This window comes from Bombina bombina, chromosome 1 (genome assembly GCF_027579735.1).
Source record: "Bombina bombina isolate aBomBom1 chromosome 1, aBomBom1.pri, whole genome shotgun sequence".
In the NCBI taxonomy this organism is placed as follows: Eukaryota; Metazoa; Chordata; class Amphibia; order Anura; family Bombinatoridae; genus Bombina; species Bombina bombina.
In genome coordinates, this window is record NC_069499.1 from 1,193,489,212 (window position 1) to 1,193,633,390 (window position 144,179).

Below are 144,179 nucleotides of genomic sequence, written 5' to 3' on the forward strand. Positions count from 1 at the left end.
GATCTCTCTAAAGCATTCTTAGGATTATGACACAAAGAAGGAACAACCTTTCTGCTAAAGTTGTCTGAAAAACAACCTTAGGCAAAAAATAAAAAGAAGTCAGTAAAATTGCCTTATCCTAATGATTAATCGTATAAGGAGGATCACAAGAAAGAGCAGATAACTCAGAAACTCTTGTAGCAGAAGATAGATCCAAAATAAGTAACAACACTTTCCGTGAAAGTAGCTTAATATCCACCATATGCATAAGTTCAAAATGAGAAAACAGCTTGATTACAGGTTTAATACAGACCAGACCCTGAACAAAACCATGAATATCAGGAAGATTAGCAACAAAACTAAAAAAACAGAAATCTGCCCCTTCAGAGAACTGGCAGATAGGCCCTTATCCAGACCATCTTGTAAGAACTGCAAAATCCTAGGAATTTTAAATGAATGCCAGGAAAAAACATTATTTACACACCAAGACATAAAGGCCTTCCAGACCTTGTGAAAGATTCTCCTAGTTACACACTTATGAGCCTGAAATAAGGTTTCAATCACAGAATCAGAGAAACCCTATGTCTAAGGCCTAAATGTTCAATTTCCATGCCATTAAGTTTAGAGACTTTAGATCCAAATGGAAAAACGGACCTTGAGACAGAAGGTCTGACCGCAGAGAAAGTGGCCAAGGAGGGCAGCTGGACATCTGAACCAAATCTGCATACCAAATCCAGTGAGGCCACGCTGGGGCAATCAGGAATACTGAAGACTTCTCTAGGCTTCAGTATTCAACAGAGGAGGAAACCAAGGAACTACTAGAGCGTCCACTAACTCTGCCTGAGGATCCCTGTACCTGGGAAGTTTGTTGTTTAAACAAGCAGCCATCAGATCTTTCTCTGTGAGACCCAAAGATACACAATCTGAGTGAACACATCCTGGTGAAGAGACCACTCCCCTGGATGTGGAGTTTTACAACTGAGACAGTCTGCCTCCTAGTTGTTGACCTCTGGAATATGAATTGCAGACACTAGACAGGAATTGGTCTCTGCCCATGAGAGAATTTGAGACAACTCCATTAATAGAACTGTAAGTTCCCCACTGATGGTTGACATATGCTACTGCTGTGACATTGTTGAGAAGAGAATCTCATCTCTGTTTCCAGACAGAGGCCAAGCTTCAAGGGTTTGGAAAATTGCACAAAGTTCTAGATCATTTATTGGTAACCTCACCTTCCGCGGATCCCAAAACTCCCTTTGATCTCAGAGACCCCCTAACAGCTCCCCAACCTGAGACTTACATCTGTAGTGATCACAATCCAGGAAGGATGAGTAAAAGAAGCACCCTGAATAATAAATTGATGATCCAGCCACCAAGTTAGAGAATGACTTGTACTGGGATTTAAACATATCCTTTGAGACAGCAGAGTATAATCTTTGCACCACTGACACAGCATACAAAGCTGAAGAGGCCTCATGAAAATGTGCAAATGGAATTGCATCTGAAGTTTCAATCATGAGACCTAGAACTTCCATACAAAGAGCAAATGAGGAAAATGAGAGAGACTGGAGATTCTGACAAGCTGACAGCAATTTTAACCTTCTCTGCTCTGTTAGAGAGACTTATGGAAATGCAATCTATTTGAAAACCCCAAAAAACATAATTTATTCTTACCTGATAAATGTATTTATTTCTTGACACAGTGAGTCCACGGATCATCTTAATTACTGTTGGGAATATCACTCCTGACCAGCAGGAGGAGGCAAAGAGCACCACAGCAAAAGCTGTTAAATACCACTCCCCCTACCCACAATTCCCAGTCATTCGACCAAAGGGAAAAGAGAAAGGAAGTAATCTAAGGTGCAGAGGTGCCTGAAGTTTAAAGAAGAGCAAACTGTCTGAAAAACAGGGCAGGCAGTGGACTCACCATGTCAAGAAATAAATACATTTATCAAGTAAGAATAAATTATGTTTTCTTTCTAATGACACGGTTAGTCCATGGATCATCTTAATTACTGTTGGGAACCAATAGCCAAGCTAGAGAATACGGATGATAAGGGAGGGACAAGACAGTTAACCTAAACAGAAGGCACCACTGCTTGAAGAACCTTTCTCCCAAAAGAAGCCTCTGCTGAAGCAAAAGTATCAAATTTTGTAAAATTTAGAAAATGTATGCAAAGATGACCAAGTCACAGCCTTGCAAAGCTGATCTACAGAAGCTCCATTTTTGAAAGCCCAAGAAGATGAAACAGCCCCTCGTGAAATGATCTGTGATTCTCTCAGGAGGCTGCTGACCAGCAGTCTCATATGCCAAGCAAATAAGACTCCTCAACCAACAAGAAAGAGAAGTAGCAGTAGCTTTCTTACCCTTACGCTTCCCAGAAAAGACAACAAATAAAGAAGAAGACTGGCGAAAATCCTTAGTCGCCTGCAAATAATATTTAAATGCACGAACCACACCCAGGTTGTTCAACAAACGCTCCATATGAGAAGAAGGATTAGGACACAAAGAAGGAACAACAAACTCTTGATTAATATTATCAGAAACAATACGCAGAACTACCTTATCAGAGTGAAAAATAAGAAAAGGCTATTCATACTGTAAGGCTGAAAAATCCAAAACTCTTTGAGCCGAATAAATAGCCACCAGAAGCAAAACCTTCAAAGATAACATCTTAATATCCAAAGAATGCATAGATTCAAATGGAGCCTGTTGAAGGACTCCAAGGTGGAGTAGTATACTTAAACACAGGCTGAATTCTAACCAAGGCCTGACAAAAAAAAATGAACATCTGGCACATCCGCCAGGCACTTGTGCAATAAAATAGATAAAGCAGAAATTTGACCCTTCAGGGTACTAGCAGATCAATCTTTCTCAAAATCCTAGGAATCCTAACTCTACTCCACGAGTAGCCTTTGGATTCACACCAATACAAATATTTACGCCAACTCTTATAATAAATCTTCCTAGTCACAGGCTTAGGAGCCTGAATCATAGTCTCAATGACTGAATCAGAAAAAAAACATGCTTAGAAAGAATCAAGCGTTCAATCTCCAAGCAGTCAACTTCAGAGAAACAAGATATGGATGAAGGAAGGGACCCTGCAGAAGCAGATCCTTCCCTAATGGAAGAAGCCAAGGTGAAAGGGAAGACATCTCCACCAGATCTGCAAACCAGATTATGTGAGGCCACGCCGGAGCAATGAGAATGAAAGATGCCCTCTTGTTTGACCCCAGGAAGAAGAGCAAACTGAGGGAACACATATGCCAGACTGAAAGTCCAAGGAACTGCCAGAGCATCTATCAGAACAGCCTGAGGATCCTTTGACCTCGACCTGTACCTCGGGAGCTTGGCATTCTGACGAGATGCCATGAGATCCAACTTCGGCTGCCCCCAACTGAGAATCAAGCTGGAAAATATCTCTGGATGAAGTTCCCACTCCCCCGGATGAAAAGTCTGTCTGCTCAGAAAATCCGCTTCCCAATTGTCCACCCCTGGAACATGGATAGCAGACAGACAACAGTTGTGAATCTCCGCCCACTGAATAAGCTTGGCTACCTCTGTCATAGCCAAGTAACTCAGAGTTCCTCCCTGATAATTGATGTAAGCCACTGACGTTATGTTGTCCAAATGAAACCTGATAAACTAGGTTGAAGCTAGCTGAGGCCAGGCTAGAAGAGCATTGAAAATTGCTCTCAGTTCCAAAACATTTATTGGAAGAACCGACTCCTCCTGAGTCCATAGACCCTAAGCCCTTAATGAACCGCAGACAGCACCCCAGCCCAGCAAACTGGCATCCGTGGTTACAATCACCCAGGCAGGTCTGCGAAAGCAAGTTCCTTGAGAGAGAAGATCATGAGACAACCACCATGGAAGAGAAATAAATACAATGATCTAGAACAATCTTTGGAGATAGATCCGCATAATCCCCATTCCACTGCCTGAGCAAACATAACTGCAGAGGTCTGAGATGGAACCGAGCAAACGGAATGATGTCCATGACTGAAACCATCAGACCAATAACCTCCATGCACTGAGCCACTGACGGTCGAGGAAGGGACTGAAGAGCATAACCCGTATTGAAAATCTTTGACTTTCTTGCTTCTGTCAGAAAAATTTTCATCTCTAGAGAATGTATAATGGTCCCCAAAAATACCACTCTTGTAGCCGGAATTAAGGAACTTTTTCCTAAATTCACCTTCCAACCGTGGGAGCACAGAAAAGACAACTCCGTGTGGGAGCTTGCTGTCCCGTTGCGCCGCTCTAGCTGTTGCTAGGGGCGCGACGTCTCCTTCCCTGCTCGTTGCCAAGGGCAGTGTCGGCTCAGGATGCGTGCAGTGCTGACATCATCACTGCACGCTCCTGATGACAGTCGGAGCTCAGTGGCGTGAATCCTGGGCCTATTTAAATGTTTCCCTAACGATCTGTCACTGCCCAAGTATAGGTGTTACTTCGTGTGCTCCTGGGTGTGACAGATCGTTCTTTCTAACTGCCCATCATTGATCTCTGTTGCTGAACCTGCCTGTCTGACTACGCTACTTCCCTTAACACTTAATCTGCTGAATTGATTACTGTTGCTGAACCTGCCTGTCTACTCTACCTGCCTTAACCCTTAATCTGCTGGACTGCTTTGCTGTTGCCAAACCCTGCCTGCCTGACCATTCTAGTGGTGTGCCCTTGGACTGCTTTACTGTTGCCAAACCCTGCCTGCCTGACCATTCTAGTGGTTTATCCTTGGGCTGCTTTACTGTTGCCAGACGCTGTTATCAACGCTCCCCATACCAATTGGTCTGAGTTGCTACCCCTAGCTGAGCTGGCAAGAAACACTCATTGGCCCTTTTCGATGTTCTCCGTTTCAAGCCGCAGCAGGGTATCAACCTTGTATCTTCCCTCTTTCAGCTCAGTCCACTGGGGTCCCTGCCCCAGACCGACACGTCACTGAACTCACCACTCATTGGCAACGTATTCGCTTTCAACTGCATTCAGCTGTCTCTAGATATAAGAAGTTTGCTGATCGTCATAGGGCTTCTGTACGTGCCATCCAGTGGGTGAACGTGTTTGGATCTCTACTCAACATATTCGTCTACATCAACTCTGTCACAAATTGGGGCCTAGATTTATCAGTCCTTACAAGGTCCTGAAAAGACTGTCTCCTGTTGCCTACAAAGTGGCCTTGCCAAAGAACTTACGCATACATCCAGTCTTCCACATCTCTCTACTTAAACCTTACATCAAGAATAGATATACCCGGCTCTGAGCTCCTCCTCCTCCGCTCTTGGTCCGTGGTGACTCAGAATATGAGGTAGCTAAGATTCTGGACTGCAGATAGGGGCGCAGACAACTGCAGTATCTAATACATTGGAAGGGTTACTCCGTGGCAGATCGTTCCTGGATTCCTGCCCGTGATGTACATGCTCCATCTCTGGTCTCCAGATTCCATGCTGCTCATCCTTTCAAGGCGAATCTGGTTCCCAGAGGAACCCTTGAGAGGGGGGCTTTCACGCCGCGCCACTCTAGCCGTTGCTAGGGGCACGGCTTCTCCTTCCCTGCTCGTTGCCAGGGACAGTGTTGGCTCAGGATGCGTGCGGTGCTGATGTCATCACCGGACGCTCCTGATGCCGGTCGGAGCTCAGTGGCATGAATTCTGCGTCTATTTAAATGTTTCCCTAACGATCTGTCACTGCCCAAGTATAGGTGTTACTTTGTGTGCTCCTGGGTGTGACAGATCGTTCTTTCTAACTGCCCATCATTGATCTCTGTTGCTGAACCTGCCTGTTTGACTACTCTACCCACCTTAACCCTTAATCTGCTGGATTGCTTTGCTGTTGCCAAACCCTTCCTGCCTGACCATTCTAGTGGTGTGCCCTTGGACTGCTTTACTGTTGCCAAACCCCGCCTGCCTGACCATTCTAGTGGTTTATCCTTGGACTGCTTCACTGTTGCCAGACCCTGCCTGACCATTCTAGTGGTTTATCCTTGGACTGCTTTGCTGCTGCCAGAACCTGCCTTCCTGACCATTCTAGTGGTTCATCCTTGGACTGCTCTGCTGTTGCCACTGGGGACTGTCCTGCCTGTGGTGAGTGCTGCCTTCCTCATCTCACTAACTTTCTCTGCTCTGGGATATTCCTTATCATTCCGGATTGATGCAGGGATATCAAGACTACTGGCCGAGTTTGGTCTGATAGAGTAGTATCCCACAAGCGTTACACTTGCTAGTTGAAAAGATGGAGCCTGAACTAGAATATCATCCAAATAAGGAGCCACTGCAACACCCTTCAATCGAAGCACCGCCAACAATGCTCCCAGGAGCTTTCTGGGAGCTGTTGCCAGACCAAAAGGAAGAGCTACAAACTGAAAATGTTTGTCTAGAAATGCAAATCTAGGAACCTGTGATGATCCCTGTGAATGGGAATATGCAGATACGTATCCTTTAGATCCACTGTGGTCATGAACTGACCTTCCTGAACCAAAGGAAGAATGGAACAAAAAGTTTCCATCTTGAAAGACGGAACCCTGAGAAACTTGTTTACACTCTTGAGATCTAAAAAAGTTCTGAAAGTTCCCTCCTTTTTGGGAATGACGAAGAGATTGTAATAAAAACCCAGATTCTGTTCCTGAACCGGAACAGGAACTATCACTCCCATGTCGGAAAGATTCTGAACACAACATAAGAACGCCTCTCCTTTTATCTGGTTTACAGATGACCTGGAGAGAAGAAACCTGCCTCTGGGAGGAAAATTCTTGGATTCCAGTTTGTAACCCTGGGACACAATATCTACCACCCAGGGATCCTGAAGCTCTCGAACCCAAGCTTGAGTGAAGAAAAAGAGTCTGCCACCCACAAGATCCATTCCCAGATCAGGGGCAGACCCTTAATGCTGATTTTGAGTCAGCAACAGGCTTCCTGTACTGCTTCCCCTTATTCCAAGACTGATTTGACTTCCAAGATGGCTTGGACTGTTCCTGCTTGGAGGAAGAAGAGGAAGATTTACCAGAGAAGTTACGAAAGGAACAAAAATTACTCTGCCGACCCTTCTGTTTATTTCTTTTATCCTGAGGAATAGAATGCCCCTTCCCTCCCATAATATCAGAAATAATCTTAGCCAAACAAGGTCTTACCCTTGTAAGGAATAGACAAAAGAGACTTAGAGGACACATCTGCAGACCAGGATTTTAACCATAAAGCTCTGCGAGCTAAAATGGCAAAACCAGAAATTTTAGATCCCAACTTGATGACCTGTAGAGAAGCATCTGCAATAAAGGAATTTGCCAACTTCAAAGCCTTGATTAACTTCTTAACCATAGGATCTTTAAAGGAACATCTGTCTTAAATAGGAATAGTGGTCCTCTTGGTCAGAGTGGAAACTGCTCCCTCCACCTTAGGAACCATCTGCCAAGATTCCTTAATAGAATCAGCAATAGGAAACATCTTCCTAAAAATTGGAGAAGGGGAAAAAGGAATCCCAGGCTCCTCCCATTCTCATACAATAATATCTGAAATGCGATCTGGTAAAGGAAAAACTTCCACCGAGGAAGGGACATCAAAAAACTTAAGTTTACTAGATTTCTTAGGAATAACCATGACTGACGCCTCAGAGTCAATCAAGGTAGCCAAAACCTCCTTGAGTAACAAACAGAGGTGCTCCAGCTTAAACCTAAAGGAAACAACCTCAGGTTCAGAAGAAGGATTTACACTATCAGAATCCGAAATCGCACCCTCAGATGTTACTGAAGTATCTTCCTCCTCTTATGAGACTTATGAGAAGAAATACTAGACACAATAGAATAGAATCAGAAATCTTATACTTCCTCTTGTGCTTCCCCTGTAACATAGTAAAAGCAGACAAAGCCTCAGATACTGCCGAGGATATATGGGATATATGGGTAGCCAGAGACGAAACACAGGGCACAGAATATTGGGACGTATGAGGAGAAAGCTGCGGATTAGCCTGAACAGGAGACTCCTGAACAACATACGCCCTAGACAATGAAGGCTCAGAATCAAAAAAGTCTATCCTTGTAATGTAATGTTCTCTCAATACAAGAGGAACAAAAGGGATAGGAGGCTCAACATTAGTATTTAAACATAGAGAACGAGCAACAGCTTGCAGGGCCTCTTGGTCCATCTTATTCAGACGGAAAAACCTTAATCAATAAAAAATTCAAAGTTCAAATCAGAATTTTAATGAAACAAAAAAACATTACTGTCCCTTTACATTTTAAACAGACTATTTTTTTTTTAACTAGAAAATCCTTAAATAAACTGCACAATAAATCTTGCAGCAACAATTTTTCACAAAATGAATGCAAAATGAGACACAAACGTTCTAGTCCCTGAAATTCAGACAGAAACTTAAATATAAACAGAGCAACAGCCCCACAAAAAAACAGGCAACCTCCACACCTCAGCAAGCTCTGCTGTGATGCCTACCTGACCTCCTTACTGCTGGAAACAAAGTCAGAAAATGATCCGGACCCCCATACAGCCACACCGGAGATAATGCTGAACCACCTCTGAGGAGCTATGCAACAGAGCTGCAACATCCAGGAACAACAGGAAACCGCTAAAAGTGCGCCAAAAATGTTCTTTAAATCTATAGATATAGAATAACCAGCATTAATATGTATACATATATATATATATATATATATATTTTTCCTGCTTTTTACTTTTTTTCAAAGGTGATTTAAGTGTGTATGATTTATATAACAATGCAATTCAATATTATTTGTAATTTACTTTTTGTGAATTGTTTTTTTCAATATGGTATTTTCACTTTTGCTTGCCTTTTATGGGATTAATTACACATGTAATGCTATTTAAGGTTGGAAAAGGGAGGTGTTACTTATCCCTGACGAAGTGCCTGTCGGCATGAAACGCGTAGGATGTTCCTAGAGCTGTTTGGTCTCTATATGAGATTTGTGTTTGACCACAAATAAAGGTGTCTTTTACTGCATATCGCCATTTTGGATCATTCATTTCTTGTTCGCTTCTGGAGTAGAGGAGTCAACCTTTTGTTCCTTATTCTGACGAAAGGAACGAAAACTATTAGAAGCTTTAGATTTCCCTCTAGACTTTTTGTACTGAGGAAGAAAAACAGAATTTATGTTTACCTGATAAATTACTTTCTCCAACGGTGTGTCCGGTCCACGGCGTCATCCTTACTTGTGGGATATTCTCTTCCCCAACAGGAAATGGCAAAGAGCCCAGCAAAGCTGGTCACATGATCCCTCCTAGGCTCCGCCTACCCCAGTCATTCGACCGACGTTAAGGAGGAATATTTGCATAGGAGAAACCATATGATACCGTGGTGACTGTAGTTAAAGAAAATAAATTATCAGACCTGATTAAAAAACCAGGGCGGGCCGTGGACCGGACACACCGTTGGAGAAAGTAATTTATCAGGTAAACATAAATTCTGTTTTCTCCAACATAGGTGTGTCCGGTCCACGGCGTCATCCTTACTTGTGGGAACCAATACCAAAGCTTTAGGACACGGATGAAGGGAGGGAGCAAATCAGGTCACCTAAATGGAAGGCACCACGGCTTGCAAAACCTTTCTCCCAAAAACAGCCTCAGAAGAAGCAAAAGTATCAAACTTGTAAAATTTGGTAAAAGTGTGCAGTGAAGACCAAGTCGCTGCCCTACATATCTGATCAACAGAAGCCTCGTTCTTGAAGGCCCATGTGGAAGCCACAGCCCTAGTGGAATGAGCTGTGATTCTTTCAGGAGGCTGCCGTCCGGCAGTCTCGTAAGCCAATCTGATGATGCTTTTAATCCAAAAAGAGAGAGAGGTAGAAGTTGCTTTTTGACCTCTCCTTTTACCAGAATAAACAACAAACAAGGAAGATGTTTGTCTAAAATCCTTTGTAGCATCTAAATAGAATTTTAGAGCGCGAACAACATCCAAATTGTGCAACAAACGTTCCTTCTTCGAAACAGGTTTCGGACACAAAGAAGGCACGACTATCTCCTGGTTAATGTTTTTGTTAGAAACAACTTTTGGAAGAAAACCAGGTTTAGTACGTAAAACCACCTTATCTGCATGGAACACCAGATAAGGAGGAGAACACTGCAGAGCAGATAATTCTGAAACTCTTCTAGCAGAAGAAATTGCAACCAAAAACAAAACTTTCCAAGATAATAACTTAATATCAACGGAATGTAAGGGTTCAAACGGAACCCCCTGAAGAACTGAAAGAACTAAGTTGAGACTCCAAGGAGGAGTCAAAGGTTTGTAAACAGGCTTGATTCTAACCAGAGCCTGAACAAAGGCTTGAACATCTGGCACAGCTGCCAGCTTTTTGTGAAGTAACACAGACAAGGCAGAAATCTGTCCCTTCAATGAACTTGCAGATAACCCTTTCTCCAATCCTTCTTGGAGAAAAGATAGAATCTTAGGAATCTTTACCTTGTCCCAGGGGAATCCTTAGATTCACACCAACAGATATATTTTTTCCATATTTTGTGGTAAATTTTTCTAGTTACAGGCTTTCTGGCCTGAACAAGAGTATCAATAACAGAATCTGAGAACCCTCGTTTTGATAAAATCAAGCGTTCAATCTCCAAGCAGTCAGCTGGAGTGAGACCAGATTCGGATGTTCGAACGGACCTTGAACAAGAAGGTCTCGTCTCAAAGGTAGCTTCCATGGTGGAGCCGATGACATATTCACCAGATCTGCATACCAAGTCCTGCGTGGCCACGCAGGAGCTATCAAGATCACCGACGCCCTCTCCTGATGGATCCTGGCTACCAGCCTGGGGATGAGAGGAAACGGCGGGAATACATAAGCTAGTTTGAAGGTCCAAGGTGCTACTAGTGCATCTACTAGAGTCGCCTTGGGATCCCTGGATCTGGACCCGTAGCAAGGAACCTTGAAGTTCTGACGCAAGGCCATCAGATCCATGTCTGGAATGCCCCACAGTAGAGTGATTTGGGCAAAGATTTCCGGATGGAGTTCCCACTCCCCCGGATGCAATGTCTGACGACTCAGAAAATCCGCTTCCCAATTTTCCACTCCTGGGATGTGGATTGCAGACAGGTGGCAGGAGCGAGTCTCCGCCCATTGAATGATTTTGGTCACTTCTTCCATCGCCAGGGAACTCCTTGTTCCCCCCTGATGGTTGATGTACGCAACAGTCGTCATGTTGTCTGATTGAAACCGTATGAACTTGGCCTTCGCTAGCTGAGGCCAAGCCTTGAGAGCATTGAATATCGCTCTCAGTTCCAGAATATTTATCGGTAGAAGAGATTCTTCCCGAGACCAAAGACCCTGAGCTTTCAGGGATCCCCAGACCGCGCCCCAGCCCATCAGACTGGCGTCGGTCGTGACAATGACCCACTCTGGTCTGCGGAAGGTCATCCCTTGTGACAGGTTGTCCAGGGACAGCCACCAACGGAGTGAGTCTCTGGTCCTCTGATTTACTTGTATCTTCGGAGACAAGTCTGTATAGTCCCCATTCCACTGACTGAGCATGCACAGTTGTAATGGTCTTAGATGAATGCGCGCAAAAGGAACTATGTCCATTGCCGCTACCATCAAACCTATTACTTCCATGCACTGCGCTATGGAAGGAAGAGGAACGGAATGAAGTGTCCGACAAGAGTTTAGAAGTTTTGTTTTTCTGGCCTTTGTCAGAAAAATCCTCATTTCTAAGGAGTCTATAATTGTTCCCAAGAAGGGAACCCTTGTCGACGGAGATAGAGAACTCTTTTCCACGTTCACTTTCCATCCGTGAGATCTGAGAAAGGCCAGGACTATGTCCGTGTGAGCCTTTGCTTGAGGAAGGGACGACGCTTGAATCAGAATGTCGTCCAAGTAAGGTACTACTGCAATGCCCCTTGGTCTTAGCACCGCTAGAAGGGACCCTAGTACCTTTGTGAAAATCCTTGGAGCAGTGGCTAATCCGAAGGGAAGCGCCACGAACTGGTAATGCTTGTCCAGGAATGCGAACCTTAGGAACCGATGATGTTCCTTGTGGATAGGAATATGTAGATACGCATCCTTTAAATCCACCGTGGTCATGAATTGACCTTCCTGGATGGAAGGAAGAATTGTTCGAATGGTTTCCATCTTGAACGATGGAACCTTGAGAAACTTGTTTAAGATCTTGAGATCTAAGATTGGCCTGAACGTTCCCTCATTTTTGGGAACTATGAACAGATTGGAGTAGAACCCCATCCCTTGTTCTCCTAATGGAACAGGATGAATCACTCCCATTTTTAGCAGGTCTTCTACACAATGTAAGAATGCCTGTCTTTTTATGTGGTCTGAAGACAATTGAGACCTGTGGAACCTCCCCCTTGGGGGAAGCCCCTTGAATTCCAGAAGATAACCTTGGGAGACTATTTCTAGTGCCCAAGGATCCAGAACATCTCTTGCCCAAGCCTGAGCGAAGAGAGAGAGTCTGCCCCCCACCAGATCCGGTCCCGGATCGGGGGCCAACATTTCATGCTGTCTTGGTAGCAGTGGCAGGTTTCTTGGCCTGCTTTCCCTTGTTCCAGCCTTGCATTGGTCTCCAGGCTGGCTTGGCTTGAGAAGTATTACCCTCTTGTTTAGAGGACGTAGCACTTGGGGCTGGTCCGTTTCTACGAAAGGGACGAAAATTAGGTTTATTTTTGGCCTTGAAAGACCTATCCTGAGGAAGGGCGTGGCCCTTACCCCCAGTGATATCAGAGATAATCTCTTTCAAGTCAGGGCCAAACAGCGTTTTCCCCTTGAAAGGAATGTTAAGTAGTTTGTTCTTGGAAGACGCATCCGCTGACCAAGATTTCAACCAAAGCGCTCTGCGCGCCACAATAGCAAACCCAGAATTTTTCGCCGCTAACCTAGCCAATTGCAAAGTGGCGTCTAGGGTGAAAGAATTAGCCAATTTGAGAGCACGGATTCTGTCCATAATCTCCTCATAAGGAGGAGAATCACTATCGATCGCTTTAACTAGTTCATCGAACCAGAAACACGCGGCTGTAGTGACAGGGACAATGCATGAAATTGGTTGTAGAAGGTAACCTTGCTGAACAAACATCTTTTTAAGCAAACCTTCTAATTTTTTATCCATAGGATCTTTGAAAGCACAACTATCTTCTATGGGTATAGTGGTGCGTTTGTTTAAAGTAGAAACCGCTCCCTCGACCTTGGGGACTGTCTGCCATAAGTCCTTTCTGGGGTCGACCATAGGAAACAATTTTTTAAATATGGGGGGAGGGACGAAAGGTATACCGGGCCTTTCCCATTCTTTATTTACAATGTCCGCCACCCGCTTGGGTATAGGAAAAGCTTCTGGGAGCCCCGGGACCTCTAGGAACTTGTCCATTTTACATAGTTTCTCTGGAATGATCAAATTCTCACAATCATCCAGAGTGGATAATACCTCCTTAAGCAGAGCGCGGAGATGTTCCAACTTAAATTTAAATGTAATCACATCGGGTTCAGCTTGTTGAGAAATTTTCCCTGAATCTGAAATTTCTCCCTCAGACAAAACCTCCCTGGCCCCCTCAGACTGGTGTAGGGGCATTTCAGAACCATTATCATCAGCGTCCTCATGCTCTTCAGTATCTAAAACAGAGCAGTCGCGCTTACGCTGATAAGTGGGCATTTTGGATAAAATGTTTTTGATAGAATTATCCATTACAGCCGTTAATTGTTGCATAGTAAGGAGTATTGGCGCGCTAGATGTACTAGGGGCCTCCTGAGTGGGCAAGACTCGTGTAGACGAAGGAGGGAATGATGCAGTACCATGCTTACTCCCCTCACTTGAGGAATCATCTTGGGCATCATTTTCAGTGTCACATAAATCACATTTATTTAAATGAGAAGGAACCCTGGCTTCCCCACATTCAGAACACAGTCTATCTGGTAGTTCAGACATGTTAAACAGGCATAAACTTGATAACAAAGTACAAAAAACGTTTTAAAATAAAACCGTTACTGTCACTTTAAATTTTAAACTGAACACACTTTATTACTGCAATTGCGAAAAAGTATGAAGGAATTGTTCAAAATGCACCAAAATTTCACCACAGTGTCTTAAAGCCTTAAAAGTATTGCACACCAAATTTGGAAGCTTTAACCCTTAAATTAACGGAACCGGAGCCTTTTTTTATCTTTAACCCCTTTACAGTCCCTGGTATCTGCTTTGCTGAGACCCAACCAAGCCCAAAGGGGAATACGATACCAAATGATGCCTTCAGAAAGTCTTTTCTACGTATCAGAGCTCCTCACACATGCGACTGCATGTCATGCCTCTCAAAAACAAGTGCGCAATACCGGCGCGAAAATGAGGCTCTGCCTATGATTAGGGAAAGCCCCTAAGAATAAGGTGTCTAAAACAGTGCCTGCCGATATTATTTTATCAAAATACCCAGATTAAATGATTCCTCAAGGCTAAATATGTGTAATATATGAATCGATTTAGCCCAGAAAAAGTCTACAGTCTTAATAAGCCCTTGTGAAGCCCTTATTTACTTGCTGAAAAAACATGGCTTACCGGATCCCATAGGGAAAATGACAGCTTCCAGCATTACATCGTCTTGTTAGAATGTGTCATACCTCAAGCAGCAAAAGACTGCTCACTGTTCCCCCAACTGAAGTTAATTCCTCTCAACAGTCCTGTGTGGAACAGCCATGGATTTTAGTAACGGTTGCTAAAATCATTTTCCTCTTACAAACAGAAATCTTCATCTCTTTTCTGTTTCAGAGTAAATAGTACATACCAGCACTATTTTAAAATAACAAACTCTTGATTGAATAATAAAAACTACAGTTAAACACTAAAAAACTCTAAGCCATCTCCGTGGAGATGTTGCCTGTACAACGGCAAAGAGAATGACTGGGGTAGGCGGAGCCTAGGAGGGATCATGTGACCAGCTTTGCTGGGCTCTTTGCCATTTCCTGTTGGGGAAGAGAATATCCCACAAGTAAGGATGACGCCGTGGACCGGACACACCTATGTTGGAGAAAGCCCCATTACATCTAGTAACAGTAGATATTATATAATCTAAATCAGAACCAAACAACTTCTTTCTCTGAAAGGAAAGAGATAACATTTTTTTACACCATATCAGCAGACCAGGATTTAAGCCATAAGGCTCTCCTGGCAAAAACTGACAAAGAAATGCTTTTGACATTAATCTTCATAATATCAAATACAGTATATTACAAATAAAATAATCAGCACTCTTGACTAAACCCAAAAGATTTGCACTAGCAGAGTCATCAGAATAATATTCTGAAAGACTAGACAACCAGTAGGAAGAAGCTGCAGCCACATCCTGCTTGTAAAAAGGCCCTTCTTTCAAAAGACTAACTAACTTTCTTTCTAAATGGTCTTTAAAAGAAGTAATGTCTTCCAAAGGAATAGTAGTACGTTTAGCCAGAGTGGAAATGGCCACATCATTCTTGGGAACTGTTTCCCACAAATCAATATTAGCAGCAGGTACAGGATATAACTTTTTGAACCTTGCAGAAGGAGTAAATGCATTACCTGGCTTAGACCATTCCCTAGAAATCATGTCAGAGACAGCATCAGGAATAGGAGAAATCTCAGCGAGTTTAACAACAGTCCTAAAAATTGAATTTAAACGATTACAAGGCTTATCATCACAAACTTTATCTTTAACCCCTAAAGTAATTAAAATTACCTTTAAAAGAAAATGAATATGCTCAACTTTAAACAATAAAAAAAGAGGAAATATCAGACTTGATATCAGTTGAGGATTCCTCATCACCAGAGGAAACCATCATCTAAAGACATAACAGTATGCACATAGAACTTGTAGGTAAAATATGAACTGACCTTTTATGCTTGTTTGTAGGCGGAGAGCAGCCAGCATCTCGGATACTGCAGCCTTGATAAAAAAAAAAATCACAATAGGTGAAACTATTTCTGTATTCTCCTGTAATGAACAAAGAGAAGGTGCGTTAATACGCAAAGAAACGGCATCAGGTTGGTCGGATTGCATTAATAATTCTAAATATGAGTCACATAAATGAGCTAAAAAGGCTATTCAACTTTTTTTTTTTTTTACAAAAAGCACACCTAATAATGGTAGAAAGGTGTTCATGGGACTCAGTTTCTTGGGTAGATTTAGAGGCAAAATCAGACTGCTCCATTATAGCATATGGCAAAGAAATCCAATAAACACTATAACCCCCTTAATAAGCTCTTGGGGAATGTAAATCACTTACCCCCTCCTAAATAGCGTTTTAAATAAACACACAGGTACAATGTGCGCTAAAAAAATAAACATGTACAAGGCACTGGTATTTAAAGTGTAGGCAAAAAGTCCCATATGGACCGGTGCTTAAGTAAATATCAAATAGTTAAATGCAAAAAAGAAAAATAGTACTTATAAGTAGCACTCTTGCCGCATAACAGAATCAATTGAAAAGATGGCTATACCTAAAGTACAGTCATCCACACTGATAAAAATCAACAAAAAAAGAGTAGATTTCAATTTCACAAGAATTTATTATGTGTCAATGTATGATAAACAGAGAAAAATCCCATTTATAGAGAATCAAGTATTGTACATAATTACAAACAAAAAATAAACATAAAACAAAAAGTCCCCTTGTCAAAGATGTGTTCTGAAAAATAACAGTCCATCCATAATAATCACATCGAATGTCCTGTAATAATGTCTCACAGCCTGGCCGTGGAAATCAAAGAGCTGCTATATCCAGAAATACTGATCCAATTTGTGTGTATTGGAAGAGTACTGAAAACAGTGATTCAGTAGTAAAACTTTAATCCGGCATTGTCAGCGATTATTCATATAGAGAGTGGATTGCAGGAGACATCGTGCTGCAAACTACGTTTGCCAGGTATACTTAAGCCTCAAGATCTACCACGCTCAATAACCGTAAGCAGAGGACTGTACTAACAGGTAAAGCTCTTCTACTTACGCTGTAGGTCTAGCAGTTAGAACCGCCAATCCGTACAGCTGAGAAGTCGGAGTGCTTCCGGTACGCTAAAACCTGAAAACCAAATGCTGTATTAACGGTAAAGTGAAAGCGGGTAATAAAGAAGCCAAAAAAGAACCTGATTTGCACCAGTTATGTCAAGACTCTGCAGTCGCTGAGAATGTTATTCCCCTTTCAACTTGCCGTGCTGTGATGGACGTTCAGGACAGGGAACCAATAGAGAACGCCAATGATCGTTTCACCTTGTGACTTCGTCTGGGCTTGTATTCCAGCATTGACTAGGGCTGGCTTAAATAGCAACATTTGTTGAAATCCCCATTACAGAAATGGTGAAAACAAAAGTTCTTAATTTAGCCCTCCTGGGTACAGGGTTTCTAGATTAAATATCCATCAACTCTCATGTTGCAGAAGGATTTTATCGAGGTTGCCACCCCTTGTACCTAATTTTACTTTCTCAATCCCTATCAGACTAAAAGTTTTAGGTGAGGAATTATGAAAATTTTCAAAGTGTTTTTTCTTCTTTCTCTATATCATGCAGATGTTCTAATGTTTGATCACGTAAAGCCCTTGTAGTTTTACCCACGTAGAAAAGGGAACAGACATATTTTGCAAGGTAAATTAAACCACCTGTCCTGGAGGTAATTGTAGCCCTGATTTTGTAAATACATTCTGTCTTAGAAACAAAAAATCTAGCTTTTTGTATATCGTTACAGGCCTTACAACATTTGCAGGGATAACACACTGGTTCATTTTTAGTCTGTTATAACCAATTGAGGGCTGCAGAGGGTTTAGTATAAAAACTATTTACTAAACTGTCACTCAGGTTAGGTGCCCTCTTGGCTGTCATGAGTGGGTAGTCTCCCAAAATTAATGTTTAAATCCTCATCAGTTTGTAGAATAGACCAATGTTTTTTTTTAGTATACTCTTTAGATCCTTCTAGCACTCACTGTATTTGGTAATAAACCTTACTTTTTTATCTTGTTCCCTTTATACTGTACAATGTGCGCTAAGCTGAACAAAGCAGGAGACATTAACATAAAATCCGAGGGGCAGATAACGCTCATCAGAAAGAAATAACGCACACAAAAAATAACAGGTTAAAGGAATTTAGCACAGCAAAAATCTGATGAGCGCATAGCCAAGGACAAACGTGCACTAACCCGACGTGCGTAAACTGGCCGATGCATGACAGAACTATAGAAAAACTAAAGGGACCTGCGCTAACCTGACGTATACAACCAATACGCACGTTAATTAACAAGCTGACACGCAATATTTAAACTAAGCAGGCAAAAACAAGTGACGTGTTGCAAAACAGCAAGATATATTAGCAAATATATATATATATATATACACACACACACACATACAAACTAAAAAAGTGCCCATAACATAGCTATAGTGTCTAAAATGTTAAAGGGACACTGAACCCAAATTTTTTTGTTATTCTGATACAGCATGACATTTTAAGCAGCTTTCAAATTTATTCCTATTATCAATTTTTCTTCGTTCTCTTGCTATCTTTATTTGAAAAATAAGTCATCTAAGCTTTTTTTTTTTTGTTCAGACCCCAGACAGCACTTTTTTATTGGTGGATTAATTTATCCACCAATCAGCAAGAACAACCCAGGGTTGTTCACCAAAAATGGGCCAGCATCTAAACTTATATTCTTGCATTTCAAATAAAGATACCAAGAGAATGAAGAAAATTTGATTATAGGAGTAAATTAGAAAGTTGCTTAAAATGTCATGCTCTATCTGAATCACTAAAGAAAAGAAATTGGGTTCAGTGTCCCTTTAAATACATGATAATTACCAATAGACACTCATCCACCAGCAAATACGCAGCAGACAGCCAAACCAGTACTGAAACATATCAGCAGAGGTTATGGAATAGGAGTATATTGTAGATTTATAGACGGATGCAAAATAAAAGTCCCTGTGACCAATTATGGAAGGTTTATGAAAAATATCCCATTAAGGTGAAAAAAATAAATCACAAACCATACCCCATATACATCCATCTGACAAACACTGTACTCTGAGGGGAAACCGGGCCTCAATATAGACTGAAAAACCCTCCAGCTGAAGCAAAGTAAAGACGGCGGTATGTGTGAGGGGTTTTATAGGGCTCTTGTGGTTTGGGAATATTTGCCTCCTCCTAGTTCTAAAGAAGAGTAATTCCCAGGAGTAATGGATAGTGGACTCTCACCGCCTGTATGAAAGAAATGTCACATACACTTTGTACTGAGAAAAATTTGGATTCTGCTTCTCCTGATGATGGGAAAAATAACATACCATGTCATTTTGCAAAATGTTGTGCAACCTAAGGGGCCACAACACAGCCCTTATGTATTTTTTATGTAGCTATGTGGCCTCTGTACATTAAAACCCCCATTATAGGTAGATATGCTACATCAGGGGTGGGCAAGAGGTAGATCGCGGTCTACCAGTGGACCGCAAGTGAATTTTGAGGTGACCACCTAGATTTCAAAAGTCTGTATAATAAGATAAACATTTCTCACACATCTAGATTATGAGTGAAGAGTCTCGTCACTGTAAATATGAGAAATGTTTCTTTTATGCAGACTTTTGAAATCGGCTATGAGTCTATGACGGCGCTATTTGTACTTCAGCATGCAGGACGCGGCTGTAGCTGAATTTGCTGCCCCAGCTTTGGTTACTGCCTGTCCCAAACTCTCCTACTTTTTGTCTCAAGAGCGGTCAGTCCATAGTACAAACTCTTCATGCGCCAGTCTGAGATGCTGCTCGGTAGAATGAGTCTGTCTATGATTGGTTGAGAATACTTCATTGTCAACGTTGTACCTGAGCTGTGGGTTTCCCATGTGTTCCAGGCTTGACTACACCGCGAGCCCTAAACTCGAGTTGTCTTGATTGTGCGGTACACAGATAGGGTTGCTTGATGGTCCTGTCATGACGTAAAGAGAGAGCTCTTGCAGTAAGTAAAGAGCGCGGCTGTATTTATTATTAAAGAGTGCAGGCTGATATTTAAAGCTGCACTATTTGTGGCAAAAATAAAATTTTCAGCCAGCGACTGGTGTTTCTTTTTTAGTTAGGTGACCACGTCACTTGGAATAAAATTACAGGTAGCCCTTGCCTTACAAAAGTCTGCCCACCCCTGTGCTACATACTTGTCACAGATATCAGGCAGCCAAGGTTAAACCTCCACCCCTTACTACCTAGCCCCTCACCTTTTCTCACCGGATTTGGACTTTGGAGAGCTTTCGAGATCTCCCAGACGCTTTGTTTTGTTCATTCTTGTGTTTTGTACATCCTCACAGAGGAGCTGATTCTCTGACCGCCTAGTCCCTCTCCGGCCGGCCTCCTGGAACTACTGGCCAGCCGCGCCTCCCCGAATAACTGCTGTCACTCACACCAGGTCGCTCCAGCTGCCTTCTCCCCAGAGCTCCACTCTTTTGGGGATTGGTACCTCCTAGGAAGGGCAAGAGGTGGGGTGATTGCCCTTGGGAACCGGGGGTTTCGGACCCACCTACAACCCCTTGGCCTTCCCGGTGTATGTTTGATCACCCGTAGCTCCGGCCCCCAGTCACTGATCACGTCGCTTTTTGGACTGTGGCATCTGGGGACAGAGGGCTTTCCAACGACACACTGGAAGTGCCGCCGCTGCCCCGGGATCACCCCGGAATAGCCACCACTGTACCATTGGGACTCTATTGGACAATGGACACTATGGGGGGCGCCAGCCTGTCTGACAGGGCAGGAATGGCAGGAGATCTGGGGATCTGATAAGGCTCTTTATCTTGATCAGTTTGTGTATAAAAACAGTGTGTTTCCACAATAAATTTGTTCTTTGTGTTTCACCTGAATACTAGTCTGTCTAGTCATTTGGGTGGGCTCCGCTATAATCACTTTTCTCCGCTATATAGCGGCATGTTCCAGGTATAGGAAGGACACTTTTTGGCGGAGCTACCCAGTCGGGGTAGCCAGTATCTATTACAATACTAATGTTTGCAAAAATGTTTGGTTAACAAATCATCACTGTTTAACTTTTCTAGTGCCACCATTACAGCAATACAGGTATGTGCATCTTCTACAGGTGCTTGTTTCAAGGGCAGACAGCAATGGATTTTTGCATATATAAGAAATGTTATCACTAAAGTGACATTTTTTTTCCAAAAGACACTTTTGCAAACGTAGGTGTGCTGGAATGTATGCTATAAATGTCAAAGGCTTCTTGTATGTTCTTTTAAGGGAACATGAATCACATCTAAAAGAGGTCATGTAAAATGTATTACAACTTTTCGTAAACCAGATTCTATTCTATATATTTTTTCTTCTTTAATGTGTTCTCAATGATTCATTTTACTAGCAAGAGTGTATTAAATTGTTTACAAAGGCTATTTTACCTTTATTTTGATGTTGCCTGTTGAAACGGACACCTAGAGTAAAGACTACAATACTGCAGTATTGGCAATAGAAAAACTATGTAAACAAGAGGCAGTAGCAGAAAGAGAGACAATCCCAATTGAAAGAGTGTTCCTGTTGCTTTGACTACAACACACTCTTATCAGCTTCTTGCCTGAGTACATTTTTTAAATGTAATGTCCCATTAGGAGAGTATAATATGCATTTCCCTTGTTAAGATAGTATTTTCTTTTCTTAATGTAGGAAAGCTGACACCTAAAAAATCTAAGCCTTAAATCCACATATGCACCATTTGTAATAGAATGCTTTATTAAGCTTAGAACCCTGCAGATAAAGGATGCTTCGCAGCAGGCTTCTTGACCTGTGGAATTAAGGGGATATGATATCCCAAACATTTTCTTTTATGATTTAGAAAAAGCATACAATTGTAAACATTTTTCTCAATTTCTTCTATTAGAAATTTAGCTTTATTCTTTTGGCATCCTTTCTTTAAGGAGCAACAATGCACTTGGTGAACACAATGGTATGCCAATCACAAGCGGCATATATGTGCAGACACCAATCAGCAGCTAGCTTGCAGCTCCTGAATCTATCTAGATACACTTTTCAACAAAGAAAACCAAGAGAATGAAACAAACTAGATAAAACAAGTACATTGGAAAGTTGTTTAAAAAGGTATGCTCTATCTAAATCCCAAAATAAATATTTTGGGTTTCATGTCCCTTTAAAGGCAGTTACAACTTCTTAGACCTCCCCTGAAACTGCACTAATAAGCCTTTTCTTTTTTTAAATGTTTACCTGGTTTTGGGGTATATACTGAACTCGGGATATTTACAAATAGAAATATATTTGTGAAAATAATTGACTTGTGAAATTAAAAAAGAAGAAATTTGTAGAATGTCCTACTTTGAGTGTATTCAGAAGCAAAAAGATAAAAGAAGAGTTAAATTTAACCTTTTATGATGTATATGTGAATTTTCAATTTACTGTCAAATAAACTGAACAATCAAAATGCCATAAGGAAATTCATCTTTGGCTATGTGCAAATTAATTAGGTGATTACGCCTTTAATTCAGTTAAGAGAATAGCTTGTTGGTTCATGTCTACATCGGGGTGAAAAATTCCCATGAACAAGAAAGCACCTAAAATTGTATTCCTGACCCCAAAATCCCTTTTTTTCAACAAAACCCCCACCCCCAAACAAAACAACAGGATATATTTCCATGAATGGATTCCGTGCCCGGCTACTAATTTTTAAATAATTTTGTCTGTTACATTATGTATATATATATATTTATTTTTCTAAACTTTTCTTGCATGTTGTTATTCAAAATCCTTGTGAATCTTCTCCCTTTCTCATATTTCTGAGTTGAGTAATGAATGATGACACCAAATGCAGCTTCCAATTTATACAAATAACCCAGAAGTTTAAATGACTTTTTTTGATTCACGTTTACTCAAGGAAAGTTCAACAAGTAGGGCTAATAGTTTATGCTTCTCATCTTTGGAGCAATTTGTGGGATCATATGAGTCTTGCTCTGTTGTTTCCATCTCAGGGCAATTGGTTGGAAGATAATATTTCAAATATAAAGTCTGGCCTATGTCCTACCTGCAATACATCTCAGAAGAACAAATACCTTGTGATTAACAGATAATGGGGCATGAAAACCAATATGATCTATGCTATTATAGCTAACATTTGCAAATATTTATATTGAACAACCTTAGAGAGCCCATATAGTTTTACATTAAAATGTTATGACTACATGCAACTGTTGTGAAGTAGTGTAATACTCTCCGGAAAATAGCAAATTATGGTGTTTTTGTATTATATGATAAAACAATTTATAATCCCATGTAATTCCTAGATGTCTGTCTTTGCACAACCTCCACAAGTAATATTCCAGATTAGACCTACCAATGTAAACTTTTTAAAAGAGAGTATAGGCAGAAGGCATTCTGAGTTATTGAAGAGTCATGGCAACCCTATGTAACATTTTCCCCAAACACAACAATTATATTTGCCTTGGTGGCATCGGCCATAATCCCATCCTTCTGGAGCTTCTAAGCAGTATGTAAAACAACCTCAACACTCAGATTGTGTCCTTAACCTTCAAGAATAAGCTGTGACCCTGCAGCAACTTAACATAGTCCAATGAACCCATTAAACATTGCCAGCCCAATGGGATTAACTTAAAACTGATCCTTTCCAGTAATGAACATTTTAGGATGGAACCTAATAACTCCCAGACAGGCAACTTTGTTTATCCCAGACAATATGGAAATATATAAATTGAATATTTTGTCCCCTCTTGCCTCTGTTCATGTCAATCACAGCCCTCAATAATCCTTATCGCCCATACATTCCAAAGACAAGGAAGCTAAAGAAGACTGTAACACCAACTAGAGACACTGTAGCAGGAGCTGTGAAAAACTGGCGGTAGTTGATTCTAAAGTACCAGATCAATGCAAGCATTATCACAAAGAGAGGGATCATTAGGTTTCCAATTGGGGTTGTGAGACCAGCATTTTCTGGGGTTGTCCCTCCTGATTCTGGTCTTGCTGGGGAAGAAGGGGCAGTGGCCTGAGAGCGATGGCAGTGAATGACACAGTTGTCTTTGATGTGAAGGGAACGCAAGGTCTGTGATGAGTCGTGGAGAAGTTGGCCTTGGAAGATGAGCTTCATCTGAAGTTCCTGACCAGGAAAGTATTTACTGTAAAGAGGAAAAACAAGAGGGAGGATGGCAATGTGTTAATATTCCAAGGATGAAACAGAAAATCAAAAAAGACAGGATGTGGATTTGAAACATAATATAAAGATACATTTCCTCTCACTGCTATGTTCACTTCATCCTCATCTGGTTTCTTCTATCCCTCATTGTCTCTACCATGCTTCCCTAACCATTTGACTTTTCTAGAGGTTAACAAATTACAATTTCTCCTGAAACCTTCAAATGAGGGGTAATTTTAGATATTTTTGTTTCTTTTTACTTTCAGTGTCGTGGGAGGATTTTTAAAGACTCTTGGCTCAATTTATCAAGGTTTCAACTATCAATCCGCCCGTGAAAATCCCCAAGGCAGAACATGCTGAGATCTGCAATGTCACTGCAGAAAATGCAGCATGTCTGAAGGAAGAGGTGGCCTGGCACTACTGTTTGAAAGTGAAGAGATGCAGAACATAGCGAGTCAGCTCCTCACCTTTGCCTGCCCTCACAGTGCAGATATCTGATCATAGTGGCTACACAGCTTGTTTAAACGCATGTCTTTTAACCCCCACTCTATGGTTAACAAAGATTGCTGCAATTCATTATGTGCAATACAATGCAGCTATTTTGGAAGCCATGTGGTTAACATCAAGTGCTGTTAATTAGTATCTGTGTAAGAGGGCTGTTCCATTGGATAAGAGATTTTCCAATGCGGAAGGGTCAGAGTGTCTGTTCCGTACAAGCATACTGAGGCTTGAATTACAGCAGTTTAGTACCCCTGTTAAACAGGCTCACATACAACACTTCAAGTAATCAGAGTCCATGGAAAGTTGAGGCTCTGATCAAGAGGGTTATGTTGAGTTTATAAAAGATAACATCTGTACAGGATTTTTTTTGGTGTTATATAAAGGGATTAAAGTAAGGATATAAAATGAGCATTTTGAAATGTGATGTTGCTTTAAAAGGGACAGTCTAGTGAAAGTAAATATAATGATTCAGATACGGCATGCAATTTTAAACAACTTTCCAATTTACTTTTATCATCAAATTTTCTTTGTTCTCTTGGTATTCATATGCTAATTTCTAAGCCCTTGAAAGCTGCCTCTTATCTCAGGGTATTTTGACAGTTTTTCACAGCTAGAGGGCTTTAGTTCTTGCGTGCCATATAGATAACATTGGGCTCATGCACGTGGAGTTACCTAGGAGTCAGCACTGATTGGCTAAAATGCATGTCTGTCAAAAAAACTAAAATAAGGGGGCAGTCTGCAGAGGCTTAATACAAGGTAATCACAGAGGTAAAAAGTATATTAAAGGGACAGTCTACACCAGAATTTTTATTGTTTTAAAAGATAGATAATCCCTTAATTACCCATTCCCTAGTTTTGCATAACCAACAGAGCTTTGTGATTACCTTGTAACTAAGCCTCTGCAAACTGCCCCCTTATTTCAGTTCTTTTGACAGACTTGCATTTTAGCTAATCAGTGCTGATTCCTAGTTAACTCCACGTGCATGAGCACAGTGTTATCTATATGACACACATGAACTAACGCTCTCTAGTGGTGAAAAACTGTCAAAATGCATTCAGATAAGAGGCGGCCTTTAAGGTCTAAGAAATTAGCATATGAACCTCCTAGGTTTAGCTTTTAACTAAGAATACCAAGAGAACAAAGCAAAATTGGTGAAAAAAGTAAATTGGAAAGTTGTTTAAATTTACATGCCCTATCTGAATCATGAACGCTTATTTTGGACTAGACTGTACCATTATTATAACCATTTTGGCTATGCAAAACTGGATAATTGAAAACAAAGGGATTATCTATCTTTCTAAACAAAAATAAATCTGGAGCAGACTGTCCCTTTAACTCTGTGTATAGTAACTAGTGTAGTTTACAAATGTCCTTTGATGACTTCTATAGTTGCCATATACTGACAGCAGTGGTTTTCAGACTTTTCTTGTTTTGGGACATTCTTCTTAATTTTGTGAAAACATAATTTATGCTTACCTGATAAATTCCTTTCTTCTGTTGTGTGATCAGTCCACGGGTCATCATTACTTCTGGGATATAACTCCTCCCCAACAGGAAATGCAAGAGGATTCACCCAGCAGAGCTGCATATAGCTCCTCCCCTCTACGTCAGTCCCAGTCATTCGACCAAGAATCAACGAGAAAGGAGTAACCAAGGGTGAAGTGGTGACTGGAGTATAATTTAAAAGATATTTACCTGCCTTAAAAACAGGGCGGGCCGTGGACTGATCACACAACAGAAGAAAGGAATTTATCAGGTAAGCATAAATTATGTTTTCTTCTGTTATGTGTGATCAGTCCACGGGTCATCATTACTTCTGGGATACCAATACCAAAGCAAAAGTACACGGATGACGGGAGGGAAAGGCAGGCTCATTATACAGAAGGAACCACTGCCTGAAGAACCTTTCTCCCAAAAATAGCCTCCGAAGAAGCAAAAGTGTCAAATTTGTAAAATTTGGAAAAAGTATGAAGTGAAGACCAAGTTGCAGCCTTGCAAATCTGTTCAACAGAGGCCTCATTCTTAAAGGCCCAAGTGGAAGCCACAGCTCTAGTGGAGTGAGCTGTAATTCTTTCAGGAGGCTGCTGCCCAGCAGTCTCATAGGCTAAACGTATTACGTTACGAAGCCAAAAAGAGAGAGAGGTAGCAGAAGCTTTTTGACCTCTCCTCTGTCCAGAGTAAACGACAAACAAGGAAGAAGTTTGGCGAAAATCTTTAGTTGCCTGCAAGTAGAACTTGAGGGCACGAACTACATCCAGATTGTGTAAAAGACGTTCCTTCTTTGAAGAAGGATTTGGACACAAGGATGGGACAACAATCTCTTGATTGATGTTCCTGTTAGTGACTACCTTAGGTAAGAACCCAGGTTTAGTACGCAGAACTACCTTGTCTGAGTGAAAAATCAGATAAGGGGAATCACAATGTAAGGCTGATAACTCAGAGACTCTTCGAGCCGAGGAAATAGCCATTAAAAACAGAACTTTCCAAGATAACATTTTTATATCAATGGAATGAAGGGGTTCAAACGGAACACCCTGTAAAACGTTAAGAACTAAGTTTAAACTCCATGGTGGAGCAACAGCTTTAAACACAGGCTTGATCCTAGCTAAAGCCTGACAAAAGGACTGGACGTCTGGATTTTCTGACAGACGTCTGTGTAACAAGATGGACAGAGCTGAAATCTGTCCCTTTAACGAACTAGCTGATAAACCCTTTTCTAAACCTTCTTGTAGAAAAGACAGTATCCTAGCGATCCTAACCTTACTCCAGGAGTAACCTTTGGATTCGCACCAGTATAGTTATTTCCGCCATATTTTATGGTAAATCCTTCTGGTAACAGGCTTCCTAGCCTGAATTAGGGTATCAATAACCGACTCAGAAAAACCACGTTTTGATAAAATCAAGCGTTCAATTTCCAAGCAGTCAGCTTCAGAGAAGTTAGATTTTGATGTTTGAATGGACCCTGTATCAGAAGGTCCTGTCTTAGAGGTAGAGACCAAGGCGGACAGGATGACATGTCCACTAGATCTGCATACCAAGTCCTGCGTGGCCATGCAGGTGCTATTAGAATTACTGATGCTCTCTCCTGTTTGATTTTGGCAATCAATCGAGGAAGCAGCGGGAAGGGTGGAAACACATAAGCCATCCTGAAGTTCCAAGGTGCTGTCAAAGCATCTATCAGAACTGCTCCCGGATCCCTGGATCTGGACCCGTAGCGAGGAAGTTTGGCGTTCTGGCGAGACGCCATGAGATCTATCTCTGGTTTGCCCCAACGTCGAAGTATTTGGGCAAAGACCTCCGGATGAAGTTCCCACTCCCCCGGATGAAAAGTCTGGCGACTCAAGAAATCCGCCTCCCAGTTCTCCACTCCCGGGATGTGGATTGCTGACAGGTGGCAAGAGTGAGACTCTGCCCAGTGAATTATCTTTGATACTTCCATCATTGCTAGGGAGCTTCTTGTCCCTCCCTGATGGTTGATGTAAGCTACAGTCGTGATGTTGTCCGACTGAAACCTGATGAACCCCCGAGTTGTTAACTGGGGCCAAGCCAGAAGGGCATTGAGAACTGCTCTCAATTCCAGAATGTTTATTGGAAGGAGACTCTCCTCCTGATTCCATAGTCCCTGAGCCTTCAGAGAATTCCAGACAGCGCCCCAACCTAGTAGGCTGGCGTCTGTTGTTACAATTGTCCAGTCTGGCCTGCTGAATGGCATCCCCCTGGACAGGTGTGGCCGATAAAGCCACCATAGAAGAGAATTTCTGGTCTCTTGATTCAGATTCAGAGTAGGGGACAAATCTGAGTAATCCCCATTCCACTGACTTAGCATGCATAATTGCAGCGGTCTGAGGTGTAGGCGTGCAAAAGGTACTATGTCCATTGCCGCTACCATTAAGCCGATCACCTCCATGCATTGAGCTACTGACGGGTGTTGAACGGAATGAAGGACGCGGCATGCATTTTGAAGCTTTGTTAACCTGTCTTCTGTCAGGTAAATCTTCATTTCTACAGAATCTATAAGAGTCCCCAAGAATGGAACTCTTGTGAGAGGAAAGAGAGAACTCTTCTTTTCGTTCACTTTCCATCCATGCGACCTTAGAAATGCCAGAACTAACTCTGTATGAGACTTGGCAGTTTGAAAGCTTGAAGCTTGAATTAGAATGTCGTCTAGGTACGGAGCTACCGAAATCCCTCGCGGTCTTAGTACCGCTAGAAGGGCACCCAGAACCTTTGTGAAGATTCTTGGAGCCGTAGCCAATCCGAATGGAAGAGCTACAAACTGGTAGTGCCTGTCTAAGAAGGCAAACCTTAGATACCGGTGATGATCTTTGTGGATCGGTATGTGAAGGTAAGCATCCTTTAAATCCACTGTGGTCATGTACTGACCCTCTTGGATCATGGGTAAGATTGTCCGAATAGTTTCCATTTTGAACGATGGAACTCTTAGGAATTTGTTTAGAGTCTTTAAATCTAAGATTGGCCTGAAAGTTCCCTCTTTTTTGGGAACCACAAACAGGTTTGAGTAGAACCCTTGTCCTTGTTCCGACCGCGGAACCGGATGGATCACTCCCATTAATAACAGATCTTGTACGCAGCGTAGAAACGCTTCTCTCTTTATCTGGTTTGTTGACAACCTTGACAGATGAAATCTCCCTCTTGGGGGAGATAATTTGAAGTCTAGAAGGTATCCCTGCGATATGATCTCTAGAGCCCAGGGATCCTGAACATCTCTTGCCCAGGCCTGGGCGAAGAGAGAGAGTCTGCCCCCCACTAGATCCGGTCCCGGATCGGGGGCTCTCGGTTCATGCTGTCTTTGGGGCAGCAGCAGGTTTCCTGGCCTGCTTGCTCTTGTTCCAGGACTGGTTAGGCTTCCAGCCTTGCCTGTAACGAGCAACAGCTCCTTCCTGTTTTGGTGCAGTGGAGGTTGATGCTGCTCCTGTTTTAAAGTTCCGAAAGGGACGAAAATTAGACTGTCTAGCCTTAGCTTTGGCTTTGTCTTGAGGTAGGGCGTGGCCCTTACCTCCTGTAATGTCAGCGATAATCTCTTTCAAACCGGGCCCAAATAAAGACTGCCCCTTGAAAGGTATATTAAGTAATTTGGACTTAGAAGTAACATCAGCTGACCAGGATTTTAGCCACAGCGCCCTACGTGCCTGTATGGCGAATCCTGAGTTCTTAGCCGTAAGTTTGGTTAAATGTACTACGGCCTCCGAAATGAAGGAATTAGCTAGTTTAAGGACTCTAAGCCTGTCCGTAATGTCGTCTAGCGTAGATGAACTAAGGTTCTCTTCAAGCGACTCAATCCAAAATGCTGCCGCAGCCGTAATCGGCGCGATACATGCCAGGGGTTGTAATATAAAACCTTGTTGAACAAACATTTTCTTAAGGTAACCCTCTAATTTTTTATCCATTGGATCTGAGAAAGCACAGCTATCCTCCACCGGGATAGTGGTACGCTTAGCTAAAGTAGAAACTGCTCCCTCCACCTTGGGGACCGTTTGCCATAAGTCCCGAGTGGTGGCGTCTATTGGAAACATCTTTCTAAATATTGGAGGGGGTGAGAACGGCACACCGGGTCTATCCCACTCCTTAGTAACAATTTCAGTTAGTCTCTTAGGTATAGGAAAAACGTCAGTACTCGCCGGTACCGCAAAGTATTTATCCAACCTACACAGTTTCTCTGGTATTGCAACGGTGTTACAATCGTTGAGAGCTGCTAAGACCTCCCCTAGTAATACACGGAGGTTCTCCAATTTAAATTTAAAATTTGAAATATCTGAGTCCAATCTGTTTGGATCAGAACCGTCACCCACAGAATGAAGCTCTCCGTCCTCATGCTCTGCGAGCTGTGACGCAGTATCAGACATGGCCCTAGCATTGTCAGCGCACTCTGTTCTCACCCCAGAGTGATCACGCTTGCCTCTTAGTTCTGGTAATTTAGACAAAACTTCAGTCATAACAGTAGCCATATCTTGTAATGTTATCTGTAATGGCCGCCCAGATGTACTAGGCGCCAAAATATCACGCACCTCCCGGGCGGGAGATGCAGGTACTGCCGCGTGAGGCGAGTTAGTCGGCATAACTCTCCCCTCGCTGTTTGGTGAAATTTGTTCACATTGTACAGATTGACTTTTATTTAAAGTAGCATCAATACAGTTAGTACATAAATTTCTATTGGGCTCCACCTTGGCATTGGAACAAATGACACAGATATCTTCCTCTGAGTCAGACATGTTTAACACACTAGCAAAAAACTTACAACTTGGTTATAATCTTTTTTAGCAAAAAAACGTACTGTGCCTCAAAGAGGTACTAACGATTAAATGACAGTTGAAATAGTGAACTGAAAAACAGTTATAGCATCAAACTTTAAAACAACAAAACTTTTAGCAAAGGTTTGTTCCCATTAGTAAAATAACAATAATTAAATTTGACATAAAAAATACAAAGCAACGTTTTTATTCACAGTCACTATAAGAATTCTCACAGCTCTGCTGAGAGAATTTACCTCCCTTCAAAGAAGTTTGAAGACCCCTGAGATCTATCAGAGATGAACCGGATCATGCAGGAAAAATAAAAGTAACTGACTGGTATTTTTTGATGCGTAGCAAAGAGCGCCAAAACGGCCCCTCCCTCTCCCACACAGCAGTGAAGAGAAACGAAACTGTCACAAATAAAGCAAAAAACAGAATTTATGTTTACCTGATAAATTACTTTCTCCAACGGTGTGTCCGGTCCACGGCGTCATCCTTACTTGTGGGATATTCTCTTCCCCAACAGGAAATGGCAAAGAGCCCAGCAAAGCTGGTCACATGATCCCTCCTAGGCTCCGCCTACCCCAGTCATTCGACCGACGGAAAGGAGGAATATTTGCATAGGAGAAACCATATGTTACCGTGGTGACTGTAGTTAAAGAAAATAAATTATCAGACCTGATTAAAAAAACCAGGGCGGGCCGTGGACCGGACACACCGTTGGAGAAAGTAATTTATCAGGTAAACATAAATTCTGTTTTCTCCAACATAGGTGTGTCCGGTCCACGGCGTCATCCTTACTTGTGGGAACCAATACCAAAGCTTTAGGACACGGATGAAGGGAGGGAGCAAATCAGGTCACCTAAATGGAAGGCACCACGGTTTGCAAAACCTTTCTCCCAAAAATAGCCTCAGAAGAAGCAAAAGTATCAAATTTGTAAAATTTAGAAAAAGTGTGCAGTGAAGACCAAGTCGCTGCCTTACATATCTGATCAACAGAAGCCTCGTTCTTGAAGGCCCATGTGGAAGCCACAGCCCTAGTGGAGTGAGCTGTGATTCTTTCAGGAGGCTGCCGTCCGGCAGTCTCATAAGCCAATCGGATAATGCTTTTAATCCAGAAGGAGAGAGAGGTAGAAGTTGCTTTTTGACCTCTCCATTTACCAGAATAAACAACAAACAAAGACAAAGTTTGTCTGAAATCCTTAGTAGCTGCTAAGTAAAATTTGAGAGCACGAACTACATCCAAGTTGTGCAACAAACGTTCCTTCTTTGAAACTGGATTAGGACACAAAGAAGGCACAACTATCTCCTGGTTAATGTTTTTGTTAGAAACAACTTTTATCAACGGAATGTAAGGGTTCAAACGGAACCCCCTGAAGAACTGAAAGAACTAGGTTGAGACTCCAAGGAGGAGTCAAAATTTTGTAAACAGGTTTGATTCTAACCAGAGCCTGAACAAAGGCTAGAACATCTGGCACAGCTGCCAGCTTTTTGTGAAGTAACACAGACAAGGCAGAAATCTGTCCCATCAAGGAACTTGCAGATAATCCTTTTTCCAATCCTTCTCGAAGGAAGGATAGACTCTTAGGAATCTTAACCTTGTCCCAAGGGAATCCTGCAGATTCACACCAACAGATATACCAAATTATGTGGTAATTTTCTGGTTACAGGCTTTCAGGCCTGAACAAGAGTATTAATAACAGAATCTGAGAACCCTCGCTTTGATAAGATCAAGCGTTCAATCTCCAAGCAGTCAGCTGGAGTGGGTCGAACGGACCTAGAACAAGAAGGTCTCGTCTCAAAGGTAGCTTCCATGGTGGAGCCGATGACATATTCACCAGATCTGTATACCAAGTCCTGCGTGGCCACGCAGGAGCTATCAAAATCACCGACGCCCTCTCCTGATTGATCCTGGCTACCAGCCTGGGGATGAGAGGAAACGGCGGGAACACATAAGCTAGTTTGAAGGTCCAAGGTGCTACTAGTGCATCCACTAGAGCCGCCTTGGGATCCCTGGATCTGTACCCGTAGTAAGGAACTCTGAAGTTCTGACGAGAGGCCATCAGATCCATGTCTGGAATGCCCCACGGTTGAGTGACTTGGGCAAAGATTTCCGGATGGAGTTCCCACTCCCCCGGATGCAATGTCTGACGACTCAGAAAATCCGCTTCCCAATTTTCCACTCCTGGGATGTGGATAGCAGACAGGTGGCAGGAGTGAGACTCCGCCCATAGAATGATTTTGGTCACTTCGTCCATCGCTAGGGAACTCCTTGTTCCCCCCTGATGGTTGATGTATGAACTTGGCCCTCGCTAGCTGAGGCCAAGCTTTGAGAGCATCGAATATCGCTCTCAGTTCCAGAATATTTATCGGTAGAAGAGATTCTACCCGAGACCAAAGACCCTGAGCTTTCAGGGATCCCCAGACCGCGCCCCAGCCCATCAGACTGGCGTCGGTCGTGACAATGACCCACTCTGGTCTGCGGAAGGTCATCCCTTGTGACAGGTTGTCCAGGGACAGCCACCAACGGAATGAGTCTCTGGTCCTCTGATTTACTTGTATCTTCGGAGATAAGTCTGAATAGTCCCCATTCCACTGACTGAGCAGGAACAGTTGTAATGGTCTTAGATGAATGCGCACAAAAGGAACTATGTCCATTGCCGCTACCATCAAACCTATCACTTCCATGCACTGCGCTATGGAAGGAAGAGGAACGGAATGAAGTATCCGACAAGAGTCTAGAAGTTTTGTTTTTCTGGCTTCTGTCAGAAAAACCCTCATTTCTAAGGAGTCTATTATAGTTCCCAAGAAGGGAACCCTCGTTGACGGAGATAGAGAACTCTTTTCCACGTTCACTTTCCATCCGTGAGATCTGAGAAAGGCCAGGACAATGTCCGTGTGAGCCTTTACTTGAGGAAGGGACGACGCACGAATCAGAATGTCGTCCAAGTAAGGTACTACAGCAATGCCCCTTGGTCTTAGCACCGCCAGAAGGGGCCCTAGTACCTATGAGAAAATCCTAGGAGCAGTGGCTAATCCGAAAGAAAACGCCACGAACTGGAAATGCTTGTCCAGGAATTCAAACCTTAGGAACCGATGATGTTCCTTGTGGATAGGAATATGTAGATACGCATCCTTGAAATCCACCTTGGTCATGAATTGACCTTCCTGGATGGAAGGAAGAAGTGTTCGAATGGTTTCCATCTTGAACGATGGAACCTTGAGAAACTTGTTCAAGATCTTGAGATCTAAGATTGGTCTGAACGTTCCCTCTTTTTTGGGAACTATGAACAGATTGAAGTAGAACTGACATAAAATACATATAGTTAAATGAGAATGAACCTTGGTTTCCCCACAGTCAGAACACAATCTATCTGGTAGTTCAGACATGTTAAACAGGCATAAACTTGATAACAAAGCACAAAAAACGTTTTAAAATAAAACCGTTACTGTCACTTTAAATTTTAAACTAAACACACTTTATTACTGCAATTGCGAAAAAGTATGAAGGAATTGTTCAAAATTCACCAAAATTTCACCACAGTGTCTTAAAGCCTTAAAAGTATTGCACACCAAATTTGGAAGCTTTAACCCTTAAAATAACGGAACCGGAGCCGTTTTTATATTTAACCCCTTTACAGTCCCTGGAATCTGCTTTGCTGAGACCCAACCAAGCCCAAAGGGGAATACGATACCAAATGATGCCTTCAGAAAGACCTTTCTATGTATCAGAGCTCCACACACATGCAGCTGCATGCCATGCTGTCCTCAAAAACAAGTGCGCCATACCGGCGCGAAAATGAGACTCTGCCTATGCTTTGGGAAAGCCCCTAAAGAATAAGGTGTCTAAAACAGTGCCTGCCGATATTATTATATCAAAATACCCAGATAAAATGATTCCTCAAGGCTAAATATGTGTTAATAATCAATCGATTTAGCCCAGAAAAAGTCTACAGTTTAAATAAGCCCTTGTGAAGCCCTTATTTACAATCGTAATAAACATGGCTTACCGGATCCCATAGGGAAAATGACAGCTTCCAGCATTACATCGTCTTGTTAGAATGTGTCATACCTCAAGCAGCAAGGGACTGCAAACTGTTCCCCCAACTGAAGTTAATTGCTCTCAACAGTCCTGTGTGGAACAGCCATGGATTTTAGTTACGGTTGCTAAAATCATTTTCCTCATACAAACAGAATTCTTCATCTCTTTTCTGTTTCTGAGTAAATAGTACGTACCAGCACTATTTGAAAATAACAAACTCTTGATTGAATAATGAAAAACTACAGTTAAACACTAAAAAACTCTAAGCCATCTCCGTGGAGATGTTGCCTGTACAACGGCAAAGAGAATGACTGGGGTAGGCGGAGCCTAGGAGGGATCATGTGACCAGCTTTGCTGGGCTCTTTGCCATTTCCTGTTGGGGAAGAGAATATCCCACAAGTAAGGATGACGCCGTGGACCGGACACACCTATGTTGGAGAAAAACTGCCAAGTGGAAAATAATGCCCAGATATTTATTCACACAGTACCTCAGCAATGTAAACGATTCTACATTCCAGCAAAAACGTTTAACATGATAAATAGTTATTAAAAAGGATTAGTGACCTTTAACAGAGTAGTTCCGGTGAAATACCATCCCCAGAATACTGAAGTGTATACATACATGTCATTTTAACGGTATGGCAGGATTTTCTCATCAATTCCATTCAGAAAATAAAAACTGCTACATACCTCAATGCAGATTCCTCTGCCCGCTGTCCCCTGATCTGAAGCCTTTACCTCCCTCAGATGGCCGAGAACAGCAATATGATCTTAACTACTCCGGTTAAAATCATAGTAAAAAACTCTGACAGATTCTTCCTCAAACTCTGCCAGAGAAGTAATAACACGCTCCGGTGCTATTTTAAAATAACAAACTTTTGATTGAAGTCATAAAAACTAAGTATAATCACCATAGTCCTCTCACACATCCTATCTAGTCGTTGGGTGCAAGAGAATGACTGGGACTGACGTAGAGGGGAGGAGCTATATGCAGCTCTGCTGGGTGAATCCTCTTGCATTTCCTGTTGGGGAGGAGTTATATCCCAGAAGTAATGATGACCCGTGGACTGATCACACATAACAGAAGAAATAATGATTTATTTAACTTTATTATACCCCAATAACTTGCTCAATATAATCCTAATATAAAAACATTGTTAACTCAAAGATACCAGTGTTCACATTTTAAGCGTTTCTGTATACTACATTTACTTGGCAATATGTATTTTTTATACTCAATACATAACTTACAAACGTTTAAGTACTACATATAACCTTTAGTCTCTGTATGCAACGTGTATTTATATTGTTTGCATATGTTATTTGTTCATTTAGGAGCTTTGTATAAAGCACACATTTCAGCTGTTTGCATAATGCCACAGACAAATACATTATAAGGAACACTGCACATCAGCCTTCATTTTATATTGACACCTCTGCTGAGAATTACTGGTGTATAGTAATGAAACCATAATCTAGGTTCTAATTGTCAGCGATGCTGGGAAGCCTTTTTCCCTGTATTTGTTGAAGAAAATAGTTATATTCCTGCAGGACAATGCAGGGACAAGGCTGCAGAAACATTTTCACTAAAAAATATGAGCATAATTCATGTTTACGATATATCAAGGAATGCACCCTATTCAAAACAATATTTTATTTTTTTCTGCGGCCGCATTTAATCACAGTTTGTATATGCATCTTAAGAAATTCCGCCCCATATTAAGCCAAATCAATTTAAAGACCAGATTACAAGTGAAGCAGTATTTAACGCTCCCGCTTGAGTGCTAACTCCGCTAGAAATAAGTTTTTTGCACGTGTCGGGTAGCGCTCGTATTAAAAATTAAGAGTAAATCGTTTCCGCTCGCGGATGCACATGTGGCAGTCATTTCTTTGCTATCGACCCTTGCTATAGGAAGCAATGACAATTACATCTGAATTGTCTCAGTGCCACTATTGATTGCCATTGCTACCTAGAACAAGGGTCTATAGCAAAGAAATTACTGATACATTCAACTGGATATTAATTAAAGGGACAGTCAACACCAGATTTTTTGTTGTTTTAAAAGCTAGATAATCCCTTAATTACCAATTCCCCAGTTTTGCATAACCAACACAGTTATATAAATACACTTTTTACCTCTGTGATTACCTTGTATCTAAGCCTCAGCAGACTGCCCCCTTATTTCAGTTTTTTTGACAGACTTGCATTTTAGCCAATCAGAGCTGTCTCCATGGTAAATTCACGTGCATGAGCTCAATGTTATCTATATGAAACACGTGAACTAATACCCTCTAGTGGTGAAAACCTATAAAAATGAATTTAGATTAGAGGCGGCCTTCAAGGTCTAAGAAATTAGCATATGAACCTCATAGGTTTAGCTTTCAACTAAGAATACAAAGAAAACAAAGCAAAATTGGTGATAAAAGTAAATTGGAAAGTTGTTTAAAATTACATGCCCTATTTGAAACATGAAAGGTTTTTTTAGACTTGACTGTCCCTTTAATGTTGATTTAGTCTGTTAAAATAAGATATCAGTTGCAGCATAACTTTGATGTATATGTAGTGGAAATATAGCTTTAAGAAGATATATGGAAGATGAAAGAAACAAGAGAGGCGCCTGTGTGTACCAGTAGATCATATCAGTAAGCTGGTTTGCTGCTAAATATCCAGCTTGTGCCTAACAGCACTGTCTGAGTGCTCTTCACAAATGTGAGTACACTGAATGAGAATCTACACTATCTTTTTGGTTTATTACTGGTACACACGGGCGCCCTGTTTTGTCTTATCTTCTCCAGATTTGATGTAATTTTGTTCCTGCAATCAGTGAGCTGGGTTGCTGTCAAACATCCCGCCTGTTTCTAATAGCACTGTCTGAGTGCTCTTTGCAAATGTGAGTACCCTGATTAGGGCTCTTTGAAAATTATCATTTGGTTATCTACTGGTACACACAGGCGCCTCTCTTGTTTCTTTCATCTTCCAGATTCTTTGACATCCACATGTGAGGAGAGTGCAGCATTACTGTAGCATCGCCATCAGATCAAAACAACAATTGTCTTCACCTTTCCTTGGTTGAACTACACAGATCTTATTGGATTTTGTTGCTTGTAAATGGGTTTGTCCATATATAGCATTGGAATATTATATGTATATGTCTATTGTACCTAGAATTTTAGGTGTTAACAATACTACTACTGGCACTCACATATAACTGTTTTTGTGTGTGTGTATAATGTGCATGCACATTGGTGTGTGTATATATATATATATATATATACACATATATAATTAATTTTTCACATATATGTGTGTGTATATGTGTTGGTAGATGTTTTTGTATTGATGTGTAGGGCTTACACACTCATTTTTTATTGTCCTAATACACTTATTATAGCGCCCCCTATTTAGAGCTAGTTTATTTTAGTCTCTTCAACAATCAGCTTTAAGATACAGTTGTACATGCAATATATCAGGGCTCGACAAATCCAGGAGCCTGGAAGCCACTGGCTCCTAGAATTTTACCCCTGGCTCTTAAAATTTGGGGTTATTCTCCATATATCTATATACAAATACCCTGGCTCCTAAAAGTATGTCTGGCTCCAACATATTCCTTCTGGCTCCTAAATTTTAAACCAATCTGTTGACCACTGCAATATACTATTGTGATTTGATATAAGGTATTGATAGGGAATGAGTTAAGAATTAACACTAGAAATTCTGAAAGTTATAATACAAACTTAAAGGGACATAATACTCATATGCTAAATCACTTGAAACTGATGCAGTATAACTGTAAAAAGCTGACAGGAATATATCACCTGAGCATCTCTATGTAAAAAAGGAAGATATTTTACCTCACAATCTCCTCAGCTCAGCAGAGTAAGTTCTGTGTAAAAAGTTAAACTTCACCTGCTCCCCAGCTGCAGGTAAAAAAAATAAAAATGAGGAAATAAACAGCAGCCAATCAGCATCAGCAGTGCTGAGGTCATGAACTCTTTTACTGTGATCGCATGAGATTTCACTTAACTTTCATGAGATTTCATTGTAAACTTCCTTAATCTGAATAGAGAAATAATATGAGTGTGCACGACGCTCATCCTTTCATGTCCCAGGACAGACATACTAATATGCTGCTTAGAAATCCTTTACAATGGGAGGTGGCTACTGAGGAACTTTTGAGGTAAAATATCTTTCTTTTTTACATAGAGATGTTCATGTGATATTTTCTAGTCAGCTTTTTACAGCTATGCTGCATCACTTTAAAATGTTTAAACATTTGGGTATTATGGCCCTTTAATGGCTAGAGAGAGAATACAAATTGAGGAACACTCCACTTAGCTACAGTGCCACAGATTTAACTAAGTTGGTGTATTATATTATGTATTGGCAGCGATGTAGTTAATTTAGACATAGGGTGAGCCCTATACACTATTTATTTATGACCAATAGGTACTAAGTGATTGGAATACTGTGGGCTGACTGTATCTAATATGATACGTACATATTAACTACTATATGAAAACACAATGCAGCACCACACAATAAGAGAGATGGGCAACATGATACCAGTATAATAACTATGTATGTGTTCGGCTTTAGGGTAATCATATGTAGTGTTACTGGGTTGCCACTTTAGCTGTTCTATATACATGGCTACATACTAACCGGTCCGAACCCCACCCCTTGATTACGCCTACCACTAGATAAACTAATATGATGTGTAATCTCTAGACACCACTTATGATCGCGTGTGTGACACTGCATATATACAAACAATAGCCGCGAGCTATAGCTTTTGTCTAGACTTGTAGTTTAACAAGTTTAATAAATAATTCCTTAAACATGAATGTAACAGTACAATGGAGACTATAAGTTTAATACACATATAATGTTAACTCTAGGGCTGAAACAACTAATCGATAAAATCGATAATGAAAATCGTTGTCAATGATTTTCATTATCGATTAGTTGGCTATCGATTAGTTGTTCTGTACTGAGTCTCATACACTGTTTGGCGCTGCAGTGCAATCTTACACCTGGGCGGTGAACAAGTTGCTGTAGAGAAGACGTAGCTGTGCAGAACCGGGTACTAGGCACTGTTAGGCAGGACTAACCAGGTAATGAAAAGTAGACTTTTTGACTGGACTGGTGTTACTTTGTAGAATAATGACAGCATGGCGCATGAAAACACAAAAATGAAAGAACTGCACTGTTTAGCCACACCATAATATTATTGGGAATTGATTTTTTTGTTAACTATAATATATTATTAAAGATTCCTCCTGTCTTTTTTTGTGTGACTTCACTCCAAGTGACATTCTGTTTTAATGATTTATATCCAGTTTAACTTAAAGGTAGATTGAAGTTCCAAAGTTACATGATAAAATATCAGTGCATATAATTATACTATTATTTTGTTGATTGATGAAGATCTAGCTCTATTTAGATAGTTTAATATTTTCCTTTTTATATATTAATCTAAATTTTGAATATTCAGTTAATTTATATATATATAAAAAAAAAAAAAAACAACTATCTGCATAGAGCTGGAGGGAAGGCTAAGATCATCAATCAACAACATACTAGTATAAGTATATACCCTTATTTGTTAAACGCATAGCATTGCAGGGTAGTTACTAGCTAGTGCTAAAATGAAATGCTTCAAAAAGATCATGTAACTTTAACAATAATGTACCTTTAAGTAGAACTTGATATGAATCCTTAAAACAGAACGTCACTTCACTATGGCATTATTTAGAACAGTAGAAATTGGCACCATCGTCAATTATTTTGGTCAGTTTCCAGATTGCTGGCAGGAGCTACAGAAGGCAAAAGTCACTTGAGGTGAAGTAAAAAAAAAAAAAAAAATAGGAGGAAATATATTGTGTATCACAAAATTCAATTGCCAATAGTTCTATGAGCTATCCTTTGACTTTAGCTTGAAAGTCTATAACTTAATGCTACATGAGGTTATTTATTATAGAAATCACAAGTAAAAGTGAATAAATATATCCTTGTTGGTTATGCAAAACAATAAATAAAGTAATAAAGGGACTATCTAACTTTTTAAACAATAAATATACTAATCAATTATGAAAATAATTGTAACTTGCAGTCCTAGTTGCAATTTGCAATGGTATCACTAATATTATCTCTGCCCCTCATAACAATATGGTATGACAACGTTGAAGTTAGTGGCGTAACCCCCAGATGGAGATTTTAAAGTGAAAATACACGCAGGAGGTTGAAAAATTATACATTGAGGTAAGCCTCTTAATAACATTTATACTCGCTATATACACATAATTTTCACAGATAGTTCACATTTTTTGTTGACACTTTATCATATATTTGTTAAAGGGACACTGAACCCAAATTGTTTATTTCGTGATTCAGATAGAGCATGCAATTTTAAGCAACTTTCTAATTTATTCCTATTATCAATTTTTCTTCGTTCTCTTGCCATCTTTATTTGAAAAAGAAGGCACCAAAGTTTTTTGTTTTTTTTTGGTTCAGTACTCTGGACAGCACTTTTCTTCTATAAGGTAAGACGAGTCCACGGATTCATCCTTTACTTGTGGGATATTATCCTCCTGCTAACAGGAAGTGGCAAAGAGCATCACAGCAGAGCTGTCTATATAGCTCCTCCCCTGTCATTCTCTTTGCCTACTCTAAGTACTAGGAAGGGTAAAGTGAAAGAGGTGATAAAAAATTAGTTTTTAATTTCTTCAAGCAAGAGTTTGTTATTTTAAATGGTACCGGTGTGTACTATTTACTCTCAGGCAGCAGATGGATGAAGACTTCTGCCTAGAGGATGATGATCTTAGCATTTGTAACTAAGGTCCAGTGCTGTTCCCACAGAGGCTGAGGAGTACAGGAAACTTCAGTGTGAGGAACGTTTTCAAGCTATGCAGCAGTGAGGTATGTTCAGTCATATTTTTCTGGAGAGACTGTGTATTTCAGAAAGGCTGACAGTATCCCCATGAGGGTAAGGGTAAGCAGTAATCCTAAGAGCTATAAGAAGGGCATTACTAAGCTTGCAAAAGGGGCTAATTACAAAAATGGTTGACACTGAATTGTAAATGTTTGTGGGCAAACGTTTTATGAACTGGGAGTGCTGTTTAACGTTTTGTGGACAATAACGTTTTGGGCAACTTTATTGAGGGTACACTTGGCTTATTTTTTTGGGTCTCTGAACCCACATGGCTAGTTGAAAACTGCCCTGGTGCGGTTCTTTGAGGCTGTAAAGACATCGAGTGAGATGGGTGGGGCCTATTTTCGCGCCTCAGATGCGCAGTTATTTTCTCTCAGCAAGCTCTAACTCCTGAGGGCCCTGGTGAATGTTTTGGGCCAAATCAAAGCTTTTACCCCATATTTACTATCCCTGAGGGCAGGTAGGGCCACAGCAGGGCTGTGGCAAGGTGCTGAGGTTTTTTTTTCCGGATTTAGGCCTAATTTCAATCCGGTTTGCACATCAAAGGGTTAAATGTTAAAATTCCTTGTGGGGCAATCTTAACTACATATAATGTGTCTGCTTGCAACATTTTGAAAAATTTGGTGCATTTTAAAGCTGTTTTGCAGAACGTGTATGCTTTTTTTCTCTTAAAAGCGCAGTACCGTTTTTTTTAAGATTGTTATTTTTTTCACTAAATAAAGTGTTTTCATGCTTGTTTATAGTCATTACTAGCCTGTTCAACATGTCTGACATTGAGGAAAGTCAATGTTCAATGTGTTTAGAAGCCATTGTGGAACCTCCACTTAGAATGTGTCCCTCATGCACTGAAAGGTCAATAAATTGCAAAGAACATATTTTAGCTACTAAAAGTATGTCGCAGGATGATTCTCAGTCAGAAGGGAATCAGGTTATGACATCTAATTCTTCCCAAGTGTCACAACCATTAACGCCCGCACAAGCGACGCCAAGTACTTCTAGTGCGTTTAATTCTTTCACCCTGCAAGATATGGCTACAGTTATGAATACTACCCTCACAGAGGTTTTATCTAAGCTGCCTGGGTTGCAGGGGAAGCGCAGTAGGTCTGGTGTGAGAACAAATGCTGAGCCCTCTGACGCTTTATTAGCCATATCCGATGTACCCTCACAATGCTCTGTGTTGGGGGTGAGGGATTTGCTGGCTGAGGGAGAGATTTCTGATTCAGGAAATATGTTCCCTCAGACAGACTCAGATATGACGGCTTTTAAATTTAAACTAGAACACCTCCGCTTATTGCTCAGGGAGGTTTAAGCGACTCTGGATGATTGTGACCCTATTGTAGTTCCAGAGAAATTGTGTAAAATGGACAGATTTCTAGAGGTTCCTGCCTACACTGATGTTTTTCCAGTCCCTAAGAGGATTTCGGGCATTGTTACTAAGGAGTGGGATAGACCAGGTATTCCGTTCGCTCCCCTTCCTACTTTTAAGAAAATGTTTCCCATATCAGACACCATGCGAGACTCGTGGCAGACGGTCCCTAAGCTGGAGGGAGCTATTTCTACCCTGGCTAAGCGTACAACTATACCTATTGAGGACAGTTGTGCTTTCAAAGATCCTATGGATAAAAAATTAGAGGGTCTCCTGAAGAAAATATTTGTTCATCAAGGTTTTCTTCTCCAGCCTATAGCGTGCATTGTTCCTGTAACTACTGCAGCGTCCTTTTGGTTCGAGGCTCTGGAGGAGGCTCTTCAGGTTGAGACCCCATTAGATGATATTCTAGATAGAATTAGGGCTCTCAAGCGGCGAAAAATTCAGGTTTTGCCATTTTAGCGTGTAGAGCGTTATGGCTTAAGTCCTGGTCTGCTGATGTGTCATCAAAAGCTAAGCTGTTAGCCATCCCTTTCAAGGGTAAGACCCTATTCGGGCCTGAACTGAAAGAGATCATTTCAGACATCACTAGAGGAAAAGGCCATGCCCTTCCTCAGAATAAGACAAATAAGATGAGGACCAAACAAAATAATTTTCGTTCCTTTCGGAACTTCAAAGGTGGTCCCTCTTCCTCTTCCATTGCCGCAAAGCAAAAGGGGAATTTTGCTCAATCCAAGTCAGTCTGGAGACCTAATCAGACTTGGAACAAGGGTTAACAGGCCAAGAAGCCCACTGCTGCCACCGAGACAGCATGAAGGGGTAGCCCCCGATCCGGGACCGGATCTAGTAGGGGGCAGACTTTCTCTCTTTGCTCAGGCTTGGGCAAGAGACGTTCAGGACTCCTGGGCTTTGGAAATCGTAACCCAGGGGTATCTTCTAGATTTCAAAGATTCACCCCCAAGGGGGAGATTCCATCTTTCTCAATTGTCTGTAAACCAGACAAAAAGAGAGGCATTCTTACGCTGTGTAGAAGACCTATATACCATGGGAGTGATCTGCCCAGTTCCGAAAACAGAACCGGGGCAAGGGTTCTACTCCAATCTGTTTGTGGTTCCCAAAAAAGAGGGAACCTTCAGACCAATTTTCCTCAGAGTCCCATCCTTCAAGATGGAGACCATTCGGACTATTTTGCCGATGATCCAGGAGGGTCAATATATGACCACCGTGGACTTAAAGGATGCGTATCTACACATCCCTATCCACAAAGATCATCACCAGTTCCTCAGGTTCGCCTTTCTGGACAAGCATTTCCAGTTTGTGGCTCTTCCCTTCGGGTTGGCAACAGCTCCCAGAATTTTCACAAAGGTGCTAGGGTCCCTTCTGGCGGTTCTAAGGCCACGGGGCATAGCTGTGGCGCCCTATCTGGACGATATCTTAATCCAGACGTCGACTTACCAACTAGCCAAGTCTCACACGGACATCGTGTTGGCTTTTCTAAGATCTCACGGGTGGAAGGTGAACGTAAAAAAGAGTTCACTTATCCCTCTCACAAGAGTTCCATTCCTGGGAACTCTGATAGATTCGGTGGACATGAAAAATTTTCTGACGGAGGTCAGGAAATCAAAGATTTTATCCATCTGCCGAGCTCTTCATTCCATTCCTCGGCCGTCAGTGGCTCAGTGTATGGAGGTAATCGGCTTAATGGTAGCGGCAATGGACATAGTTCCGTTTGCTCGCTTGCATCTCAGACCACTGCAACTATGCATGCTCAAACAGTGGAAAGGGGATTATGCAGATTTATCTCCTCAGATAAATCTGGACCAGGAGACCAGAGACTCTCTTCTTTAGTGGTCGTCACAGGATCATCTGTCCAAGGGAATGTGTTTCCGCAGGCCAGCGTGGGTCATAGTGACGACGGACGCCAGCCTATTGGGTTGGGGTGCAGTCTGGAATTCCCTGAAAGCACAAGGTTTGTGGACTCAGGAGGAGGTTCTCCTCCCGATAAATATTCTAGAACTGAGAGCGATATTCAACACGCTTCAGGCGTGGCCTCAGCTGGCGTCGGCCAGATTCATAAGATTCCAGTCGGACAATATCACGACTGTAGCATATATCAATCATCAGGGGGGAACAAAGAGTTCTCTAGCGATGATAGAGGTTACCAAAATAATTTGATGGGCAGAGACTCACTCTTGCCATCTATCAGCAATCTATATCCCAGGAGTGGAGAACTGGGAAGCGGATTTTCTAAGTCGTCAGACTTTTCATCCGGGGGAGTGGGAACTCCATCCGGAGGTGTCTGCGCAATTGATTCAGCAATGGGGCACACCAGAATTGGATCTGATGGTGTCTCGTCAGAACGCCAAACTTCCTCGTTACGGGTCCAGGTCAAGGGATCCTCAGGCAGTACTGATAGATGCTCTAGCAGTACCCTGGTCGTTCAACGTGGCTTATGTGTTTCCACCATTTCCTCTCCTTCCTCATTTGATTGCCAGAATCAAACAGGAGAGAGCTTCAGTGATTTTGATAGCACCTGCGTGTCAACACAGGACTTGGTATGCAGACCTGGTGGACATGTCATCTCTTCCACCATGGACTCTGCCACTGAGACAGGACCTTCTGATTCAACGTCCATTCCAGCATCCAAATCTAGTTTCTCTGCAGCTGACTGCTTGGAGATTGAACGCTTGATCTTATCCAAGCAGGGTTTCTCGGAGTCGGTCATAGATACCTTGATTCAGGCTTGAAAGCCTGTCACTAGGAAAATGTATCATAAGATATGGCGTAAATATCTTTATTGGTGCGAATCCAAAGGCTACTCATGGAGTAAGATCAGGATTCCTAGGATTTTGTCCTTTCTCCAAGAAGGATTGGAGAAGGGGCTATCAGCTAGTTCCTTAAAGGGACAGATGTCTGCTTTATCAATTATACTGCACAAACGTCTGGCAGATGTTCCAGTCGTTCAGTCGTTCTGTCAGGCTTTAGTTAGAATCAAGCCTGTGTTTAAACCTGTTGCTCCGCCATGGAGTTTGAATTTAGTTCTTAAAGTTCTTCAAGGGGTTCCGTTTGAACCTATGCATTCCATAGATATTAAGCTTCTATCTTGGAAAGTTCTGTTTTAGTTGCTATCTCTTCGGCTCGAAGAGTTTCTGAACTATCTGCATTGCAATGCGACTCGCCTTATCATGCGACTCGCCTTATCTTGTTTTCCATGCTGATAAGGTGGTTTTACGTACCAAACCTGGATTCCTTCCTAAGGTTGTTACTAATAGGAATATCAATCAGGAAATTGTTGTTACTTCTCTGTGTCCTAATCCTTCCTCTAAGAAGGAGCGTCTGTTGCACAACTTGGACGTGGTTCGTGCTTTGAAGTTTTACTTGCAAGCGACCAAAGATTTCCGTCAAACATCTTTGTTTGTTGTCTATTCTGGAAAACGTAGAGGTCAAAAAGCTACGGCTACCTCTCTTGCCTTTTGGCTGAAAAGCATAATCCGTTTGGCATACGAGACTGCTGGACAGCAGCCTCCTGAAAGAATTACAGCTCACTCTACTAGAGCGGTGGCTTACACATGGGCTTTTAAAAATGATGCTTCTGTTGAACAGGTTTGTAAGACTGTGACTTGGTCTTCGCTTCATACCTTTTCCAAATTTGATACTTTTGCTTCTTCGGAGGCTATTTTTGGGAGAAAAGTTCTTCAAGCAGTGGTGCCTTCTGTTTAACCATCTGTCTTGTCCCTCCCGTTCATCCGTGTCCTGTAGCTTTGGTATTGTATCCCACAAGTAAAGGATGAATCCGTGGACTCGTCTTACCTTATAGAAGAAAAGTAAATTTATGCTTACCTGATAAATTAATTTCTTCTATGGTAAGACGAGTCCACGGCCCGTCCTGTCATTTTAAGACAGATTATATTTTTTTGATTTAAACTTCAGTCACCTCTGCACCTTTTAGTTTCTCCTTTTTCTTCCTGTACCTTTGGTCGAATGACTGGGGGGTGGAGCTAAGGGGGGAGCTATATAGACAGCTCTGCTGTGGTGCTCTTTGCCACTTCCTGTTAGCAGGAGGATAATATCCCACAAGTAAAGGTTGAATCCGTGGACTTGTCTTACCATAGAAGAAATTAATTTATCAGGTAAGCATAAATTTACTTTTTTATTGGTGGATGAATTTATCCACCAATCAGCAAGGGCAACCCAGGTTGTTCACCAAAAATGAGCCGGCATCTAAACTTATATTCTTGCATTTCAAATAAAGATACTAAGAAAATGAAGACAATTTGATAATAGGAGTAAATTAGAAAGTTGCTTAAAATGTCATGCTCTATCTGAATCACGAAAGAAAAAAAGTGGGAGTGGGGTCAGAAAAGTGAATTTGTAGAAAAATCAACACATGAGAACCGTTACCGTCTCTTTAAATATTAAAATGAAACATTCTGTTTTCTCTTTGAGTGTTTAAAGTGCAACCATCTTTATTTTCATAAGGAAAAAGAGTGAGTATATACAGGAGGAACATTATAACTGTAAGAGCTCCCTCTACCTCTCAGCTTAACCCAGAGGAATTAGACAGACTCTCTGCTTAAAGGGACAGTCTAGACTAAAATAAACTTTTTTGATTCAGATAGGGCATGTAATTTTAAACAATTTTCCAATTTACTTTTATCACCAATTTTGCTTTGTTCTCTTGGTATTCTTAGTTGAAAGCTTAACCTAGGAGGTTCATATACTAATTTCTTAGACCTTGAAGGCCACCTCTTTTCAGAATGCATTTTAACTGTTTTTCACCACTAGAGGGTGTTCGTTCATGTTTTTCATATAGATAACACTGTGCTCATGCACATGAAGTTATCTGGGAGCCAGCACTGATTGGCTAAACTGCAAGTCTGTGAAAAGAACTGAAATAAAGGGGCAGTTTGCAGAGGCTTAGATACAAGATAATCACAGAGGTAAAAACAGAATTTATGTTTACCTGATAAATTACTTTCTCCAACGGTGTGTCCGGTCCACGGCGTCATCCTTACTTGTGGGATATTCTCTTCCCCAACAGGAAATGGCAAAGAGCCCAGCAAAGCTGGTCACATGATCCCTCCTAGGCTCCGCCTACCCCAGTCATTCGACCGACGTTAAGGAGGAATATTTGCATAGGAGAAACCATATGATACCGTGGTGACTGTAGTTAAAGAAAATAAATTATCAGACCTGATTAAAAAACCAGGGCGGGCCGTGGCCCGGACACACCGTTGGAGAAAGTAATTTATCAGGTAAACATAAATTCTGTTTTCTCCAACATAGGTGTGTCCGGTCCACGGCGTCATCCTTACTTGTGGGAACCAATACCAAAGCTTTAGGACACGGATGAAGGGAGGGAGCAAATCAGGTCACCTAAATGGAAGGCACCACGGCTTGCAAAACCTTTCTCCCAAAAATAGCCTCAGAAGAAGCAAAAGTATCAAACTTGTAAAATTTGGTAAAAGTGTGCAGTGAAGACCAAGTCGCTGCCCTACATATCTGATCAACAGAAGCCTCGTTCTTGAAGGCCCATGTGGAAGCCACAGCCCTAGTGGAATGAGCTGTGATTCTTTCGGGAGGCTGCCGTCCGGCAGTCTCGTAAGCCAATCTGATGATGCTTTTAATCCAAAAAGAGAGAGAGGTAGAAGTTGCTTTTTGACCTCTCCTTTTACCGGAATAAACAACAAACAAGGAAGATGTTTGTCTAAAATCCTTTGTAGCATCTAAATAGAATTTTAGAGCGCGAACAACATCCAAGTTGTGCAACAAACGTTCCTTCTTCGAAACTGGTTTCGGACACAGAGAAGGTACGATAATCTCCTGGTTAATGTTTTTGTTAGAAACAACTTTTGGAAGAAAACCAGGTTTAGTACGTAAAACCACCTTATCTGCATGGAACACCAGATAAGGAGGAGAACACTGCAGAGCAGATAATTCTGAAACTCTTCTAGCAGAAGAAATAGCAACCAAAAACAAAACTTTCCAAGATAATAACTTAATATCAACGGAATGTAAGGGTTCAAACGGAACCCCCTGAAGAACTGAAAGAACTAAGTTGAGACTCCAAGGAGGAGTCAAGGGTTTGTAAACAGGCTTGATTCTAACCAGAGCCTGAACAAAGGCTTGAACATCTGGCACAGCTGCCAGCTTTTTGTGAAGTAACACAGACAAGGCAGAAATCTGTCCCTTCAGGGAACTTGCAGATAATCCTTTTTCCAATCCTTCTTGAAGGAAGGATAGAATCTTAGGAATCTTAACCTTGTCCCAAGGGAATCCTTTAGATTCACACCAACAGATATATTTTTTCCAAATTTTGTGGTAAATCTTTCTAGTTACAGGCTTTCTGGCCTGAACAAGAGTATCGATAACAGAATCTGAGAACCCTCGCTTCGATAAGATCAAGCGTTCAATCTCCAAGCAGTCAGCTGGAGTGAGACCAGATTCGGATGTTCGAACGGACCCTGAACAAGAAGGTCTCGTCTCAAAGGTAGCTTCCATGGTGGAGCCGATGACATATTCACCAGATCTGCATACCAAGTCCTGCGTGGCCACGCAGGAGCTATCAAGATCACCGACGCCCTCTCCTGATTGATCCTGGCTACCAGCCTGGGGATGAGAGGAAACGGCGGGAACACATAAGCTAGTTTGAAGGTCCAAGGTGCTACTAGTGCATCCACTAGAGCCGCCTTGGGATCCCTGGATCTGGACCCGTAGCAAGGAACTTTGAAGTTCTGACGAGAGGCCATCAGATCCATGTCTGGAATGCCCCACAGTTGAGTGACTTGGGCAAAGATTTCCGGATGGAGTTCCCACTCCCCCGGATGCAATGTCTGACGACTCAGAAAATCCGCTTCCCAATTTTCCACTCCTGGGATGTGGATAGCAGACAGGTGGCAGGAGTGAGACTCCGCCCATAGAATGATTTTGGTCACTTCTTCCATCGCTAGGGAACTCCTTGTTCCCCCCTGATGGTTGATGTACGCAACAGTTGTCATGTTGTCTGATTGAAACCGTATGAACTTGGCCCTCGCTAGCTGAGGCCAAGCCTTGAGAGCATTGAATATCGCTCTCAGTTCCAGAATATTTATCGGTAGAAGAGATTCTTCCCGAGACCAAAGACCCTGAGCTTTCAGGGATCCCCAGACCGCGCCCCAGCCCATCAGACTGGCGTCGGTCGTGACAATGACCCACTCTGGTCTGCGGAATGTCATCCCTTGTGACAGGTTGTCCAGGGACAGCCACCAACGGAGTGAGTCTCTGGTCCTCTGATTTACTTGTATCTTCGGAGACAAGTCTGTATAGTCCCCATTCCACTGACTGAGCATGCACAGTTGTAATGGTCTTAGATGAATGCGCGCAAAAGGAACTATGTCCATTGCCGCTACCATCAAACCTATCACTTCCATGCACTGCGCTATGGAAGGAAGAGGAACGGAATGAAGTATCCGACAAGAGTCTAGAAGTTTTGTTTTTCTGGCCTCTGTCAGAAAAATCCTCATTTCTAAGGAGTCTATTATTGTTCCCAAGAAGGGAACCCTTGTTGACGGAGATAGAGAACTCTTTTCCACGTTCACTTTCCATCCGTGAGATCTGAGAAAGGCCAGGACAATGTCCGTGTGAGCCTTTGCTTGAGGAAGGGACGACGCTTGAATCAGAATGTCGTCCAAGTAAGGTACTACAGCAATGCCCCTTGGTCTTAGCACAGCTAGAAGGGACCCTAGTACCTTTGTGAAAATCCTTGGAGCAGTGGCTAATCCGAAAGGAAGCGCCACGAACTGGTAATGCTTGTCCAGGAATGCGAACCTTAGGAACCGATGATGTTCCTTGTGGATAGGAATATGTAGATACGCATCCTTTAAATCCACCGTGGTCATGAATTGACCTTCCTGGATGGAAGGAAGAATAGTTCGAATGGTTTCCATCTTGAACGATGGAACCTTGAGAAACTTGTTTAAGATCTTGAGATCTAAGATTGGTCTGAACGTTCCCTCTTTTTTGGGAACTATGAACAGATTGGAGTAGAACCCCATCCCTTGTTCTCCTAATGGAACAGGATGAATCACTCCCATTTTTAACAGGTCTTCTACACAATGTAAGAATGCCTGTCTTTTTATGTGGTCTGAAGACAACTGAGACCTGTGGAACCTCCCCCTTGGGGGAAGCCCCTTGAATTCCAGAAGATAACCTTGGGAGACTATTTCTAGCGCCCAAGGATCCAGAACATCTCTTGCCCAAGCCTGAGCGAAGAGAGAGAGTCTGCCCCCCACCAGATCCGGTCCCGGATCGGGGGCCAACATTTCATGCTGTCTTGGTAGCAGTGGCAGGTTTCTTGGCCTGCTTTCCCTTGTTCCAGCCTTGCATTGGTCTCCAAGCTGGCTTGGCTTGAGAAGTATTACCCTCTTGCTTAGAGGACGTAGCACTTTGGGCTGGTCCGTTTCTACGAAAGGGACGAAAATTAGGTTTATTTTTTGCCTTGAAAGGCCGATCCTGAGGAAGGGCGTGGCCCTTACCCCCAGTGATATCAGAGATAATCTCTTTCAAGTCAGGGCCAAACAGCGTTTTCCCCTTGAAAGGAATGTTAAGTAGCTTGTTCTTGGAAGACGCATCAGCTGACCAAGATTTCAACCAAAGCGCTCTGCGCGCCACAATAGCAAACCCAGAATTCTTAGCCGCTAATCTAGCCAATTGCAAAGTGGCGTCTAGGGTGAAAGAATTAGCCAATTTGAGAGCATTGATTCTGTCCATAATCTCCTCATAAGGAGGAGAATCACTATCGACCGCCTTTATCAGCTCATCGAACCAGAAACACGCGGCTGTAGCGACAGGGACAATGCATGAAATTGGTTGTAGAAGGTAACCCTGCTGAACAAACATCTTTTTAAGTAAACCTTCTAATTTTTTATCCATAGGATCTTTGAAAGCACAACTATCTTCTATGGGTATAGTGGTGCGTTTGTTTAAAGTGGAAACCGCTCCCTCGACCTTGGGGACTGTCTGCCATAAGTCCTTTCTGGGGTCGACCATAGGAAACAATTTTTTAAAAATGGGGGGAGGGACGAAAGGAATACCGGGCCTTTCCCATTCTTTATTTACAATGTCCGCCACCCGCTTGGGTATAGGAAAAGCTTCTGGGAGCCCCGGGACCTCTAGGAACTTGTCCATTTTACATAGTTTCTCTGGGATGACCAACTTGTCACAATCATCCAGAGTGGATAATACCTCCTTAAGCAGAATGCGGAGATGTTCCAACTTAAATTTAAACGTAATCACATCAGGTTCAGCTTGTTGAGAAATGTTCCCTGAATCAGTAATTTCTCCCTCAGACAAAACCTCCCTGGCCCCATCAGACTGGTTTAGGGGCCCTTCAGAACCATTATTATCAGCGTCGTCATGCTCTTCAGTATCTAAAACAGAGCAGTCGCGCTTACGCTGATAAGTGTTCATTTTGGCTAAAATGTTTTTGACAGAATTATCCATTACAGCCGTTAATTGTTGCATAGTAAGGAGTATTGGCGCGCTAGATGTACTAGGGGCCTCCTGAGTGGGCAAGACTCGTGTAGACGAAGGAGGGAATGATGCAGTACCATGCTTACTCCCCTCACTTGAGGAATCATCTTGGGCATCATTGTCATTGTCACATAAATCACATTTATTTAAATGAGAAGGAATTCTGGCTTCCCCACATTCAGAACACAGTCTATCTGGTAGTTCAGACATGTTAAACAGGCATAAACTTGATAACAAAGTACAAAAAACGTTTTAAAATAAAACCGTTACTGTCACTTTAAATTTTAAACTGAACACACTTTATTACTGCAATTGCGAAAAAATATGAAGGAATTGTTCAAAATTCACCAAATTTTCACCACAGTGTCTTAAAGCCTTAAAAGTATTGCACACCAAATTTGGAAGCTTTAACCCTTAAAATAACGGAACCGGAGCCGTTTTTAACTTTAACCCCTTTACAGTCCCTGGTATCTGCTTTGCTGAGACCCAACCAAGCCCAAAGGGGAATACGATACCAAATGACGCCTTCAGAAAGTCTTTTCTAAGTATCAGAGCTCCTCTCACATGCGACTGCATGTCATGCCTCTCAAAAACAAGTGCGCAACACCGGCGCGAAAATGAGGCTCTGCCTATGATTTGGGAAAGCCCCTAAAGAATAAGGTGTCTAAAACAGTGCCTGCCGATATAATCTTATCAAAATACCCAGATTAAATGATTCCTCAAGGCTAAATATGTGTTAATAATGAATCGATTTAGCCCAGAAAAAGTCTACAGTCTTAATAAGCCCTTGTGAAGCCCTTATTTACTATCTTAATAAACATGGCTTACCGGATCCCATAGGGAAAATGACAGCTTCCAGCATTACATCGTCTTGTTAGAATGTGTCATACCTCAAGCAGCAAGAGACTGCTCACTGTTCCCCCAACTGAAGTTAATTGCTCTCAACAGTCCTGTGTGGAACAGCCATGGATTTTAGTGACGGTTGCTAAAATCATTTTCCTCATACAAACAGAAATCTTCATCTCTTTTCTGTTTCTGAGTAAATAGTACATACCAGCACTATTTTAAAATAACAAACTCTTGATTGAATAATAAAAACTACAGTTAAACACTAAAAAACTCTAAGCCATCTCCGTGGAGATGTTGCCTGTACAACGGCAAAGAGAATGACTGGGGTAGGCGGAGCCTAGGAGGGATCATGTGACCAGCTTTGCTGGGCTCTTTGCCATTTCCTGTTGGGGAAGAGAATATCCCACAAGTAAGGATGACGCCGTGGACCGGACACACCTATGTTGGAGAAAAGTATATAAATATAACTGTGTTGGTTATGCAAAACTGGGGATTGGGTAATAAAGGGATTATCTATCTTTTAAAACAATAAAAATTCTGGTGTAGACTGTCCCTTTAAATCAACGGTAGCGCTGACCTTAAGCGCAATCACCCAGACCTAATTCCTCCATTCCTCTTTGTCCTTTATATGTGATGAAGGATGAGTTATCTGAACAGCGCAACTTGTAGGATTGAAGTTTCTCTGAGTCCGCTCCTTCCGACAACCGGAAGCGTTGGGCAAAAGAGAGGCGCAACTACATTGGCGCCATTTACATCTAAGAGCTAAGTTCCTCAGCTCCGCCCTTCGTGGGCGTTCTCACAGCCATCTCCTGGTCGCCATTAAAGTACAGCCACCGGGAGCAACGAAGGGACTGAACAACTTGAGAATAAAAGCTGCTCAATCCACTTCGTTTACAGTTGAACATAAAAACTCCCTCACACTGAGCTTATATCTTAACGGCTCATCGTAGAGTAAAATGAGATCCTAAACAGCTGCAGTTTAACCAGTTGCCAGACCAATTGTTCACACCGCTCTGTCAGCATGTAATCTCCCAGTCGGTAAAAATTAAATATGCAACTGCCGGGAGATGAGACATGTATTCAGCCCCAGAGCCTGCATCCTAACTGCCTTATAGAGTCCCCTAAAACATAAGGAGAAAAACTGATAAGCCCTTGAATAAGAGCCCGAAGATCCCTGAGGTCTCAATTAAAAATAATAAAGTGCTCAGACTTTTTCTGAGTTCCTTCCTGAGTTCCTTCCTACTCCCAGAAATAAAGTCAGCACTTACCTCATTTTCTGCCTGGCAGCAAAGCAGTTCCAGGTTGAAGAGGTCCTCTCCCTCCTATAGACCTGCACATAAACGAAATTCCTGAGTTAAAATCTCTCAGGTTTTCAGGGTTAGGGCAGCATAAGTATGGGAGGCGCAGTGAGAATTATGTCCCACAAGTTCCCATTGCTCTAAAGCCACCAATAGCTCTACTGTAGAGACTGATATGGACTACGGCTACACCCTTGAACAAAGCAGCACACTCTGGCACTACTTTAAAAATAATAAAACTGAAGAATCTTTTCTAACACCTCACTTTACCTCTTCATATCACTAACGTAGGCAAAGAGAATGACTGGAGTGGGAGGGAAGGGAGGAGCTATTTAACAGCTCTGCTGTGGTGCTCTTTGCCTCATCCTGCTGACCAGGAGGTGAATATCCCATTAGTAATTGAGATGATCCGTGGACTCATCGTATCTTAAAAAAGAAATATTTTTTTGCTTCAAAACGTTACATAAAAAAAAAAAAACTGTTCAGAGGCAATACCTCTGTCAATATGATCCCTGTAGGATGCCTGCACATGATTTTCCCAGGTGCATGTGCTTAACCCCTTAATGACCACAGCACTTTCCATTTTCACTCCGTTTGGGACCAAGGCTATTTTTAGGTTTTTTTGTTTAGCTGTAATTTTCCTCTTACTCATTTACTGTACCCACACATTATATACCGTTTTTCTCGCCATTAAATGGAATTTCTAAAGATACCATTGTTTTCATCATATCTTATAAATTTACTTTATATTTTTTTTTTTTTTATAAAATATGAGGAAAAAAAAAACACACTTTTTCTAACTTTGACCTTCAAAATCTTCTCTGGGATCCCCTTTGTTCAGAAATAGCAGACATATATGGCTTTGTTGTTGCTTTTTGGTAATTAGAAGGCCGCTAAATGCCACTGCACACCACACGTGTATTATACCCAGCAGTGAAGGGGAGCTTCTAGGGTTAATTTTAGCTTTAGTGTAGTGTAGTAAACAACCCCAAGTATTGATCTAGGTCCATCTTGGTATATTTTATGCCACCATTTCACTGCCAAATGCGATCAAATAAAAAAAAATAAAAAAAAACTTTACATTTTTCACAATTTTAGGTTTCTCAGTGAAATTATTTATAAACAGCTTGTGCAATTATGGCACAAATGGTTGTAAATGCTTCTCTGGGATCCCCTTTGTTCAGAAATAGCAGACATATATGGCTTTGGCGTTGCTTTTTGCTAATTAGAAGGCCGCTAAATGCCGCTGTGCATCACACGTGTATTATGGCTAGCAGTGAATGGGTTAATTAGGTAGCTTGTAGGGAGCTTGCAGGGTTAATTTTAGCTTTAGTGTAGAGATCAGCATCCCACCTGACACATCACACCCCCTGATCCCTCCCAAACAGTCTCTTCCCTCCCCCACCCCACAATTGTCCCCGCCATCTTAAGTACTGGCAGAAAGTCTGACAGTACTAAAATAAAAGGTATCTTATTTTTTTTAAGCATATTTACATATGTTGCTGTGAAGGAGCCCCCTTAGCACCCAACCTCCATGATCCCCCCCCCCCCAAACAGCTCTCTAACCCTCCCCCTCTACCTTATTGGGAGCCATCTTGGGTACTGGCAGCTGTCTTTGTCTGTAGTGTAGCTTCCCCCCCCCCAAAGACCAACCTCCCAGATCCCTTTTTTATTGATTCCCTCCCCCCTTTCTCCCACTTATTAACATTTTTTTCTGTAGAGTAGCGGTTCCCACCCGCTCCCTCCCCGTGCACGCGCGCGCCCCTGATTCCCCCCCCCCCCTTTATCACTAAAAGAAGCCATCAATGGCCGTCCACCCACCTCCCACATACCAACAATTACGGCCATCGATGTCCGGTGCGGAGAGGGCCACAGAGTGGCTTCTCTCTGCATCGGAGGGGTAAAAAATGTTATTGCAGGATGCCTCGATATCGAGGCATCACTGCAATAACCGGAAAGCGGCTGGAAGCGATCAGGATCGCCTCCACCGCTTTCCAAGACCGACGCCGTACGTCCTCGGTCGTAAAGTGTAGGTCCTTAAGGGGTTAAAGGGACATGAAACCCAAATTTTTTCTTTCATGATTCAGATAAAGTGTGCAATAAAAACACATTTCCAATGTACTTCCATTATCTAATTTGCTTAAAGGACCAGTCAACAAAGAAGATCTCCTTAATCAACAAATGCAAGTGAACAAGACAATGCAATAGCACTTAGTCTGAACTTCAAATGAGTATTATATTTAGTTCCAGACGATTTTAAAAGTTATGTCTCTTTCCACTCCCCCTGTACCATGTGACAGCCATCAGCCATTCACAAATGCATACACACTTATTCTTGCACATGCTCAGTAGATGTTGACTCTAAATTTTTAAATATTAAAAGACTGTGCACATTTTTTAAATGGAAGTAAATTTTAAAGTTGTTTAAAATGACATGCTCTATCTAAATAATGAAAGTTTCATTTTGATTGAGTGTCCCTTTAATTCCCTTGATATTCTTTGTTGAAAAGCATATCTAAATAGGCTCAGTAACTGTTGATTAGTGGTTGCACATAGATGCCTCATATAATTGGCTCACCCATGTGCATTGCTATTTCTTCAACAAATAATACCTTAAGAATAAAGCAAATTAGATAATAGAAGTAAATTGGAATGTTGTTTAAAATTGTATTCTCTATCTGAATCATGGAAAAAAAATGTTGGTTTTATGTCCTTTTAATGTAAGAGAGGCCACCAAGCTACTGCCAGAACAAGCACCAATGTTTTTGAATAAGCAAAATCTATAATTGAGATTATGCTAAATATTTATTTATTTGTAGAATATATCAACATAAAGGCTTAGATTACAACTGCAGTGTAAAAATGTCAGGGCTATGCTGTGCTAACATTGTTAGAGCACAATCCATAGCGATCCCATCTTTACGTTCAGGCACGCTAATAGACTTCTATGGGGCACGCTACAAAACAGGTCCTGGCTTTTGCTCGAGCACTTGAGCTAAACTAAATAGTTCTAACAGTAATTTAAAGTTATATGGTATATGACAAAGTATTGAACTGGGAAGGGCTCAAAGGTATGTGTGTGTTTTTTATGCATATATGTGTATGTATCTGTGTATACAGATGTATATGCATACATACAAATCCACACACACATTATATTTATTTATAATATATATATATATATATATATATATATATATATATATACATATACACACACAATATATATATATATATATATATATATATATATATATATATATATATATATATATATATATATATATACACACACACACGCGCGCGCGCACGCACACGTACACATACTCAACAACATTTAAAATTAGGGAGAGGCAAAAAGTGAGTTTAAAATCCTCCACTATGCACAAAATATAGATAATAACTCATTGTGTAGTTCATTAAAAAATCTAGACAGGCCACAAGGCTTGTTTTTCCCACAGAAAGCCTCTGAATTACATAGTTTTCAATGCAGCAAAGGATTCTAGGAAAGATATGCAAATGAGATTGTTGCCTAGACTCAGCACAGTAAATCGTGTTTTTTTTTGTATTCCTTGCCTATTGTACAGTATTATATGCATGCTGTGATATAGTGATAGTTTGGGTACCAGGGGTTATGCTCTGATATGGTATGACAATTCTTTTTACTATTGTCTTTTTTGTATAATTATTTTTGTATGAGCATTATAGGGTCTGAGGTGATATGTGTGGTATTAGGGTTGACGGGCTAAGTGTTCTATGTGCTCCTGGTGCAGTGAAAGTTAGCTGTCTAGTTGAATCGCTTATGTAACATCATGTTTTTATGTTTGGTTTGGTTTTGATGCTGTGTATCTCGTTGTGAGGTTGTGGCCTGTCTATTTTTGCATTGGTCTCCTTGGCTTTTATTATAGGTTTCAATATTGGGCTATATTGCCGATTTTGAGGGTGGGGGGATGTCACTGTTGTATAACTAATTGTTCTGTTATATGTTGTTTGTATTGCGTTGTGTCATTCACTTAGATTCCAACTGTATATTTTGTATCCCTTTTAGATCATTTTTATTTTGAAGAAGGCCCAAATTAGGGCTGAAATGTTGACAATTATTTCATTGTTAAATTCATTTGGAAATAAAATTGCACTGTCTTGCTTTAAAAAGTCCTGTGAGTGCCCTCCTTCCATAATAGAGTCACTACATGTTCCTATGAGGACAGCACCCAGGCAGTGATTACACCTAAGCAGCAATGTGGTAACTGAAGTCATCAGAAGTACAGCGGTCTCACAGCAGTTTTTACAACTCCAACTGCTGTGGGACAGCTGTGCTTCTGATGACTTCAATTACCACATTGCTGCTGACAGCCGCATAGGTTATTAAAACTGGAAGTGTAACTGAGGATAGTGTAAATAAAGATCCTGGATTTGTCTCAGGTCCTGCCAAAGCTCAGGTGCACCAGACACCATCATGTGTTAAGAGGGTTAACGACACTAATCCCTCATTAATACCATGCACACTTGCTACCAATATTCAGATTTCCTGCTGCCACTATCACCCACCAATTGTTCTAATCCCCTGGGCAATACAATGTAGTTTTGGCAGGACCTGAGACAAATCGAGGATCTTTATTTACACTATCCTCAGTTACAGTTCCAATAACCTATGCGGCTGTCAGCAGCAATGTGGTAATTAAAGTCATCAGATGCACAGCTGTCCCACAGCAGTTGGAGTTGTAAAAACTGCCGTGGGACCGCTGTACTTCTGATGACTTCAATTACCACTCCAACTGCTGTGGGACACTGGTGCGCCGCATAGAACAACCGCTATGGTACTGAGCGGTTTGTTTTCTTCCTGACTCCAAATGCCCCCTTGAAAAAAACGGCGCATTGTGCATGCGCGGAACAGAGGAACACGCAGGATCGACTTGGAACACTCACTGGAAGATGGTGGGTGACGCCAGGACAGGAGGGGTCAGGCGGCCATTTCAAAACGGCCCAAGGTGAAATAGTATGTGGTTTTTCTTCCAAACTATATTTAGAGCATAATTGGCTTACAGTTTGCTGTCAAAATCGTTAAATACATTATCTAAATATGTAACAATAATTTTTAGGTTGACTGTCCCTTTAAGCAATTAGCAGATCTGCATGAAGTGATCTTCGTTTTTCCACTGTGAAATAAGCAGCACTTTAGATTAGATTTTATTTTAAAACAAAGATAAAACAAAGCTGCTGCTCTTACCATAGAAAGCAGATTTCACTGGTAGCAGATCTGTACAGATGAATAGATGATACACTCACTCCAGACACGGACTGCCTTTTAAACTACGGGGTGGAAGCTTCCTGGTTGTCTAGGCAACCACCAAGCCTTCTCCCCCCATCTGCAACACAGAATGTCTTGCAAAGTGCAAACTGACAACAGATTTATTTGTACTAAACTGATGCTGCTAAGTTTTTAAAGCACCTTTACAGTGGTTCTCTTCTTTTTGCGCGTGCTCACATTTATGCTGTTAGAAAACAGTCCGTTTCTATTATCAAACTAAAAAAAGTAAATTATATAATATAATTGACTTTTTTAGTTTGATAATAGAAATGTACTGTCTTATATTGCTGGTTGTGATGGCTTCTACCAGGGCTCTCTTTATGTACAGGAGAACAGCATTCGTTCATGCGGTCAGTGCTCTAGGAACAAGTACACATAATGTACTAACTTACTGCTTGCTGAGAACTAATACAACAGCTTGTATACTTCTGTCATTTATAATCTGCTTGTAATATGTCAATATAAGCCTCTGTTTTTAAAGGACAATAATAAATATCCTTCCTATTTTTCCTAACCATTTCAATATTTACTTACTTTCATATATACTGGATAATGAGGGGGCGCTCTATAGTTTGGTATATATAGACCATATAGCTCCACTTGGTGCCTTTACAATACCAAATACATATAAAATTACATAAATATAGCAAATATCAATGTAACATATTAGTCAAACCAAGTGTTCCATTGGTAGTTGATAGGGAAAGTCCCAGTAGAGAATTTCAATTAGGATATTAACAAGGTATGGTGTAGTATATCCAATATGATGAAATGATCCAACTCAATCAGTGGGACACAAATGTAAGGCTGCTCTTCTCCTCACAGACTTATCCGGAAGTAGCTATAGAGAAAACAGGAGAATAGAGGGGCGTCTCATGTGTATATCAGTATGTCAGATCCAATCAATCAAATAAGCAATGCCAAGTGGGTACTCACATTTGGCCTAAGTACACTTATGTACTGGTAGAAGCAGGCTGGTAACTTGGCGTGTACCAGCTAACCCTCTCTAGGTGTAGATCGATCAGTGCAGGGGGATCCTGCCACACTCAGGGAAAAATAGAAGTCACTTGCAGTGGTTATAACTGCTCAAGAAGGCGATGAACCAGAGCTTGTGTAAAACAAGTTAGTTTATTAAAAACAAAATTAAAATCAGTAACAAGCAATGGTTACATATAATGCATTGCGTTTCTCAGCCCTAGCATGGGCTGTTTCATCAGGCATAATACACCTTCCAACTGACAACCTATTTAAACTAAATCTAGCCAATAGTTAGCAAGGACACACCCATTGTGGGCGTGTGAAAGAACATACATTCCTAATTGATTAATTGACAAAAAGCAACAAACTTATAGTAATCATGGATACAACATAAGCATATATAATGATGTATCATAAAAACTGCACTATATGTTGTAATCTAGACATTGCAAACCTGCAGAACAATAGACAATAGCAGTAACATCATCGTTTGTATAATGTAAAAAACCACATTGCACTGTAATAACATACAACAAAGGCACAACAAATTTGTCCAATATCCCATATCTGTAATACATGTGTTTATACAAACAACCATTATACAGATTTATATATTATCCTCCAATGGGCTAATAAGCCATAGCTGAAAGTTCACAGAATTGTACACATGTTCATCACATATCTCAATCCTAATCTCAAAAAGATCCATATTAAGATTTTACTTGTTTAAAAAAGGTTGCTTAATATGGGGAATTTATAATAATTACCCCAAAGATTTGTCATGTTATACTCACAATATTTGATTAATAATCGTGTGCCAAGTTCTTTTATGAGTGATTCGATTATGTGAAATATTTCCCATACCCTCTAGATGTTGACGAGGTGTGGGTTACAAGTGATATTCTAACTGCTAGATGAACGAATCTATATGAAGATTTGGCATTGAAGACATAATGTCAGTGCTAATGTGTTAAATTATGTGTTTTCACACAAGCTGCCGAATAGACTAAACCATGAACGATATTGAGCCAATCATATCTTAAAACTCTATGATTTCACATTGGGCGTGTAAAGTGTGATGTCACAATTAGTATTGAATGACTGTCACCTATTGGATTCAGTCTAAGATTATGACGCTCTTAAAGGGGCATGGTCTATTACCGTGATTTTAACCGATTGCGTTAAGTCTCAGGTTAAGGGGGAGTGGTCTATTGCTGTAATTTTAACTAAAGACATATCAGATGCCTATTAGTTGCTAATTATGTCAAGTGTGCTCACAATCAAAAAAGGGGTGTGTGTGGTCCACTGCCACTACCATACTATCTTACTCGTAACTGTAAAAAATATAATAGAACTTAATATAACATAGTGCAAAACTGCTATTCAAACTTAGTCAGACTAGTCTTGATAAAGGCCCAGTTCTTAGGGCCGAAACACGTTGACATATATGGTAAGCTTCTTTTCAATTACTGACTAAGTTTGAATAGCAGTTTTGCACTATGTTATATTTGTTTTATTACAGGTATATCTTTGAATGAATTGATCCCTGAGACATAGGATCCATTTCTGTATTTTTTCATCGTTTACACACAGGAATAACTTTTTAGGAGCATCTCTTCACATCTTGTATTCACATAAGGGTCACTTTATAAGTGTGTTATTCACTTTAACACATCCTAAATATTCATTTGGATTATTTTTTCCTTTTTCTTTTTTCATTTTTGTGTACACACATTTTTGATTATTCACGGCCACTTCATCACATCATCTTTTCAGGATTTTTTGGATATTCACAATAATTTTTGAAATTTGATTTGAAAACCACTACGTTTTTCTTTTTTACACACTTCATCATTTCACCGTTTATTGAGGGATATATAAGGATAACTGTTTAAAATAGAATCTTCATATTGGAAATTCACTCTCTGGAAAGAATTTAAAGTTTGGGACCTACATATTTATGGACACCTACTCAGTAAATTGATGTTTTTATATATTTATATTTTTTATCCAACCATCAACAGCTGTTTTATTGTAATTTATTTTGTGAATTAGATTGTATATTGTTGTGGTTTTTAACCACAATTGTATTGTTTTTTATATAGATATATGCATATTTTATTGTTAATTTTAAGTGGATCCACTTTTGTATCTTGTTTGTATATTTTAGCTATAAGTAGCTTATAAAATATTTTATATACCCCTATAGAATTTCAATATATTTTTTATTTAAATAATCTTGTCACTACTAGTGTCTTAGCCTTTTAGGAGGCGCTCTGTGTATTTATTTTTAGCACTACATTCACCTTTTTGGGGGCGCTGGTACCCACAATACTAGGAGCTTCAGACACAAGGTTGAGCGCTGTCAGATTTTAACAGATTTAAATCTTCATATAGATTTGTTCATCTAGCAGTTAGAATATCACTTGTAACCCACACCTCGTAAACATCTATAGGGTATGGGAAATATTTCACATAATCAAATCACTCATAAAAGAACTTGGCACACGATTATTAATCAAATATTGTGAGTATAACATGACAAATCTTTGGAGTAATTATTATAAATTCCCCATGTCAAGCAACCTTTTTTAAACAACTAAAATCTTAATATGGATCTTTTGAGATAAGGATTGAGATATGTGATGAACATGTGTACAATTCTGTGAACTTTCAGCTATGGCTTATTAGCCCATTGGAGGATAATATATAAATCTGTATAATGGTTGTTTGTATAAACACATGTATTACAGATATGGGATATTGGACAAATTTGTTGTGCCTTTGTTGTATGTTATTACAGTGCAATGTGTTTTTTTACATTATACAAACGATGATGTTACTGCTATTGTCTATTGTTCTGCAGGTTTGCAATGCCTAGATTACAACATATAGTGCAGTTTTTATTATACATCATTATATATGCTTATGTTGTATCCATGATTACTATAAGTTTGTTGCTTTTTATCAATTAATCAATTAGGAATGTATGTTCTTTCACACACCCACAATGGGTGTGTCCTTGCTAACTATTGGCTAGATTTAGTTTAAATAGGTTGTCAGTTGGAAGGTGTATTATGCCTGATGAAACAGCCCATGCTAGGGCTGAGAAACGCGATGCATTATATGTAACCATTGCTTGTTACTAATTTTTATTTTGTTTTTAATAAACTAACTTGTTTTACACAAGCTCTGGTTCATCGCCTTCTTGAGCAGTTATAACCACTGCAAGTGACTTCTATTTTTCCCTGAGTGTGGCAGGATCCCCCTGCACTGATCTATCTACGCCTGGAGAGGGTTAGCTGGTACACCCCAAGTTACCAGCCTGCTTCTACCAGTACATAAGTGTACTTAGGCCAAATGTGAGTACCCACTTGGCATTGCTTATTTGATTGATTGGTTCTGACATACTGATATACACATGAGACGCCCCTCTATTCTCCTGTTTTCTCTATATTTACTTACTTTCAAGCTTTCTCAGACACTTTCCTCTATTTATGTGTTTGTTTACAATGCCTTCCCTTACACTTCCTCACCTTTTCAGACTGCCAATGGTGTCATCAGGTCTCATGAAAGCAATCTCTTCAGTTTCATTCAGGAACTTTAGTCTGACCGAAATCAGTCCTTCTTCTTGCCTTTTACCCTCCTTCTTGATGCAGCCGATTTCTTTGACATTTTTTTCTACTTGCTGTTTGCTCTCCAGAGTTTCACACTCTCTACTGTCATCCAACAAATGTTCTTCTATTCTGGTGGCATCCTGAATATTTTCGGGACCTCTACCCACCTCTTGTGAGAGCTCCTGTCCTGCATTGTTTTCCTCCTGGAGAGCAGGTATGGACTGGCTGCGCTTTGGTACACCCTGGATATCCAGCATCTGGTCCAGGTTAGCATTCTCACTACCTTCACCCTGTTCTAGACCTGAGTCACGCTCACCTTCTTCTGGCTTCTCCACTGGAGGTTGTGTAGGACCCTGCGGCTCAGGAGTGGGTGGCACTGGGTTACTAAGTCCGAGAAGAGGGTCCCTACGCACAGGAGGCATCAAGCTTCCAAGGAAGGGATCACTTCCCTCTGCCACATATGTAGACAACCAGGCAAGGGTGAGTGCGAGAAGTAGGACAAAGAGTCCAACTGCAACTGTTACCTCATCCCCAAGACCCTCTATCATTGTGGGTGGAGGCGACTCCATCCCCATTGCCTGTTAAAAAGAAAGAAATGTTAGTGAAAAGCAGTGTCAAGTACTTGAAGAAAGTGTAAGATCAGAAAAGCCTTAAAACTTAGACTAAACTGTTAACAGTAAAGGAAGACATACACACACGTTAGTACAGCATTGAAGAAAGGGGGGTCATTATTACACGTGAATGGTCTTCTGACTTTAAATTGATATATTTTGTGAGAGATACCTACTTTTTATCTCTTGAAAGTTTCTTTGCAAATCTCTCACTGCTTTTATTTGATTTCCCTAAGATGCATTTAGAGAGTGAGAGTGTGTACCATGAGATGACAGTTACCAGATTACCCAAGACCTAGCAGCTGTTTTATTGCAATGTTTACATTATAAAGGATGATGCAACTAGCAATTCTGTTTTATTGCCGTCTGACCTTAGAAATATTACTCAAGGGTTGTTGGATTGTTACAGCCGTTTTGATTTTTTTCTTTTACAATATTACTATTCTAATCTCCTGTCACTCTGTCTTTACAATTGTATAGAAACTCTAGCAAACAATATCCGATAAGTAAAACACAGCATAATAAAATTTGGAAGTATCATATAAGAAAAAGAAAAGACAGTCATATTACTTATTAAGCCAGTTTCTCCTGTTGTGTAATCATACTGACTTCTTTGTCTGCCAATTTCATTATGCAAATGGATCACACAAGAGACAATCACAGAATACACTCAGAAGGTCTTGCATAGCCAATGGAAATGTTTAACAATTCATGGAGAGGATTTCAGAAGTTGGCCTATTTGAAGGAACATGGAAACCATTTTTTATCATAATGTTTAATCTATTCTGTTATATTAAACTTTGTAATTCCTTTAATACTTTGCCTGAAATTGCTCATTGTAGAAGCTTTATATCTCATATTTCCCACGCTGTATCAGACTTATTATGCTAGGCAAAATGTAGATAACATACTTTGATAGCAGCATGCATGGGTTCTAACGCAGGTACTAAACCCTGTGACTTTATTGGAGAGGCTCAGGTGTACCTTCAGAAGCAAATACAAAGCAAGCAATCCCCTAGACCTTGGCTCCTGGATTTGTCAAGCCATGTCCTAGACAACAAGCAGAATTCCTAGTCAAGGTAAAAACAGCACATTTTTAATCCAAAAAGGTTTTGCACTTCTGGGAATAAAAAATGCCTTAGCATGATGCATGGCATTGGCATACACGCTGCTATTGAGTAGTTATGAAATAAGAACACTTAAAGTGAATGTAAATTTTGATGCTAAAGTGCCCGGTTTTTAAAACTTTGATTAAAAACAAGGTCACTTTAATTCATCAAAATTTACATTTCACTCCTGTTGTGTAAAAAAAACTTACCTTTTAAACTTCACAGCAGCTCCAGCTTCTATCAGTCTCACAAGCTATTTCTGGTGTCAGAAATGATTGATAGGTCATCCTCCAATCACAGCTTCCCCCCCGGGGGATTCAGTGTCTGATTCACTGCTGTGATTGGAGGAAGCCAGATGCCTCATTTTAGACCCAGGAAGAGGCTTTGAAACAGGTGGAGGAAGCTGGAGCTGCTGTGAAGATTAAAAAGTAAGTTTTTTTTCACAACAGGAGTGAAATGAAAATTTTGATGAATTAAAGTGCCCTTGTTTTTAATCGAAGTTTTAAAAACCGGGCACTTTAGCATAAAAATTTACATTCACTTTAAAGGGACATTAGAGCCACAATTTGTCTTCATTTAAAACTGTATGCTTTGGAGTGCAGCCCAAGACAACAGACTTTTATATTTTGGTAAGATTACAATAATCATTCATGAAGAAGTGTACTTTTACATGCTAAGATGGTTTTCGTATCAATTTTATGTCCCAATTTACTAAAATGTGGCAGGTTCTTCAATTACATTAAACAAACTAGAAGTATCTCAAAGTAGAAAGGTCTTTACAATATTATTTAATCTAGACACATTGTAGGGATACATTGGACATTATGCAAAATAAAATGCCCAAAATCCACACTATGTATTAATATAAATTCCATTTGGATCTGCATGTCTTCAATATTTGGGTTTTTGATTTATACAGATAATTTAGAAAACAGTGCTATTAGTATTATAGCATTAGCAATATGGCCAGCTTAAGGCATACTTAGATTAATATACCAATAAAGTATTGTGCATCTCGTATATGTTAGGATTATTGTTGCCATTTTAGCACTGGTAAATATGGCCCTAGTTACTATGACAACACATTAAAGAATCCTCTTATCAACAAATGCATAATAAAAGGACAATGCAATAGCACTTACTGTGAATTTCAAATGAGCCCGATTTTTTTTTTGGCAAATTTTAAAATTCCTTTTTATTTACTACCCCTTGTATCATGTGACACATACATTTAACTTTTCACATTCTTATTAGGAGCTGGTACCTCATATATGTTCATATATGCACAATTTGATAAGTGAAGTCAATTGGAAAGTGTTTTTTAATTAGATTCTCTCATTTCATCATGAAACCTTAAAGTTATGGTAAATCCTAGCGTTTCTGAAATGTTAGGATTTACCATTGAAACAAATAAAGGGGACTTTCAGTCATGAAGTATAAAATACTTCATGCTGAAAGCTCCTTTATTTATTTGCAGCGTTCGCCACACTGAGCTGCAAAGGCAGCCCACGGCAGAACACTATTTGGTTTCTACCTCTTAGCCAATAGCTGTGCAGAAAATCTGGATTTCCCGTACGACTTTTAGCTAAACTGATATTGAGGCAGCTTTAACCTAACTTTTTTTCATGCAAAACATTTTTCATTTCTGTTCTTTAATTTTGTAATAGATAATTATGCTGACAACATGTACATCTACAATTGAAATGAAACACACAATTGTATTTGATAAAAATAAATAAAATGTTCAGATCAATATTTGCAGTAATAATATTTTTAAAAATGCCAATAAATGATCAGCAAATTACTACAGAAATAAATATTTAAGCAGAGCACAAATTCATCAAGTCAGTAAAAAAATGCTTAAAATGGGAAAATACAAATAAGAACAGAGCGAGAACAAAATGATTAGCACAAAATTGTTATAGTGCTGTACTGTGTATAGGTTGAGATGGGCAAGATATTCGTGCCCGCTTATAGATATATAATAATCTTGAATAAATGGCTATTGTGCACATAAAAGGGTATTAACCTGACATTGCTAACAGGGATGGATTAAAGGGACATAATACTCATTTGCTAAATAACTTGAAACTGATGCAGTATAACTGTAAAAAGCGGACAGGAAAATATCACCTGAGCATCTCTATGTAAAAAAAGGAAGATATTTTACCTCACAATTTCCTCAGCTCTCCAGAGTAAGTTCTGTGTAAAAAGTTATACTTCAGCTGCTGTCCAGTTGCAGGTAAAAAACCGCAGACAATCAACATCAGCAGTGCTGAGGTAATGAACTCTTTTACTGGGATCTCATGAGATTTCACTTAAAGGGCCATAATACCCAAATGTTTAAACACTTGAAAGTGATGCAGTATAGCTGTAAAAAGCTGACTAGAAAATATCACCTGAACATCTCTATGTAAAAAAAGAAAGATATTTTACCTCAAAAGTTCCTCAGTAGCCACATCCCATTGTAAAGGATTTCTAAGCAGCATATTAATATTTCTGTCCTGGGACAGCTAAGGGGATGAGCCTTGTGCACTCTCATATTATTTCCCTATTCAGGTTAAAGGAAGTTTACTATGAAATCTCATGAGAGTTAAAGGGACAGTTTACTCAAAAATTTTCTCCCCTTTAATTTGTTCCCAATGATCCACTTTACTTGCTGGAGTGTATTAAAATGTTTACAAGTAGCTCCTTTACCCTTATATTTGCATTTGAAATTGTTGATTTAGCATGTGGTATCCCCACCTATTCTGAAAGTTTGTGGCCGCGCGTACCAGCTATAGATAAGCTTTGTAAACACAGCCAGCAGAAGAAATTACACTCCCAGTGCGATATAGCAGAGATAAGCTAATAAAATGTTGATTTTCCATTGTTCTCTCAAAGTACTGGTGATTGTTTTAAGGACAGATATAAGATAAAGAAGCAGGTATATGTACACAATGTGATACAGTAATGAGATCTGATTATACCTACAAGCTCAACCCATTTTATTAGGTTGTGGCTTCAAAACACAAAATCAGAGCTTTAATATACACAAATAAGCCTTGAAAAGCGAATTTTCATACATTTTTTACTCTGCAGTTGGTAAAAAAGCAATTGTAAACACATTAAGGGAAAAACTATTTTACAGTATACTGTCCCTTTAAGTCAAATCTCATGAGATCACAGTGAAAGAGTTCATGACCTCAGCACTGTTGATGCTGATTGGCTGCAGTTCATTTCTTCATTTTTTTTTACCTGCAGCTGGGAGCAGCTGAGTATAACTTTTTACACAGAACTTACTCTGCTGAGCTGAGGAGATTGTGAGGTAAAATATCTTCCTTTTTTACATAGAGATGCTCAGGTGATATTTTCCTGTCAGCTTTTTACAGTTATACTGCATCAGTTTCAAGTGGTTTAGCATACGAGTATTATGTCCCTTTAATTCTCAAGAGATTTCATAATAAACTTCCTTAAACTGAATAGGGAAATAATATGAGTGTGCACGAATGTCACTCCCTTGCCTGTCCCAGGACAGACATACTGATTTGCTGCTTAAAGTCCTTTACAATGGGGTTTGAATACTTAGGACATTTTGAGGTAAAATATCTTTCTTTTTTACATAGAGATGTTCAGGTGATATTTTCTAGTCAGCTTGCTACAGCTATGCTGCATTACTTTCAAGTGTTTCAACCTTTGGGTACCTGGCCCTTTAAGTTGTTAGATAAACATTCATGGGGCATTCCATAAAGAAAAGAGACCCTCTCACAAAATAAATAATACTAACCCGATAATAGGTAGCGTTAGTTGTGATTGTGTACACTTAGCTTGTAGTGAGTAATCAGATTAATTAACCCTTTCGTGACAGGGTTAAAGTGTCTACATCGGAACACCTGTTCCGATGTAGACAAATTGAAACTACGCGATTGTGCATACGATCGCGAGATTTCAATTATTGGATGGCATCTGGGGGGCGTCCCTACAACCCTAGGAACGCCCTCCAGACCGCGATCAAGTCCTTGAAGCGCAGAAGGCTTCAGGACAGCCGTTTGATATGACGTTCTATTCCGTCATAACGGCTTTAAAGCCCAGTGTAAATATGACGGAATAGAACGGCATAACGGCGTTAAAAGGTTAATTATCTGGCTCCATATTCAACCATAGAGTTGTTAAAGTAGCAGTATAATAGTATCATCAACTGGATAAACTATGCTAAGTAGTAGCTATTATGTTTCCAAATGTTGCAGAAGCCACAAGGTGATGGATTGGGTTGAACTCTATGTATTTAATATCGATATCTGACTATTATATAACCACCCAAATAGCAGGTAGAGAGGACAGTTAGTGAACTGCAGTGTCTCTAATATTGGAATGATTCCGTTGACAGCACTATGCCAATATTAATGCAACAGCGTTTGTAAGAGAGACTTGAAGTTATTATATTATGCGCTAGTGATAGCCCAGTAACGATTTAAAGGTATGAACAGTCAAGTTAATATATCCTGCTGTTTTCGCATATACGTGGCTAAAGTATACAGTCATATTAGTATTTGCACGCCAATAGCTCAAAATGGGTTGTGTTATTTAAACAGGTTTATCTAATATCCCCTAAGATATTACGATACGTAGCAGAATATAATGCTACAACAGTTTCTCTAATATTTAAATGATTGTACCAGCAGAACTATGTCATTATTACTGCAATAGCATTTTAATAATAAAGAGTTAAACTAATTATCTTAGGCGCTAATCATGACAGACTGGTAGTGGTATATAGGTTTGATCAGTCAAATTAATATTCTAATGTTTCGCAGTGCGTGTGGCTAAAATATAAAGCCATATTAATATTTGCACGCCAGTAGATCTAATAGGTCACGTTATTTAAACAAAAGACTGATTAAATACCCACTAGGATGTTATATTGAATATTAGCCCAAAGCAAAGTATAGTGCTGCTATAATAGCTCTAATATTTGAATGCTTTTGCTGGCAGCTTTATGCCATTGTTTTGCAGTAGCACCAATAAACAAGTGCTGTCCAGGGTCTGAACCAAAAATTGACTGGCTCCTTAGATGCCTTCTTTTTCAAATAAAGATAGCAAGAGAACGAAGAAAAAATGATACTAGAAGTAAATTATTAAGTTGCTTAAAATTGCATGCGCTATCTGAATCATGAAAGAAAAAAAGTTGGGTTTAGTATCACTTTAAGATAAATCTCTTCAAAACTGAGCACCTTATTTCCCCCTTCTTCCAAAATCTCAACCCCCATGTTTCTGTAACTGTTGATAAAAACATTATTACCCCAACCCCGCATGCCTGATGTCTTAGGGCCACTCTTGACTCAGATCTTTCCCTCCTTACATCTAGTCTTTGGCCAATTCCTGCTGTTTTCTCACTACACATGTCCAACATTTAACACTTGCAACTCTTGGCAAAGCCCTCTACTCACTTATTCTCTGTAAATGCTACTTTGCATATCATACCTATATTTATTGTGCAGCATAATCTACTGTCGCTCTACAAATAACTAATAAGCTAACAGAAAGTACTGTACATGTTTGTGAACAATCAGACCCTGAGGACTGATTGCTCCCTTGCTGATATACAGAGCCGATTCTTTTTTTGGGAACTATGATGCACATCAAAAGAAAAAAATATATATAAACAAGTATAGCAACATATGTGTTACAAAAAAAGCAACCCACTTTAAAATAATATATAGAATAATGAAAACATAATCATATTTAACATCCTTTAAAGATTTACCTTTCTATTTTGAATTCCAATGAAGAAAATGGTAAATTCAGAAAAGCCCTTCTTTCTTTTTTGCATTCAAATGTCTGTAGCATTGCTACTAATTCTGCAAGTATGTGTGCAAACGCACAGACATATAGAGGGCTAGAGTGAGATAACACAGTAGATACATAATTTTCGTTCTTATGCCATATTTATTATGGCACAGACATTGTAAACCTGTATTTTTTCAGAAACTACACGATCATATTTTTTCTGTTTTTGCTCTAAAAAAGACATTCCTGATTGGCTGCTGAAACCACGTCGTTTCGGACGGTTATGGGAAATGTAGTGCCGTTGACATTCTAACGCTAAAATACTTTGACAAACAATACTACAAGCCCCAGAATGCCACTGACAAAGTCCGTCAAGCTCACCTCCTATGTACATATGGAGGAACACTGTTATTTATCTTTTAACAATTGTGTGTAATGAGACGTAGCTAAATTAATACAATATTTCAGTAGTACAAACATGAGGTCACCATAATAGCCCCCTGCTACTCATACAGTTTCTGCAGCATTATTTTCTAAACACCCTCTCCGGGATCGCTATGTTAAATATTATTAGCTTTCCCTTCCTTTGGTGTTAAAGTCGCAGGCAGATTTACATAATACCCACGGCTCCCTGGTTTCGATGTGACGTCACAAGAGGCTGCGCATTGATGTCACTCACCACCCGGGTCCGCTCAGGTCCCCGCAAGCCCAAATTCGGGTCACCCGGACTGCCCAACACAGAAGGTGTGACGTCAAGCAAGAGGCGTGGCAAAACGACGTATCAATCATGCACCGGAAACAGAAAAACAAGAGGAGGAGTACCGATAGTGGTTGACACAGGGGAGTAGTGTCTGTGTATCGTTGAAGGTGAATAGGGAGAAAGGTTAGACGTGAGGGTCTTAAAGGGGGTGACTACGGGGTTGTTGTGACTATAGTGTGAAACAGAGCCGTGAATATGAAAATAATAAACTAAATCATTTTCTCAGTAATATAACATCCTTTTCATAGGAAAACTGAGCAGGATAAAGCAGTACAAAATGTCAACAGTTGAATAGCGTTTCTGAAATGCTAGGATTTACAATTGGAACAAATAAAGGGGACTTTCATTCATGAAGTATAAAATACTTCATGCTGAAAACTACTTTGGTTGCTGGAAGCGTTCGCCGCACTGAGCTGCTCAGTGAGCCCACGGCAGAACGCTATTTTGCTGAGAGGTGACGTTTCCACTTCTTAGCCAATAGCTTTGGGCTTCCTGAGCAGCTCAGTGCGGCGAGCGCTACTAACAAATAAAGGAGCTTTCAGCATTAAGTATTTTATACTTCAAGAATGAAAGTCCCCTTTATTTGTTCCAATTGTAAATCCTAGCGTGTAAAAGCTTTGTGCTGTAATCTGTTTATTAGGCGATGGATAAGTCTAAATTATACTATTAATATCAAATGGGTGTGTTTTGATTGCAGAACTGAGTGGGCAGTTGAACAGTAGGTCGTCAATACTCCGGTAACCTGCTTGCTTGCTCTACGGCAAAGTATCCCTGGAATCTTTTTTGGAAATGTTGGCAACTATGTATTATATATGCTCTGTCTAAATCATGAATGTCTAATTATGACTTTACTGTCCCTTTAAGGAGATCTTTTTTGTTGTTGTATTTATTATAAATATGTATGACTGTGGAACACTATGTAGCACTGATCTCTCTGCTTCTCACCTTAGATCACACTGAGAAAATAGAGAAACACAGGCAGTCCTGACAGACAATGATTACAAACTGAGGCACTGATTGAATCCTGGGGGACTGCCTGAGTTGCCAGGCAAGTCCCAGCGTCAGATCCAGCATTCTATCTATTATGAGGGGGAGCAGGGGACCATAGAAATTAGAATGTTCTATGCCGTCCTAACGTCGTTTAAAACCGAGCATTTTCAGGACAGCATGGAACGTCCTAACGGCGTTAAGGGGTTAATGGGACAGTACATTGGCTAGAGCATGAAAATCTAAACAACTTTTTAAGTTACTTCTACTATCATCTTGCTACATTCTCTTGGTATCCTTTGTTATACGGCAATTATAGTTCTAAAAGGAAATGCTCTAATTTGTTAGAGCATGTCATTTTATTATTAGCAATACAAAAAAGTAATAGTAATCCCATTTTTTTTCTTTCATGATTCGTATAGAGTATGCAATATTAATCAACTTTCTAATTTATTCCTATTATAATTTTTTCTTCGTTTTCTTGCTATCTTTATTTGAAATGGCAGGAATAAAAACTTTGGAGCCGGCCCATTTTTTGTTCAGTATACTGGATAGGGATTGCTGATTGGTGCCTGCATTTAGCCATCCAATCAGCAAGTGCAACCCAGGTTCTTAACCTAAAATGGGCCGGCTCCAAAGCTTTTATTCCTGCTTTTTCAAATAAAGATAGCAAGAGAACGAAGAAAAATTGATAATAGAAGTAAATTAGAAAGCTGCTTAGAATTGCATGCTCTATCCGAATGAGAGAGAAAAAATTGGGTTTAGTATCCCTTTAACCATCTGCAAAGTGGTTAAACACTTAAAGTACAATTAGATCAGCAGCATTGGTTACACAACTCAGCTGTGTAACTAGTGCTTCCGATTGGATCAGCAGCAGTTTACACTTGGGATCAGCAGTGGTCTGCGGCTTACGAATGGTACTTTGTGTATTTAACCCCTTTGTGGGGGTAAAACATGTAGCGTTGCAATGTTGCTAGTGATAAAATGATATACTCTAACAAATTATTATGGGATCAGTTATTTTGGGATACATTTATCCTGCATGAGCCATAGTGATGCAGCTTCATACACCAGTCTCCTCTATTTCTATTGGCACATTTTGCAACATTAGTCATTTTCTTCTAGCCACTTCAATAACAAAATTGACTCCATCAGAAACGAAATCAGCTCTCAACATAATTCCATTCTCTCACCCCCTCAAACGCTCGTAACCAACCACAACCCACATAAACTTAGCTCTTTCTCACCTGTTACTGAGGAAGAAGTTTTGGCACTTATACTGCGCTCTCACCTCACTACCTGTCGCCTTGACCCTATACCCTCACAGCTACTTCCCTCCCTCTCTTCTACCCTTACCCCTATACTCATGCACATTTTCAACCTCTCCCTCAGCACCGGTATATTTCCCTCATCTCTGAAACATGCACTGGTCACACCTATCCTCAAAAAACCTTCCCTTGATCAAACCTCCCCATCCAACTACCGCCCTATTTCCCTCCTCCGTCTTGCCTCAAAGCTTCTCGGAAAACTAGTATATGCACGCCTATCCCATTTCCTTACATTAAAGGGACAGTCTAGGCCAAAATAAACTTTCATGATTCAGATAGAGCATGTAATTTTAAACAATTTTCCAATTTACTTTTATCACCAATTTTGCTTTGTTCTCTTGGTATTCTTAGTTGAAAGCTTAACCTAGGAGGTTCATATGCTAATTTCTTAGACCTTGAAGGCCACCTCTTTTCAGAATGCATTTTAACAGTTTTTCACCACTAGAGGGTGTTAGTTCATGTATTTCATATAGATAACACTGTGCTTGTGCACGTGAAGTTATCTGGGAGCAGGCACTGATTGGCTAAACTGCAAGTCTGTCAAAAGAACTGAAATAAAGGGGCAGTTTGCAGAGGATTAGCTACAAGATAATCACAGAGGTTAAAAGTATATTAATATGACTGTGTTGGTTATGCAAAACTGTGGAATGGGTAATAAAGGGATTATCTATCTTTTAAAACAATAAAAATTCTGGTGTAGACAGTCCCTTTAAACTCCCTCCTTGACCCACTGAAATCTGGATTTCGTGCCCATCACTCCACAGAGACAGCAATCGTTAAGGTTACCAACGACCTACTTACAACAAAATCAAAAGGCCACTTCTCTCTGCTTATCCTCCTTGATCTGTCCGCAGCCTTTGATACTGTTGACCACCCTCTTTTGCTCCAAACCCTCCAATCCTTCGGCATCTGTGACACAGCTCTTTCGTGGTTCTCTTCCTACCTGTCAAACCGTACCTTTAGTGTAGCCTTCTCTGGGGCCTCCTCTTCCCCGTCACCACTTTCTGTCGGGGTACCGCAAGGCTCTGTCCTCGGTCCCCTTCTCTTCTCAATCTACACGTCATCATTAGGTTCCCTAATAAAGTCCCACGGTTTCCAATATCATTTGTATGCTGACGACACCCAAATCTACTTTTCTGCACCAGACCTATCTCCTTCCTTGCTAACCCGTGTCACTAACTGTCTTGCTCACATCTCTTCCTGGATGTCCTCTCACTACCTCAAGCTAAATCTCTCCAAAACTGAGCTCCTTATTTTCCCCCCTTCCAAAATCTCCACCCCCAATCTCTCTATAACTGTAGACAACTCCATCATTACCCCATTTTTTAACAACATTATTTCTATAATTGCAGGCATCTAATAAGTACATATATAATTGGTATTTTAAATAATATCCTATTTTTTATACCCCCAAAAAGAAATATACAGAGATGAAATATTAATCTGTATGGGATAGTAATCCAAATTGCGGGCGGTATTAGGCCAGCGGGTGCACCAAATGCTAGACTTAATGGCGTCATTCTTGGCGCGATAATTTTTTTAGTGCGAAAGATACGTCTATGACGCAACTTCGGCATTTCCGGCGTCATAGTTGACACCGAAGCCTTACACACGGTTGCGTCATTAGTGACGCGAGTGTGTCATTTCCGGCTATTATTGGCGCCAAAAAAGTTTTCAGTTACTTTGTGCGTCATACTTGGCGCCAAACTTTTTCATTATTTTAATACCCCATTGATGTTTGCCTCTTGCCTTTTTCTCTATCAGAGGGCTATGCTATTAGCATTTTTTTCACATTTCTGAAACTGTCATATAAGGAAATTGATCATTTTGCTTTATATGTTGTTTATTCTTTTACATTTTGCAAGATGTCTCAATCTGATCCTGCCTCAGAAGTATCTGCTGGAACTTTGTTTCCTGACATCGATTGTGGAAATTATTTCTCCGAATGTCATTTGTAATAGTTGTCATGATAAACTTTTACATGCAGATAGTGTGTCCATCAGTAATAGTACATTGCCAGTTGCAGTTCCTTCAACTTTTAATGTACATGATATACCTGTGAATTTTAAAGAATTTGTTTCTGATGCTATCCAGAAGGCTTTGTCTGCATTTCCACCTTCTAATTAACGTAAAAGGTCTTTTGAAACTTCTCATTCAGTTGATGAAATTTCAAATGACCAACAACATAATAATGTATCCTCCTCTGATGAGGATCTATCTGATACAGAAGATCCTTCCTCAGACATTGACACTGACAAATCTACTTATTTATTTAAAATAGAGTATATGCCTTCTTTATTAAAAGAAGTGTTAATTACTTCGGATATTGAGGTAACCAGTCCTCTTGACATTAAGTCTAATAAACGTTTAAATGCTGTTTTTAAACCTCCTGTGGTTTCTCCAGGGGTTTTTCCTATTCCTGAGGCTATTTATGATATTATTTCCAAGGAATGGAATAAGCCAGGTACTTCTTTTATTCCTTCTTCAAGGTTTAAAAAATTGTATCCTTTACCAGCAAATTCTATAGCGTTTTGGGAAAAAATCCCCAAAGTTGGTGGGGCTATTTCTACTCTTGCTAAACGTACCACTATTCCTATGGAAGATAGTACTTCCTTTAAGGATCCTTTAGATAGGAAGCTTGAATCTTATCTAAGGAAAGCCTATTTATATTCAAGTCATCTTCTCAGACCTGCAATTTCTTTGGCTGGTGTTGCAGCTGTATCAACTTTCTGGTTGGAGAATTTAGCGCAACAAGAATTGGATTCTGACATATCTAGCATTATTCGCTTACTGCAATATGCTAATCATTTTATTTGTGATGCTATTTTTGATATTATCAAAACTGACTTTAGATCCATGTCTTTAGCTATTTTAGCTAGAAGAGCTTTGTGGCTTAAATCTTGGAATGCTGATATGACATCTAAATCTAGATTACTATCTCTTTCTTTCCAAGGTAATAATTTATTTGGTTATCAGTTGGATTCTATTATTTCAACTGTTACTGGGGGAAAGGGAGTTTTTCTGCCTCAGGATAAAAAACCTAAGGGTAAATCTAAGGCTTCTAACCGTTTTCGTTCCTTTCGTCAAAATAAGGAACAAAAACCCAATTCTTCCCCCAAGGAATCTGTTTCCAGTTAGAAGCCTTCCACAAATTGGAATAAATCCAAGCCTTTTAAGAAACCAAACTCAGCCCCTAAGTCCGCATGAAGGTGCGACCCTCATTCCAGCTCAGCTGGTAGGGGGCAGATTAAGGTTTTTCAAGGATATTTGGATAAATTCTGTCCAAAATCAATGGATTCAGAGCATTGTCTCTCAAGGGTATCGAATAGGATTCAGAGTAAGACCTCCTGTGAGAAGATTTTTTCTCTCACATTTCCCAGCAAATCCAGTAAAAGCTCAGGCTTTCCTGAAGTGTGTTTCAGACCTGGAGTCTTCAGGGGTAATCATGCCAGTTCCTTTTCAGGAGCAAGGTTTGGGGTTTTATTCAAATCCATTCATTGTCCCAAAGAACGAAAATTTATTCAGACCAGTTCTGGATCTGAAAATTTTGAATCGTTATGTAAGAGTGCCAACTTTCAAGATGGTGACTATAAGGACTGCCTTTTGTTCAGCGAGGACATTATATGTCCACAATAGACTTGCAGGATGCATACCTTCATATTCCGATTCATCCAGAACATTATCAGTTCCTGAGATTCTCTTTTGTAGACAAGCATTACCAATTTGTTGCTCTTCCATTTGGCCTAGCAACAGCTCCAAGAATCTTTTCAAAGGTTCTAGGTGCCCTACTCTCTGTAATCAGAGAACAGGGTATTGCGGTGTTTCCTTATTTGGACGATATCTTGGTACTAGCTCAGTCTTTACATTCTGCAGAATCTCACACGAATCAACTAGTGTTGTTTCTTCGGAAACATGGTTGGAGGATCAATTTACCAAAACGTTTCTTGATTCCTCAGACAAGGGTCACCTTTTTAGGCTTCCAGATAGATTCAGTGTCCATGACTCTGTCTCTAACAGACCTGAGACATTTAAAATTGGTTGCAGCCTGCTGGCACCTTCAGTCTCAGTCATTCACTTCAGTGGCTATGTGTATGGAAGTTTTAGGTCTCATGACTGCAGCATCGGACGCGATCCCCTTTGCTCGTTTTCACATGAGACCTCTACAGCTTTGTATGCTGAACCAATGGTGCAGGGATTATACAAAGATATCACAATTAATATCCTTAAATCCCAATGTTCGACACTCTCTGACATGGTGGATTGATCACCATCGTTTAGTTCAAGGGGCTTCTTTTGTTCGGCCAACCTGGACTGTGATCACAACAGATGCAAGTCTTTCAGGTTGGGGAACTGTTTGGGGATCTCTGACAGCACAAGGGGTTTGGAAATCTCAAGAGGCGAGATTACCAATAAATATATTAGAACTCCGTGCAATTCTCAGAGCTCTTATGTTTTGGCCTGGTTAAAGAGAGAACCGTTCATTTGTTTTCAGACAGACAATATCACAACAGTGGCATATGTCAATCATCAGGGTGGGACTCACAGTCCCCAAGCTATGAAAGAAGTATCTTGGATACTTGCTTGGGCGGAATCCAGCTCCTGTCTAATCTCTGCGGTGCATATCCCAGGTGTAGACAATTGGGAGGCTGATTATCTCAGCCGTCAGACTTTACATCCAGGGGAGTGGTCTCTCCATCCAGATGTGGGGTCTTCCAGAGATAGATCTCATGGCCTCTCATCTAAACAAGAAACTTCCCAGATACCTGTCCAGGTCCAGGGATGTTCAGGCGGAAGCAGTGGATGCGCTGACACTTCCTTGGTGTTATCATCCTGCTTACATTTTCCTGCCTCTAGTTCTTCTTCCAAGAGTGATCTCTAAAATCATCATGGAACAATCGTTTGTGTTGCTGGTGGCTCCAGCATGGCCACACAGGTTTTGGTATGCGGATCTAGTTCGGATGTCCAGTTGCCAACCTTGGCCACTTCTGTTACGGCCGGACCTACTGTCTCAAAGTCCGTTTTTCCATCAGGATCTCAAATCGTTAAATTTTAAGGTATGGAAATTGAACGCTTAGTACTAAGTCATAGAGGTTTCTCTGACTCAGTGATTAATACTATGTTACAAGCTCGTAAATCTGTCTCTAGAAAGATTTATTATAGAGTTTGGAAGACTTACATTTCATGGTGTTCTTCTCATAAATTCTCTTGGCATTCTTTTAGAATTCCTAGAATTTTACAGTTTCTTCAGGATGGTTTGGATAAGGATTTGTCTGCAAGTTCCTTGAAGGGACAAATCTCTGCTCTTTCTGTTTTATTTCACAGAAAGATTGCTATACTTCCTGATATTCACTGTTTTGTACAGGCTTTAGTTCGTATTAAGCCTGTCATTAAGTCAATTTCTCCTCCTTGGAGTCTTAATTTGGTTTTGAAGGCTTTACAGGCTCCTCCATTTGAGCCTATGCATTCTTTGGACATTAAACTACTTTCTTGTAAAGTGTTGTTCCTTTTGGCTATCTCTTCTGCTAGAAGAGTTTCTGAGCTATCTGCTCTTTCTTGTGAGTCTCCTTTTCTGATTTTTCATCAGGATAAGGCAGTTTTGCGGACTTCTTTTCAATTTTTATCTAAGGTTGTGAATTCTAACAACATTAGTAGAGAAATTGTTGTCCTTTCCTTGTATCCTAATCTGAAGAATTCTTTTGAAAGATCCTTACATTCTTTGGATGTGGTAAGAGCTTTGAAATATTATGTGGAAACTACTAAAGATTTTAGGAAGACTTCCAGTCTACTGTATTTGTTTTATTTTCTGGTCCTAGGAAAGGTTAGATGGCTTTTGCTATTTCCTTGGCTTCTTGGTTAAAACTTTTGATTCATCAAGCTTATTTGGAGTCGGGTCAGGCTCCGCCTCAGAGAATTACAGCTCATTCTACTAGATTAGTCTCCACTTCGTGGGCCTTTAAGAATGAAGCTTCAGTTGATCAGATTTGCAAAGCGGCAACTTGGTCCTCTTTGCATATATTTACTAAATTCTACCGTTTTGATGTATTTGCTTCTTCAGAAGCAGTTTTTGGTAGAAAAGTTCTTCAGGCAGCTGTTTCAGTTTGATTCTTCTTCTTTTGATTTAAGTTTTTTTCTTTCATTTATGAGAATAAACTTATTTTTTTGGGTTGTGGATTAATTTTTTTCAGCGGTAAATGGCTGTTTTTATTTTTATCCCTCCCTCTCTAGTGACTCTTGCGTGGAGTTCCACATCTTGGGTATTGATATCCCATATGTCACTAGCTCATGGACTCTTGCCAATTACATGAAAGAAAACATAATTTATGTAAGAACTTACCTGATAAATTAATTTCTTTCAAATTGGCAAGAGTCCATGAGGCCCACCCTTTTTATGGTGGTTATGATTTTTTGTATAAAGCACAATTATTTCCAAATTTCGTTTGTTGATACTTTCTACTCCTTTCTTTATCACCCCACTGCTTGGCTATTCGTTAAACTGAATTGTGGGTGTGGTGAGGGGTGTATTTATAGGTATTTTGAGGTTTGGGAAACTTTGCCCCTCCTGGTAGGATTGTATATCCCATACGTCACTAGCTCATGGACTCTTGCCAATATGAAAGAAATGAATTTATCAGGTAAGTTTTCCCGTCAGTTTCCTCACTCAAGTGATTCCTCCGAAGCTCCTATTGAACACATCATACCCCCATCCTGTGTGATCGCTCAACTCAATACCACTGTTCTGCAAAGATTACAACGTGCTCAGTCTAATAAACCTTCTGGTGCCCCCATGACCTCTGATATCCTCTTTGTACCTCAGAACCTCCGTATCCCTGTGCTAGCCTGGGCTCATGATAGCAAACTCTCAGGACATCCTGGTTCGACTAGGACCTTCAGGCGTCTTTGCCAACATGTTTGGTGGTCTACTATGAAGTCTGACGCTCAGGACTATGTGAAAGCCTGCACAATGTGTGCTGCCAACAAAACTCCCCGATCCTTGCCTCCTGGTCTGCTCCAACCATTGTCCATTCCCAAACGACCCTGGACACGCATAACGATGGACTTCATTGTTGATCTTCCCTCTTCCGACCACCATACTGTTATCTGGGTTGTGGTGGATCGCTTCTCCAGACTGGCTCACTTCGTACCCCTAGCCAAACTACCTTCTGCTCAGGAATTGTCGTCCCTTTTTCTCTTGCATGTGGTATGACTTCATGGCATTCCTGTGAATATTGTCTCCGACAGGGGTTCACAGTTCATCTCTGCCTTCTGGAGAGCCTTTTGTAAGTTAATTGGAACCACTGTATCCTTGTCGTCTGGCTACCATCCTCAGACCAATGGACTAACTGAGAGAGCAAACCAGGATCTTGAAGCCTACCTCAGAGCCTTCGTCAACACTTGCCATACCAACTGGTCTGAATTACTACCCTTAGCTGAGCTGGCAATAAACACCCATTGGCACTCGTCTCTTCGGTGCTCTCCATTCCAAGCTGCAGCAGGTTATCAACCCCGTATCTTCCCTCTTTCAGCTCAGTACACCGGGGTACCTGCCGCAGACCGTCATGTCACTGATCTCACCACTCATTGGCAACGGATTTGCTCTCAGCTCCATTCAGCAGTCTCTAGATGTAAGAAGTTTGCTGATCATCACAGGGCTTCTGTACGTGCCATTCCAGTGGGTTAACATGTTTGGGTCTCCACTCGACATATCCGTTTACGTCAACCCTGTCACAAATTGGGGCCTAGGTTTATCGGTCCTTACAAGGTCCTAAATAGACTGTCTCCCTTTGCCTACAAAGTGGCCTTGCCGAGAACCCTACGCATACATCCAGTCTTCCACATCTCACTACTCAAACTCTACATCAAGAATAGATATTCCCAGCCTCAAACTCCTCCTCCTCCGCTCTTGATCCATGGTAACCCCGAATATGAAGTGGCAAAGATTCTGGACTCCAGATACAGGCGCAAACAATTGCAGTATCTGATACATTGGAAGGGTTACTCTGTAGCAGACCATTCCTGGGTTCCTGCCCGTGATGTGCATGCTCCATCTCTGGTCTCCAATTTCCATGCTGCTCACCCTTTGAAGCCGACTCTGGTTCCCGGAGGGAACCCTTGAGGAGGGGGCTATGTCACACCGCGCCGTTGCTAGGGGCCCGGCGTCTTTCCTATGCTCGTTGCCTAGGGCTGTGTCGGCTCTGGATGCGTGTGGCGCTGACGTCATCGCCACACGCTCCTGATGCTGGCCGGTCCTGTGGCGCCAATCCTCTGCCTATTTAAACTGGCAGCAGACGATTAATCACTGCCCAAGTATAGTTGCTACTTCTTGTGCTCCTCGTCTGCTGAACTGATATTTTGTTGCTGAAGCCTTGCCTGTCTAACTACGGTACTTGGTTAACCCCTAAACTGCTGGACTGATTCTTTGTTGCTGTAACCTTGCCTATCTTACTACGCTACCTGGTTAACCCCTAAACTGCTGGACTGATACTTTGTTACTGAAACCTTGCCTGTCTTACTACTCTACCTGGTTAACCCCTTATCTGCTGGTCTGATAGAGGAGTATCCCACGAGCCTTACAGAAAGTAGTTTAATATCCAAAGAACGCATGGGGGGTAGTTATCAACGTGTCTACTTTACCTGCCTTCGCCGGTTCAATACGCCCGCCTAAGCTCGCCTACCATCGCCACCGCGGACCGTCAAAATTTCGCCTAAGTTATCAAAAAAGCTGTCAAAAAGCCGCGCACCAAGTACGGGGCGATGAGCAGCAGACTGTGAGAGTTATCACTCATCGGATCTCGCTGCTCTTCGGCTTTTTAACAGCTTTATTGCTAGCCTGTCACTAACCACCCACACTAACTACACTGTTCTACCCCCTATACCGGCGCCCCCCGCAACTCAATAAAGTTATTAACCCCTAAACCGCCGCTCCTAGACCCCGCCGCAACTCTTATAAATGTATTAACCCCTAAACCGCCGCTCCCGGACACCGCCACCACCTACATTATACCTAGTAACCCCTATCCTGCCCCCCCTATACCGCCGCCCTCTATAATAAAGTTATTAACCCCTATCCTGCTGATCCCGGACCTTGCCGCAACTAAATAAATAGTTTAACCCCTAAACCGCCGCTCCCAGACCCCGCCGCAACCTATATTAAACTTATTAACCCCTATCCTGCCCCCCCTACACCGTCGCCACCTATAATAAATTTATTAACCCCTATCCTGCCCCCCACTACACCGCCGCCACTGTAATAAAATTATTAACCCCTAAACCTAAGTCTAACACTAACCCTAACACCCCCTAACTTAAATATTAATTAAATAAATCTAAATCATATTTCTCTTATTAACTAAGTTAATCCTATTTAAAACTAAATACTTACCTTTAAAATAAACCCTAATATAGCTACAATATAAATAATAATTATATTGTAGCTATCTTAGGATTTATTTTTATTTTACAGGCAACTTTCAATTTATTTTAACTAGGTACAATAGCTATTAAATAGTTATTAACTATTTAATACCTACCTAGTTAAAATAAAGAGAAATTAACCTGTAAAATAAAAACTAACCTAAGTTACAATTACACCTAACACTACACTATACTTTAATAAATTATTTCTATTTAAAACTAAATACTTACCTGTAAAATAAACCCTAAGATAGCTACAATATAATTAATAATTACATTGTAGCTATTTTAGGGTTTATATTTATTTTACAGGTAACTTTTGTATTTTTTTAAGCTAGTTAGAATAGTTATTAAATAGTTATTAACTATTTAATAACTACCTAGCTAAGAGAAATACAAAATTACCTGTAAAATAAATCCTAACCTAAGTTACAATTAAACCTAACACTACACTATCATTAAATAAATTAAATTAATTAGCTACAAATAACTACAATTAAATACAATTAAATAAAGTAACTAAAGTACAAAAAATAAAAAAAGCTAAGTTACAAAAAATAAAAAAATAATTTACAAACATTTAAAAAATATTACAACAATTTTAAGCTACTTACACCTAATCAAAGCCCCCCAAAATAAAAAAATGCCCTACCCTATTCTAAATTTAAAAAGTTCAAAGCTCTTTTACCTTACCAGCCCTTAAAAGGGCCTTTTGCGGGGCATGCTCCAAAGAATTCTGCTCTTTTGCCTGTAAAAGAAAAATACAACCCCCCCCAACATTAAAACCCACCATGCACATACCCCTAATCTAACCCAAACCCCCCTTAAATAAACCTAACACTACCCCCCTGAAGATCATCCTACCTTGAGTCGTCTTCAGCCAGCCGACCCACCGATGGAACCGAAGAGGAGATCCGGAGCGGCAGAAGTCATCATCCAAGGCGCGCTAAAGAAGTCTTCCATCCGATGAAGTCATCATCCAGGCGGCGCTGAAGAAGTCTTCCATCCGGGCGATGTCATCTTCCAAGCGGCGTCTTCAATCTGATTGAATCAGCCAATCAGATTGAGCTCGCATTCTATTGGCTGATCGGAACAGCCAATAGAATGTGAGCTCAATCTGATTGGCTGATTGGATCAGCTAATCGGATTGAACTTCAATCTGATTGGCTGATTCAATCAGCCAATCAGATTTTTCCTACCTTAATTCCGATTGGCTGATAGAATCCTATCAGCCAATCGGACTTGAAGGGACGCCATCTTGGATGACGTCCCTTAAAGGAGCCTTCATTCGTCGTTAGTCCGTCGGGGAAGAAGGATGTTCCGCGTCGGCGGGATGAAGATGGATCCGGAAGAAAGAAGATTGAAGACGCCGCTTGAAAGATGACATCGCCCGGATGGAGGACTTCTTCAGCGCGCCTTGGATGATGACTTCTGCCGCTCCGGATCTCCTCTTCGGTTCCATCGGTGGGTCGGCTGGCTGAAGACGACTCAAGGTAGGATGATTTTCAGGGGGGTAGTGTTAGGTTTATTTAAGGGGGGTTTGGGTTAGATTAGGGGAATGTTGGGGGGGGGTGTATTTTTCTTTTACAGGCAAAAGAGCAGAATTCTTTGGGGCATGCCCCGCAAAAGGCCCTTTTAAGGGCTGGTAAGGTAAAAGAGCTTTGAACTTTTTAAATTTAGAATAGGGTAGGGCATTTTTTTATTTTGGGGGGCTTTGTTATTGTATTAGGGGGCTTAGATTAGGTGTAAGTAGCTTAAAATTGTTGTAATATTTTTTAAATGTTTGTAACTTATTTTTTTTATTTTTTGTAACTTAGCTTTTTTTATTTTTTGTACTTTAGTTTATGTAATTGTATTTAATTGTAGTTATTTGTAGGTAATTTATTTAATTAATTTAATGATAGTGTAGTGTTAGGTTTAATTGTAACTTAGGTTAGGATTTATTTTACAGGTAATTTTGTATTTCTTTTAGCTAGGTAGTTATTAAATAGTTAATAACTATTTAATAACTATTCTAACTAGCTAAAATAAATACAAAGTTATCTGTAAATAAATATAAACCCTAAAATAGCTACAATGTAATTATTAATTACATTGTAGCTATCTTAGGGTATATTTTACAGCTAAGTATTTAGTTTTAAATAGGATTAATTTATTTAATGATAGTGTAGTGTTAGGTGTAATTGTAACTTAGGTTAGTTTTTATTTTACAGGTAAATTTCTCTTTATTTTAGCTAGGTAGCTATTAAATAGTTAATAACTATTTAATAGCTATTGTACCTAGTTAAAATAAATTGAAAGTTGCCTGTAAAATAAAAATAAATCCTAAAATAGCTACAATGTAACTATTATTTATATTGTAGTTATATTAGGGTTTATTTTAAAGGTAAGTATTTAGTTTTAAATAGGATTAATTTAGTTAATAAGAGAAATATTATTTAGATTTATTTAATTAATATTTAAGTTAGGGGGGTGTTAGGGTTAGTGTTAGAGGTTTAGGGGTTAATAATTTTATTACAGTGGCGGCGGTGTAGGGGGGGCAGGATAGGGGTTAATAAATTTATTATAGGTGGCGACGGTGTAGGGGGGGCAGATTAGGGGTTAATAAGTTTAATATAGGTTGCGGCGGGGTCCGCGAGCGGCGGTTTAGGGGTTAATACATATATTATAGTTGCGGCGGGGACCGGGAGTGGCGGTTTAGGGGTTAATACATATATTATAGTTGCGGCGGGGTCGGGAGTGGCGGTTTAGGGGTTAATACATATATTATAGTTGCGGCGGGGTCTGGGAGCGGCGGTTTAGGGGTTAATACATATATTATAGTTGCGGCGGGGTCCGGGAGTGGCGGTTTAGGGGTTAATACATATATTATAGTTGCGGCGGGGTCCGGGAGCAGCGGTTTAGGGGGTAATAACTTTATTTAGTTGCGGCGGTGTAGGGAGGACAGATTAGGGGTGTTTAGACTCGGGGTACATGTTAGGGTGTTAGGTGTAGACAGCTCCCATAGGAATCAATAGGATGTCAGGCAGCAGCGAACATGAACTTTCGCTATGGTCAGACTCCAATTGATTCCTATGGGATCCGCCGCCTCCAGGGCGGCGGTTTGAAAACCAGGTACGCTGGGCCGGAAAAGTGCCGAGCGTACCTGCTAGTTTTTTGATAACTAGCAAAAGTAGTCAGATTGTGCCGCACTTGTGTGCGGAACATCTGGAGTGACGTAAGAATCGATCTGTGTCGGACTGAGTCCGCCGGATCGAAGCTTACGTCACTAAATTCTACTTTTGCCGGTATCTAGGGCTTGATAACTAAGGCGCATCAGCCTCGCCACAAATACGCTGCGGAATTCCAGCGTATTTGAGGTAGACACGTTGATAACTAGAGGTCATAGGCTCAAAAGGAGGAGCCTGCAAAGCCTTCAAAACCAAATTAAGACTCCAAGGAGGAGTGATTGATTTAATAACAGGCTTGATACGAACCAAAGCCTTTACAAAACAGTGAATATCAGGAAGCTTAGCAATCTGTCTTTGAAATAAAACAGAAAGAGCAGAGATTTGTCCCTTCAAAGTACTTGCAGACAAACCTTTATCCAAACCATCCTGAAGAAACTGTAAAATTCTAGGAATTCTAAAAAAATGCAAAGAGAATTTATGAGAAGAACACAATGAAATATAGGTTTTCCAACCCTGATAATAAATCTTCCTTGAAACAGACTTACAATCCTGTAGCATAGTATTAATCACTGAGTCAGAGAAACCTCTATGACTAAGCACTAAGCATTCAATTTTCATACCTTCAAATTTAGCGATTTGAGATCTTGATGGAAAAATGGCCCTTGAGCCAGAAGGTCTGGTCTTAAAGGAAGTGGACAAGGTTGGCAACTTGACATCCGGACAAGATCCGCAAACCAAAATCTGTGAGGCCATGCTGGTGCTATCAGAAATACATGTGATTTTTCCATTCTGATCTTGGAGATCACTCTTGGAAGAAGAACTAGAGGCGGAAAGATGTAAGCAGGTTGGTATAGCCAAGGCACTGCTAACGCATCTACCATCTCCACCTGAGGATCCCTGGACCTGGAAAGATACCTGGGAAGTTTCTTTTTTAGATGGGACGCCATGAGATCTATTTCTGGAAGACCCCACATGTGCACAATCTGACAAAATACATCTGGATGGAGAGACCACTCCCCTGGGTGTAAAGTCTAAAGGTTGAGATAATCCGCTTCCCAATTGTCTACACCCGGGATATGCATTGCAGAAATTAGACAGGAGTTGAATTCTGCCCAAGAAAGCATTCAAGATACTTCTTTCATCGCTAAAGGACTGTGAGTCCCACCCTGATGATTGACATATGCCACAGTTGTGATATTGTCTGTCTGAAAATGAATGAATGATTCTTTCTTTAGTAGAGGCCAAGCCTGAAGAGCCCGCAAAATAGCACAGAGTTCTAAAATATTGATTGGTAACCTCGCCTCTTGAGGATTCCAAACCCCTTGTGCTATCAGAGACCCCTAGACAGCTCCCCAACCTGTGAGACTTGCATCTGTTAAAATCACAGTCCAGTAAGGACGAACAAAGGAGGCCCTTGAACAATAAGGTGATGGTTTAACCACCAAGTCAGAGAGAGTTGAGTGTTGGGATTTAAGAATATCAATTGTGATATCCGAGTATAATCCCTGCACCATTGATTCAGCATGCAAAGCTGCAGAGGTCTCATATGAAAACGAGCAAAGGGGATCGCGTCCGATGCTGCGGTCATGAGACCTTAAACTTCCATGCACATAGCCACTGAAGGAAATGATTGAGACTGAAGGTTTCAACAGACAGAAACCAATTACATTCGTCTCTTGTCTGTTAAAGACAGAGTCATGGACACTGAATATATCTGGAAACCTAAAAAGGTGACCCTTGTCTGAGGAATCAAGAAACTCTTTGGTAAACTGATCCTCCAACCATGTTTTTGAAGAAACAATACAAGTTGATTCGTGTGAGATTCTGCTAAATGAAAAGATTAAGCCAGTACCAAGATATCGTCCAAATAAGGAAACACCGCAATACCCTGCTCTCTGATTACAGATAGAAGGGCACCTAGAACCTTGGAAAAGATTCTTAGAGCTGTCGCTAGGCCAATTGGAAGAGCAAAAAATTGGTAATGCTTGTCTAGAAAAGAGAATCTCAGAAACGGATAGTGGTCTGGATAAATCGGAATGTGAAGATATGTATCCTTTAAGTCTTTTGTGGACATATAATGACCTTGCTGAACAAAAGGCAGAATAGTCCTTATAGTCACCATCTTGAAAGTTGGGACCCTTACAAAGCGATTCAAAAATTTTAGATCCAGAATTTTCCTTCTTCGGGACAATGAATAGATTTGAATAAAAACGCAAACCCTGTTCCAGAAGTGGAACTGGTACAATTACCCCTGAAAGCTCCAAATCTGAAACACACTTCAGAAAGGCCTGAGCTTTCACAGGATTTGTTGGAATGTGAGAGAGAAAAAACCTCACAGGAGGTCTTATTCTGAAACCTATTTGATTCCCTTGAGAGACAATATTCTGAATCCAATGATTCTGAATGAAACCTGCCCAAACGTCTTGAAAAAATTTCAATCTGCCTCGCACCAGTAAAACTGAATTGAGGACCGCACCTTCATGCAGTTTTGGGGGCTGGCTTTGGTTTTTTAAAAGGCTTGGATTTATTCCAACTTGAAGATGGCTTCCAATTGGAGCCAGAGACTTTAGTGGAAGGAGTGGTTTTCTGTTATCTATTCTGACAAAAGGAATGAAACCGATTAGAATCTCTAGCTTTACCCTTAGATTTTTAGTGGAAATAGAATCCAACTGAGAACCAAACAAATTATTACCTTGGAATGATAGAGATAGTAACCTAGATTTAGATACCATGTCAGCATTCCATGACTTAAGCTATAAAGCTTTTCTAGCTAAAATAGCTAAAGACATATTTTTAACATCAATCTTAATGATATCAAAAATAGCATCACAGAGAAAATGATTAGCATATTGAAGCAAAACAAACAAAAAATGCTAGACAAATCGGAATCTTTTTCCCGTTGTGCTAAGCTATCCAACCAAAACGTTGATGCAGCCGCAACATCAGCCATATAAATGGCCGGCCTAAGAATATAGCCAGAATGTAAATAAGCTTTCCTAAGATAAGATTCAATGTTCCTATCTAAAGGATCCTTAAAGGAAGTACTATCTTCCATAGGAATATTAGTACGCTTGGCAAGAGTAGAAATAGCCCCATCAACCTTAGGGACTTTTCCCCAAAACTCTAAATTAGCCACTGGCAAAGGGTACAACCTTTTTAAACCTAGAAGAAGGAACAAAATAAGTACCAGGCTTAGACCATTCCTCAGCAATTGCATCAGAAATAGCATCAGGAACAGGAAAAGCCTCAGGAGTAATCACAGGAGGTTTATAAACAGAATTTAAACATTTACTGGATTTGTTATCAAGAGGACCAGACTCCTCAATATCCAAAGTAATCAATACTTCTTTCAACAAAGAACGAATGTACTCAATCTTAAAAAGATAAGTTGATATGTCAATGTCTGAAGCAGGATCTTCTGAGTCAGAGAGATCCTCATCAGAAGTGGATATATCAGTATGCTGTCGGTCATTACAAAATTTATCAGTATCATGAGAAGTTTTAAAAGACCTTTTACATTTGTTAGAAGGCGGAATAGCAGACATAGCCTTCTGTATCGCATCAGCAATATAATTTTTCATATCAACATGGATATCATGTACATTAGATGTTGAAGGAACAACAGATACTGTACTAATAAAAACATTTTCTGCATGCAAAAGCTTATCATGACAACTGTTACATACTAGTTTACAACAGATACACTTAGCTTTGGTAGAACTGTGTTAATGCAGCAGGGTTCCTACAGCAGCTTCTGAGACAGGATCAGATTGTGACATCTTGTAAAAGTTAAAAGAAAAAAATAACATTTAACAACAAAATATCTTATTTCCTCATATAGCAGTTTCAGGAATGAGGAAAAATTCAAATGCTAAAATAGGCAAAACGGCAAATAGCATAGCCCTCTGAGCATAAAGAAGGCAAGGAGCATATAGGAAGTGGGGTAAAATAAATCAAACATTTTTTGGCGCCAAGTATGACGCACAACACATTTTTTTGGCGCAACAAACATCCGGAAATTACACAACTTGCATCATAACAGACTCAACTTTGCGCCAAACAACCTGGCGTCAACTAAGACACAGGAAATGACGAACTTGCGTCATCATAGACGCACATTCACGCCAAGAATGACGCAATAAATAACAGCATTTTGCGCCCTTGCGAGCCTAAATTTGCCCGCAAATTTTAAGGAAACAAGTCAAATTGGGGAAAAAAGACTAAACCCCAGGTAAGAAAATATTATAATATGATTCCCATACTGAAACTGCTAGACTGCAAAGGGAAATATACATAGACCTGACTCATGGCAAATATAAGTAAACACATATATTTAGAACTTTATATAAATACATAAAGCGCCAACCATAGCTGAGAGTGTCTTAAATAATGATACATACTTCCTGAAAGACACCCATCCACATATAGCAGATAGCCAAACCAGCACTGAAAACTATCAGCAGAGGTAATGGTATAAGAGTATTTCGTCAATCTGAATAGGGAGGTAGGAGATGAATCCCTACGACCGATAAGAGAACCCTTGAAAAGATTTACAGTGAGAGAAACCATAAAATCAATAGATGATACTCTCTTCACATCCCTCTGACAAACATTGTACTCTGAGATGAACTGTGCTTCAGAATTCTTAGAAACGCTTATCATAGAAGAAAAACAAAAAAATGAAACACAAACTTACTTCACCACCTCCATAGGAGGCAAAGTTTGTAAAACTGTATTGTGGGTGTGGTGAGGGGTGTATTTATAGGCATTTTGAGGTTTGGGAAACTTACCCCCCCCCCCCGGTAGGATTGTATATCTCATACGTCACTAGCTCATGGACTCTTGCCAATTGCATGAAATAAATTTTGTTTAGAGTTAGAAATAGACTCTGCACAAACATAGAGTTAGACGGTAGATAAGAACCAAAAGGCCCATCAAGTCTATCCATGTTACATGTTACTTTTTTTAGGATAGCCTTATGCATGTCTTAGGTATTTTTTAATTATTTAACAGCCCCTGTGTTTATCAACCTCTATTTGAAGTTTATTCCATAAATCTACCACCCTTTCTGTAAAAAAATGCTTCCTCGCATTTTTCTGAATCTGCTACTTAAGATTGTGACCCCTTGTTTTGGCATTTCTTATTTTGTGGAAAATGCTTTCAGCTTCCACTTTATTAAGTCACCTCTTTTCCTTCTCTCCTCTAAAGTATACATATTTATATCATAGAGTCTTTGTATGTTTTATATTTTAGTGTCTTTAAGCTGCCTTAGCATCATGAGAAATGTAGTTTTAAAACATCAGGAGAGCCAAGGTTGATGACCCCTGTTTTAGACCATTTATCATTTTAGTAGCCCTCCCTTGGACAGTTTGTAGTTTATATCCTTCTGGAGATATGGTCTCCAGAACTGTACACAATATTGCAGATGAGGTCTAACTAGTGATCTGTAAAGTGGCATAATTCCTAAGTCCCGTTTCACTTCAGTTTGTCATTAATGTACCATTGAGAATATAATTGGCCTTTGGGTTTTTTGATCCTATATGCATAATTTTACTCTGGGTAATATTACATTTTAGATCCCATTTATTTGCCCAGTACTACAGTTTTTTAAATATAACTTCTCATTTGATCTACTCCTCCTGGAACATCAACTCTGTTACAAATTTTGGTATCATCAGCAAACAAGCACACCTTCCCCTGAAGCCCACTTCCAATATCATTAATAAACATGTGAAACAAAACAGGCCCAATAACTAACCCTTGGGGAACACCACTATTAACTGACCCCTCATTTTAATGTACTCCATTAATTAAACCCCTTCTATCCTTAAAGGGATAGTTTCATATAATTGCATGTAATAGACACTACTATAAAGAAGAATATGCAGAGATTAGGTAATTAGACAAAGGTAGCGCAATCTAGTTGCAGGCTCGGGTTGACTGTAGTTGGACATTCAAACTCCTAAATATGTACACGCATCGCATATATATTAAAATTCCTTTTAATAAATTAATCAATAAAACATGTAAATACATATGACGCCAGTGTCTCAAAGTACATATCAAAATACTTAATAAAAAATTATTAGAATCATATAAAATTGCATATGCAAATATTGGCCTCTATAGTTTCTGACCCCTTACTGGATCAGCTATGTTCGCAGGTGACTCTGCAAAGAATTTGTATATAAAGTAAGTTTATTTGAATCACATTTGTTGCAACAAGTTCTTTTCCTCAAGTTATTCTAAAGTTACAATTGAAAAAAATGCTTGGTTATTGTAATAGGTAATCCGTAAAAGTAAGCTCAAAGACAATGGAGTCAATTATTAAAGGCTGGGTGGACATGATTCGCTGTAGCGAATCATGTCTGCCTGGCATCGCTAAATGCCGACAGCATTGTGAAATGCTTGTGCAATGCCGCCCCCACAGACACGGCCAATCAGCCGCTAGCAGGGGTGTCAGTCATCCCAATCGTATCGGATTGGGATGATTGCAGACCGCCACAGGAGCAGCGGTCTTATGACCCCTGCTTCTTAAAGGGACAGTAAACACCAGAGTTTTTGTTGTTTTAAAAGATAGATAATCCCTTAATTACCCATTCCCCAGTTTTGCATAACCAACACAGTTATAATAATATACGTTTTTACTCAGTAATTACCTTGTATTTAAGCCTCTGCAACTGCCCCCTTATTTCAGTTCTTTTGACAGACTTGCATTTTATCAGTGCTCACTCCTCGGTAAATTAACGTGCATTAGCTCAATGCTATCTATATGAAACATATGAACTAACACCCTCTTGTGGTGAAAAACTATCAAAATGCATTTAGATTAGAGGCGGCCTTCAAGGTCTAAGAAATTAGCATATGAGCCTCCTAGGTTTAGCTTTCAACTAAGAATACGAAGAGAAATTGGAAAGTTGTTTAAATAACATGCCCTACTTGAATGAAAGTTTTTTTTTTTGGACTTGACTGTCCCTTTAACTTCTGTTTCCGGCGAGCTGGAAACTACAAGGGTAGAAAGCAGCAGCCACTGCTTATTAAATCTACCCCAATGTCTCAATTATCAAAAAAAATAATACCTTGTATCCCTATGCCGATGCTTGATTTGTGTTCCATGTCACTAGTCACGTGATCGCTCTTCGGCCAATCGTTATCCGGTAGTGAAAGGTTAATTCACAGTGCACTGTTTTACCTTCGGATTCTTCTTAGAAATAGATTTTGACAGTAGGTTGGATCTTCAGTGATACTTCCAATTCTACTGTGTCGATACAAGCTCATCTGGTGGAGTGCTACGACTGGGGTATCTTTTCCACTTTGTCCTCTCCTAGCCTCCCTTCAACCAGCTGCTTGCTTCTTATCAGATCAGGTTATCTACACGTTTCGGCTTTTCTGCCTTTGTCAAAAGAATATTCACGTATACTGATCTAAAAATCTAGTATAAAACCTTATAAAAATAAACTTAGAAACTCCCAGTTTAGCACTGTTGATGAGGTTAGGCTAGGACACCCAGTGAAACATGAATAGCAGACTCTCCCCCTTCCCTGCATATGAAAAGACAGATCATACAAAACAGGAGCCAGCAGTAGTTTGCAAATGCGCATGTACATCTGATACTTTGGGGCTTGGTTACGGTTAAGCAAAACTATACGTTGTTCCAAAAAAACACTCCAAGATGGGCTATATAAATGGATCATCTACAAAACATTTATGCAAAGAAAAATCTAGTGTACAATGTCCCTTTAAAGGACCAGTCAACACTGTAGATTTGCATAATCAACAAATTCAAGATAACAAGACAATGCAACAGCACAGACAGAACCATTTATCAAGCTCCGTATGGAGCTTGAAGGGCCATGTTTCTGGCGAGTCTTCAGACTCGCCAGAAACACAACTTATGAAGCAGCGGTCTAAAGACCGCTGCTCCATAACCCTGTCCGCCTGCTCTGAGCAGGATACGATCGGGTTGATTGACACCTCCCTGCTGGCGGGATTGGCCGCGAGTCAGCAGGGGGCAGCGTTGCACCAGCAGCTCTTGTGAGCTGCTGGTGCAATGTTAAATGCGGAGAGCGTATTGCTCTCCGCATTTAGCGAGGTCTTGCGGACCTGATCCGCAAGACCTTTGATAAATTGGGGCCTTAGTCTGAACTTCAAATGAGTAGTAGATTTTTTTTCAAACAATTTTAAAAGTTATGTCTTTTTCCACTCCCCCTGTACCATGTGACAGCCATCAGCCAATCACAAATGCATACACGTATCATGTGACAGCCATCAGCCATTCTCAAATGCATACACACTTATTCTTGCACATGCTCAGTAGGAGCTGGTGACTCAAAAAGTTTAAATATAAAAAGACTGTGCACATTTTGTTAATGGGAGTAAATTAGAAAGTTGTTTAAAATTGCATGCTGTATCTGAATAATGAAAGTTTAATTTTAATTGAGTGTTCCTTTAAGTCAGCATTCTACCCACTTAACAATTTTAGTTACATGGTCAAATAATTCAGTTAGATTGGTCTGACATGATCTTGCAGCATTGAAACCATGCAGTCCTTTGTCTTTTAAGTTGTTTGTTTGAAGGCACCACACAAGTCTTTCCTTTAACCCCTTAATGACCACACTTTTCCATTTTCTGTCCGTTCGGGACCAAGGCTATTTTTACATTTTTGCGGTGTTTGTGTTTAGCTGTAATTTTCATCTTACTCATTTACTGTACCCACACATATTATATACTGTTTTCTCGCCATTAAATGGACTTTCTAAAGATACCATTATTTTCATTATATGTTATAATTTACTATAAAAAAATATAAAATATGAGGAAAAAATGGAAAAAAATACACTTTTTCTAACTTTGACCCCCAAAATCAGTTACACATCTACAACCACCAAAAAACACCCATGCTAAATAGTTTCTAAATTTTGTCCTGAGTTTAGAAATACCCAATATTTACATGTTCTTTGCTTTTTTGCAAGTTATAGGGCAATAAATACAAGTAGCACTTTGTTATTTCCAAACCACTTTTTTTCAAAATTAGCGCTAGTTACATTGGGACACTGATATCTTTCAGGAATCCCTGAATATCCCTTGACATGTATATATATTTTTTTAGAACACATCCCAAAGTATTGATCTAGGTCCATTTTGGTATATTTCATGTCACCATTTCACCGCCAAATGCGATCAAATAAAAAAAATTGTTCACTTTTTCACAAATTTTTTCCACAAACTTTAGGTTTCTCACTGAAATTATTTACAAACAACTTGTGCAATTATGGCACAAATGGTTGTAAATGCTACTCTGTGATTCCCTTTGTTCAGAAATAGCAGACATATATGGCTTTGGCGTTGCTTTTTGGTAATTAGAAGGCCGCTAAATGCCACTGCGCACCACACGTGTATTATGCCCAGCAGTGAAGGAGTTAATAAGGGAGCATGTAGGGAGCTTGTAGGGTTAATTTTAGCTTTAGTGTAGTGTAGTAGACAACCCCAAGTATTGATCTAGGCCCATTTTGGTATATTTCATGCCACCATTTCACCTCCAAATGTGATCAAATAAAAGAAATTGTTCATTTTTTCACAAACTTTAGGTTTCTCACTGAAATTATTTACAAACAGATTGTGCAATTAAGGCATAAATGGTTGTAAATGCTTCTCTGGGATCCCCTTTGTTCAGAAATAGCAGACATATATGGCTTTGGCGTTGCTTTTTGGTAATTAGAAGGCCGCTAAATGCCGCTGCGCATCACACGTGTATTATGGCTAGCAGTGAAGGGGTTAATTAGGTAGCTTGTAGGGAGCTTGCAGGGTTAATTTTAGCTTTAGTGTAGAGATCAGCCTCCCACCTGACACATTACACCCCCTGATCCCTCCCAAACAGCTCTCTTCCCTCCCCCACCCCACAATTGTCCCGCCATCTTAAGTACTGGCAGAAAGTCAGTACTAAAATAAAAGTTATCTTTTTTTTAAAAAAAAAAAATATTTTTAAGCATATTTACATATGCTGCTGTGTAGGATCCCTCTTAGCCCCCAACCTCCCTGACCCCCCCCCCCCAACAGCTCTCTAACCCTCCCCCACTAACTTATTAGGAGCCATCTTGGGTATCCAGTTTACAAAGAAAGATGATTTTTTTTCTGTAGTGTAGCTTTCCCACCCAAAGACCAACCCCCTTCCCAGATCCCTTAGATCCTTTTTATTTTTATTTCCCTCCCCCCTCTCTTCCACTTTTCTTACAAATATTTTCTGTAGTGTATCAGTTCCCACCCGCCCCCGGCCCCCTGTGCACACGTCTGTGCACGCCCTAGGCTACGCCGCCCACGATCCCACCCCCTCTGCATCATAGAAGCCATCGATGGCCGCCCACCCACCAACAATTGCGGCCATCGTTGTCCGGTGCAGAGAGGGCTACAGAGTGGCTCTCTCTGCATCGGAGGGGTAAGAAAGGCTATTGTAGGATGCCTCGATATTGAGGCATCACTGCAATAACCGGAAAGCGGCTGGAAGCTATCAGGTTCACTTCCACCACTTTCCAAGACCGACGACGTGCAGGGTACGTCCTCGGTCGTTAAGTGTATTTTTTTTGGAGGACGTACCCTGCACGTCGTCGGTCGTTAATGGGTTTAAAGAATTTCCGTTATTTTCCCTTCAATTGAGGTCAAACTAACTGACCTACAGTAAGCTACCTTTTTTTATTAAGAGGGACTACATTAGCAACTCCTGCAAACAGTGACTGATTAAATAAATCAGCTACTGGAGTAGCTATCACGATTCAAAGTTCTCTTAAAACCCTTGGATGAAAATTATCTGGACCCACATACTTGCTTACTTTTATTTTTGATAATGCCTTTGAAACCTCTTCCTGTGTAAAAAGAGAAGTACTACTTACATCACCATTTAATGTAACCTCCCTTAATAGAATTTCACTATCTTTTAAAATCTGTTGTGAAACCTGAAGAAAAGTAATCATTTGGTATTTGTTTATCGCCAATCCACTACTCTATCATCACCAGTCTTTAGTCTTACTATCCCTCCCTAGTTTTTGTATTTTCACTGATATATCTAAAAAAGATTTTGTCTCCATTTTTTTACTGATTGTGCTATTTTCTATGTACATCATTTTTATCCTTTCTGATTAACTGCCTTGTCATTTTTTTGTTGAGTTCTCCATTGTTCCCTATCCTCTTCTGAGCCAGTGTGTTCAAATTTTTTATACACTGTCTTTTTTGTCTTAAAGGGACAGTCTACACCCAAACATAAGTTTTGCCTATCTATTTAAACAAATACAATAAGTCTCCTGCACCAAGTCCTTTGTACAGCAGCTGGAAGGTGGTAGCTGAAAATGTATAACACTTTTATTTGTAAACTGACGAAAATGGTTGCCAGGCTCCACCCACCTTTTGCACGCAGATGGTTATGTTAGGTCTTCTCCAATAACGATAGACTCGTAAATAAGTTGCCATGCTCGCACACGCTGATTTGCGCATGCGTGGTTTAAACACTGGTGTGTTGCGTCTTAAAGATTCCCCATTATTGTTGGTTGTAATTTTCGTTCCGTTAAGTTTAACTTTGAGCACTACTCTGCATAGCGCTGCATTTAAAAGCGGTGTTCTCCTTCCCTCTTTCCATCTCTTTGTGCTGAAGGCTCCCGGTGGTTGCTAGTTTATCCCAAACCCTTTCCCTCACATTTGCTTTGGACATTTTTATTCTTAGAGCCTGGGGCATTTACTACGACTCAAGGGAGGCACATATTAAAAATTTTAATAACCCACACACAAGAGTAAAAAAAACCTGCACGCAATGCCACGCATGATAAATAAAAATTCTGTCTCTAAAGTCATGCAGCAGGTAGGAGTTGCGATATGAGCTGGGACAGTACTGAAAGTGAATCAGGGAGAGCCTGTATTGTTAGATGTAAACATAGCAACAGTTTTTGGCAATGGTTTATATTTAAAACATATTCAATTCTTAATCTTTAAATGTTTTTAAAATAGTCATCTTATTTTCCCTGTCCAATTTCTGTTTTTTCCGCGGAACAGCAGTATTCTGAAGTTTATTATCACATCTACACAGCAAACTTTTACTCTTTATTTTTAAGTAAAAAACATGTGCCTGTCACTTCTGTACTGTATTTACAGATTTGTCTGTGTCTTCCTATTTCCTGTCTAAAAAACTGTAAAACAGCCGGTGTCCAGCGAACACTATTCACACCTCACTGCACAAGGGGTCATCTGCACGGCTCTTTACCACAATGATTCATTTCAAATACAAACTCAAGCCCTCACACTTGCTTATAACAAATGTATGTAAATGTACATACGACCCCTTGTATAGTCATGTGTGAAGGATCAGTGTTCCCTGCACAACGGGTGCTTCAAAGGATTCTGGCTGAAGTAAAAAACCAACAACTCTTATCTAAAAGAAGCAACCTGTAGATAGGACTGCAAAGAACCGACACAGATTGCTTCTGGTATGCTCTCTAGGTATTTATAATGTATTCTTCTGCACTTCTTAGCCCTAGAAGTTGCCAAGATAAAAAAAATCACAATATCTGAAAGACTGTATAAAACTAAAAAAAATTATGCCTATTAGGAATTTCTAAATGAAAATGTAATCTATTAAATAATTCCTGTTTCAAAAAACATAATGTATGTATATTTATGCTGTGTGAGAATGTCCATCTGTGTGTGTGTGACTGTGCATCTGTGTGTGTATGTGTGTGTGACTGTGCATCTGTGTGTATCTATGTGTGTGACTGTGCATCTGTGTGTATGTGTGTGTGTGACTGTGCATCTGTGTGTATGTGTGTGTGTGTGACTGTGCATCTGTGTGTATGTGTGTGTGTGACTGCATCTGTGTGTGTGTGTGTGTGACTGTGCATATGTGTATGTGTGTGTGACTGTGGATCTGTGTGTATCTATGTGTGTGACTGTGCATCTGTGTGTATGTGTGTGTGTGACTGTGCATCTGTGTGTATGTGTGTGTGCGACTGTGCATCTGTGTGTACAGGGAGTGCAGAATTATTAGGCAAGTTGTATTTTTGAGGATTAATTTTATTATTGAACAACAACCATGTTCTCAATGAACCCAAAAAACTCATTAATATCAAAGCTGAATAGTTTTGGAAGTAGTTTTTAGTTTGTTTTTAGTTATAGCTATTTTAGGGGGATATCTGTGTGTGCAGGTGACTATTACTGTGCATAATTATTAGGCAACTTAACAAAAAACAAATATATACCCATTTCAATTATTTATTTTTACCAGTGAAACCAATATAACATCTCAACATTCACAAATATACATTTCTGACATTCAAAAACAAAACAAAAACAAATCAGTGACCAATATAGCCACCTTTCTTTGCAAGGACACTCAAAAGCCTGCCATCCATGGATTCTGTCAGTGTTTTGATCTGTTCACCATCAACATTGCGTGCAGCAGCAACCACAGCCTCCCAGACACTGTTCAGAGAGGTGTACTGTTTTCCCTCCTTGTAAATCTCACATTTGATGATGGGCCACGGGTTCTCAATGGGGTTCAGATCAGGTGAACAAGGAGGCCATGTCATTAGATTTTCTTCTTTTATACCCTTTCTTGCCAGCCACGCTGTGGAGTACTTGGACGCGTGTGATGGAGCATTGTCCTGCATGAAAATCATGTTTTTCTTGAAGGATGCAGACTTCTTCCTGTACCACTGCTTGAAGAAGGTGTCTTCCAGAAACTGGCAGTAGGACTGGGAGTTGAGCTTGACTCCATCCTCAACCCGAAAAGGCCCCACAAGCTCATCTTTGATGATACCAGCCCAAACCAGTACTCCACCTCCACCTTGCTGGCGTCTGAGTCGGACTGGAGCTCTCTGCCCTTTACCAATCCAGCCACAGGCCCATCCATCTGGCCCATCAAGACTCACTCTCATTTCATCAGTCCATAAAACCTTAGAAAAATCAGTCTTGAGATATTTCTTGGCCCAGTCTTGACGTTTCAGCTTGTGTGTCTTGTTCAGTGGTGGTAGTCTTTCAGCCTTTCTTACCTTAGCCATGTCTCTGAGTATTGCACACCTTGTGCTTTTGGGCACTCCAGTGATGTTGCAGCTCTGAAATATGGCCAAACTGGTGGCATCTTGGCAGCTGCACGCTTGACTTTTCTCAGTTCATGGGCAGTTATTTTGCGCCTTGGTTTTTCCACACGCTTCTTGCGACCCTGTTGACTATTTTGAATGAAACGCTTGATTGTTCGATGATCACGCTTCAGAAGCTTTGCAATTTTAAGAGTGCTGCATCCCTCTGCAAGATATCTCACTATTTTTGACTTTTCTGAGCCTGTCAAGTCCTTCTTTTGACCCATTTTGCCAAAGGAAAGGAAGTTGCCTAATAATTATGCACACTTGATATAGGGTGTTGATGTCATTAGACCACACCCCTTCTCATTACAGAGATGCACATCACCTAATATGCTTAATTGGTAGTAGGCTTTCGAGCCTATACAGCTTGGAGTAAGACAACATGCATAAAGAGGATGATGTGGTCAAAATACTCATTTGCCTAATAATTCTGCACTCCCTGTATGTGTGTGTGTGTGACTGTACATCTGTGTGTATGTGTGTGTGTGACTGCATCTGTCTGTGTGACTGTGCATCTGTATGTATGTGTGTGACTGTGCACCTGTGTGTGTGTGACTGCATGTGTGTGTGAATGTGCATGTGTGTGTGAATGTGCATGTGTGTAAATGTATATGTGTATGTGCATCTGTGTGTGTGTGACTGTGTATGTGTGTGTGTTTGCATCTGTGTGTGTGACTGTGCATCTGTGTGTATGTATGTGTGTGACTGCATCTGTGTGTGTATGTGTGTGACTGTGCATCTGTGTGTATGTATGTGTGTGACTGGGCATCTGTGTGTATGTATGTGTGTGACTGGGCATCTGTGTGTGTGAATGTGCATCTGTGTGTATGTGTGTGTGACTGTGCATGTGTGTAAATGTATATGTGTATGTGCATCTGTGTGTGTGACTGTGCATCTGTGTGTGTGACTGTGCATCTGTGTGAGTTTGTGACAGCATCTGTGTGTGTGACTGTGCATCTGTTTGTAAGTGTGTGTGACTGCATCTGTGTGTGTGACTGCGCATCTGTGTGTAAGTGTATACAGTATGTGTATGTGCATGTGTGTGCACATCTGCATGTGCTAATAGGAAAATCATAAAAAAAAGTAAAAAGCACTAAAACACCATCCTCCTCAAGTACAGCTTTGAAATTTAATGTAAAAGGTAATGATGAGGTGGTTTTTGGCATCTCACGCGAATAAATTTATTGAAATCCCTGTGAAAATGGTGGAAAGGCAACCGTTAATTTGCACATGTAGTTATGTTCCGAAATGGAACCCTATGGGAATAAAGTTTTTGCCACTTTAGAACAGATAATATTAAAAAATATATATTTATATGCTTAATATTTTTTTAATTCTATCCATTAAATTAATTTGCAAAATATGAAAAAAGTCTCCCAAATAATAATTAAATCAACATACAACAAGTTAGGATATAGACAAAATATTTATATGTACTTTAATTACTTTACCTGCAAATTTATACTGCAGTGCTTCACCATTAACCCTTTCTTTTAAGTTTCCGAATTGTACAGCTCTAACTCCCCCCCCCCCCCCCCCCCCAATCTGCTGGAGCATGCCTACAAAGCAAATAACCTGATGTGAACTCAGTTAAAATACAATGCCTGTGTTTCTGATGCTAAACAGTGAGAATGGGGGGGGGGGGGGGATCAGACTTCTCCAGACTGCATGGCTATGTAACTAATTTTGCTTATTTTTGAGTTATTTTACCATTTTTGCCAGGAATTTTTAAACAATTTTTTTATGCAAACTATTTTTACTTAATTAGCCATTTTAGGATATGCACAGATCTCAATTTTTATGGCACTTTAAATTTATATTATGTCCAGATCAGGAGTCAATATAGTCAAGTTGCAGCAGTTAATTCCCATTGGAAGGCTTCTCAAGCCTTAATTTAGAAGAACATACACAAAATATTGTTTAGTGTGAATAAATATGTGTTCTCTAATATAGTTAATTCCTTATGACATGGTTGATAATCTCTCTACTAACAAAAACTGAGTCACAAGAATACTTATTTTTTAGTCAGATCATGGGCTAGCCAGCAAGTTATCTCAATGACTGATCGTTTTTGTGCATGTGCACTTGCATGTGTTTGTCTGGCTATTCTGGACTGTGTATATGTGTGTCTGTCTGTCCCTGGCTGTCTATGTGCCTGCCTATTCTTGCTTCAGCTTACTGCCATCTGAAGAAGCAACTTCTCTATTTAGGTAAGAGAATAAGTTTATATAATTAATATGTTTATTACTATATACATAGGGCTAGATTACAAGTCACTTGTTTTTGTTTTTTTCAGCGATCGCAAAAACTCTGCTAGTGTTAAGCTTTTTGCGTTAGTCAGGTTGCGCTAGTTTTACAAGTTAAAAAAAAAAATATTTTTGCGCTAGCGGTAACCCAAATAGCGTTTTCACGTGCATGTATTCCCCCATAGAAATCAATGGAGAGGGAAAAAAAAGACCCACTCTGTCGAGCAAACGCCATGACAAATTCTCATTAGCGCAAACCTGACATGAAAATATGAATATTTCATATTCCAATGTTCTTTAACATGTTTTTTCTAATATCTGCATACCTGATCGCATACTGTAATATGCACAAAAATAATCACATACTATATATAATAAGCTCACCTGTATGTATCTCTTTGTAAAAGTAGTTTGGTGGATTTTTTTTCTAACACTTGAGATCTTATATCTTTGATCCCTTATAATTTTTTTGTGCAATATTTTTTTTAAATAATGTTTATTGTGTATTATTATGAGTGTAAGTGTACTTTGTAATGTATTTTTGATGTTTTTTGTGAGACTGTTTTGTTTCGGAAAACGGTTAACCACAGCTCTGAGATCACGGTAAGGATTGAAGCATAAAAGGCGATTATGCTAGCCCAATCTTGATTTCGCTCAACTTGCAATATCAGCGCAATGAAAATGGTTTGCAAAAACACAATATCAATAGCGCAAAACCTTTTGCGACTCACTTGTAATTTAGCCCTATTTGAGGGGGTGGTGCAGAGCTGTGTCTGCCTGCACAAACTGTGAGATCAGGAAAACCATTGTTTTATCATTATAATTAGTGAGGACCTAAACTTCATCAGACTTTATTAACAAAAACATAATCAGATTATAAAGATTATATTATAATAATCACTTGCAGTAGAAAAAATTCACAAACAAAAAGCAAACAGAACTGCCACTAGACAGCCACAATAACTAATGCTAGTTGTAGGAACTGATGCCGGTCCGCCTACAATAAATGTCCCCTGCATTTCTGGCTGAGGCAAAAAAATTGCACATATGCAATTTGAAATAGCTAACTGAAAAATATAAACGTGCACTGCTAAACTGTCACATAAGAAATCAGCTAACTGGGCAAGAAGAAAGCTGTGGGTGGAGCTTGCCGGCCATTTTCAGTTGCTAACAAACGATGATTATTTAAAAGTTTCATGTACTTCTTACAAGCTTATAGATGTGGAGCCCATTGCAAGATGCTTGTCTGGTATGTAACAATAAGTGATAAAGAATAAGTATTGGGTCTAGACTGTCCCTTTAACTGCATGTGCTACTTTTCTTGAATACCTTTATTGTTTTTCTTTTACATTTTGCAAGCATGCCTAATACAGTGTTTATTTGCATCTAAAGTAGTGTTCTTAAAATATTCCCACTGTTCTTCCGCTCCTATAATCTGTGCCATCCCTTTTATAGGATTATTTAGGTATTTGCCCATGTAAAAAAATCAGCATATTTAAAATTGTCTTTTTTACTACAGTTGTACTATACCTTTGCCTGAATATTAAACCATACAGACTGATGATCACTAGAGCCTAAATTCTCACCCACAGATACTTCAGATACTATATCACTGTTTGTAAGTACCAAATCTAATATAGCTCCTTTACGTGTTGGTTCTTTTACCAGTTGTTCAAGAGATTCCCCTTGCAAAGATTCCAGTATATACTTACTTCTATTCGACAAACAAAGAGTAGCGCTCCAAGAAAAAGCTCCCACGAAGCGGTACTTAGCCTAATCTGAAAGACACAGCCGTCTTCACGCTACCATAACTGTACACCAAGGGGGGGACGGTCTCAGGAAGATGACATCACCGATGCTAGTCCTGCACAAAAGCACTCCATCAACGCCAACCATAAATAGTATAACACAAACAAGGAACAGCACCCGGAAATCCAAAAGACTCAGCAGACTCTTCATAAAATTGCAAAATTTAATATGCACCCAAAGTGACAGAGTACATCAGGAAAAGAGGTCAAACTTGTTTCGTGGTTATCACATATAGTACTTCATCAGTGACCTATATCTAACAAATGTGGGCTCTCTCAATTTATAGTGTAAAACATCCTTCCCCCAGCACTAATTAATTACCATTATCCAATATACCTGAGTGACATAGAATCTCTCATAAATAAAAAAAGGGGAAAAGAGGGGAGGGGGAAAAAAAGGATAAGAAAATACAAATTAATTACAAAATAATAATACATATGTTAAATGCATAGTTGCAATTGCATAAAAGTTTTTTTGCAAACATCAGAAAATCTAATTAGAAATGAGCAATACATTTCTATATACATTTGTGTTATTAGAAACAACATAAGTGCTAATGATATACATGCATAGCACATATGTTAAATACATAGTTGCAGATGCATAAAGTTTCTAACAAAAATCGTTAAATCTAATTGAAAGGGAACACTAAGTCTCTATAAACATTTGTGTTATAGAAATAATAATAATGTAAGTGCTAATAATGTACAAGAGCTATACAAAAAGATTAACATCCCAATCATAGTTCAAACCTTTTTGGCATTCATGTATCCAAGTGAAAGATCCAAAATACCTCACGTTGTCTTAGGACTTCTTCCCTATTCCCCCCTCTGGGGTGTCTTGGAATGACTTGTATGCATTGGAATGCCAAGAGTGAACTATCAGCATTGTGTTCCCTTTTGAAATGCAGGGAGATCAGAGTGGTTGATTCATGGAGGCCTATTTATAAAAGGTCTTGCGGACCTGATCCGACAGTGCGGATCAGGTCCGCAAGACCTCGCTGAATGCGGAGAGCAATACGCTCTCTGTATTCAGCATTGCACCAGCAGCTCACAAGAGCTGCTGGTGCAACGCTGCCCCCTGCTGACTCGCGGCCAATCGGCCGCCAGCAGGGAGGTGTCAATCAACCCGATCGTATTCGATTCGGTTGAATTGCAGCGATTCCTGTCTGCCTCATCAGAGCAGGCGGACAAGGTTATGGAGCACCGGTCTTTAGACGTGCCAGAAACACGGCCCTTTTAATAAATGGGCCTCAATGTCATCAATCGCTCTCAGATGTTCCAGGAACCGATCCTTGAGAGCTTGTGTAGTTAAACCCACGGACTGCTTACAGCACCCCCCTGCAGGTCAAAAGGTACACTACAAGGCAAGAATTACACGTGGAATGTTGTCGCATTTGATACTTCTTACCAGTAACCTGTGAGGTAAATTCAGTGCCAAAAATGGCATATGAACAAGACTTACATCTCATGCTATTACATTTTAAAAAACCTGTTTCAGAGAGAGCCAGTTGGGCTTTTTTTGCCCTGGTAGCATAGATGGAGATAAGGTATTCCCTAAGGTTAATAATTAATAAATCTGAAGTCACTTGGTTACAGAATAAACAAAATACCACTCTGACAAACACAACACAAAATTACAGATGGATCCTTCAAGTATCTAGGTATACACATACATGTGAACTCCAACAAATTATGTAACTTAAAAACACTGTGCGAAACATAAAGCTCTTGCTTTTTGACTGGACTAAATTACCCCTTTCTCTCACGGAACAAATCCACCTTTTTAAAATGGTTGCGCTGCCTAAATTTCTATACCCTCTGCAGATGCTGCCCTTCCTTCTTACTCATCAAGATGCTAACTTAATACAGTCTGCTCTATGACAGTTCATTTGGAGGGGAAAGAAACAAAGGATAGGGAAAACTTATTTAACTATGCCTTTAGATAAGGGGGGGGGGGCTTCGCCTCCCAAACATTTCATGGTACAACTGGGCCACACTGACTAAATTAACATTAGATTGGCTGGTTGGAAACAACCGCTTTACTGTCCCCATGCTAGAAGCCAACCTTGTTAAACCGATATATATGGCTTTCCTTCCTCGCACGGATTTTACCTCATTGCCATCACATATTCAGAACCATATACTATACAGAGACCCATTGAGGGTGTGGGCCAAAGTATGCAGGCTGTGGGGGGTGGAAAAATCAGCAAGTAAATATTTACCAATCCAAGGTAGTCTACAATTCTTACCTGGATACACTACGAAAGCGTTCCATTTATGGCATAGGCAACAACTCACAACGCTTAAACAACTTCTTAACCCTCTGACTTCGGAAATCGTTCCTTTTCAAGAACTGAAAAATCGGTTTGATCTCCCTGATTCCCACGGTTTGATCTCCCTGATTGCGTATTTTCAGTGTAGGCATTACATCAACAATTTAAAAGCAGATGGACTGCTCCCCAGAGAACCCACCAATATTGATAATCTGGGTGTGTATATTTCTGAGTAGTTGCTGAAATGGAGGAGTTTTTCCCCCTGCCCATCCCGTCAAGATTAGTTGTTTTGCCAAGACAATAACTATAGATATAAAAATATCAAAAGCCAGCATCCTGTAATTTGGGATTGAACATATTATATGTTGGGCTGAAAGGACTATCTGTGTCTTTGTTACTTTTGTCAACCAGTACAAAAAAATGAGTTAAACGCTTTCTGCACAAATGGGAAGCTTATCTTTTATACTTACCGGATACTGTTAGAAAAAGAGTCATACACCCATTTAGAAACAGTCTCTATATCTTAAATGAAAATCTTAAAGGTGTCAGGGTGCCAGGAATCAGACGAGAAGTGCAAAAATAGTCACACCTTTATTAATAGCAAAAAAAAAATAATAAAAAGTCCACAAGTCAAATAACAAGCCAGGAATCAAAACCAGAGCTGGTAGTCAGACGAGCCGAGTCAGGAGCCAAAGTGAGTAGTCAGATGATGCGGAATTAGGAACAAGGAGAACAGCAGAGTCAGGAACAAGCCAGGGATCTGGAACCAGGAGCTCTCACAAACAGGTCTGAAACAACGCAAGGGCAAAGCATACTTTTTTAATATTTATTTAATAGACACCAAACAGATTAGACCTAGGAAGACCATAAAGGTGGAAAAGAGATTCCACGTTAGACACCTGATCGTTTCCATCAAGCAACTGCTTTACTAAACTTAGTCCTCTTTCGGCCCAACATTTAAAAACTTTTTGAAAAATACCTGGAGTGAATTGCGGGTTGCCCCTAATAGGTAAAAATGCTGAGTATGTAGGATCAATACCTAGCATTCTACAAAACTTATGCCAGGCTAGAACAATATTCTTAAATGATATAAGAGAAAGAACATTGAATGGTAACTGCCGCGGTTTACAATGAAGAATTGCTTTCAAGGCAAAGGGATATATTAAAAATGTCTCTTCCTCAATAGAGGAAACTGTATTAGAATCAGTAATCCAATCAATGGCAAATTTAATCAGCATGGCAATATTGTATAACTTAATATCCGGAAGCGATAAGCCCCCTGTGGATGATTTCTGCATTAATCTAGCCAACGCCATACGGGGTTTTTTATCTTTCCATATGAATTTTGATATATATCTATATAATTGTCTAATGTCCTTATTAGATATAAATAGCGGTAAGTTTTGAAGCGAGTAGAGCAGACGAGGGAAGATAATCATTTTGATTAGATTCACCCTGGCTGTAATAGCCAGCGGGAATAAAGCCCATAATTGTAAGTCTGATTTAATTTTTTGAAATAGAGGCAGATAATTTGCCAAATACCAGAGCTTAGGATTCTTATGCAAAATCAGTCCAAGATATTTAATGGCATTAACCATTTTAAATGGGGTCTTAACAGTAGAAGAGGCAGATTTACCTACACACATCAGTTCACTTTTTTTCAACGTTGACCTTGTAACCTGAAAAATAACTAAACTCTTCAAGGAGTTGCAGTAAAATCAAAATAGATTGGTGGATATTCTCCAAAAATATCAAAATGTCATCAGCATATAGCAAAACTTTTAACCTTTGAGAGCCAAGAGGGATGCCAGATAAACTATCTCTTAATCTAATTGCGAAAGGTTCCAACGCTACATTGAACAATAATGGGGATAACGGATAACCTTGCCTAGTACCCCGTTGCAGAATTATCTGTGAAGAACGTACCCCATTTATCAGTAGATATGAGATGGGTTTAGCATAAATTCTATTAACAAACTGTATAAAATTCCCCTTAAACCCGAACCTATCAAGAGACCGGAATAGATGTTCCCAAATAATAGAGTCAAATGCTTTGGCTGCATCCAACGTAAGTACTGCCCTGTCCTGTACCAGCCGGCACCTATGATCTTGATCATTCCAGGAATAGTCTAAGAAAGTGGTAACTTTACGAAGGTTCTTTATTGGATTCCTGGAAGTCATAAAACCCGACTGGTCAGGATGTATAAGATTCTGCAAGCACTGAGAGAGTCTTGCAGATATAATTGCAGCTAATATCTTATAATCTGTATTTAACACTGAGATTGGTCTATAGGAGGCTGGATCCTCAGAATCTTTACCTTTTTTAAGAATAAGGGAAATATTTGCTGCGGAAAAGTAAGATGACATTGGATTATCTGTAACATAAATATTGAACAGATTTTCCAATATCAAAAGCAGCTCCTCCTTTAAACATTTATAGAATTCAGCAGGGAACCCATCTGGGCCTGCTGCCTTATTCATTTTCAATTGATTAATTGCCTTGCTAATTTCTGCGGTGGTAATAGGGTCATTCAATGTGGCCAATTCTTCAGCTTGAATTTTAGGGGTCTTAACCTTAGACCAGAATACCTCTTGATTAAAAAAGTTCACAATTACTGATGCATATAACCCTTGATAATAATTAAAAAATACCTCACCAATTTCCTTACTATCCATGTGTCTAGAATCTCCGCATTTAATGGCTGCGATGACATTTTTTTTTCCTGCTTTTAGTGAGCCGCGCAAAATGTTTAGCAGAGCACCCATAAAATCCCCTATAATGAAGATTTATTCTTATTTCTTCTTCTTGTGATCTTTGTTTTAAAAAAAGATCTCTCTCTTTTCTACGTTCTAAATATGTATCCCAATTAGTCGGGGAAGGGTCAGTCTGTAGTTTCCTATATGCATTCTTTACCTTATTAGAGATTTGAATCTCCCTCAGCTTACTCTTCTTATCACATCTTTTCATATATGCCGTGATCTCGCCACGCAAGACTGCTTTTGTTGCCTCCCAAAATATTTCTACTTTGTTTCTATAATTAGAATTAAACCTCCCATATTCCATCCACTTTTGTTTCAGCCAAGAGCAAAAATCTGGGATCAGAATATAGGTACCTAGGGAAGCAGAACACCATGTTACTAGATAACCCTTTACCACATGGTGGAAAGTACAATGAAATGATTGCATGGTCCGAGACCAGAATCTCCCCAATTTCTGTCTCCAGTTTCCAAATAGATAAGACTTCCGATACCAGGAACAAATCAATCCTAGAAAAGGTCCTATGGGCTTTGGACTCACACATGAAAGTCTGAAGATCAGGATTTTGAATACGCCAAATATCAACCAAATTTAGTATATGACAGAAGTTTTTAAAATACTTTGCATTTTTTTTATACACTGACATATTTTTTTTGGAAAATCGGTCTAATACTGGGTACAACGTCATGTTAAAATCTCCACACAACACTAGGTTTTCCCCTTTAAACAGATATAGCTTACTTTTAATCTTTTCCCAAAATTCAGCCGAGAATTTATTAGGTGCATAAATATTGCAAAATATAAATTTAGTATTCTTAATACTTATTTGGAGTATAATAAATCTGGCAAATACATCAATTTCAGTTTTAATAATCTTGTATTTGAGATCTTTATGAATTAGTACCACCACTCCAGCTTTCTTACCATTACCTGAAAAGGTAATTACCTCCCCTACCCATTTACTCTTAAGTTTGGCGGCTTCTTGGTCATTTAGATGGGTTTCCTGTAAAAAGACTAGATCTGATTTTTGTTTGGCAAGTATTTTAATAATTAATTTACGTTTAACCGGCGAAGAGATCCCTCCCACATTCCAAGATAATGTCTTAAAACCTTCCACCATCATCCTTTTCTATATAAACTACACTACTAACCAGGGAAGGGAAAGGAGAAAAGAAGAAAAACAAACAAAAAAAACAAGGGAATAATAATAACAGTATAAAATAGTCCAGACTTAACATTAACATAATAAAGACAAAAAAATAAGCGGATTTTGATAATTATCCTTTTGCATGAACAGGCCACATTGGACACACATTGAAATCAGATCCAACTACTCACCCAGCTCATTACTGGCCGGGTTTTGTATTCGGTCCGAGGGATAATCATATGTCTTAATATACTCTTTAACTTCATTTATTTCACCAAACATATGCCTTACTCCCTTGTCTTCCACTACAATTCTGTCTGGGTAAAGTAATCGCGCTTTTAGACCTTTGTTTATTAGCTGGGTGCAATAAGGTGCCATCCCTTTCCTCCTGGCAGAAGTCTTCGAAGAGAAATCCTTAAACAAAAGGATCTTGCTATTACCAAATAAAGGAGGGTCAGTTCTTTTGAACCATTTCAATATTTCAACTTTGTCCTGAAATTTTAAAAATTTGCATGTTGTCATTCTTGGTCTTACAGGCCCACTCCCTGCAACTCTCTTAGGGCCAACTCTATGTGCCCTTTCAATTGTTAACGGCAGGGACTGAGCTGGCATACCCAAAGCCTGAGGTAAAGTAATTGAGACAAATTTACTAATGTCATCAAATTCAGGTGACTCAGGCAGACCAATAATCCTGATGTTATTGCGTCTGGAGCGATCTTCAAGATCCTCCAGACGCAATTGCATACTATTAATCTTGGCCTCCTGTTTTCGACATATCGTCTCCTTGACTATTTACCTGGTCCTCCAATAGAGAAATTCTATTCTCCGCTTCCACCATCCTAGATGAAAATTGTTTAACTTCTGTGGAAAGCATCCCTATTTCTGTTGCTATAACTCCTAGTTCCTTCTTAATTAACTCAAACTGGGGGGGAAAAATAGCTGTAAATTGTCCAATCAACACCTGCGTGTCGATGACTGACGGGACAACGTCCGTCACTACATCGAGACTGATGTCAGCCACTTTGGCTTTTTTATCCTTGGGCTTTACAGGCATTTTTGGTGAACTAACTCTCACCTGTGATACAAACTTATCCATCAAGTGAAGTGCAAAAATAAAAAAACTAACCAGTACCTCACACTCACAACTCAGGTCTGGCTATAGTGCAACAGTAATTGTGATTTAAACAGCTGTCTAAAATATTGGTCCCTATCAATATGAGGAAGTACCCTTATCACTCCTCTGTGTTTTCCTTCTACCTCCTTAATTTATGTAAGTGTGCGTGTGTATGAGTGAATCTCCTGTGTGTTTCTGCGGCAGATAACTGCCTAATTATTCGACTAAATAGTGAAGAAAAAAACTAATCCCGTGAAAAATTGTGTTAAGGGCCTGTTACCCTGTTGCGGTTACTAGTGTTGACTTAAGCCTATACTAAGGAGTTCAAATTAGAATGACTCCCCCCTAACTACTGTATAATACTGTACCCACCTTACTGAGTATCTAATAACTTTAAACCTATAGATTCTGGATTATCTCAAATGGGTATCAGAGAATCAGACAGTCAGAGTACTAGCCCTGATTTAATTAGGAGACTGCTCACTAAACATAAAGTCTCCAGAGGAAAAAAAAATGTTTTCAGCCTAACCGAAGTCTGGCAATGCACAAACTTAATCTAACAACAGGGAGTACTTTTTACTACTACCTAAACATAAAGCCTCTAGCAAAGGGGAAAAAGGAAATAAGTATTTTCAACCTAACCAAAATCTCACAACAGGGAGTACATTTTACACCTTATTAGCGACAGCAAGGTTTAAGCAAGATAGCATTTCATTTTTCTCTAAGCTGTTATAATATGTACAAAGCCAATTAAGTATTAGTATGTTTATATCAATAAAACTTCACACAAAAAGTTCCTCTTTTTTTCCCCCCTTATATTCCTGTGTGAGACTGCTTGAGAGAGACTAACAAGCTCGCTTTTGCTAGAATAGTTCTTCTGAAACTTTGTACTTCCCTCTGTTGGGACCGGGGAAACTGCCCAATTAAGCACTGTGAGTTGGATATCAATCCCCAAATAGGAGAGTTCCCAAATACGTCTGAAGATCCTGACAACTTTTTTCCCCTTTTTTTTTTCTTTTTCAACAACACATGCAGCCAGAGAAAGCGAGCTCTTAAAGGGCAGAACTAATACTGAGGGAACCCTGCCCTTAATGTTCAATGTCCTCCCACTGTTATCCCAGCAACCCCAATACTGACTTGACCAACAAGCAAAAAGTGTATCAGTGGTGCCTTATACTTGCGAGCTGGTAACCAGAATTCCTTACTCCATGCCAGCCATCTCTTGCCGAAGTGGTGCTGCCGGGTAAAGCTGTGATGCAGTCCGTCCTCTGTATCAGAGGTTCTCAATTCCTTCCGGGTCAGTACTATTCCCCAATCCCTGGGAGATCCACAGATTTTGGCATTGCGGTAGAGGTGTGATGCGTTCGGATCCCTCCGCACTCCTCCAACACCTCCACCTGCAGCGTGACTTCCGGGTAATGGGTTTGCCACTTCCTCTATCCACAGGAGGTAAGCGCCTTGCATACATTGAATCTTCGTCGTGCAGAGTTACTCTGTGTGTTCACAATGCAACTTTTCACTGGTCTGGGCACAATGATAGCTCCTGGACTTTTATTAAAATATAGAGAATAGCGGTCCTACCCCTGGCCCAACCGGCCACTGTGATTTCCTCCTCAGGCTAACTAACGGCTTATCTTCAGCCCACCTAAACCCCACTTGAATCTGGGGCTATGAGGCTATGAGTAGAGGCATCGATTGCAGATGCTGCAGCGAGGCAGCGACATGGAGCATGCTGCTGTTAGGCTCTGCCTCCAAACCGGAAATCAAAAAAGCATACTGAACAGAGGCCCTTTAAATAATAAGTTTCACACGGATGATGTACACCAGTCTGGCCATAAAAGGAAGTGCAGGAAATGAGCAGCATCACACAGTATGCACCAGAGTCAGCAAGAGAAATTAGTAAAATGGCTGCCAGCAGCACATGGCAAACAAAGCAGGGAAAAAACCCTGACAGTACCCTCCCCTCAATGACCCCTCCCCTGCGGGAGGACCAAAGGCTTATTGGGGAAACGGGCATGGAAGGCACAGAGGAGGACGGGAGCATGAACATCAGAGGAGGGAACCCATGAACGCTCCTCCGGACCGTAGCCCCTCCAGTGAACCAAATACTGTACGCGGCCCCTGGACATACGAGAGTCAATAATGCTGCGGACCTCATACTCCTCATGGTTGTCAACAAAGATAGGACAGGGACGAGGCAACACAGTGGTAAACCGATTACAAGCCAATGGTTTCAAGAGGGAGACATGAAAAACATTGGAGATGCGCATTGCAGGAGGAAGGTCAAGAGCGCAGGCCACAGGATTGACCCATCGGAGTATTCGAAAAGGACCAACATAACGGGGAGCCAGTTTATTGGAAGGCACACAAAGGTTCAAGTTGCGGGAGGACAGACAAACTCTCTCACCAACCTGGTAGGAAGGCGCGGGCAGACGCTTACGATCAGCCTGGAACTTTTGGCGCTGCATAGAACGATGAAGGCAATCCTGAATCTACACCCATGTGGAACGGAGTTGCCAGAGATGCTCCTCCAAAGCCGGAATACCCTGAGACATGAATGAATCGGGCAACAAGGATGGTTGAAACCCATAATACGCCATCAACGGGGATAACTTGGAGGAAGCATTAATAGCACTATTATGAGCAAACTCTGTCCAAGGTAACAGTTCAGAACAATTATTGTGGTGATCTTAGACATAGCAACGGAGGAAATGTTTCAGAGCCTGATTAGACCGTTCCGCAACCCCATTGGATTGAGGGTGATATGCAGAGGAGAAGGAAAGCTGGATCTCCATTTGAGCACAAAAGGAACGCCAAAATCTGGAGACAAACTGCCTACCCCGGTCCGACACTATCTCCTTGGGTAACCCATGTAAACGGAAGACCTCCCGGGCAAAAATTAAGGCAAGATCCTGAGCGGTAGGCAACTTCTTCAAGGGAATGCAATGTGACATTTTAGAAAAACGGTCAACCCCCATAAGGATAACAGTATTGCCATTGGAAACAGGGAGCTCGACAATGAAGTCCATGGAAAGATGTGTCAAAGGATGCTCACCATTAGCAATAGGTTGAAGAAGACCCACAGGAAGACGTCGAGGAGTCTTATTCTGTGCACAAACTGAGCAGGAGGCAACATACACAGCAACATCAGAACGAAGACCTGGCCACCAGAATTGTCGAGTGACAGACCAAATCATTTGGTTCTTGCCTGGGTGACCTGCAGCTTTAGGATAGTGGTAAGTGTGCAAAAGTTTAGTTTGAAGATTCTCAGGAACAAAACACTTACCAGTAGGTTTCTCAGGAGGTGCATTGGTTTGTGCAGCCAGGATCTCCTCCCCCAAGGGAGAAGTCAAATTAGTACGTATGGTAGCCAAAATATGGTCAGGAGGTATAACTGGAGTAGGTACAGACTCCTCCTTGGACAGAGGCGAAAATTGTCGAGAGAGGGCATCAGCCCTAACATTCTTACTACCAGGCAGGTAGGAGACCACATAATTAAACCGAGACAAAAATAGCGCCCATCTCGCCTGTCGGGGCGACAAACGTTTTGCTTCAGATAGATAAGTTAAATTCTTGTGGTCAGTAAGAATGAGCACTGGCACGCTAGTACCCTCGAGAAGATGCCTCCATTTCTTGAGTGCCAAAATTATGGCCAGTAATTGCCTGTTGCCAATTTCATAATTGCACTCCGTTGGAGACAATTTCTTAGAGAAGAAACCACACGGATGCAAGGAACCGTCAGGCGTAGGACGTTGAGACAAGAGGGCACCTACTCCAGTCTCAGATGCATTGATCTCAAGGACGAAAGGCAGGACAGGGTTTGGATGAGCCAGAACTGGAGCTGCAGCAAAGGCAGTCTTAAGACTATCAAAGGCCTTAATTGCAGTAGGTGACCAATGAAGTGGATCATTCTCTTTATGGGTCATGTCTGTGATAGATTTGACCAAGGAAGAAAAGTTTTTAATAAACTTTCTATAGTAATTGGCGAACCCCCAAAAATATTGAATAGACCGAAGACCAACTGGGCGAGGCCACTGCAGAACTGCAGATAACTTGTCAGGATCCATGGAGAACGCTGCAATGGAGATAACATAACCTAGGAAGGTTACTTGAGTCTGATGGAACTCACATTTCTCGAGTTTACAAAACAGGCCGTTCTCACGTAGTCTCTGAAGAACCCGTGTAACATCAGAACAATAAGCCTCAAGTGTGGGTGAGTGTATGAGGATGCCGTCTAAGTACACCACAACACACTGTTGCAACATATCTCGTAGGACATCATTAATAAATTCCTGGAAAACAGCAGGAGCATTACATAGGCCAAAGCGCATTACAAGATACTCATAATGCCCGCTCCTGGTGTTAAATGCTGTTTTCCATTCGTGGCCCTCCTTGATCCTAACGAGATTGTACGCTCCTCTTAAATCAAGTTTAGTAAAGACTGTAGCTCCCTTGAGGCGGTCAAAGAGTTCTGTAATGAGCGGAATAGGGTAAGCATTCTTAATGGTAAGACGATTAAGACCCCTATAATCGATGTATGGTCTTAACTCGCCACCGTTTTTCTTCACAAAGAAGAAGCCAGCCCCTGCAGGAGAGCAGGATTTGCAGATGATCCCCCGCGACAGAGCTTCAGCAACATACTCCCCCATAGCATAATTGTCCGCAACAGACAGAGGGTAAACCCGGCCCCGAGGAGGAATAGCTCCGGGTTGCAGGCCTATGGCACAATCGTAAGACCGGTGAGGAGGCAACGTACCGGCACGCACCTTGTCAAAAACGTCTAGTAACTCTCGGTACTCCTCTGGCAATTGAGATACCGAAGAAGTGCACAAGACTTTAACTGGTTTCCGAAGACAAGTGGAAATACATTGCAGAGACCATGACAAAATTTGGGACCTGTGTTAGTCGAGACTGGGATTGTACTTTTGGAGCCAGGGATAACCCAGAACAACCGTAAAATGCGGAGAGTTTATCACCTGGAACTGGAGGGTTTCAAAATGGAGAGCCCCAACAGCCATGGGTAACGGAGCAGTTTCGTGAGTAACGAGTGCAGGCTGAAGGGGCCTGCCATCAATGCCCTCAATAGCAAGCGGAACGGACCGAGACAAAACATGAATGGAGTGCTTTGATACAAAAGCACTGTCAATTAAATAGCCCGCAGCATCAGAGTCAACAAGAGCCTGGTTGACTATGGAGGAGTCCACCCAGGAAAGGACAACCGTGACCAAAGGTTTCTTCTTTAGCAGTTCCGGGGACGAGGATAAACCACACATGGTCTGCCCCCGACAGGACCTTAGGTGTGAGTGTTTCCTGGCCGTGTAGACTTCAAAAAGGTGACCCTGTAACCCACAATAGAGGCAGAGCCCCTCCCTCCTCCTAAAGGCCCTTTCCGCCACGGAGAGACGCGTGAATCCCAACTGCATCAGCTCAGCAGTACCTGGTGACTCAGGACCAGGAGGCATGGGAGGAGAGGGAGGCATGGGTGGGAACGAACACGTAGGAGACAACAGAACAGGAGGCTTCCGCAAGCGCTCCTTGAAAGAGGGCCTCTCACTTAGTCTGATGTCAGTTAGGATAAAAAAAAAGACATCATTGCCTTGAGATCTTCTGGTAAATCTCTGACAGCGACTTCATCTTTAATCGCATCAGAGAGCCCATGAAAGAAGGCGGCAACAAGGACTTCATTGTTCTAACCTACCTCTGCGGCAAGCGTACGGAACTCAATGGCATACTGAGCAACAGATCTTGTACCTTGCTGAATGGACATGAGTCGTTTAGCAGCAGAGGAGGAGCGAGCCGGAACATCAAATACCCTTTAAAAGGAGGCCACAAATTCAGAGTAATTTGAAATCACAGGTTTATTAGTCTCCCACAAGGGATTAGCCCAGGCAAGAGCTGTGTTAGAGGTGCAGAACCGGACATGCTCCTGGTAGGACTAGGTGCAGCAGCAGAAACAGGAGCAGCCATAACTTGCGGGACACTTTGGTCCAAATGTGCAGTGCGAGTCAGCAGGGTTTGCAGGGCTAGTGCAAATTGATCCAAGCGGTGATCCTGTTCATCCATCCTGGAAATTATGGCAGGTAATGGTGGATTATTAGCACCATCAGGATTCATGGCCCTTGCGTAATGTCAGGGTGCCAGGAATCAGACTGAGACGAGAAGTGCAAAAATAATCACACCTTTATTACTACCAAAAAAATTTATAAAAAGTCAAATAACAAGCCAGGAATCAAAACCAGAGCTGGTAGTCAGACGAGCCGAGTCAGGAGCCAAAGCGAATAGTCAGACGAGCCGGAATCAGGAACAAGTAGAACAGCAGAGTCAGGAACAAGCCAGGGATCAGGAACCAGGAGGGACGTCAGACAGCCAGGTAATACACAGAAACTCTCACAAACAGGTCTGAGACAACGCAAGTGCAAAGCATACTGAACAGAGGCCCTTTAAATAATAAGTGATGACATCACAATTCTGAGACTGCATCCTGTCTCACACGGATTATGTACACCAGTCTGGTCATAAAAGGAAGTGCAGGAAATGAGCAGCATCACACAGTATGCACCAGTCAGTATGCACCAGTCAGCAAGAGAGGTGAGTAAAATGGCTGCCAGCAGCACATGGCAAAAACCCTGACAAAAGGTAATTGGTGTTTATCAGATTCCCACACTTAATTCCGTCCTAGTTGTATATAAGCTTATTACAGTCAGGATTTCCCTCTATGCTCCAGGTAAGTAGACATGTGTTTGTTTTGTTCTCTTTTGGTTTTGTTTTGTTTTTGTTTTAATTATACAAAGAAAATTGGATCCAAGCCTCTGCATGAGAAATCTACGTAGGCCAATTATTACGAATCTAGACAAGTATCCTGCACTGTATAAATATCTTTTTTTTTTATTTACTAAAGTACTGTTATCAGTGTTAACTGAGTTGTTATGTATGTATTGGACTCTATTCACAAATAAAGTTATTAAAAAAAAATAGTAAATAACCTGTTTTTTTATTTATATAATATATACATATATATATATATATATATATATATATATATATATATATATATATATATATAAAAATAATATATGTGTGTATGTACATATGTCCATTATTTTTGTGGTGGACACCTGGCAACCCTATACCTACAAGCATGGAGGATAGAATCAGTTGCACGTACAAGCATGTAGGATAGAATCAGTTGCACCTACAAGCATGGTGGATAGTAGTGCAGTTGTATGTACAAGCATGATGTAGGATAGAGTCAGTTGTATGTACAGATGCCTAGGATAGAATCAGTTGTACCTAAAAGCATGGAGTATAGAATCAGTTGTACCTGCAAGCATGGTGGATAGAATCAGTTGCACGTACAAGCATGGAGGATAGAATCAGTTGTATGTACAAACATCTAGGATAGAATCAGTTTTACGTACAAGCATGATGTAGGATAAAGTCAGTTGTATGTACAGATGTCTAGGATAGAATCAGATGTACCTACAAGCATGGAGGATAGAATCAGTTGCACGTACAAGCATGTAGTATAGAATCAGTTGTACCTACAAGCATGGTGGATAGAATCAGTTGCACCTACAAGCATGGTGGATAGTAGTGCAGTTGTATGTACAAGCATGATGTAGGATAGAGTCAGTTGTATGTACAGATGTCTAGGATAGAATCAGTTGTACCTACAAGCATGGTGGATAGAATCAATTGCATGTACAAGTATGGAGGATAGAATCAGTTATATGTATAAACATCTAGGATAGAATCAGTTGTATGTACAAGCATGATGTGGGATAGAGTCAGTTGTATGTACAGATGTCTAGGATAGAATCAGTTGTACCTACAAGCATGGAGGATAGAATCAGTTGTACCTAATACCAGAATTAGGCAATATAAGTAAATCAACTATGTCTGAAAATATGTGTGATATCAGAGTCAGCTATATCCAATTCAGCATGAGAACTTTGCCCAGAAACAATACTAGACAACCCAGTAAAAAAAAATGCATTAAGAAAACATCACATTTAAGTGAAGTATAAATTGTTATCTTTTTGGCAAATTATTGCACAACATATAAACCTTGTAGAAGATTATTATTTTTTGCTAAAAAGAAGTAACTTTAACAGATTAAACAGCAAAAAGGGCTAAGATTTAACACGCAGCCACAGAGGCCAAGTAAGTGTGCATACTTTAATAGCTGAGGTAGTTGTGCTACCTAGGCACTTGTAGGAGGGTCGGAAGAATCCATCTGGATACAGCAGAGACCCATAATATTTCATACATCAAAGGGTTAAAATGTGCACATTAAAGCACATGTAAGGCATGACAGCTGGCTCAGGTATAATAGCGAGTACAGCCCAAACAAGGTCTCAGTAGCTCCGTGCTTCTGCCACCAGTAAATTCAGCTCTGTGCTTCTGTCAAGTCTCTGAGCCTTCTAAATTAAATAAGTTTTATTGCCTATACAGCATGACCCAACGCCGTATCATGGCATGATATGAGGTTAACATAATGTCGGCCTATGAAAGATTCTAATCAAGAACTGTCTGAGAAGGTATGCCTCGTGCTTCCTCACCTGGTGAGTAGGCAGAGATAGTGTTAGCAGCCCTGTTGGATAATATAGCTTAATCAGTCTCCACCTATACTTGAAATAGGTCCAGAGAGGGAACCCAGCTCTGACCATCCTATGATCAACAGAACTAGGAATGAAGGATGAGGAAGTGATGTTATCTTCATATAGGTAAAAGGGGTGTGGTTATTTCTGTCCATGCCTCCTAATAGGAGGGAATCTTATCTGGTAAGCGTTTATTAGGGAGGATCAAGAGATAAACATAGATGAAGTGTTCCCTCTTGCTACAAAAAAAAGTGTTTAAATGACAGGAACTGAAATATTCATTACTGTATTCATGAGTTTTTAGTAATCATGCGGTCAACTTGAAAAGCTGTGGATTCAAATGAATCAATGGCCCTTGATGTAATGTCCTTTTTGACTCAGAAAGCAACTATAATGGAATCACTGCCAAACTCTGGATCTGCAAGGTCAAAAAGGTGCAGTCACAATTAAATCCGCTTTCTTCCATCTGTATTAATTACAGCAGGAGAACGAAGGACAAAATATCAAGTTAAAATTCCATTCCAGAATCTCTGTTCCCAGGGTTAGAAATGTCAGAAAGTGATGAAAATGAAACCTGATGATAAAAGCTGGAGGCCATAAGGTCAATCTCTAGCAACCCAAAATGACCGTTGTCAAATGATAAAGATCCCATCTTAGCTGCCATTCCATGTTAAAATTTGTGAACATGAAATATTAAAAACCACTAGAGATGGCACAAAATTATGCCCACAATAAGATTGGTAATGCTTCTGTCTATACTTCCTTTTAGAATATAAATTCTAGTTGTTTTATGAACTGTCAGGACCTTTGCTAGATTTATTGAAGTAGGTCGGTGCAAATAGAATGGTGCTAATTTCCAAAATAGCAAAACTGGCCAAAAAAAGATCTTAAAACACAGCAGCCATCTATACTTACTAAAGTGCATTGCAGTAGGATGCAATCTGTCTCTAACAGAGCAGAGGTAGCCTTCTGAATTCACTAATAAAGACCCCTTTCAATTAAACCTAAAAGTGGTCTGCAATGGGGGAAATCCAAATGACAGAGAATGATACTGGAAAACAACGTATGCTTAAAATCTACTTATGAACTGAATTTCAGAGGATTCAGAGAAAACTTGTCCAAATTCCCCTGAACTTAGGAAGTTTGCCTTCCACCAAACACCTGAGCAGGTATATAGAATTGTTTATTTAGGGCTAGATTATGAGTGGAGAGGAAATTTGCTTTTCCGCTAACGCATTAACTTTGCTAAATGGAGGATTTTTGCTTGCATCCGGAATCGTGCGTATTACAATTTGAAATTAAAAGGTTTTTGCTCTAGCATTAACCCTAGACGTGCAACAAGCCGCACTACGAATATTGTGACCGCATTGACGTATTGGATTTGAGCGCGTGATGTCATTTTGTGGGCGGAGACCAACCTTCTGAACTGCAAACCGTAATAGACATTGTTTACAATATATGGATGTTCTAGCTGTGGTTGTTCTCTGTAAACCCCTGTGATTTTAACACATTTTTAATAAATTGTTTTACCATTCATCTGAGTTCACTTCTATCTGCTCCTGCTTGAGTCTCCCATTGCTTTTAAATCTAGAGCCTGATGTGAAGCTCTGCAGTATGTGAGTATACAACTTACATGTGAATTAACCCTGTAGTCTCACAGGACTTCACCATTGATCTGTTTTATTTGAGGTTAACCCTTGGAGTTCAACTGCAGCATTAATTTCCACTGTGAAGTAATCCCTGGGATCACTTATGCACATTTGGAGTTCGGATTTAGTCTCCAATTTACTTTTTTGGACATATCCTTTTTGCACTAACACATTGTTTTTTGTTTGATTTATTATTGTTTGTGTTTTAACAGGTTAATAATTTTCTTTTTGTGTATTTACACCAAGGGTGCAGACCCTGTCAAACTCCATAATAAGGAACACCCATAATGGAGAAGACCAACCACGAAAACAAGTCGTAGCACAAAAAAGGAGCAATCAGGTACCCTGATGCCTACCCCTGACAGATTGATTAACCCAGAAAAGGAGACATAGTCGAAGCGAACAAGGAAGAATAAACTTACCCAGCACCGAAGGATCCAGAGATCTACTTAAGAATCCCTGACCATGATCCCCTAAGGGCAATACTAGCATAGGCATGAATGCCCAGAGGACCTAGATCAGATCCCACCAAAGGTACAGATCAGGCAAAAGGACACACCAATGGAGAGTCCCTCGACCTCCTGCTGAGCTCTCAGAGTCAGAAAAAGGATCTACTTCAGATAGAACCCAACTGTAAAAGACTCAGAAGACCAGGTCCTCAGAGTAGCAAGAGAGACCAAAGATTCCTAAGAGAAAACAGAAGGAATCCCAGACGACTCTCTCCCACTTCCATGGAAGTGATAAGACAAACTGCCCCAGTAGACAAAGGAAAGTTTCCCAGAATATGGAAATATATACTGCATACTGGCGACCAGGGTGGGCAAACCAGAAATCTATGAAAATCTGGAGATAGATAGCAACATGCCAAGCCGAAAAAATCGGACTGATAACATCACCCACCCACAGTATTAACAAAGGAAAACAGCAGGGCAAGCCTATAGAGCATTTTAGCTCAAAAGGATTAGGAGACCTCCTGTCTGAAAATCAAACAGATCAAGAACCACCCTGAAGCCTACCCCATGAACTCCATTCCAAACCAATTGGAAAGGACAAGAGAGAATTAAAACTCCTAGCAGACGATGGAGAAATCAGCACCACCAAAAATTGGAGCAACCAGAACCCAGAAAAACAGGATACTGTATTAAAAAAAAAAACCTAGATCCCAGAAAATCTAGAATCAGAACGAGGTTACTGAAAACAATACGGTCCTGAAAAAACGGATTTCCTCATGAAAGGAAATTATCCATCCCCTTGATAAGGGAATAGAGAGCCGTATATCAACCCTCAAGAGGAACAAGAAATAAGCTCTACATAGAGAGCATAGAAAACCAAATAGAACAAAAGAACCCCTATGGAGCACCAAAGGAGGGGAATATACACCCCTGAGAAAAGGAACCGGGAAAAGGACTCGAAAAAAAGTCACCCGTCCTCCCTTCATCAAGAGAGGCAAAACCTAGTTTCTAAAGAAAACTGCCACAGCAGAGTTCAACTCCAAGTCAACAGCTTTGCAAAGCAGGGTATTAATTTGTAGGCCACCTGGACGGCATACGATCCAATATCAGACGCCCAACCAAGACGATTTAATCAGGACCAGCCTGACATCCAGGATATAAGGGCTTCCTCTGGACCGAACAATAACCTCTTAAGAAGAAGAAAGAAGAGAGGTAACTAGTACCCAAACAGGACCAGCCTGTTAGTCAGGATACAACAAAACCGCAAAAGAACAGAGATTACTGTACCCAACCAGGACCAGTCCGATATGAAGGACACGACATATCTGTTCAAGGCTCAAACGGAAAATTCTAAATTTCTAGCAGGGCCAGAAAACTGAGAATAATAAACAGAAAAAACATACAAGCTCAGAAGCTTAAATATAGCCTCGGACATATCGAGGGAACGTCACCTCGACCAGAGACAACCTTCTTGTTTTTGTTATAATTTTTTTTTTTTTATATAGAACTTCCACCGGAAGATTCCATCAATCACGACATGAAAATTGCTAATACCAGAATCCCAGAGCGAAAATTCCCCCTAAGGAGAGTTTTAACATAATCTCACGCTCAGAAATAAAATAAAATGAATAACTTATCCTAACCGGATTAGAAAATAAAATGGTCAAGCGCACACATGAGATAGCCCAAGGGAAAGTGAAACCAACAGGTCCCGCCCGTCATGCGACACAATTCCTCAAGAGCTGCAAACTGGGAATCTAATTAAAAAAAAACAAAGGATAACAATATAGCGACGATAAGGAATAGGATCACCATCCCTCCAGTCGTCTAAACAAGCTTGCTATCTGAATCAGCAGACTAAGATTCAGCTGACGGATCAGAATTATGTTACGTTGCCAAAACTTTTCTCAGAAGTACACGCAGGCGAGCCATTCTAAATTTAAAAGCAAAATTCACATCCGTCTGAGTATCCAGGGTCTTTGACTCAAAAGGTGGTACCTCTAAAGCCTCAGAGACCACCACTTCCCCAGAAGACTCATCGGATACCAAAGTCCTCTTACATGCCGGACCCTGGTTAGGAGTACACAGATTAAGTCTTCACTTGCACGTGGCAGGAAGATGCAAATGCGCTAAGGCCAGGGATATGGCCATGCGAAAGCGTGCAGTAACCCCTGAAGGAAAAAGGCCTCCTTCAGGAGAAGGGGTAACGATATGCGGGGCAACCGCCTGTGTAGGAACCGAAGATGATAGGGAATGCACCTCACGGGATGCCGAATCCTCAGAGGCGGATGGCTCAGTGGTCACTAACGTTCCAATATGGGGAGATGAGAACACTCTATTGTGGCATATGGAACATAATGGAGAGGGCTGGGTTACCCGGGCCTCCTCACAATATACACAGGTATCAAAATCTGAATCAGAGGAAACCCCCTCTAACATATCAGAATCCTCCATAACTCGACTAAGTAGAATATGGTTAAAAAAAACAACTGGCACCTTACACCCCCAATGGCTGGGGCACTCACCACCTCCTATGACCCAGACAGGTAGAGAAAAAGGATCCTCTACGCAGTCGCACGGTCAGGAATACAAAAACGTGACCGCACCCGGTTACATGGTGCAACGTGCAGGATTCACTCCCGCTAATAAAAGTGCGCCAGTCCATAAAAACTGTGCAGCTCTAAATTAACCCGTTCATTCTGTAAAGGCCTATGAGCCCCAAATGTCACCTACACATAAGCAGTCAGAATCACATAACAAACATGATTAAAGCCCCCACTGCTCAATAATCCCCCTCTGGAGATATTAACCCTTGATTCCATAAAGATAAAGGAGTCCCACTGAGACCCTGTCTTCTAACGTTACAAGTGTGAAAAAATTTAAATGATCTTGCCGGAATCTATGCCGTGGAACAGTGACATGGTCCTTCAAGTTTGACAGACTGTAGCAGTGCTTCTGACGTGGACTTGAGTGCAGAAAAGCAGGCAGCAAAATTTGTTAACGCTGATTGCTTAGAGAGCTGTTAATATGAGTCGGGATGGCTTAGCAGAAAGACTCTCCCTGCATCTCCGGACTCTAACTTTCATAAATGGTCTCACTGAGAGGCTGACAAGACTACTTAAAACTCCAGTCCCAAATCGAAGAGTACTACCCTCCATAAGGAACTTCCGTAATCTTCTGGCACTTCTCTGCCAACCTCCTGTGACGAAAGGCAAAGAATGACTGGGAGGTGGGGGAGGTATTTAAGCCTTTGGCTAGGGTGTCTTTGCCTCCTCCTGGTGACCAGGTTCTGTATTCCTAAAAGTAATGAATGTAGCTGTGGACTCTCCCTGTATTTAGAAGGAAATATATGGAGTAGACTGTCCCGTTAATGTGAAGAACAAAATTGGAAAACCACTTTCCTTGCCCCTATTTTGGGGCTGAAGGAATCTTAATCTTGAAAGTGAAAGCATCCTTTACTAAAGGAGAAGAAATAATGAGAGTGAGGATAGGGATGCACCGAAATTTCGGCCGCAGAATTGTTTCGGGCCGAAAATGTCATTTTCGGTTATTTCGGGGGGGTTTTGCCTGTTATTTTCAGTAAAATTATTGTGTAGCATATTTCAAATTTGATGCTAGCCTAGAGCTGCTGTTTGAGTTCATTACTTGACTGCATTTAATTTTGTGCAAATGTTCTCTTTGGTTGGTTTTACTGGTTATGGACTTCTGATCATATGTAAAAACCCACAAAACTGCTCACTCCCCATAGCACCTATCCCACAATTCACAAACACTTCACTACACACACACACACACACACACTGTAGTTAAAAAAAGAAAAAAAAATTGGTTTCGGTTTTTGGCCAGGGGCATCTTTAATTTTCGGTTTCAGTCCAGAATTTTCATTTTGGTGCATCCCTAAGTGAGGCCCTTGTCTGTGTATATAGACAGCATTATTGTTGCAACTAAAACACACACTCAGCCACTCAGACAGACCTGTCTGTCACATCAGTGTAATAATGTGACTGGAGAGAAAGCCCTGTACTTTTAACTACTATAAGACTACAGGATAAAGTTTTCACCTTAAACATCAGACCACAAACCAGGCTGTTACTTTCAAAGCTTTATTCTCGCTAAAACAATTCTGTATTCAATATCTCAAATCCTGTAATCTACTGTAGACATTTAAAATCCACTGAAAACTCTGTTTTCTAAAAATAGGTTTCTATGTTTTTTTAACACAGAATTTTCTGTTGTCTTCCTACCACAGTTATTGTAAATGTTTTGTATTGTTACTGTGAAAGATTACTTATGTTTTATCATTTACATTTTCAAAAGGCAAAAATAAGTCAACTTTTGAGACATAATCAGTCTTTAAATACCTGAGCTCCAAAGCCTTTCTTACCAGGTATGTGGTAACAATAGATATCATAAAGTTAAAGCAAATAGGATTTTACTGTTACTGAAATATGTTTTTGTTTTTTAAAAATCTGCAAGAAAATGTATATCATTGTTAACTTCAGGACAATAGGCAGTAAATGCAACAAACTATCACACCAAACCTTAGTGACTAAATAGCTAAAAACACAGCCAGGATAGAACTAAACATGGCCCAGACTTCCTGCTGAAGCTGGGATCTATTACACAGGTTATTCTAAAAAAAGAGTAGAGAAGGCGCCACATAGCGTAATTCTGTAAGGAATATCTTAAATAGTATGCTGAATATGATACACTCACATTTGGTAAAGCACTAAAACATATTGCAGACTGGGCAGACCGGATCCTCAGAGTGGCACATAAAACACAGATTGTTATGGTAACTCTCCCCTCTCAGTAGATTGGTGTTTGATTGCCATTTAGGGTCCACCTCTGTTCCAAACCGTCAGTTGATGGGATTAAGTCACCAAAGGATTAAAAGGTAGCAAGTTGCTTAAAAACAAGTGTTTATTAAACACAAACAATGTACAGCAACGTTTCTCAGTATCCAAACTGTTTCATCAGGCTGATACAAACATATAAAACTAGCTACTTAATATATACAAATAAAACCAATAAAATGGCGGCTAAAAACACACACCCATTTTTGTTTAATTATTCACATGACTCTTCCGGGGTAGTGTGTTACATAGAACAGATTCATACATCATAGAATGAAATTGAACATAAAATTATTAATATTTTATATATAAAATAAATATATATCCCAATATATCCAAAAGTGATGTGAGTTAAAATACGTTAGTGATTTTCATTGAAATCTCATTATGATACAAATTGGGTTTCAGTCTACACCCTTTAAGCTGGGCGATTAGGTATTGCTGTTAGTGTTCAAAACAGCTGACAGGTTGGGCCGGGGTGATACTTACAAAGGTACAGTTGGTGATCACTTATCACCACTCCATAATTCTGGTGACAACCAGACTACGTGTATAGAAGATGTTAGCAGACACGCAGATCAATGTAATACACGATTAATGTTGTCGGACACTTATTGTCACTATCTAATTACAGGTTGCGTCCTAACAGTGTTTACATACTGGCACTTTGTGTGATGGCCAATCAGGAATCGCTGACAAAATCTCTGGTTTTCATTAGGTAAATGAGACTGTGACGTATGTTAACTATATAGCTCCTGTGTAAGGATTGATATACACATTGTTGTAGATATATAAAGAAAAAATAACCCTGTGAAGAGATAAAGTGTATTGGTGTTAAACGTTATATTAGTGCTAATAAAATACCTCATAACACTTTGCGCTATAAATAGTGTTAGCGTCATAGTCAGGGGCAAAACTACAGGGGGTGCAGAGGTCGCAGGTGCGACTGGGCCCCTGAGGGTGGGGGCCCAGCTTAAAAATAAATAAAAAAAAAATTAAAATAAAAAACATTAACCTACCACTGCCTGCACTGATATCATGTGAGTGTGACATGACTACAGGGGTTAGTGTTTCTGTTTTACCCATTGGTGTTTATGTGTGTGTGTGTATGGTGTGTGTGTGTGTGTGTGTGTGTGTATATGTATGTGGCTTTGTGTGTATTTATGCATGTATGTGTGTTTGTGTATGTTTGTGGAACCAGCAAATTACAGACCTTGTTACTACAGCATGGGGCGCAGGGGGTAAACAGTGTCACTATACAGTACCACTATATACAGTATGGGGGGGCTGGACCATGTCACAGACTACTGTGCTCACTTTATAAAGTACTGGGCGGGTAGGATCAGGCCAGCCATCTCACCAGCAGATTACAGACTGTGTCACTAACTTACTATATACAGTACTGGGGGGTTAAATAGTGTCACTATCTATATATATATATATACAGTAATAGGAGGGTCAGACCATCTCACAGACTGTGGGCACAGGGTACCTCCTTTTGCAGACATGTAATCTGATTCACATTTTTTTCTGTGTTAAATGTAATTAAAAAAAAATATGTATTAAATTCACCTTTTTTGGAGGGGGAAGGGGTGGTGGTGGGGCCCCTTCTTAGATTCTTGCACCTGGGCCCTGTGGTTTCTAGTTACGCCTCTGGTCATAGTGGGGATAGAATGAGTAAATATTGTGATTAAAAGAGTCTTATATATACTCGTATAAAATGCTTGTGCTATTTAGACTAATGTAATTTAGTTATTAAACTAATTTACCACTCAGTGACCTTTAGTGTGAATCCTTGTATTTGAATTATCATCCATATGTAGTGTGTGAAGATAAATAGTTATATATCTTACAGTGTTGTGATTATAGTGTTACAATCTAAAAGTGTTTGCTATCTACAGATAATATATCTATATTATATATTTGTGATGGGTATTAACCTAAAAATAAATCTCTATACATATAAAAATTGATCTCTCCTTAATGGCATGATCAATTCGACAAATGAAAAATATAAAGATTTAAATATGTTATCCGTGTTTCTTTATATATATATATATATATATACACACACACATATGTGCATCAAACTATACATTTATCAGAATATCTGAATATATATTGTTACATACCCAAAAAATATCAATCATGGTGCCAGATAAATGTATGTGTACTAAATGTTAAAATCTAGGTGCTTGTAGGACTACAGTGGTCCCATATAGAAACATATGTACGCCATATACAAAAAAACATGTGTGTTATGAACAGAACACTGCTAGGTCCATGTTAATATTGAGACCATTTGGATACAAAGTGCCCAGCTGGTAAATCCAAAAGTTCTCTCGTTGGCGCAATCTGCTAAACCTATTATATAAATTGGAAGTATGTTGGGGCTTTTATGTGGTGTACATATGTTTTTATATGGGACCACTGTAGTCCTACAAGCACATAGATTTTAACAATTAGTACACTTATACATTTATCTGGCACCATGATTAATATTTTTTGGGTATGTAACTATATATTTGATGCACATATGTGTGTGTGTGTATATATATATATATATATATATATATATATATATATATATATATATATATATCCATCTTAATGGGAGGAGAGTCCACTGCTTCATTCATTACTTGTGGGAAATAAGAACATGGCCACCAGGAGGAGGCAAAGACACCCCAGCCAAAGACTTAAATACCTCCCCCACTCCCCTCATCTCCCAGTCATTCTTTGACTTTCGTCAAAGGAAGTTGGCAGAGAAGTGTTGGAAGATTCGGAGCAGTCTTTTATGGAGGGTAGTACTCTTCAAATGGGACTGAAGTTTTAAGTAATCCTGTCAGCCTCTCAGTGAGAGCATGGATGAAATTTAGAGTCCGGAGATGCAGGGAGTGTCGCCTCTGCGAAACCATCCTGACTCATGTTAGCAGCTCCTGGGCAATCACCATTAACGAGTTTCGCTGCCTGCCTTTATTCACTCAAGTCCATGTCAGGAGCGATGCTACTAACCTGCCACACTTGAAGGGCAGTGTTCCTATTCCATGGCATAGATACTGGTAAGATTGTTTCATTTATACACATTTGATATCGGAAGAAGACAGGGTCACAGTGTGTCTCCTTTTATCTGTATATAATCAAGGGTTACTATCCCTGGAAAGGGGATTATTGAACAGGGGGGGATTTATGCATAATATCTTTATTGTGTTAATGCTACGTCATGTGTGAGATGAGGCTCTAGCAATGTGTGAACAGTCAGGTGAATATCGGCGCGGCCTTTTTTGGCGCGTTTTCTTTATAGTGCATGTGCAGTCCTGCATGGCACTCCATGTGACCAGATGTGACCTCTTCAACTTCCTCTTTCCTGATCAGCATTTCCGTGAGACGTAACGGTTTCTCCGTGGTCCGGGTCATCAGAGGTGGTGAGTGCCCCGGCCATTGGTGTATAAAGGTGCCATTTAATCTATCACAGTCCGTATTAAAGGCGCAAGCTATGGAGGACTCTGATATGTTAGAGGATACTCCCTCTTTAATTAAATCTAATACCTGTGTTTATTGTGAGGAGGTACAGGTTGATTTGCCTGCTCAACTGTGTTCCACATGCTTTGATAAGATTGCAATATGTAAAAAGAATAAGATATTTAGTACAACTGAGCCGTCCACATCTGAGGGTTCTCCATCCCGCGAGGTGCGTTCCCAACATTCATCTCCAAATAAACATGTAGCTCCCCAAGGCCCTACTAATCCTCCTTTGGGAGGGGCCTAGTGGCCACCAGATTTCGCTGCCCAGTTGCAAGAGGCAGTTTCTGCGGCCTTCCATTTCCTACCACGCCCTGCAAAACGCAAGCGAAGGGAAAGACATAGCTTTCCGCCCCAGGGGTCATCTACTCCGTTGGATGTCTCTGAGAGATTATCCGATGAGGTGGACGCCACCGACTCATTAGAGGGCGCTCTCTCTGGGACGGAATCAGCGTCTTCTAGACCTCCGGCTATCGAGGAGCCAGATTTTAAGTTTAAGATGGAGCATTTGCGCTTTTTACTGAAAGAAGTGCTTGCTACGTTGGAGGTTCTAGAACCGAAACTTCCAGAAGAACCTTCGATCCCTAAGCTAGATAGGGTTTACGAGGACAGGGTGGTGCCTCAGACCTTCCCAGTTCCCGTGAAGATGGCTACGATTATTAACAATGAGTGGGAGAAACTGGGCTCATCCTTTTCTCCCTCTACCTCTTTTAAAAAGCTGTTCCCCGTTCCGGACTCTCAGCTTGAGCTATCGGGGGCTATTCCTAAGGTGGATGGAGCTATCTCCACGCTCGCTAAGCGTACGACTATTCCCCTCAAGGATAGTTCGTCGTTCAAAGAGCCCATGGATAAAAAGTTGGAATCCATGTTGAGAAAGATGTTGATTACAGGGGTTTGTTTTCCAACTGGCAGCAGCGATCGCTGCGGTGGCTGGAGCGGCTACCTATTGGTGTGTCAGCTATGGTCGAGGTGAAGACTCCCCTCGAGGAGATACAAGAAAAGATTAAGGCCTTATGGGTCGCAAATTCTTTTATCTGTGATGCAAATATGCAGGTTATTTGCCTGAATGCGAAGACATCAGGTTTCTCTGTTCTAGCCCATAGGGCTCTGTGGTTAAAGTCGTGGTCTGCTGGCATGACTTCCAAGTCTAGATTACTATCCCTTCCTTTTCAGGGGAAAGTTCTTTTTGGTCCAGGCCTGGACTCTATCATATACAAGAACAATTCCAGCAAAAGAGCTGGACAGGATACTAACCGGAAAAGCACTCTACCCTCATACGTTTGGGCTTAGTGTATATAGGTTTTAAAATATATCATCTTTATAAATTATGATATATTTTAAAACCTATATACACTAAGCCAAAACTTATGAGGGTAGAGTGCTTTTCCGGTTAGTATCCTGTCCAGCTTTCTTGCTGGAATTGTTCTTGTATATGTTTCTCTCTGATACTCAGCACCTATACAAAATTACATAGTATAATTATATATTAGATTATATTCCATACATGTAAATAGTGTGCCCTCAAAGTAACAAGAGTGGTGCCATTGCTCATCTCTCAAATTCTGGACTCTATCATATCCACGGTCACGGGAGGCAAGGGTGCTTTCCTTCCGCAGGATAAGAAGAATAAGCCCTACTTTTTGTCCCTTTCGTTCGGACAAGTCTCAACGCCAGCAGCCTGCTACGAAGACCGAGCAGTCCAAGGGATCTTGGAAGCCAGCTCAATCTTGGAACAAGTCCAAGCAGAGCAAGAAGCCCGCTGGGACAAAGTCGGCATGAAGGGGCGGCCCCCGATCCATCACTGGATCGCGTAGGGGCAGGCTATCTCTGTTCGCAGAGGCTTGGATGAGAGACGTACAGGATCCTTGGGTTCTGGAGGTTATCCCCCAGGGTTACAGGATAGGGTTCAAGACTCATCCGCCCAGGGGCAGATTCCTCCTGTCAAACCTATCTTCAAGACCAGAGAAGAGAGACGCCTTTCTAGAGTGTGTGAGGGATCTCTCATCTTTCGGAGTAATCATTCCAGTACCTCTAGCAGAAAGGGGTCTAGGGTATTATTCAAACGTTTTCATGGTCCCAAAGAAGGAGGGCACGTTCCGCCCAATTCTGGACCTAAAGTGCCTAAAACAAGTTTCTGTCAGTCCCATCGTTCAAAATAGAGACGATCAGATCGATTCTGCCCCTAGTTCAAGAGGGGCAATTTATGAGGACAATAGACTTGAAGGATGCCTACCTTCATGTGCCAATCCACAAGGACCACATCAGGTTCCTAAGATTCGCTTTTCTGGACCAACACTTTCAGTTTGTGGCCCTACCAATCGTTTTGGCGACTGCCCCAACAGTCTCTGGGGGCGCTGCTCGCAGTAGCGAGAGCCAGAGGTATTGCGGTGGCTCCTTATCTGGACGATATTCTGGTCCAGGCTCCATCCTGCAGTCTCGTGGAGGACCACTCGTGGGCTCTTCTTCAATCCCATAGATGGAAGATAAACGAAGGAAAGAATTCTCTGGTTCCCAGCAACAGGGTGGAGTTCCTGGGTACGATAATAGATTCCATATTGATGTAGATATTCTTGAAATATCAGAGACGTTCCAAGATTGCATCCAGCTGTCTTGCCCTTCAGACCTCCTCAAGGCCATCTGTGGCCAGGTGTATGGAGATGATTGGGCTCATTGTATCCAGCATATATGTCATTCCATTCGCCAGGTTCCATCTCAGACCTCTTCAGTAATGCATGTTGAGACAGTGGAACAGCGATCACTCAGATATATCCCAACAGATCTCTATGGACAACCGAGTGAGGGAATCCCTCTCTTGGTGGATCCGTCTGGGACAGCTGGCCCAGGGAACATCCTTCTTGAGGACATCCTGGGAGATTGTGACCACAGATGCAAGTCTATCAGGATAGGGAGCTGTTTGGGGTGCAAGAAGGGCACAGGGCATGTGGACTAGAGAGGAGTCGACTCTACCAATAAATATTCTGCAACTTCGAGCGATATTCAACGCTCTGAGGGCTTGGCCCTACCTTGGGTCGTCCTGATTCATCAGATTCCAGTCGGACAACATTACCTTGAAGGCTTACATAAACCATCAGGGGAGAACGAGAAGCTCCCTAGCCATGAGGGAACTATCTTGGATTCTGGAATTCTGGAATAGATTTACAATTGCTCACTCTCAGCGATCCACATTCCGGGTGTGGACAACTGGGAAGCGGACTTTCTCAGCAGACAATCGTTTCATCCGGGGGAATGGTCTCTCCATCCTGAGGTGCAAAGATCTGCAACAGATGGGGGACGCGGGAGATAGACCCCATGGCATCCAGACTCAACTTCAAGCTACCCAGATACGGGCCGTGGTCCAGGGACCCACAAGCAGAGCTGATAGATGCCTTAGCGGTGCCTTGGGAGTTCAACCTAATTTACATTTTTCCACCGTTGCCACTTCTTCCTCGAGTGGTGGTCCGCATCAAACAGGAGCAAGCTTCGACCATTCTGATTGCTCTGTTGTCGCCGTGGAGGACGTGGTTTGCGGATCTGGTGGGGATGTCATCGTCTCCTCCATGGAGGTTGCCCTGTTGCAGAGATCTGCTGGTTCAGGGTCCCTTTCTACACAAAAATCTTGATTCTCTGAGGCTGACTGCGTGGAGATTGAATGCCTAGTCTTGGGCAAGAGAGGTTTTTCTGAGAGAGTAATTGATACTCTCATTTAGGCCAAGAAGCCGGTCACTCGTCACATCTATCATAAGGTGTGGATGACCTACTTATCCTGGTGTGAGGAACATGGATAACACTGGCACAAGGTTAGGGTATCCAGGATTCTGGCCTTACTCCAGAATGGACTGGATAAGGGTATTGCCGCTAGTTCCTTAAAGGGACAGATTTCGGCATTATCGGTGCTGTTACACAAGAAGCTAGTGGAGCTTCCTAATATTCAGTCCTTTGTTCGGGCTCTGTCTAGGATCAGACCTGTCTTTAGTAATTCTGCTCCTCCTTGGAGCTTAAACTTGGTTCTTAAGGTTTTGCAGAGGGCTCCGTTTGAGCCTATTCATGCGTTTGAGATTAAGATTCTTTCCTGGAAGGTTCTATTTCTTCTGGCTATTGCATCGGCTCACAGAGCCTCTGAGTTAGCGGCCTTGCAATCTGAGCCCCCTTACCTGTTTTTTCACGCTGATAAGGCTGTGCTTTGCAGTGGGTTGGAATTTCTTCCCAAGGTGGTGTCAGATCGTAACATCAATCAGGAAATAGTAGTTCCTTCTTTGTGTCCTTACCCTTCTTCATCTAAGTAAAGTTACTGCATAACTTGGATGTGGTTCGAGCCTTGAAGTTTTATCTTCAGGCCACGAAAGATTTCAGACAGACTTCGTCCTTATTTGTATAGTGTATTCAGGGAAGCATAGGGGGCAGAGGGCCTCTTCCACTTCTCTGTCTTTTTGGTTGAGGAGCATTATCCGTTGGCCTTTGAGACGGTGTGACATTAGCCTCCTCAGAGGATTACGTCTTACTCAACTAGAGCTGTGGCCACTTCTTGGGCCTTTAAAAACAAGGCTTCTGTGAAGCAGATTTGTAAGGTGGCTACTTGGTCCTCCTTACATACTTTTACAAAGTTTTACAAATTTGATATTTTTGCTTCGGCGGAAGCTGTTTTTAGGAGTAAGGTTCTGCAGGCTGTGGTGCCCTCAGTATAGGGTCCACCTCCTTTTACCCTCCCGTTTTTGTTCATTCAGTGTCCTCTAGAGCTTGGGTATTTGTTCCCACAAGTAATGAATGAAGCAGTGGACTCTTCTCCCATTAAGATGGAAAACATAAATTATGCTTAACTGATAATTTAATTTCCATCTGTGGGAGGAGAGTCCACTGCTCCCATCCGTTTGCTCCAGTGGGCGGACCTAAATGTAATATTCTTCTGGCACCATTTATACCCTGATACTTCTACTGTTCCTTGTTCCCTTGGCAGAATGATGAGGGGAGTGGGGGAGGTGTTTAAGCCTTTGCCTGGGGTTCTTATTTGCCACAAGTGATGAATGAAGCAGTGGACTCCCACAGATGGAAATAAAAATTATCAGGTAAGCGTAATTTATGTTTTATGTATTTATTCATGTGTGTATGCACATACCTTATTACATATATAAGAAACACAGATATCATATTTTAATCTATATATTTCTCATTCGTTCGATTGATCATGCCATTAAGGAGAGATAATTTTTTTTATATATATATATATAGAGATTTATTTTTTAGGTTAATACCCATCACAAATATAGATATATTATCTGTAGATAGCAAACACTTTTAGATTGTAACACTATAAGCATAACACTGTAAGATATGTAACTAATTATCTTCACACACTACATATGGATGATGATTCATATACAAGGATTCACACTAAAGGTCACCGAGTGGTAAATTAGTTTAATAACTAAATCACATTAGTCTAAATAGCACAATCATTTTATACGAGTATATATTAATCCCAATATTTACTCATTCTATCCCCACTATGATGCTAACACTATTTATAGCGCCAAAGCGAGTGTTATGAGGTATTTTATTAGCACTAATATAACGCTTAACACCAATACACTTTATCTCTTCACAGGGTTATTTTTCCTTTATATATCTACAACAATGTGTATATCAATCCTTACACAGGAGCTATATAATTAACATACGACATGGTCTCATTTACCTAATGAAAACCAGAGATTTTGTCAGCGATTCCTGATTGGCCATCACACAAAGTGCCAGTATGTAAACACCGTTAGGATGCAACCCGTAATTAGATAGTGAGAATAAGTGTCCGACAGCATTAATCGTGTGAGTATTACATTGATCTGTGTGTCTGCTAACATCTGATATACACATAGTCTGGTTGTCACCAGGATTATGGAGTGGTGATAAGCGATCACCAACTGTACCTTGGTAAGTATCACCCCCGCCCAACCTGTTAGCTGTTTTGAAGACTAACAGCAATACCTACTTGCCCAGCTAAAAGGGCGAAGACTGAAAACCCAATTTGTATCATAATGAGATTTCAATGAAAATCACCAACGTATTTTAACAAGTCGTTTTTGGATATATTGGGATATATATTTATTTTTTATATAAAATATTAATACTTTTATGTTCAATTTGATTTTATGATGTATGAATCTGTTCTATGTAACACACTACCCCAGAAGTCATGTGACTAATTAAACAAAAAGGGGGGTATTTTTAGCAGCCATTTCTCTTGCAAGGTGTATCCAGTCCACGGCTTTATCCTTTACTTGTGGGATATTCTCATTCCCTACAGGAAGTGGCAAAGAGAGCACACAGCAGAGCTGTCCATATAGCTCCCCCTCCAGCTCCACCCCCCAGTCATTCTCTTTGCCGGCTCTAAGCACTAGGGTCTCTCTACGGGAACTTTGAGACCAATCCTGGATCTAAAAATTCTAAATAGATTCCTCAGAGTCCCATCATTCAAGATGGAGACCAATCTTACCTATGATCCAGGAAGGTCAATATATGACTACCTGCATATCCCTATCCACAAAGATCATCATCAGTTCCTCAGGTTCGCTTTCCTAGACAAGCATTACCAGTTCGTGGCTCTTCCATTCGGTTTAGCCACTGCTCCCAGAATTTTCACAAAGGTGCTAGGGTCCCTTCTGGCGGTTCTAAGACCGCGGGGCATAGCAGTGGCGCCTTATTTGGACGACATCTTAATTCAGGCGCCGTCCTTTCACAGAGCCAAGGCTCACACGGAGATTGTATTGGCCTTTCTGAGGTCTCACGGGTGGAAGGTGAACGTCAAAAAGAGTTCTCTGTCCCCACTCACAAGGGTTCCCTTCCTAGGAACACTAATAGATTCAGTAGAAATGAAAATATTTCTGACGGAGGTCAGAAAGTTGAAACTTTTAACTACTTGCCGAGTTCTTCATTCCATTCCTCGGCCATCTGTAGCTCAGTGCATGGAGGCAATTGGATTAATGGTAGCGGCAATGGACATAGTACCTTTTGCTCGGATACACCTCAGACCACTGCAACTATGCATGCTCAAACAGTGGAATGGGGATTATGCAGATTTGTCTCCTCAAATTCAGTTGGACCAGGAGACCAGAGATTCTCTTCTCTGGTGGTTGTCTCAGGACCACCTGTCTCAGGGAATATGTTTCTGCAGGCCAGAGTGGGTCATTGTAACGACTGACGCCAGTCTGTTAGGCTGGGGTGCGGTCTGGGACTCCCTGAAAGCTCAGGGCTTATGGTCTCGGGAAGAAACGCTTCTCCCGATAAACATTCTGGAACTGAGGGCGATATTCAACTCTCTTCAGGCATGGCCTCAACTAGCTGCGGCCAAATTAATCAGATTTCAGTCGGACAACATCACGACTGTAGCTTACGTCAATCATCAGGGGGGAACAAAGAGTTCCCTAGCGATGACGGAAGTAACCAAAATAATCAGGTGGGCGGAGGATCACTCCTGCCATCTCTCAGCAATTCACATCCCAGGAGTAGACAACTGGGAGGCGGATTTTCTAAGTCGTCAGACTTTTCACCCGGGGGAGTGGGAACTCCACCCGGAGGTATTTGCCCAGCTGACTCAGCTATGAGGCACTCCAGAATTGGATCTGATGGCGTCCCGTCAGAACGCCAAACTTCCTCTCTACGGGTCCAGGTCCCGGGACCCCAAGGCGGTATTGATGGATGCTCTAGCAGCGCCTTGGTCCTTCAATCTGGCTTATGTTTTTCCACCGTTTCCTCTCCTCCCGCGTCTGGTCGCCAGAATCAAGCAGGAGAAGGCTTTGGTGATTCTGATAGCACCTGCGTGGCCACGCAGGACTTGGTATGCAGACCTAGTGGACATGTCATCTGTCCCACCATGGACACTGCCAATGAGGCAGGATCTTCTAATACAGGGTCCGTTCAAGCATCCAAATCTAGTTTCTCTACGTCTGACTGCTTGGAGATTGAACGCTTAATTCTATCAAAGCGTGGGTTCTCTGAGTCAGTTATAGATACTCTGATTCAGGCTAGAAAGCCTGTCACCAGGAAAATCTACCATAAGATATGGCAGAAATATCTTTGTTGGTGTGAATCCAAGGGTTACTCATGGAGTAAGATTAGGATTCCCAGGATATTGTCCTTTCTCCAAGAAGGATTGGAGAAAGGTTTGTCAGCTAGTTCCTTAAAAAGGACAAATATCAGCTCTGTCTATCCTTTTACGCAAGCGTCTGGCAGAGGTACCAGACGTTCAAGCGTTTGCTCAGGCTTTAGTCAGAATCAAGCCTGTCTATAAACCTGTGGCTCTGCCATGGAGTCTAAATCTACTTCTTTCAGTTCTCCAAGGGGTTCCGTTTGAACCTTTACATTCCATAGATATTAAGTTGTTATCTTGGAAAGTTTTGTTTTTAGTAGCTATCTCTTCTGCTCGAAGAGTTTCAGAATTATCTGCCTTACAGTGTGATTCACCTTACCTGGTGTTCCACGCAGATAAGGTAGTTTTGTGTACCAAACCTGGTTTTCTTCCTAAAGTTGTTTCTAACAAGAATATTAACCAGGAAATAGTTGTTCCTTCTCTATGTCCTAATCCTTCTTCGAAGAAGGAACGTCTGTTACACAATCTTGATGTAGTTCGTGCTTTAAAGTTCTATTTACAAGCAACTAAGCATTTCAGACAAACATCTTCCTTGTTTGTTATCTATTCTGGTAAGAGGAGAGGTCAGAAAGCGACTGCTACCTCTTTCCTTTTGGCTGAAAAGCATCATCCGTTTGGCCTATGAGACTGCTGGCCAGCAGCCTCCTGAAAGAATTACTGCTCATTCTACCAGAGCAGTGGCTTCCACATGGGCTTTCAAAAATGAGGCTTCTGTTGAACAGATTTGTAAGGCAGCGACTTGGTCTTCACTGCATTCTTTTGCCAAATTTTACAAATTCGATACTTTTGCTTCTTCGGAGGCTATTTTTGGGAGAAAGGTTTTGCAAGCAGTGGTGCCTTCTGTTTAAGATACCTGTCTTGTTCCCTCCCTTCATCCGTGTCCTAAAGCTTTGGTATTGGTATCCCACAAGTAAAGGATGAAGCTGTGGACTGGATACACCTTGCAAGAGAAAACAGAATTTATGCTTACCTGATAAATTACTTTCTCTTGCAGTGTATCCAGTCCACGGCCCGCCCTGGCATTTAAGTCAGGTATAAAATTTTTTGTTTAAACTACAGTCACCACTGCACCCTATGGTTTCTCCTTTTTCTTCCTAACCTTTGTCGAATGACTGGGGGGTGGAGCTGGAGGGGGAGCTATATGGACAGCTCTGCTGTGTGCTCTCTTTGCCACTTCCTGTAGGGAATGAGAATATCCCTCAAGTAAAGGATGAAGCCGTGGACTGGATACACCGCAAGAGAAAGTAATTTATCAGGTAAGCATGAATTCTGTTTTTATTGGTTGTATTTGTGTAAACTAAGTAGCAAGTTTTATATGTTTGTATCAGCCTGATGAAACCGTTTGGATACTGAGAAACGCTGCTGTACATTGTTTGTGTTTAATAAGCACTTGTTTTTAATCAATTTGCCACCTTTTAATCCTTTGGTGACTTAATCCCATTACCTGACAGTTTGGAACAGAGAGGTGGACCCCAAAGGGTAATCAAACACCAATCTACTGAGAGGGGAGAGTTACCATAACAATCTGTGTTTTATGTGCCAAAAGGAGTGTTTTACCGGACAACTCTGAGGATCCGGTCTGCCCAGTCTGCACTACGTTTTAGTGCTTTACCAAATGTGAGTATCATATTCAGCATATTATATATGATATTCCTTACAGAATTACGCTATGTGGCGCCTTCTCTACTCTTTTTTAGAATAACTTGGAAGTGGATGGCCTTATACCTTGAGGAGAGCTGCCTACCTGTGTAACATACGCACGTATTTAATTGGACTTTGTGGTGTAGTACATATGTATTTTTGTGTACACTGTTACAATATAGACAGTGATAGTGAATATAAGTGTCTAAATTGATATTTGCTACTAACACTTTTTTCCACTGTGATAGATATTTTCACCTTAGGGTGTCATTTTTCAGAATCTATTACACAGGTGATTTCAAAGTAAAATGGGACAAGATTCTAAAATGTGCAGCACCTGTACAGAGTCTGATAAATGCACAGAAACAGAGGTAAAAACAAATACAGTTACAAATCCCCAAATCCAAAATCCAAATGTTTTAATTAATATTTTTTTTTTTTTTTTTTTTTAAATAGAATGATAAAAAAAATTCTATTTTTCCTGCATGCAAGTCACAATCTTCTCTGCCTACATGTTCTAAAATGCAAATATTATTATTGTTATTATCGTTTATTTATAAAGCTCCAACATTTTACGCAGCACTATACATAAGGTATATTACAATAATAAGGGTACAATACAAACTTACAGTGAGACATTATGTAAGACTATACACTGTACATTACTACACTTACATTAATAAACATAAGTAAAATAAGAGAAGTGCCATGTCCTTAAAGGGACAGTTTACTTAAAAATGTTCTTCCCTTTAATTTGTTCCCAATGATCCACTTTACCTGCTGGAGTGTATTAAATTGTTTACAAGTATTTCCTTTACCCTTATATTAGTATTTGAAATAGTTAATTTAGCCTTTGGATCCCCACTTATTCTAAATGTTTCTGGCCTTAGGTCCAAGCTATAGCTTAACTGTGATTACTAGATTACACTCCCAGTGGGTTATAGAAGATATAAGGTAATACAATGTTTATTTTCCATTGTTCTGTCCATGTATTGGTCTTTGGTTTATGGACAGATATAAGATAAAGAAGCATGTATATGTACACAATGTGATAAAGTAATGAGATCTGATTATACCTACAATCTTACCCATTTTATTAGTGTGTGGCTTTAAAACACAAAATCAGCTATTTCATATACACAAAATAAACCTTAAAAAAAGCAAATTCTCATACATTTTATACTCTGCAGTAAAAAAAGTAATTGGAATCACATTAACCCCTTAATGACCACAGCACTTTTCCATTTTCTGTCCGTTTGGGACCAAGGCTATTTTTACATTTTTGCGGTGTTTGTGTTTAGCTGTAATTTTCTTCTTACTCATTTACTGTACCCACACATATTATATACCGTTTTTCTCGCCATTAAATGGACTTTCTAAAGATACCATTATTTTCATCATATCTTATAATTTACTATAAAAAAAATGATAAAATATGAGGAAAAATGGAAAAAAACACACTTTTTCTAACTTTGACCCCCAAAATCTGTTACATATCTAAAACCACCAAAAAACACCCATGCTAAATAGTTTCTAAATTTTGTCCTGAGTTTAGAAATACCCAATGTTTACATGTTCTTTGCTTTTTTTGCAAGTTATAGGGCCATAAATACAAGTAGCACTTTGCTATTTCCAAACCATTTTTCTTCTGTTAAGTGTGATCAGTCCACGGGTCATCATTACTTCTGGGATATTAACTGCTCCCCTACAGGAAGTGCAAGAGGATTCACCCAGCAGAGCTGCATATAGCTCCTCCCCTCTACGTCACTCCCAGTCATTCTCTTGCACCCAGCAACTAGATAGGTCGTGTGAGAGGACTATGGTGATTATACTTAGTTTTATATCTTCAATCAAAAGTTTGTTATTTTAAAATAGCACCGGAGTGTGTTATTACCTCTCTGGCAGAGTTTGAGGAAGAATCTACCAGAGTTTTGCTATGATTTTAGCCGGAGTAGTTAAGATCATATTGCTGTTCTCGGCCATCTGAGGAGTGAGGTAAACTTCAGATCAGGGGACAGC

General features: G+C 40.6%; 1 protein-coding gene across 3 annotated transcripts; it reads right to left on the reverse strand.

Annotated features, from left to right (window-relative positions):
- Positions 1–22,257: 22,257 nt before the first annotated feature.
- On the reverse strand, positions 22,258–73,012 carry TMUB2 (transmembrane and ubiquitin like domain containing 2). Of its 3 annotated transcripts, none has more exons than XM_053700052.1 (3): positions 72,864–73,012; positions 64,618–65,276; positions 22,258–24,028 (listed from the first exon to the last, which is right to left on the reverse strand). In XM_053700052.1, the coding sequence occupies exons 2-3, from the start codon at positions 65,271–65,273 to the stop codon at positions 23,665–23,667; spliced, it is 1,020 nt and encodes a 339-aa protein (XP_053556027.1). In that variant the 5' UTR covers positions 65,274–65,276; positions 72,864–73,012; the 3' UTR covers positions 22,258–23,664. The 3 variants fall into 3 exon arrangements, with proteins under 3 accessions (XP_053556027.1, XP_053556030.1, XP_053556023.1); XM_053700055.1 differs by having other exon boundaries at positions 72,810–72,921; XM_053700048.1 differs by lacking the exon at positions 72,864–73,012 and adding an exon at positions 72,162–72,369.
- Between the last annotated feature and the right edge of the window lie 71,167 nt (positions 73,013–144,179).

Excerpts from the sequence above, each read along its gene's own strand:
- TMUB2 (XM_053700048.1), bottom strand. The coding sequence starts at position 72,227 with ATGCAAAAAAGAAAGAAGGGCTTTTCTGAATTTACCATTTTCTTCATT. Across the intron at positions 65,277-72,161 it reads TTGGAATTCAAAATAGAAAG|GCAATGGGGATGGAGTCGCC; the intron begins GTAAATCTTTAA and ends TCTTTTTAACAG. Across the intron at positions 24,029-64,617 it reads ACCATTGGCAGTCTGAAAAG|TAAATACTTTCCTGGTCAGG; the intron begins GTGAGGAAGTGT and ends TCCTCTTTACAG.